Genomic DNA, 107,405 nt, shown 5'->3' with positions numbered 1-107,405 from the left:
GGTTTAATTAAAGGCAAAGCTGAGTTCAGCAGCTGCAGGTCCCGCACAGACAGACGAAAACACAAAAAGAAGCTTACGACACAAACCAGTTTTCTCTGCTGGGGGGGGGGGGAGGGTCCCCCCCGCTTCCCTTGAGGTTCTAGCCACGGCAGGGCGTGCGTGTAAAGGGGGTGGGGGGTGGGTGGGAAAGGGAGCCCTGCCTTAAAGATTCAGGAAAAAAAAAAAGAGAGAGAACATTCCAAACGCCAGTTTTCTCATGCAGAAATGGGAACCTATGGGTCGGGATTCTGGCACGGCGGAGAGTGTGAGATCATGGATCCGGTTAGGTTGCCTAGAGTGCAAGAATCAGTGGCTGTTCAAACACTGGAATGTTGCAGCTGCTGGGGGTGCACAGCTCAAATACGCAAACTTAGGGAAAGGGGCGGAAGCCATCTTGGGAGGGGGGCACGGGGGGGAGGGGGCCAAAGAAGCACAAGTAGGGCAAGAACTTCATCCATGAGGGCTGAGTTTTGTTTTAAAAAGTTTTCTAAAGAAAGTTTTTTTTTAAGCAATATAACCCAGAGCAGCAACACGGCTCGCGCAGGGAGTTCGATTCCTATCCTAGAGAGAACATCACCTCATTCAGCTTCTTTTTATATATATATATATATATATATATATATATATATATATATATATATATATATATATATATATATATATATATATATATATATATATATAGTCTATACGGGGCTGTTCCCCGACTCCAGTGTCACGCGTGGGACCCCGGATGTGCTTTGCTCTGCAGCTGTTTTTATTTTTGTGGCTCACAGATCCTGGACTGATACACATAACACATACATACTCCTGCATTTGCAACGGTTTAAAACATTTCCATAGATACCCTGGGAAACAACAAAAAAATAATATTATTCTTTAAAAAAGGTAAGGGAGGGGGTGGGTGGGTGGGTAGAAAGAAGTGTCCTTGTTTCCTATGTAGCGTTGCAGCCTTCCATCAGCTCAATAAATATCAAGTTCAACCTTTTTCCCCCCTTCCTGCATCCTTATAAGGAGCAGGTGGGGCTGGCAGCTTCTCCGCATGGGTCCCCCTTCGTAGGGATCTTGTTGCCTTGAACTTCCGTTCTGAAACTGGACCGCTGGGATTACACGTTGTGCGCGAACCTGCGGAGGTATACTTACTGGCAGGGGGGGGGGAACTGCCTGTATTCTCCTGTCTAATTCCTTTGCTCCCCGTTATCCTGCTAGAATTTGGCGGGATGCTGCATATGGAGAACAGAACTACAAGCAACCAAGCAGGGTTGGGTTGGGGGGGCGGGGGGAGACTAGAAAAGGGGTCTGGGAAGGGAGGGGAAAGAAAGACACAGAAAGCTTCTAGCTACCTACGTAAAGAAGTCAGGCTGTGAATGCACAGGCCAGCTTTGCCATTTCATCAGACTGGTCACTACGCTATCATAAAATGTACAGGAATCTGAACCATTTTAACTTAAAAACCCCCATAGCGGCAGGGTGCTGCCCTGAACGGAGGGCTGGCAGTGGCCACTGCAACTTCAGTACTGCTGGAATCCTTAACCCATTCGCAATCGTCCAGACTCAAAACCTTTGAAGAAGAGGTGGAGATGACGCCGGGAGGGACCGAATTCTCCTTCGGGAAAACGCCTTGCCTAACCCAGGAGACCAGACACTCGCCCCCCCCCCTCCCGTTCCCGTCAATTTACCACTTACCCAACTCTTGGCTGGCTGGACCGGTGACTCGAGGGAGGGGGGTTGCTACACACTGACTACAAAGCACATCTGTGTATGGAAGAATTTCAGTGTGATCTTACTACTGAGACAGTAATAATTTGAAATTTAGAAACGTGGAGGAATAAATTTCAACTACATTCTCAGTCAGCAAAGCTATAGGTAATAAGATTCCTATCAGGTTCCCCAGTACTGAGGAAGAGGATCGAGAAGTCCTCAGCGGCTTCTCCCATCTGCTCTTCTTTCCCATCTCTTTATTTTCCCACATGGCATGGGCGCATGCACGATGGAGGAGGTGAGAGGCGGTGATATCAGGTTACCGTGAAGATAAAACAGCGGTCCCTCTCTCCCTCCAGAAGGCCCTGGTGGGATGGGAGAGTCCCTGGTGTTGGTTTTCCATTGCACTGCATTCGTTTCCGTGCACACTCAAGTGGGTCGGTGGAGCGCTTACACCCTCCTGACATCGAGGAACAGAAGAGAGGCTGCCACGCGCACAGAACTGTGTGGGACAGTCCTGTAAACCCAACATGCCATGATGTGTGGAGCTTCCGATTGCAAAGGTTGCCAGCTCTTTTGTTCTCAGTGTGGTGGGTTCATGGCGCCTTGCCCGCGTTGCTGCTTCTGCTTCTGCTGCATCAACAGTTGCTCCAGAGCGGAAGGTCCAGGGTGCATCATGGAACTGGACCAGATAGACTAAGCAAAGAAACAAACATCCGGTAAGATGAAGTTAGGATCTGACGCATAAGATGAGCACGCTCGAAACATCTCAAGGCCCTGCTTATTTCCTCACCAACTTCTCTAGCTTTTCCTGCCTCTGACTTGCTGTTCTTCCTGGCACAGTATGGCTGAAGCATTGTAAAATATATCCGTGTTGTGGCCCAGCAAGAGCCGTTGGAGCTGCCACCAGACTCCGACAGCGAGGGGCCCTATGAGTCGGCTCTGGAGGATGTGGAGGACCCTGGACAGGGTTCCGACTCCGAGCAGGGTGCAGAGAGGCTGGTTGGCCACCAGGAGGCGCCTGAGCCTTGGACCAGTGGGGAAGAGACAAGGGAGAGTGAGCCGGACGCCGGCAGTGAGTTGTTCCTGGATGCACGCCATCGAAGAGCTAATAGGCGTCAGGAACAATTACCCAATTACAGGAGGTGATTGCACTCAGCTGGTGGTCATTAGGCTCCTCTCCAGACTATAAAAGAGGCTGCTTGTGCACACAGCCCTCTTGCAGAAGTCAACGCAGGAACTAATGTGAGCTTGGAATTGTGAGCTTGGCAGGCTGGATTGCTGCCACGACTTATCTGTGCCGGCTTGCTGCCAAGGACCTGTCTGTCTGTTAATAAATTCTGGAAAGAATTTTTGACTCGGAGTGTGTTGGTGTGAGAAGAGGGGGTGGTGTCAGAACAGATACATCTTAATTGTACATACGTCACAGACAAATGGTTCACAATATCATTGCCAAATAGCAAGAATCAGAAAAATATCACAAAGGACACCGCATTATCATTTCAGAATTTTGCCGTATCTATTATCTAATGCATAACTTGACAACGAAGGGCAGAATCAATGCGCAACCCACCTTTAGACTTTCCATAAGCACAGCTGACGAATCCTCTATGGAGGGGCCATGGGCTGACCAGGGACCACTGTGGGTGCTGGTTGGGTGCCAGCCACTCTCTGAAGAGGATGATGTTGCTGGGAGATAGTCCAGGCCAAAGCCTCCCATTGCTGGAAAGAGAGCAAGAGCTAACAGGTAAATGTCTCCGAAAAACCACTGAAATTAAAATTGATGCTACGCAAGACCTTCTAATCACCTGGCTTATCTGTCTTCCACCGATCGGTTATCCTTCGATCCCTGTTGTCGGGAGTCCCAATGGGCCCAAAGTTGGAGAAGGGAACCGAATTGTGGTTGTGAGTTGGAGGAGAGCTGGGCAAGCTGCTCGGGTTGGAGGAGTGAGGAGACTGGCTGGCTGGTGTTGAATGATCTATGGAATTTAGAAAAAAAAGTCAATTTAGGTTTAGGTTTATTAGATTTATATGCCGCCCTTCTCCCAAGGACTCAGGGCGGCGTACAACATTAAAAGAAACACATAATACAAAAGTTTAAAAAAAATTAAATAGAATATCCCAAACAAACCCAATTAGAATTGGCAATAACATTTTAAAAAAATTGAATTAAAATTAACAATGATCAATAATTTATTTTGTTTTGTTCAGGCCAGGCTGGCTTGCTGGAAAAACCAACTTTTTAGGGCGCGTCGGAAGGACCGGAGGTCGGGGGATTATATGAAGCTCCGGGGGCAGCTCATTCCAGAGGGAAGGCGCTCCCACAGAGAAGGCTCTCCCCCTGGGGGTCGCTAGCCGACACCGTCTGGCCGACGGCACCCTGAGGAGGCCAACTCTGTGGGATCACACTGGACGGTGGGAGGCTACCGGTGGCAGTAGGTGGTCTCGCAGGTACCCTGGGCCTAAGCCATGGAGCGCTTTAAAGGTCATAATTAGTACCTTGAATCGCACCCGGAAGACAACCGGCAACCAGTGCAGGCCGCCTAAAAGGGGTGTAACATGGGAGCACCTAGGTGCCCCCATGATAACCCGCGCAGCCGCATTCTGGACCAGTTGAAGCCTCTGGGTGCTCTTCAAGGGCAGCCCCATGTAGAGAGCGTTATAGTAGTCCAGGTGAGAAAGGACGAGGGCATGAGTGACTGTGCATAGAGCATCCCGATCCAGGAAGGGGCGCAATTAACGTACCAGGCAAACCTGGTAAAAGGCCCCCCTTTTAATTTGGTGATCTCCTGATTTAAGTTTTTTAGTTTTATGGATGATTTTGGTTTTATTAATATAAGATTTTTACTCCCTTTTATTCATCAATAAACAAAAACAGACATGGTTTTGGACTTGGTGAGCATTACAGTTACTAAGTTTTCTTTCTTCTAAGAATATCACAAAGATTGCAAATGGGTTTTCAGTTCTTGCTCTCTTTCTTTCTCACATATATACTCAGAGCCCATATACCAGTGGTGGGTTGCTCCCGGTTCGGCTGAACCGGTAGTAGCGGCGGTGGGAGGCATGCACAGAAGTGTTGCGCGCACATGCGGGAGTGCACCCAAACCGGTAGTAAAAATATTTGCAGCCCACCACTGCCATATAGGTATATACAGACAGATGTAGAAATATAACCAGCGGGTGTGTGCAGACGTTGAAAGGAAATTTACTTAGAAAAGGAAAAGAAGTATAGCATTTGCTGAACAATTCAAAGGAAACTTGATGTTCTATGATGTTCCTACCCATAGTGACGGAAGAATGGACATTGAAAGTTACAAACTTAGCTGAGATGGCTAAAATATCGGCATATCTTAAAGATCACTCAAATGAGAGATATAAACGAGACTGGAAAAAATGGATTGACTATATACAAAATAAATACGGGACCAAGAAATTCCAGTTAGCCTATGCTTAAGAACAGAAATGATTTAAATTGTTTAAAGTTAGTTCAGCAAGAAGAAGCTAAGATCAATGTAGAGATGTCATTAATTTCTTTTTTTTTTTTCTCAATAGATTTTCGACTGTTTTTGTTAAAAATCCATTCCGTGTACGGGTTCTGGGAAGTCGGGGGGGGGGGAGGAGGAGGGGGGAGAGGGGAGGGAGGGAGGGGTATGCATTAGGCTAGACAAGAATTTGGTGGTAAACTACAATTATTTTGACATACAAAAAATTGTACTTCGATGTCTTACTGATTGAGGAATGATGAAATGTTTGTTTTAAAAGAAATAAAACTTTGAACACACACACACACACACACACACACACACACACAAAATAGTGACGGAAGGGAGTTGCTTAGCAAGCGGTACACACATTATCCTCAGGTTGTATGCTATAGGTGATGAAGGGAATGTTGGGGCCTCACCTGAGCTGGCTGGAAGAGATGGAGACCACGGAGTACCTTCAAAAAGAGAATAAAGCGAAGTCTCCTGGTGAGTTACTGATGGTGTAACGTCGGCTTTTGTGCTGGCATTGAGGTTTTTCCCATAAACTTCATTGAACATGCTGTTTGGATATCTTTCCTATAAAATTGAAAGAAAACGCACAGGGATAAGAAAGGGATCACACCAGACCAATTCAACACGTTAGTACAGTACAGTAGTAATTAGTGAGGTATGTCAATGTTGCCTTTATCCAATATTTCTGACGTATAAAAGGTTTATTTCAGATTGCTGCAGAGTTCATAGTAAAAGGTGTCCAAAATAATTTAGCTTAAGAATGACAGTAATTAATATTAAAACCCAGAGGTCTTTTTGCGTATTGCATTTATCTCTTTTAAATGATATGATGAGGGATTAGATATAACCTAGCTATAAGAAGGAATACTGCTGTCAGCGTTCCAAATATCATGCAGAATTAAATCAGAGACCAAGGCAAAAGTATCCTTAAAGTTCCAATTTAATAAGACAGACATGTTGGCCTCATGCTATGAATCCCAATACTGGAAATGACACCACAATTCCACCCAGTTAAACGTTCATGATCTTGTCCCCACACCCACAATCCATCACATGGTCCAATCTTTTTCTTCCACGCTGGCATCCACACCCAGCTGCTTCCGGTCAGGTGTACTGGTGCAGAGACAAAAGATGACCTTGGCTTCTAGTAAAGAATGAAAACAATACATTCCACAATCCTACTCCTGTCTATTCCCCCCTCCCATCGACTATACTAAAGAAACAGCATAATGAAATAAGAGAAAGTGTGGCAGGCCAAAATTCTAAAAGGAATATAATTCCAGGCCTGACAACTGCTTTTATTGCTATGCACTATCCTTGGCTCTTAAATGAAAAATAAAAAAGTAAGAAATAGAACCATGAACAGTACTATTCTATATACTGGGTCGAAACTAAAAAATCAGATTGCCAGACAATCAATATGTAAACATTTATTCCTAACATGTATTAAAACTGTGAGGGAAACAGTCAGTTCCTTTTAGAATCAGTGAGTAAGTAAGTAGAATGAAATGTGCTAGGATAGTATATATTTAGTTCTGTTTGACTGACAACATATATTGCATTGACTTGTTTAGATCTGGCAACTGAACACACCACTATCATGCCATGGCATTGTGCCTAGTTTTTACATAAGTTTCTATTGGCAAGACACCTTCAAGCTGTTTTAGGAGTCTGGTCACCATGTAGGATGTTCAACTTGCCAGGATAAAAATGTTCTGTGTTATGAGCATACCATGAAACTCCAGCCATAGAGAACTAGCATGCTACAAGGAAAGTTACAGCCTAAAATTACTTGCCCCTTATGGTATTAATATATTGTACGGAGGAATATTCCAACATGAGAGCTCCCTTCCATCCAAAATCGTTCAGGCCAATGGAGTTTAACTGTTATCACTATAAACAATTTGCAATAATTTATGGCTCGTGTCCTTGTTATGTGTCGGGCCAGCTGATTCAGAGGGTTCCACCACAAAACCGCGGTCGACTAAAGCGCGCTCGACGAAACCGCATACCTGACGTCATCACAGCGCGATGAAAAAAGCACGCTGTGAGCGGTGAAGCTAAAATTAACGCGTAAACCTAAACCTAACCCCCCCAAACCTAACCCTAAACCTAATCCTAACCCTTAACCTAACCCTAAACCTAACCCTTAACCTAACGCTAACCCTTAACCTAACCCTAACCCTAACGCTTAACGTAATCCTAAACCTAACCCTAACCCTTAACCTAACCCTAACCCTAAACCTAACCCTTACCTTTACGTGAATCGGCTTGCTTTGAAAGCGCTTTTTAAAGCGCCCTTTTTTCTCTGCGGTCCTTGTTGTCGCGCTGCTGATGACATCAGCGACGCGCTTTAATCGGGCGCGCTTTAGTGGACCGCGGTTTTGTCGTGCCACGGATTCAGAGAGAGTCCTCTGCTTGGTTGAGAAGAGAGGATAAGAACTCCTACCCGAGAACTTAATATAAAGGGTGTCCGAGGGGAAGTTCTGCTCTGGAATGGCCTACCCCGTGAGGCGATGATGGCTCTTTTGATCACAATCAAGAGCCTTTGGGGTAATGATGCTACTTAATTATAGGCAATTTGCTCATGGGACATACAGATTTAGTCTGAATGCATGTTGTAATATTTTTCTTTTTTAAAAAAATGTTTATTGTTAGGAGGTATAAGCCTTCCAGCATATAAATTCAAGTACGTACGTACATATGTATGTATAAATAAATAAATAAATAAATAGTGTTTTGGCCCAGCAGGAGCCGTTGGAGCTGCAAACAGACTCCGACAGCGAGGGGCCTTATGAGTCGGCTCTGGAAGATGTGGAGGACCCTGGACAGGGTTCAGATTCCGAGCAGGGACCAGAGAGGCTGGTTGGCCACCAGGAGGCGCCTGAGGCATGGAGCAGCGGTGAAAGCCAAAGGGAGTGTGTCCCTGACGTCAGGCCCTGGAGCAGTGGTGAAGACGTCAGGCCCTTGAGCAGTGATGAGGTGCAGAGGGAATTGGTCCCGGACGCCCGGCAGAGACGGGTGGATAAGCGCCGGCAACAATTAAGGAGACAAAGGAGATAATTGGACCCAGGTGGTTGTGATTAGGCTCCTCCCAAGAGAGTATATAAGAAGAGACTTTGGGAGGAGGCTGTTTGCAGGATTCAACTATTATACTAAAGCTGGAGAAGCTCTGGTGTGTATGTCTTATCTGGGAAGTCTGGGTTGCTGCCAAAGTCTTGTCGGTGTGTTAATTTACAGTGAATTGTTTAGCAGTAATCTTGTGTGGGCGTGACTCGCTGTACGAAAGGGGGTCAGAACAGCTAAGTAACACAAGATAAAGTTGCAGGGTAAGTGGCATCAATAAGTACACATATCACTCACTTTATAGGTCCATTCCCATAGCACTGGCTGAGCTCTAGCAGCATGTAGCTACTTGTGCCTGCTCTCAAGGTCTTTCAACCTGGGTAGCTTTAGTGAGCACCACAGGATTGTCCACAGCAGGAAGCCAGCCTGGAAGCCCATTTATTGAAGAGACTCCAGATTGGCTAACTTCGCCGCATTGTCTATTAGACAACTGTATGGTAATTGTTGAAGCCAGCCAGCCAATCTGGATGACTTCCAGCATATGGGCGTAGAATCAACCCTAGGTATCACTTGCTACCTGCCTGGGTAAAGATCGTGGGCAATGCCTCCTGAAGAAGGGAACTGACTGCATTCCTCTGGTGCTGGCTATCTCAGCTCCTGGCCTTAGAAGCGAGAAGATCTCTATTGTTTTCAAAGCAGCTTGAGACATGGTGCTTTGTTCCAAAGTTCTGCTAAGCAATTTCTTCAAAGCAACATATGCGCCTAACGAAGTGAGCTGTCTAGAAGGAAGAACGAGAAAGTTATGAAGTTACCTGATTGAGAGAGAAGCCTGTGAGCGATAGGAAAGATGGTGACTGTGACATCAGATCTGATGGTTTCTCCAACAGTGATTTCTTCAGGATAAGGGAAAGAGAGTAATAAAATTTGTTATTGACTTACAGGTCAGCTAATACAAAAATAAGAGAGTGGAAAGTATCCTGGGGGGTTCATATAGCATGCGTGAGTACAAGAATCACATTAAAGATCCTTGTATTGTATTACTTCTTTAACCATATGATAGAGGCGCTTTTAATAAATATGAATAATTTGAAGAAATTGCAAATGATAGCAAATAGTGCAGTCAGTTGCATATGTAGCTCTCAAAAAAATGACAATTCATTTGGGAAATTTCACATTAAAACAATAGGCTACACCTTATGTGGTTGTGGAGCCATAAAATTGCAGTTCATCAAACTATTCATTAGGTATGAATGTATGATTGTAAACGAAGTAATTGGTTTCTGCTGAAATATGAAGGCTTAATATCTGAATTAGTATTTCCATAACCACAAACCTAGTAGTATTTAGGGTTTTATTTAAAAGAAAAAAATACTGATGTTGCAAATAACTTGTTAATGCAATTAATAGAGTAACATTAGCCAAAATGAAGATATCGTGTTAAATACAATCTGATTAAAATAATTAAAACTGACTAATATATGCAGAGCTATATTGGCTTTGCAAGCCTGTTCTTGAGTGTAGGAAAAAAAAAAGAGGATTATCATTTGAATGAAGACTACAGTTTCATTAGAAACTCCAATTTCATACATCAGAAACAAGGTCCTATATAATTTTATCTCCAGAGGAAAGCATGGAAGTATGAGATCAATCCTATAGAGTTGCTGGCTTTTCTCTGTGAAAAGAAAATCAGAATAAATTGCACAACATTGTATAATGCAAAACTGTTCAATTTGCATAATCTGGGGGGGGATTAAAAAATTCTGATTGGTTGGTGCGACAAATTAAGTTTAAAGCAATTTTTTTTTTAAAAAAAGGTAATCAGATAAACTCAGAGTTAGTATCATATTTTGGCATTAATTGATGTCAAATGGACACATATCGGTAGATAAAAAGTGACATACCTTTAACTCATTTATAATGGGAGCCCTGACCTGACATGTCATTAGGATTTGATTGGAAGGGATGCAATCAATGCCAGCTGCATAATTCAAATCATTAAACTCAAATCATACTGGGGAGATGAGCAAGAGTACCATTCAGTCTAAAGAATTACTAGCTAATGACTAATAAATTTCATGTGTTCTCTCTAAGGATTTCATATTCTTTCTCCATCTTTCTTCAGAAAAAGGAAACATTTTGGGTTTATGGAAATAATTACTGTAAATTGCTTTATAGAACTGGAAAGATAGCTTAAGGGTAACTGTCAGAAGCTACATAAAAATCAACTCAAAATTATATGGGGACGAAAATATTCTGCTAAAGTAAAACAAAAATAAAAAAAACCTTACGGGAATATTTTTAATGTCTGATAACTGAAGACCAACGTCTTTCACAATTTCACTGGAATAAAAATCCCAGAGGGATTATGTATGCGTAATCCTACTACGTTTTAATACAAATCAAGCATTTTCTTTGACTGAACTTAAAAATTAACACACGTACATGCACGCACACACGCAATCAGCAAGCTCAATCCAGAACTGCAACTCCATAAACTCAATGACTTTCCTCAAATTTTAACCAATTCCCTTCTCTTTGCAGCCTCCTATATCAAAAAGAATCTGTTCTGGAATACTGGAAAAAATTTTATCACATAATACATTATTGGGATTTGCAAAGGAAAACAAGAAACGGCATCTCTTCCTTCCCATTCTTATTCTCCCGTTCAGCAAGCGAGATCTCGGGGAACCAAGCTTCCCATGATAATGAAAGGAATCCCTTCTTTTGTCAATGAATCCAAGACATATTTCTAAATATTTAGATCTTGAATAACCTTCCATTCAATAAATATGCCAAGTTACTGTGTTTACAAAGTAGGAACTGTTTGAGAAATAGTGACATTTCTAAAGACTTATCTATCACTCAAAGTAAATTTATACAAGATAATCAAGACTCTACAAAGCTGAAGTATAACACTTCTTATCAACTATGCTTTGGGTAAGAGACTGGTGCTTTTGAGTTCTTTGCAACTGCTCATTTAACCATGCATCACTGATGTTGACATAAACAGTTCCATGGAGTTGGGCCATCATTTTAAGAGAAGTAGTTTTTAGCCAATTCCACATGGGAACTATAGTATATAAATAAAAGTATATTTCATATGTATATATGTGAAATGATGACCATATAGAAATTCAACCTCCAGGTCTAGGATCTAAAATTTACAGGTCTTCATTTTTCTTACCTTTCCGTCAAGCATCCTAGGCAAATATATAATCAACAGGAAGAAAGGAATCCTAGTGATTTTATGACAATAGAATCCCTCTTTCTTAATGGTAGCATTTTAATTAGAAATTAGAATTTAGTTAGGAAGGCTTTGGATTTTCACTAGGTTCAACATTATTTATTTATTTATTTATTAGATTTATATACCGCTTCATAGGGCTTTCAGCCCTTCTCTAAGCGGTTTACAATTTTTTTTTTAGCAAATTGAGTCAGCAACTTGCCTCCACAGTCTGGGTCCTCATTTCACCCACCTCGGAAGGATGGAAGGCTGAGTCGACCTTGAGCCGGTGGGATTTGAACCGCTGAACTGCAGATCACAGTCAGCTAAAGTGGCCTGCAGTACTGCACCCTAACCACTGCGCCACCTCGGCTCTATGTATTAAGGTACAGGATTTCTCTACCTTTTTGTGGTAAAATACATAGAATCTCCTTAATTAAGGCTCTTCTGCACTCACGACAGGATACAGGTACATAAATGTCACATATACTTGAAATACATACGGCCTTTATGCTAATCTATGATAGCCTCAAATTAGATTTTAGAAAGATGAATCTATCAAGGGTTACTCCTTTTCCAATACTAGAGAACAATATTTCTATCAGCAAAAGCTGTGAACGACAAGAGAGAAAGCTGCTATTTTCATGTTCCACATCTGGTTGACTAATGAAATTTGCATGGAACCGGACATGGCCTAAACCAGCCCTTATTGGTTATATTAACAAATATGGATATTTTTCATCTCAATCTTACTTGAAGGACTGTGTTTCTCTGCCTGATAAATGTCAAAACAGATTGGGTAGCCTTTAAAAAAAGGAGATCAATGGAGACCACATGCTGACAGTAGTATATTTTCTACACTGCTTTAAAGTAGAATGCCTCATTTCTTTAAAATTAATTAAACGGCTGAGACGTGCTTGCTAGGTCTTAAGTTCATGGTTCCTGTCACTTAATACCTATTTTATTCACATTACAGAATGTGAAAGTATATTTTTGTACTAACACAGATGGAAAACTTAATTAGAAAGTCCCCCGCAAGCCAAGAAGAAACCAGAATTTGGATCATGTAAGATTGCAGTTTTCTTACACGGTGCTTGAATAAGAATTCTGGAGCAATAATGCGGTCAGCTGGAACACCACCTTTAGTAGGTGTGTAGTAGGCAAGCACACTTTCATTACCCCCCCAATTGAACAGACTTGGGAAAGTCAAGTTGATCCATTTTTGTAAAAAAAAAACAGAATTGGGTGGGGTACGGTTCAACATGGTCCCCCCTTTCCAGTATTTACAAATACATTGTGCATTGAAAAGGAGCAATCCTGATAGAACATTACACCTTGTTTAACAACTGCTTTCTCCTATAAGATCTTCATTCCCCCCCCGTAAAGACAATTTCAGCAAGGAATATAGATTCCAACTGACCTTGCAGTGAAGTCAAACGAACACACACAAAAAAAGAGGGCAAAATTAGAGCAAGAAGCAGCAGAATTAAGTCAAAATACATACAAAGAGGCTTCGTCCAGGAAGAGAGGCGAGAGGCCCCAGCAGTGCTGGGTAAAGATCGGGAGGATTAGAGAAAATCAGCTCTTCCTCCTCCTCCAAGGCAGCCAAACTCTTTAACAGGTCCGGAGGAAGCAGAGGGGAGCTCTTGGGGTCCTAGTGACAGAAAGGAGCACAGTCAGATGCAGCATGGAAAGGAAGCAAGAAGAGCAACAGACAGGGAAAAAAGTTTAAAGGCCCAAAGAGGCTCAAGGCAAGGAGAAAGGGGAGAGAGAGAGAAGGCAGAGATAGGTAAGCCAGCATGCAAAAGCTACTCAAGGAGGTTCCACCACAAAACCGCGCTTGACTAAACCGCGTCCGACTAAACCGCGTCGCTGACGTCATCAAAAGGACGACAACAGCGCGGAGAGAAGCATGCTGTAAACCCTAAACCTAAAATTAACCCCTAAACCTCAACCTAACCCCCCTAAACCTAATCCTAAACCTAATCCTAAACCTAACCCTTAACCTAACCCTAACCCTTAACCTAACCCTAACCCTTAACCTAACCCTAACCCTTAACCTAACCCTAACCCTTAACCTAACCCTAACCCAAACATAAACCTAACCCTAATCCTTAACCTAAACCTAATCCTAATCCTAACCCTTAACCCTAACCCTTAACCTAACCCTAACCCTAACCCTAACCCTTAACCTAACCCTAACCCTAACCCTTAACCTAAACCTAATCCTAACCCTAACCCTTAACCTAACCCTAATCCTTAACCTAAACCTAATCCTAACCCTAACCCTAACCCTTAACCTAACCCTAACCCTAACCCTTAACCTAAACCTAACCCTAACCCTAACCCTAACCCTAACCCTAACCCTAAACCTAACCCTTACCTTAAGTTGAATCGGCTTGCTTTCAAAGCGCTATTTAAAGCGCCCTTCTTTCTCCGCGCTGGCTGTTGTCGCCCTGTTGATGACGTCAGCGACGCGGTTTAATCAGGCGCGGCTTAGTCGAGTGCGGTTTTGACGGGTCACGCTCAAGGAGAAGATGACAAGATTCAAGGGAGAAAAGCAGTGATGTCATCTTCTGCCACCGTTTTGTGCTTTAGGAGGAATCTCTTCTCTTCCCTTCCCTTCATGTTTGAATGTATAGATAAACCAAACATCGGGATTGACATTGGAGGAAAATGTAGTCCCTGACTTTGCAAGTGTGTGCAAAGTAAATATATATGTTCTTTATCCAGTATCTTAGTAGTTCTGTAAAGCGTAGACAGTAATTTTGCCCATAATGCAAGATATATTTATACCACCTTATTGATCAAAACTGGAAAATCTAGGCATATATACAATAGCAATAGCAGTTAGACTTATATACCGCTTCACAGGGCTTTCAGCCCTCTCTAAGCGGTTTACAGAGTCAGCATGTTGCCCCCAACAACAATCCGGGTCCTTATTTTACCCACCTCGGAAGGATGGAAGGCTGAGTCAACCCTGAGCCGGTGAGATTTGAACAGCCGAACTGCAGTCAGCTGAAGTGGCCTGCAGTGCTGCATTTAACCACTGCGCCACCTCGGCTCTGATAAGGCAGAATTCTCAAATAAGGCAATAACTATGATCCCCCCAAACAATAAACGGATTTTTACAGCCCATGTCATGAATAATGCAACATAAACAAACGATATATAAAACTGATGTATTTTGCAGATGACTAGATCTAAGATTTAACTATCTCTCAAAAATAAAAAACATACTCTCAGCTTTATTATTCCTTCCTTATCTTGTTGCAGGTCACTCAAAGTGGAAGGAGGTTTTGAGTGTCCTTATGATTGCCACGTGCAAAGTAGAAACACTCTCAAAGCTTGGGGCAAGTTTTTCCCTGTTTTTTTTCTAGACAAATCCACCTTAGGCTTGCCCAGGAAAAGCTGGAACAAAGTTTAGGATATTCCTACTTTGCATGCACTTCTAAAATATTTGTGGTTCCCTCTATGTTGTTTGCAAATTCCCAAGGGATACAACTCATATTTTGAGTTGTATCCCTTCTATAGAAATTGGGACTTTAAAAAAAATCACTGGAAATTGGTAGAAAGTTTTCAGAATGCTACTTTTGAGCAAAACAAAGTCCTTTTTTTGATCTTGAACATCACAGCTTCCCTCTCGGTTTAGAAAACATGATCTGCCTTTTACACCTATTCCCAACAACAATGTAGTTTCATGCCTGAAATATATAGTATCCTAGGACAAATATTTCAAAACTGTTACAGCTGGGATAAAATCAAGTCTTAAGGTTATTGAAATTAATCTAGATAAACAGAAGTAAATCTGAAACATAAATTATAGATCTTTGAGATATTCTTTTATAATATTTCTAGCGCACCCTCACAGGAATGCAGAAAAAAAATATAAAACTTTTAACATATTTGCAACTGCTAACAGGAAGCAATTTGCTCCTTGCTTTTATTTTTTTTTTAAAAGGTGAAATTATATAGGAATAAGGAGCTTTAACAGTATTAGGTTTATTATCTCTTATCTGGGCTACCACCTGTAGGCCAGTGGGGATATCTCTGTCAGGAAAAACATAGTTATATACTTAGGAATGTTGTCTTAATATGACTTTGATGGACCTGCTGCAGTTAATTACTTTTTTAAGAAGTGATTTTGTGCCTTGATTATTTTCCTGCACGCACTGTTCTCAATAATATCCCTCTGAAATTAGATTAGCTCCATCCCTTTGACAAATCCTCAAGACAAGGCTATATTGCCAGGCCTGGGCTCCCAGAATCTTGCTCCGATGGCTCCTTTCTAGAGGTGGCCATTTTTATATTTCCCTCATCTTTGTATTTTTCACTTTCATGATAATTATTAATTGTATGTATGTATGTATGTATGTATGTATGTATGTATGTATGTATGTATGTATGTATCTATCTATCTATCTATCTATCTATCTATCTATCTATCTATCTATCTATCTATCTATCTATCTATCTATCAGTGGTGGGTTCCAAAAATTGTTGGAACCTACTCTGTGGGTGTGGCCTCCTTTGTGGGAGTGGCTTACCACCCATGTGACTGGATGGGAGTGGCTTGCAGCCCATGTGACCGGATATGAAATTATGAATTAGTACTTAGGTCGGTCCAAGTAGCTATTCAGAAACTCTGGCATTGAAGCATGCAAGTCTTAAAGCTGTCAAGTTACAAGATCCTTGTCAGTGGTGGGTTTCAAAAAATTGTTGGAACTTCTTCTGTAGGTGTGGCCAGGAGGCGCCTGAGCCTTGGACCAGTGGGGAGGAGACAAGGGAGAGTGATCCGGGCGTCAGCAGTGGGGAGGAGCCAAGGGAGTTGTTCCTAGATGGCCGGCACCGGAGAGCTAATAGGCGTAAGGAACAATTACGCATTACAGGAGGTAATTGCACTCAGCTGGTGGTCATTAGGCTCCTCTCCAGACTATAAAAGGATTGCTTGTGCACATGCCCCTTTTGCAGAAGTCAACACAGGAATTAATGTTGGAGAACATTATTGTGAGCTTGGTAGGCTGGATTGCTGCCAGGGCTTATCTGTGCTGGATTGCTGCCCAAGCTTGTCTGTGCCGGTTTGCTGCCAACGACCTGTCTGTCTGTTAATTAAAAGCCGTAACTTATCTTTGGCTCGGAGTGTCTATTGGTGTGGGACGAGGGGGGGTCAGAACACTTACATATGACTTTTAGAGGAGTGTTGCCAAATGTATAAACACATGTATGTGTATTTAGGAAAAGTCACAAAACTAACAGCACAAAAGTGTATTATTGCTGTTGCTGGTAGACCGTGCAGAAGTAAACCTATTGATGTTTCCTGTTTGCTGACTGATAGCAATAGCAATAGCAGTTAGACTTATATACCGCTTCATAGGGCTTTCAGCCCTCTCTAAGCGGTTTACAGAGTCAGCATATCGCCCCCACAGTCTGGGTCCTCATTTCACCCACCTCGGAAGGATGGAAGGCTGAGTCAACCTTTGAGTCGGTGAGATTAGAACCGCCGAACTGCAGATAGCAGTCAGCTGAAGTGGCCTGCAGTACTGCACCCTAACCACTGCGCCACCTCGGCTCTGATAATTAGTAAGCTCCTCTGGGCACCTAAACCAGAGTCCAGAACAAACTACTGGTGCCCTTGTTTAGGATCCTTTCAGCACAAACCCCTCAATATCTGCCTGGCCTTATTTCTTAATACAGTCCCACTGCTCTTGACATTCTTTGAGCAAAACCTTATTTTGGATATTCAGTGCAGGATTATAATCTCCAAGTTTGTGTGCCTAAAAGATTCCACTAAACTCCCTTTAGCTTTGTGGAAAACACACAGCCTTTTACATCATTATATATCATTTGATTACCACTATAGAGTCCAATTGTCCCATTCCACTTTTATTTAGTTAACATATAGGGGTAGTCCTCGATTTACAGCACTTCATTAAGTGGCTGTTCAAAGTGAATTATGACAGTTTTTCATACTTATGACCTTTGTAGCGCCCCCACGCTCATGTGATCAACTGGTTCATACTTATGACCATGGCTGTGGTCCTAAGGTCATGTGATCTCCCCCCTTCTGCAACCTTCTGACAAGCAAAGTCAACGGGGCAGCTGGATTCAACTGTGTGACTCACTTACCAACTGCAGTGATTCACTTAACGGCCGTGGCAAGGAAGGTCATAAAGCGGGGCAAAACTCACTTAACAAATGTCTCCACTTAGTGACAGAAATTTTGGGCTCAACTGTGGTCGTAAGTCGAGGATTACCTGTATTTTGAATTATCACGGAAGTATAGTATATTGTCAGCCCGGTGAGGCAGACCAGACAGGGAACATTGGACAGATAAACTAATTCTACTTTAAAAGGTAAAAGTTCCCCTTGCACACACATGTGCTAGTCGTTCCCAACTCTAGGGGACGGTGCTCATCTCCGTTTCAAAGCCGAAGAGCCAGCGCTGTCCAAAGACGTCTACGTGGTCATGTGGCTGGCATGACTAAATGCCAAAGGCGCACGGAACGCTGTTACCTTCCCACCAAAGGTGGTTCCTATTTTTCTACTTGCATTTTTTATGTGCTTTCGAACTGCTAGGTTGGCAGAAGCTGGGACAAGTAACGGGAGCTCACTCCGTTAAGTGACATTAGGGATTTGGAGTGTCGACCTTTTGATCGACAAGCTCAGTGTCTTAGCCACTACATCCCTGGTAATTCTACTTTATTGTAAGTTAAGTAAACAGAATCTTGCATGTCTGAAAGTACCTTTCACCCCCTATTGCTTTACAGCCAAGAAACTAGGGAGGGTCTCTTCTGAGCCACTGGAAACGCCCCCATTTCTACAGGGAGCTAAGTCGCCTTTCTTCTGACTGTTCCCTTGACTGTGTCTCTTCACCCTGCCTCTCAAGATCATACCCACATACCATTACGTACATATCCTATCCTAAATCATTTTAACGTATTTGTTTGTGTTCTGAACTGATTTTATTGTTCTGAAATTATCCTGATGGGTTTGGTTTCTGTTATGTATTGTGCCTTCATGCAGGGGAATAATTACGAACAACAGAATACGAGAAACATTATGTTTGCTTGACTGGAACACGGTGTGCCTGAAATATTCCAGAGAGGTATTCTAAGTGAGATCGCTTTGTTTTGAGCTTAAAACAAAAACAACCGGGGTTTATTCTGGTTTCATGAACACTCTGCCAGTTAACTCTTTATAAGAACAGATTATTGCAACGCGCTCTACATGGGCCTACCTTTGAAAAGCGTTCGGAGACTGCAGTTAGTTCAGAATGCGGCCGCGCGAGCGATATTGGGTGTGCCGAGGTACACGCACGTTACACGTGTCCTCCGTGAGCTGTACTGGCTACCAATTGGTCTCCGGACTCAATTCAAGGTGTTGGTTATCACCTTTAAAGCCCTACATGGCTTAGGGCCAGGATACATTCGAGACCGCCTGCTGCCACATACCTCCCAGCGGCCAGTAAGATCCCACAGATTGGGCCTCCTTCAGATGCCGTCAGCCAGACAGTGTCGGCTGGCGGTCCCCCGGAGAAGAGCCTTCTCTGTGGCTGCTCCGACTCTCTGGAATCAGCTACCCCCAGAGATCCGGACCATACCCACTCTCATGGCCTTCAGGAAAGCTGTAAAAACTTGGCTGTTCCGGCAGGCCTGGGGCTGTTGACCTCACTGTTGAGGTCCAGCCCCGATTAGAATGAATGGATGAGGGTGTTGCTGTTTTTAAACTGTTTCTTTTCTCATTGTGTGTGTTTTTTTCTAATTTTTTTAAGCCGCCCGGAGTCCTTCGGGATTGGGCGGCATATACATATATTTAATAAAATAAATAAAATAAATAATAGCAATAGCCATAGCAGTTAGACTTATATACCGCTTCATAGGGCTTTCAGCCCTCTCTAAGCGGTTTACAGAGTCAGCGTATCGCCCCCACAGTCTGGGTCCTCATTTCACCCACCTCGGAAGGATGGAAGGCTGAGTCAACCTTGAGCCGGTGAGATTTGAACCGCTGAACTGCAGATAGCAGTCAGCTGAAGTGGCCTGCAGTACTGCACCCTAACCACTGCGCCACCTCGGCTCTTAATAAATAAACAGAAGGACTGTGGAACCATTGAGCCAGAAAGACAGATTCATCCAATGAAGGCCAAGCAAACACTGCAGGAAGACATGACTGGCCTACACATCCGGTCATCAGAAAGGAAGCTACTGCCTATATCCTATGGTCAACTCTTAGTTTACCTCAAAACCCATCCTCGGCATTGTGTCCTGCTCCGGGCGGAAGATTCCTTGCTGACGTTTCCCTCTGCGGTCCAGGTTGGCTTGTTGTTGTGCCATCACAACACGGTTATCAGCCATCCCATAGGAGTCCCAGTAAAATTCTGGCATCTTGACCTCTGAGGGGTTCTGGTTATATGGCTCCATGGGGAAAGGCTTCATCTTCTTCTCCAGAGGCTGCTGCTGTTGCAGAAGGGGAGGCTGCAAGGAGTGTTCGAAGAGTTTCACGGGATCCTGGCCCTGGAGATAGTACGGCTGCTTCACAGGCATCATCTTCCCCAGCGGGCCTTGAACCTGAGAGGGGTTCCAGAGCTGCTTGGAGGAGTCTCCCTGGGGATACTAAGAATAAAGATGCCAGCATTCAGCTGTCAGTGTTCCAAGTATCATGCAGAATTAAATCAGAGTCAAAGGCAAAACGATCCTTAATATTCCAATTTAATAGAGCAGAGATCTTGGCATTATGCTATGGGAATCCCAACACTGGAAATGACATCAGAATCCCACCCAGTTAAAAGTTCATGACCTTGTCCCCCACACCCACAATCCATCACATGGTCCAATCGTCTTCTTCCACGCTGGCGTCCACACCCAGCTGCTTCCGGTCAGGTGTCAAAGTACGGAGACAAAGGATGACCTTGGCTTCTAGTAAAGAATGAAAACAATACATTCCACAATCCTACTCCTTTCTATTCCCCCCTCCCATCGACTATACTAATGAAACAGCATATTGAAATAAGAAAAAGTGTGGCAGGCCAAACTTCTAAAAGGAATATAATTGCAGGCCTGACATCAGCATTATCAGTAATACAGATCCTCTGGATAAGAGATTGGTTTTAGGATCCAGCAAATAACTGCAGAACAAACTGAGTGTGATATGGATGCCAAGTATGTTCTGACTCACAATTAAATAACAGGGTTGAATATCTCAAGCAGTATAGGATAACAAAAAAAACAACAACCTCTTTTGCTCTTTGCGCATACCCTGCATGCTGTATTTACCTTATTATAAAAATATGTTCAATGCCAGCATGTTAGGCGGAACTGCACATTCAATTCTACAAAGCAAACTTCCAGAGTTTACGGTTTTGAGATTAAAGTTTTTCCGATCTCACAAGCAGAGAAAAGCAAAAGAAGCTTTTAGCAGAGACAGACTACAAGCCTAGCATTTCGACGTTAAGATTCGTCGGTTAATAATTTTGTCGTCTTTCAATCAAGACGCAACGCTGCAGCTCTGCAAGTACAACAGTGCATATTAAATTGTAATCCTTCAAATTAATCAATCTTTCAATAATACCGATTCATCATTGATAAGGCTGGTCATGCCGTACTTGAGAAGCAGCAGTAGGAAAGGTTTTAAAACACATAATCTGAACTATTCTGATTCCTCTCGCCTAGAAAAGAGGCGTTAATAAATGTTCCATTCTGATATTCCTCTGCTCTTAACCTTCAACTGCATTCCTAGTTTGTTTCCTAGCGCCATATTTTATCTTGTCTCTTCCCCATTACCTTGTGAACCCCTTTTCTCCTTTAGTGATTGTATCTGCCCTCATAACATTTACAGAAAGACCAGTATTGCAATCTACGTTGGAGTCTTTGCATTATTTGTACTGTGTTATGTGAGGTTCACCGACAAAAGGGCGAACGACAAAAGCGCGCCTGACTAAACCGCAGTGACAAAACCGCGAGTTCTAAAGCACGCCGACGAATGAGCGTTGAAGCGCGCCGACAACAGCGCGCCGACAGAAGCGCGCTGTAACCCTAACCCTTACCTTAACTTAAATCGCGCTTCTGTCAGCGCGCTGTTGTCGGCGCGTTGATGACATCACGGTTTTAGCGCCGCGGTTTTGTCGGCGCGGTTTTGTCATGCGTGCATTTGTCGGGTCACGGTTATGTGAGTACAAAACGTATAAAGGTTTGGAGCGCTAACCCACTCTCGGTCTCTCAAAGTTAGCGGAGTCTCACCTGCTGGAATCCAGAGTGGTGCGGAGGACTCTTCCCTAATCCCTGCACAGCTTTTGTTGGGGACTGCTGCTGTTGCTGCTGCTGCGCGAGAGCCTGGACCTGCAGCTGGCTTGCAGACGGGGTCGTGGCCTGAGCTGGTATGGATGCAAGGGGCTGCTGAGAAGGGGAGGGAGTCTGTTGAGGTCCCTGGTTCATTGGGCCTGGTCCAGAGGGCCGCTGCTGGCTGTAAGGAATGTGGGACTGCTTCCCAGCTTGCACCTGATTTCCTGCAGGTGAATGAGCTGCAGGCTGAAGAAAGGTTCCCGGGACGGAAACACCACCTGGGAAAGTGTATCCTGAGCTCATGGAGAAAGCCACGGGAGGAGGAATCACGTAGGCAGGAGGTGGGAAGCCTTGAAAGAAAGAAAACACACATTTTTAAGAACTGAAAACATCGGATTATGCTGCTTGCCTCCTCTTCAAGATTAACCACTGAGGAAGATTATGACCGGTCATCTCTTTACCTTTCAGATCCTACTAGCTAAAGAGAATCTTTGTAAAGCAAAGCTCTCCTATCCGTCAGCATTCAATTATACGAACGGATTAATTCAGTCTCTTTGTCTGTGCTGAAGAAATGTTTGCGGGAAGAAGTTTGTGCCATAAGCCTGCAAGAGCACCCTCAATTTCCTAGAATTTTCCTAGAAAATTCCTAGAATTTTCCTAGAAAATTCCTAGAATTTTCCTAGAAAATTCCTAGAATTTTCTTCCAGCAACATCCTAGGGAATGCTTCCCTATAACTTTCAGAGGACTCTAGGCTTCTTAAAAAAAATGTTATACACAAATCAATTAGTTCTAGCAATACAGGGATGCTTTGCATTTCTTATGTTTTCTACTTCAAAATCTACCTTTGAAGGGACTTAAAACGGGGAAAGTTAAAAGTGAACATGGGTATTGTAATAGATCCCTGAACTTTGTAATGAGAAGATGTCGCTTAGAGACCTAACAATGAGGAAGGAAAGGAAAAAAGTTGGGCTGTGAATGACTGTCACCGCGGGGGGGGGGGGGGGTTGTATGTTTAAAATTGTATTTGTATTTGTATGTTTTACGCTTAAAAAAAATGTATAACTAATGAATGCCGATACAAAAGGCTGTATATTTACTTTATATTGTTATGTATGTGTTGTCTTTTCTTATGTTGTTGTGTTTTTCTTTCTGTTTTTAAAGGTAATAATGTTTAATAAAAACTATTTTAAAAAAATGTTATACACAAATCAATCAGTTCTAGCAATACAGGGATGCTTTGCATTTCTTATGTTTTCTACTTCAAAATCTACCTTTGTGTTTGAAAAGATCTGTACGTTTTCTTCCTTGTCGCATACCCTGGGTTATGGATGTGGGTGAGTACACACACACGCACACACACGTACATAAACTATGAAATAAAAGCAAGAAGGCTTCTCCTGCTGCGTCTTGGCAGAAAAGACAATGGGGAAAGACTGGTGCCTGGTAAATGCCATGTAAAGTTACACTTTTAATGCTTATGCCTACTTTCGAGAAATAATGTGAACATTCCATTTAACAATGCATTTACAGTGCTTAATCACATACACACACATATACGTCCATCCTCTGCCTTTTGCTCCTTTGAATTAAGACAGGTAAGTATATTAGGAAGACACTAATTGTCTGTTCCATCAGTTTATACCAAGATGAGTTTAGATAAATAGCATTTTTTACCTGGCCGGCTGGGAAGAGGAGGGAAAGCTCCTGGGTGATGGATGGGGATGAACTGGGAGTTGCTGGCCTGGTTTGGAGACTGAGTTACTGGTGTTTTTCTGACTTCAGACACAGGAGTCTTCCTTAACTCAGTCTGGGATTTTACCTAAAGGGATAAGCCAGTAAAAGCAATAATTCTAAATGTTTGCCTTGGTTCACTTGTCCATGCCTTCTTAAGAATGTAAAAATTAAAAAGTTAGTTACTAAGACATATCAAATTCTTTCCAGGGATTTGTTCTACAGGAACACAGCTCCACATTTGCAGTTCTCAGAACATTTTAGACTGATCATGTACTATTTTCCTCTGACTCACAAGGTTAAAAAACAAAAACTACCAGCTTTTTCAGAAAAGAGCTCAGACCGAAGATCATGTTTGGAATTTAGGGGAGCCATTATCTCCACAGTGGACTAGAGGAGGTAGCCCAAACCTGTCTTCGGCTTCATACTTTCTAGGTGGAACTCAAAGTCGTAGCTTCAAAAGAAACCTAATAGAGAGACTGGTAAGAACTCCCAGCAGTTGGGCCAAGGGTTCTGAAATGCACATGGGAATATTAAAATATAAACGTTGATAAACAAATTACTTGAGGTATTTTAATACTTACCCGGGCTACCGGACTTATGATACTAGATATCCCTGTCTAGAAAACCTGTTTCCAAAACTACCATTTTAAGTTCTATGTTCTGAATTTTAAAACAGACATTTTAAGTTCTAAGTTCTGAATTTTAAAGCAGACATTTTAAGTTTTAAGTTCTGAATTTTAAAGCAGACATTTTAAATTCTGAATTATAAAGCAGACATTTTAAGTTCTAAGTTCTGAATTTTAAAGCAGACTTTTTAAGTTCTGAATTTTAAAGCAGACATTTTAAATTCTGAATTATAAAGCAGACATTTTAAGTTTTTACAGGCACAAAAGTATAAGATGTAGGTTTTAATGAAATTGGAGCCTGGTCCTTATTTCTTTATATCAATGTCAGCTTTATTTTATTCAATTTCAGTTGCAGCTTCAAAGTTACAGCAATTCATATACCATAGATGTGCTAACACACTAACACACTTATTCCAGAAAAAAATGAATACGTTAATAATAAACCTATGTAATGAAAAAAGCTGAAATTTAGAGAAAAAGAAAGCACAATAAATAATACCCATTGTGAGATAACTTTATACTTTATTTAGAAGCAACAGCTTATAAGGGAAAGCTCTTGAAAGAACAATCGTTCAACCCCCCAAAAATATGAATCTCTAAGTAAATTTGAACAAATAGCAAAATAGTGTGTTCTGAAAATTTATCAGGTACAATCTGTCCCCCTGAATTGTGTATTAATACAAAACATTCTTCGACTTAAGAATCTAATCAAGAAGATCTTTGTACTGAATTCATTTTACGCTAGAACAGCCTGTATCCCAAATCAGATTCACTTAGCGCAGTTCCCAATGACTAGAAATTGGCAAAGATTTGCTATAATATTACATCAAATGCTAGCAAATAAATCTTTGCACTTAAAAAAGAAACATTAGAATGCTTACTTTCAGAAAACGTAATGGTATTATTAAGCTTATTTAAACCCTGTGATTAAGAGCCGAGATGGCACAGTGGTTAAATGCAGCACTGCAGGCTACTTCAGCTGACTGCAGTTCGGCTGTTCAAATCTCACCGGCTCAGGGTTGACTCAGCCTTCCATCCTTCCGAGGTGGGTAAAATGAGGACCCGGATTGTTGTTGGGGGCGATATGCTGACTGTAAACCGCTTAGAGAGGGCTGAAAGCCCTATGAAGCGGTATATAAGTCTAACTGCTATTGCTATTTGATAGTGTCATGTAGTCATTAAGAGGTGGCACTAGCATTGTGGAGTTTTGAGGTTCAAGTCCAGTCTGAAGCTCCAAAGTGTGACCTAGGCGAGTCACTCTCTCCCAGCCTATCTATATCACAGGGCTGTTGCTAAGAGGGAGAATGCTATGTATGGCATCCTGAACACCTGAATGAGAAGGCAGCCACGAGTGAGTGAGTGAGTGAGTGAGTCCCACTCTACTACGGTAAGTAAAGAGTAAACTGGACATACTCTAATTAGGAAGGTGAGTCATAAGATCCCAAAGAGGGCTACCCTAGAAGAACAGAACTAACAGGTTGACAAAGGAGGGAAAGGAAAATAAGAAGAGAAACATAAGCCACTATTCCAGTAGATCCACTAGCAAGGAAAACGAAGATGTGGAAGAAGGAGCGAAGTGAAGGTATGGAAGCTCCAGCTCCATTTGCCTGTTATAGCTGTCTCACTATGCTGCATCCTCTAAAACAGTGTTTCTCAACCTTGGCAACTTGAAGATGTCTGGACTTCAAGTCCCAGATGTCCAGACATCTTCAAGTTGCCAAGGTTGAGAAACACTGCTCTAAAAGCTTGAAGCAACTTTATAACATTGCAACTAAATTAGGTGGCAGCATGAAAACATTCAGAGGTGTGGTAACATATAAAGAGTCATACCTGTACTGCTACGTTCTGTTTCCCCGTTTCTTGACCCTTGTCCATGCCACATTTCTTAATCTCATTCTTCCTCTTGTTGTTGACGTCCTTCTTTCCATCATTTTTATTGGCTGTTATTCCTTTGCTATAATCTCTTCTTTCCCTTCCTATTTCCTTGGTCAGATAGTTTCGGCCTGGCTCTCTGTTTATTTCTCGCGGCTTAATGTTTTCTTTGAATGTCACCATTGGCTTATCTCCTGTATCAGAGTTGCTGCTCAGGTTTCGGCTAGTAGATAGCACGGACTTAAGTCCTGGGCTCCCCTCTACAAACTGTGGCTCCGATGCTTCCTGCAGAACATGACTCTGTCTGGATTCATTATGCTCCTCCAGCAACAGTTCTGGGATCTCTGTCAAAAACATGAGTTTTCCAACCTCATTTTCACATTGGATCAACCTTTAACAAAAAAATAATAACAATAAAACAATTAACGGTATGTTACCAATAAATTTCCAAGGATAATCAAAGTCATAAACTTTTGAGTGGGGGGAAAAATACACTGGTTTTTATTTTTTATTTTAAGCCCACAAAATTGAAAGTAAAGAAAAACTGATATAGAAGGGATCAAAGGGAAAGCAACATTTACTTATGCCAATTGAGAATGGGGAATCTTGATGAAGTCTACTGCCAATTACCTCCCATAGACCCGTTAGATCGCACAGGGTCGGCCTCCTCCGGGTTCCGTCCACCAGCCAATGCCATCTGGCTACCACCCGGGGGAGGGCCTTCTCTGTAGCAGCTCCAGCCCTTTGGAACGAACTCCCCGTGGAGATTCGGACCCTCACCTCTCTCCAGGCCTTCTGGAAAGCCGTCAAAACCTGGCTGTGCCGGCAGGCCTGGGGTTGATGAGTTCCCCTCCCCTCTCGACTTGTATGGTTGTATGACTCTTGTGTATTTTAATTACGTGTATTGTGTTTGTGTCCCCTTTTCCGCTTCTGAGTTGTTTGCCGCCCTGAGTCCCTCCCGGAGAAGGGCGGCATACAAATAAACTAAATCTTAATCTTAGTCTTAAAGCAGTCAGGGATTATCATCTGCTCTCCTCTGACGTTTTAATAGGCAAAGTCTTTTTGAGATATATTTCTGTAATTTCTTTGCTTGGGTGGTAGCATTTGACCTAAAAACTCACCATGCTTCTTTCAAACCAGCAGCTGAAGTTCAATATAACTAAGAAAATCGAACAACACTATCATATCTCAGTTAGTTCAGAATGTGGCCGCGCAGGTGATAGTGGGTGTGCCGAGGTACACCCACGTTACACCTATCCTCCACGAGCTGCACTGGCTACCTATTGGTCTCCGGACTCAATTCAAGGTGTTGGTTATCACCTTTAAAGCCCTACATGGCTTAGGGCCCGAATACCTTCGAGACCGCCTGTTGACACATACTTCCCAGCGGCCAGTAAGATCCCATAGATTGGGCCTCCTTCGGGTGCCGTCGGCCAAACAATGTCGGCTGCCGGGCCCTCGGAGGAGAGCCTTCTCGGTGGCTGCTCCGACTCTTTGGAACCAGCTCCCCCCGGAAATCCGGACCTTTCCCACTCTGATGGCCTTCAGGAAAGCTTGGCTGTTCCGGCAGGCCTGGGGCTGTTGACCTCACTGTTGAGGTCCGGCCCCGACTAGAATGAATTTATGAGGGATGATTGTTGTTTTAAATTGTATTGTTTTTATGTTTTTTTATATTTTCTTTGTAAGCCGCCCAGAGTCCTTTGGGATTGAGCGCCATATAAAAACTAGTAATAAAAAATAATAATAAAAAATATCAGTTTGTATTTTGTATTTGTATTTAAGTCTATTTATATGCCGCCCTTTTCCCTGGGGGGACTCAGGGCGGCTTACAACTTAAAAAGGGGGGGGGGGGAAACAAACTTTTAACATATAGAACAAACATCATTAAAACACAACATTCATACCATTCGGGCGGGTTGCAATCTTTAGCCCCAGGTCTGACAGGAAAGCCAGTTTTTAAGGGCTGTGCGGAAGGTCTGGAGGGTGGTGAGGGTACGGATCTCCACGGGGAGATCATTCCATAGGGTCGGAGCTGCCACCGAGAAGGCTCTCCTCCGCGTGGTTGCCAGTCGACATTGACCGGCAGATGGAACTCGGAGGAGGCCTAATCGGTGAGATCTAATTGGTCGAATGGAGGTGATTGGCAGTTGACTGCAACATGCTGCACAATGCTAGTGCTTATACAGCAGGCCATTACAACTGATAGTAAAGCCACCTTTGCCATAATATCTCACTAAGAATGAACACCGCAACCATATTTTAAGTTGCTTTGTCTAAAACCTGGGATTGATGTTTGAGAATTTGATTACAGAGATAATGAGAGCACTAAAATGCAAGTAAATAACCTTGCATTTACTAAAACAATTCTTTTTCATTCTCCCTCTGCAAGGACTTCATTCCCCCATTCCACCAACGCCAGTAGATTAATCTAGGAAGTGATTACTTGCAGCTTTCAATACCCAAGATCTCCAATCTAATTTCAAAAGGCCAATGCAAGTGATCACCTCAGATCTCTAGAAAAATCTCTCCTTCTGCTGTTTTGGAAGAAAAAGGGCTTCAAAATGTAAAAGGAAGAAAGGGGATAGAGAACGGGCAGTCCTACATGTTCCTAGCTCTGGCTTCATGCATTGCATGCAACACAACTTTTACATGCTGAGGTAGTTGCAACGCTGCAGGAAAACATTTTTAATACAGAGAGTTCTGCAGCAAACTCCACTACATTAATTCATATGCTTCAAGGGCACAAGATTCCAATTCAGTCTGCAGCAGCTCCTATTTAAAGCTGTGAAGCGGTCGGGCTGGGAGCCTGAGTTATTACAAAACTGCCATCAAACTAGGTCAGTGATCAGATTTTACCAAAAGGCAACTAATTTCTGTCAATCTGTCCAGCCAGTCTACTATTAGGGTTAGGCAATGTTTCAAATCCGAAGTCAAAAAGATGCTTTGGCATATAGGAGATGCAAACGTGGCGCCTATCTGCAACTTCTTAAAGCAGCTGCTCCTTTTTCTAGGAGAATTTATTTAGTATTTAGTATTTGGTTTATTTATATGCCGCCCTTCTCCAGGGGGGACTCAGGGCGGCAAACAACTCAAAGGGGAAAGGGAACATAAACAACAGTATTTACCACCACCACCGCCCCCAATACGGACACTTTTATACCACTCAATCTGGTGTGTAGCCTTACAAATTACCATATTTTTCAGAGTATAAGACACACCTTTTTCCCTCAAAAAAAGAGGGTGAAAAATCTGGGTGCGTCTTATACACTGAATAAAAGCATTTTTGGCTTCCCGAAACCCCGCCCCGTTTGCAAAAATGGCCATGCATAGCCTTTAGAAGGCTTCCAGAGTGCTCCTGGGGGCTGGGGAGGGCTGTCAGGTTCTGCTTTGCTACTGCTTCGGCTGCCATTCAAACGGGGAGGGGGGGGGCATGGTATTTGGGAGGGGAATCATTATGTGCTGGAGGAGTGTTCTAGAAGCTGTCCTGACCATCTCTTTGCACACGTGGAGGAAGGGAGTTTCCCGCCAAGGCTAACTGTCCAGCATTCCACCCTGATGATACTTTTTGAAGATATCTCCCACCTGACAGTTGGGTGAATTATTATTGGACTATGAACTGGGGTACCAAGGGGAGGGGATTGAATTATACAATATTATTCGCTTTCGCGCCTAATTAACCAGATTCAGCTTAGCTTTGCTACTGTTCATTTATAATTAGTAAAAGTACACTTGATTTCAATCAAATGGAGTTGAGTGGTTTCTTTCCTGATTATTAAATGAAGCAGCACCTGACAAGGGCAAAAATGAACCAAAAACAGTCCATTCTTTGCTCGTTTTTGGGGGGCCCGCAGCTCCCAGGAGCACTCTACAAGCCTCCTAAAAGCTATTCATTCCCTTTTTTTTTTTTTGGACAAAAAACGGGCCCGTTTTCGTGAAAAACAAGCCATTTTTGGGAGGTCTGCAGAGTGCAAAAACTTTTTTTTAAAGGATTTTGCCTCTTCAAAATCTTGGTGCGTCTTATACTTTGAAAAATACGGTATGTTGCTACAGCTAGCCTGCACTTAACATTCATCTGTTTTGCAATTATTCAAAGTTACAACAGTGCTGAAAAAATGGAGTTGCAACTAGTTATCAACTTACAACTGTGGTTTTCTGCTTCTTTTAAAAAAAAGGGGGGGGGCGTGTCCAAGCAAAAGGATGGGTAGCTTCTTCTAAAGCAGTGTTTCTTAACCTTGGCGACTTTAAGTCCTGTGGACTTCAACTCCCAGAATTCCCCAGCCAGCTACGCTAATAATTTCATATTAGTGTCCACAATTATACCTTCATTTCAAGTTTTAACACCTGTCGTTTTAGAGTACCATCATGGGTGAAAGGTATAGGATGATACTAGCAGCTATAAAGATACCTGGGCTGATTGTCAGCGATCCATTTTCCTGTGAAGATCAGGCGTTGCTGCCGTATACGGCGATGCTGCCCTTCTTTGTCTCCGGTAATCCCCTGATGGCCTTTAGAGAAATCCAAGTTCCTGATTGGGACAAAAATAAAAATCGGGACGTTTAGGATTATGAATCAGAAACAAGAGGGCAGTGGTGGAATTCAAATAATTCACCAACCAGTTCTCTGCCCTAATGAACGGCTGGGTAGGCGGGGCTCGGTGGTCATGTGATCATGTGGGCGTGGCCAAGTCAAGGTCACTCAGGTCGATGGGCGCTTCGCTTTAGTTGTTACAATGGTAATAAGGGTTAACCGGAGAGGCAGTTTCTCTAAGCAGGGCAATAAAGATTAAGCTAGAAACAACACCAGAATGTTTCCTTCCTGCCTTCCTTATAGGATTAACCCTGTAAAGTGGGAAAAACAAAAGGAGATTTCTTCCAACAACCGGTTCTGCGAACTGCTTAGAAAGTTACCAACCGGTTCTCCTGAATAGGTGCGAACCGGCTGAATCTGGTGGTCTGATTAGTTATCTAAAGTTTCCCTTTAAGTGAGAAAGTAATTACACAGAATTTGCAGGTGATAGGGAAAGAAAGAGTCCCATTTTAAGGTAGTTTTAATATTCTGTTTCAGATAAATACTTGCAGAATTGCTTATGTATTTTGTATCAAGCTTTATCATCCTTGCTGCAATTGTTCCTCAAGTAATTTTCCACCTTAACCCTCAAATATAAAAGCAAATAGTAGCAGAATCAATTTCCCAGTAGAAAAGTACTGTGTATATGTTTACAGGCTCCAATCTGCCAAGTTTCCCCCCTCCCCACCCCCCGATTTACCTAAGGAAGTTAATTTATAGCAGTAACAGTTACCTTGTATAGTATTAGACCAAAAGATCAATCAGGTTAAAAAGCAGAAATCCTTTTCAGTGAAAACAAGAATAGATTATCCATTTTTTTTCACCAACACCACTTTCCCTAAAGGTTTCCAATGAGATTAAACTTTAAATATACAAAAATTAAACTGAAATTTAAGGAAACCAGAATTAGAATTTTAATCCCAATGATTCTGTAACAGTGTACGACAGAAAATAATGAACATGTACAAAAATTTGTAGTGTGGCGATAATTACAAAGAGCTTAGAAAACGGTGGATATTAACATTGCTTGAATAACTGATGAGTATTATCAGTTGTGGCCCAGCAGGAGCCGTTGGAGCTGCCACCAGACTCCGAGAGCGAGGGGCCCTGTGAGTCGGACCTGGAGGATGTGGAGGACCCTGGACAGAGTTCCGACTCCGAGCAGGGCGCAGAGAGGCTAGTTGGCCACCAGGAGGCGCCTGAGCCTTGGACCAGTAGGGAGGAGACAAGGGAGAGTGATCCAGAAGCCAGCAGTGAGTTGTTCCTGGATACACGCCATCGAAGAGCTACTAGGCGTCAGGAACAATTACGCAATTACAGGAGGTAATTACACTCAGCTGGTGGTCATTAGGCTCCTCTCCAGACTATAAAAAAGACTGCTTGTGACACACCCCTTTTGCAGAAGTCAACGCATTGACTAAAGAGAACGTAACTACCTTGGCAGGCTGGATTGCTGCCAAGGTTTGCCGGGCTTGCTGCCAAGTACCTTATCTGTTTGTTTGCTTGGCTTTCAGCCACCAAGATTCTGGTCTTGTTATTAAAGGACGTTCTAATTAAGCTTGTCTCGGCTTTCGTTACTGGACGGAGGAGGCTGGTCAGAACAATTATCTATCTATAACAATCACTCACCTGAACGAGGGTCTCAGAGCTAAGAATCCCTGCAGCTCAAACTCTTCTGGAAGAGGGGTAGCTAGTGAATGAAACAAAGGAATATGCACATCTGTATTCAAGTCCACTTCTCATTAGTAAGCAAGGATCTGATCCAATAAATATCAAGTGCTTTTTAAGTTACAGGTAGTCCTGGATTTATATTCATATGTGCAGTGACTATGTGAAGTTACAGTAGTACTGAATGGACTGACAATTTGTCTCTGAAGTTACGGCCATTGCAGTCCTCTCATAATCAAAATTTGGGCACTTGGCAGTCTGCCTACACTTACGACTGCAGGAATGTTTCAACTCTCCCTTTATTTATTTGCCCCTTATACACGCCTTTTAGACACCGGGTACTCTGTGTGACCCGACAAATGCACGCCCGACAAATGCGTGTTGACAAAACTGCCGCGACAAAGCGGTGAAGTCAAAAGGGCGCCCACTAAAACGGAAGGGGGAATTGAAGAATCTCTTACTGCTCTGGGCTGGGAGGGACCAAGCCTGGAATGGCATAGCTTAGGGTAGCGTGACCCAACAAATGCGTGCCCGACAACAGCGCGCTGACAAAACCGCAGTGATAAAACCGTGACGTTGACAGCGTGCCCAGAAAGGCGTGCCGACAAAAGAGCGCCGACAGAAGCGCGATTAGGGTTAAGGTAAGGGTTAGGGTTAGGTTTAGGGTTAGGTTCAGGGTTAGGTTTAGAGTGCGCTTCTGTTGTCGGCGTGCTTCTGTGCTCATTCGTTAGTGCAATTTTGAACTCGTGGTTTTCTCCCCACGGTTTCGTCGGCGTACTTTTGTCGAGCGCGCATTTGTCGGTGAACCTAGGGTAGGCCCTTGGCTAACAACTGGTGGAATTTGTTTAATGATGACAACAGGGAATGCCCTTGCTAAGTGAAGCAGTCATATCACCTTGAGCTTTACAACTGAAGAGCTTAGCACTAGATGTTCCTGTCCCAGTTGTGGTGGTAAAGTAGTCCTCGGCTAATAACTAAAAAGTGGAACCAGAAATCCAGTCGTAAGTTGGTGTGATTGTAAGTCAAGGAACCCATAAGGTAGGGGCCATTTTTTTAAAACTTTTTTTGCAGTGATCATTAAATGAATCACCATAGTAATTAAAGCAAATCACGACGTTGTTAAGCAAGACCGTTCTGCCGAATGGGCAGGGTTTGCTAGAACATCAAACATTGTAAATTACAGCCATGTGCCTACTGCAGTCCGTCATAAAGATGAGCCAGTGGCTAAGAGCCCGAACTGCAGTCAGGTGACTACAGGTATCTGCGACACTACATGGTGCCTGTACAGCCCCTGTCCCAAGGCCATTTTAATTTTGAATGGTGTAAAAATGGCCAGCCATACATCGAGAACCACCTGTAGTTAAAAATGTATTAAAATTTTAATCCAAAAGACAACAGGTGTATGGTAATTCTGCCTAAAAGCAAATAAGGAAAAATTGTAATTAAGATTGCATAGAATATTCTCCAGCTTCAATAACCATTCTGAGAAGTTCTATACTTTCACATCCATAAATATTCATATTATCATTATTTTCATCTGCTATTTTTTTTGGGGGGGGGTGTCTTATTTCTCCGCACTTACCAATAATTTGATTGACTGCTGAAACCCATATGATTTTTACAAGTGATGATAGTATTGAAGGACAAATATAAAACTATAAACAAACTGTACCATTAATGGCACCAGCTTGGGCAAATAAAACGATGCAGGCTGAGGGCATAGAATAGAATCTACATAATTTAATGGGTCATTAGAAGGTACTTCTCAGAATCAATGATGTCAAGATGAGCTAAATAGTTCTGATTCAACTTAAACTTATACACAAGTTCATCAAGAGCCGAGGTGGTGCAGTGGTTAGGGTGCAGTACTGCAGGCCACTTCAGCTGACTGTTATCTGCAGTTCGGCGGTTCTAATCTCACCGGCTCAAGGTTGACTCAGCCTTCCATCCTTCCGAGGTGGGTGAAATGAGGACCCGGATTGTTGTTGGGGGCAATGTGCTGGCTCTGTAAACCGCTTAGAGAGGGCTGAAAGCCCTATGAAGCGGTATATAAGTCTAACTGCTATTGCTATTGCTATTGTTATCTGCAGTTCAGCGGTTCAAATCTCACCGGCTCAAGGTTGACTCAGCCTTCCATCCTTCCGAGGTGAGTAAAATGAGGACCCAGACTGTGGGGGCGATATGCTGACTCTGTAAACCGCTTAGAGAGGGCTGAAAGCCTTATGAAGCGGTATATAAGTCTAACTGCTATTGCTATCAGTGTCTTCCTACTACATTGCTCTTGCCTTTACTCTGCTCTTACCTTCCTTGGACTATGTCATAAGGGAGTGTTCTTACCATTAGGGCAGGAGAGGTCTTCTTCATGAGGCTGAAAACTGTTTAGAAGAGAAATCATCCAAGGCCAAACACTGCAAAGCAAGAAGAGTTTTACTTACACAACACACTGCACACTCACTATTGCCTCTTCCGTTTCATATCTTGTTCCTTACTGCATCAAATGCCCATTTCTTATCAGACCTTTTCTGACATAATCTATAAAAAAAACATTTCTACCCGATTCTTTTCTGAAAATTCCAGTAACTGTCTTGCTGTATGTCAGAACAATTTTCAACTGGTATGTCTACAGTATCATTAAAATAACATTATCCCATTGGTTCAAACACACAGGCCTTGCTTAATGCCACCATAAAACGATGCCTTATAATCGTATTTTATTTCAATCCTGAAGTAACTATTTGGTTTTTCCTTCATACAACACAAATGGATGAAGAATTGGAGGATGCTAATGTATCCCATTTGGGGAAATTTCTTAGTTGATCCTTTCTCTAGACTCTTTTAAGTCAGTTTCTAAGGAATACTGACAGAAGCTTTGATTTGATTTTGATTTTACCTTTATTTGTATGCCGCCCTTTTCCCTGAAGGGACTCAGGGCGGCTCACAATTCAAAAGGGAGGGGGGAGACGACAAACAATAAACAATACAGCATATTAAAAGAGAAAAAACGCAACAATCACACCATTCGAGTGGGGCTATAATCTTAACCCCAGGCCAGCCGGGACAGCCAGATCTTTACAGCAGCGCGGAAGGATTGGAGGGTGGTGAGGGTCCGAATCTCCACGGGGAGTTCGTTCCAAAGGGACGGAGCAGCCACCGAGAAGGCCCTCCTCTGGGTAGTTGCCAGTTTGCACTGGCTAGAAGATGGAATTCGGAGGAGGCCTAATCGATGCGATCGAATCGGTCTGGTGGAAGCTCTGAGTTTTTCACTACTGGGCGCTATCATTCAGACCTAGAAAACTCAGATGCACAACTCTTGACTTCATGTCTAACCCAACAAATATTTGGTCCATCTTTGTGGACACAGCAAGCTGCAGTATATTTATGATCTGGGGGGGCTTTTATCTTTCACATAATTTTATCCATTAGCTTTTTAACTAACCTAACACGGCTAGGCTAGTCTTACATGGCTTTAGCTCCCATTTTCTCTCTTGCTTGGATTCAACCAGTCTCGTGCATTTTTTCAGATGTGGATGCGGAGACTCCCCATTCCATGTTAAGTGAAGAGAGTGGAACAAAAAGGCAAAACTTCTTGGGGGCTGCCCCATTCTGAAAAAGAATATGCCCCAAGGTGTTCATAGCCTTCCAGAAACTTTAGTTTCTGGAAGGCTATGAACGCCATTTTATTCCAGCAAATGTTTGATAGATAAGGGTAGGTAGGTAGGTAGGTAGGTAGGTAGGTAGGTAGGTAGGTAGATAGATAGATAGATAGATAGATAGATAGATAGATAGATAGATAGATAGATAGAAAGATGATAGATAGATAGATAGATAGATAGATAGATAGATAGATAGATAGATGATAGATAGGTAGGTAGATAAATAGAAAGATGATAGATAAATAGATAGATAGAGATAGAAAGGTGAGATAGATATAGATAGATAGAAAGATGATAGATAGATAGATAGATGATATAGAAAGATGATAGATAGATAGATAGATAGATAGATAGATAGATAGATAGATAGATAGATAGATAGAGATAGAAAGGTGAGATAGATATAGATAGATAGAAAGATGATAGATAGATAGATAGATGATAGATATAGAAAGATGATAGATAGATAGATAGATAGATAGATAGATAGATAGATAGATAGATAGATAGATAGATAGATAGATAGAGATAGAAAGGTGAGATAGATTAGATAGATAGATAGATAGAAAGATGATAGATAGACAAGATAGATAGATAGATAGATAGATAGATAGATAGATAGATGGATGATAGATAGGTAGGTAGGTAGATAAATAGAAAGATGATAGATAAATAGATAGATAGAGATAGAAAGGTGAGATAGATATAGATAGATAGAAAGATGATAGATATAGAAAGATGATAGATAGATAGATAGATAGATAGATAGATAGATAGATAGATAGAGATAGAAAGGTGAGATAGATTAGATAGATAGATAGATAGATAGATAGATAGATAGATAGATAGAAAGATGATAGATAGACAAGATAGATAGATGATAGATAGATGATACATAGATAGATAGGTAGATAGATAGATAGAAAGGTGAGATAGATATAGATAGATAGATAGAAAGATGATAGATAGAAAGATGATAGATAGATAGATGATAGATAGATGAGTAGATAGATAGATGATAGATAGATAGATGATAGATAGATAGATAGATAGATAGATAGATAGATAGATAGATAGATAGATAGATAGATAGATAGATAGATAAAGCTGGGCCACCATTTTGACAGATTTTGCTGTTGGCTAGATATTAGTTTTAAGTAGATTCTTAATTGTTTACACGGGATTTTGTTTAAAATATGTGGTTCTATGTCAGGTGTATCTTGAAAGTGGAGACTGCATAAACTGATGTAGACATAAAAATAAATTACTCAAAAACTATGTTTATGTCTGGATTTTTAATGGCAAAGGATTCTTCCAGGCTTAAATAAAAATGGCCATTTTTAAGTCACACAATAGAGTTCATTTCTGACTTATGTCGTAACTGTCAAACCTTATTTCATTTTCCTTTTTAAGTCTGCCCAGGAAGGAGAAAGAATAATGGGGTAATTTGTTACATGACAGGAAAAGTTTTGAAAAAAAAGCATGCTTTAATGTCTTCATTTTACCATTTACTATCAGACATGCACTATTAACACACAGTTGATATCCTTCTTTGACTTTAGATTTCTCAGATTTACAGACTATATTGCAAAACAATTTGAACAACTATTGAGTGGAAAATATTATAGTATAATATCATATAATATATCGTATCATAATATAATATCTGTTAACAAGAACTCGCATTAAGTTTCTAATTTAAAAACCTTGCTTATTCAAGCTATACCAGTGTTTCTCAACCTTGTCAACTTGAAGATGTCTGGACTTCAACTCCCAGAATTCCCCAGCCAGCAAATGCTGGCTGGGGAATTCTGGGAGTTGAAGTCCAGACATCTTCAAGTTGACAAGGTTGAGAAACACTGAGCTATAGGATCGAAATGCCAGGGAGTTCGAAAGCAGAGCAGTGCAACTGAGTGACTGGTGAAAAAGTCAGGGATTCGCTTAGCAGACACAAGGAATACCTTATGCAAATCTCTGTGTCTCTTTGTTTTATTCAGCTGTTCTAAAAACAAAACTTCACGTATTTGAAGGTAACACTGAAGTGGAAACACTGTCAAAAAGCTAAAAAGGCCCTTGTGTGCTATCTGGAGTAGGGGAAGTGCAACCTTTTCTGAAATCGAAAAGAAATACCACGGCTTCTAGTCTGAAGCAGACTCCCACAGAGTTGACAGCAATTACTGCCAACTTGCATAAGTAGGTAGCACAGAATCTTAAAAATAGAAAGATTTTCTGACTCTTCTGGAAGGTAACTGAATTTTTATACCAAAAATGTTTGCAAAATTGCACCTTAAATTAGCACTGAAAGCAGTTTCAGTGGTTTGAGTCCAGGAATTACCTTCTGTGTACAGGAAAACGGTGAAGGAGATTACGGATAGGAGATCAAGGATCCATTCTTGACCTTGAAATTAAAATAACCTTTCTAGGGCTCAACAAGGGAATTCATTCTTGTTTTATCCGAGGGTAATGCAGCCACCTACAGTGGCACTTAAACATTTATGAACTCATTTGAATTCTGATTTTTTTTGCATAAATAGGAGCTAAAACGAGATCAGTTCTCCAGTTTTTCAGACTAGATAGAGAACCCAAATGAACAAGAGTCAAAAACATTAAAAATGATTCAATATATATGATATATATGATATGATATAATACATGGGTTGTCAACCTGGTCCCTACCGCCCACTAGTGGGCGTTTTGGGATTCCAGGTGAGCGGTAGGGACTTCGGGGGTTAAAACCTCCTTTTGAGTGAGTGGGCAAGCGTGAGCGCACACATCAATAAACCAACGTGCGCGTGCACGCAAACAAGCAAACACGTGGGAAGAGGAAGGGGAGGAGTGGAAACTGATAGCAGGGACAGGCAGATAAGTTTTGTTGTCTTATAAAATAAAGCGGAGCAGAGCAGTTGCAAAATAGGAGAAAGAAAAGTTATAGGCAGGAGAGAATTGTTGTTGGCTGATAATAATAAGTGGGCTAACTAGCTCAGCCTTACTTTTGTACATTGCCGTAAGGAAGGTTAAAAAAAAGGAGATAAAAAGGAAAAGATTAAAAAAAATTAACAAAAGAAGGGAAGAAAAATAGAGAAAAGGGGATAAAATAAAGGAGGAGAGTAAGCAGTGTTTAGTCTGGCTCATAAATTAAGTTTTGTTATCTTATAAAATAAAAGAAAGAAATAAGTAAAGGAAGAAGGAGGAGAAAATAAAAAAGGGAAAAAGAGATCCTTGATATAGTGAAATACTATAAGAAAGGTAAAGAAGAAGAAGGCAGGAAAAGGAATTTTTTTGATGGTGACACTTAATAAAAATTGGCACCTAATACAGCATTGTTTTTGGTGTTTGTAATAAAAGGGAAAAGAGGAGGGAAAAAAGCACTGTGTGGAGTGCAGATCAAAACGTAAGAGTAAAAGCAGTTGTTAAATTGTGAAACAAATTTAGAACCCATGTCTGAAAACAAGAAATATGCTCATGTTCCGCACTTGCGCAAAAACTGGTGGGCGGTAAGGAAATTTTTCCATCAAGAAAGATCCATTAGTGGGCAGTAAGTAGAAAAAGGTTGACTACCACTGATATAATATAATACCCCAGTACTTTAAATGTAGTGTCTGAAGTGGCATAAACCCATGCTTGAAAAACATTGCCATCCATCCATTATCTTTCCATTTTAATTTGAAGTTATTTTTATGCACAAATCCAGTTCTCGGTAACATTTAGCATTGACAGACTAAATACTTAGAAAGTATATTTATTCAAAGGAAGGGGGAGATTACTTTAGAAATAATTATAGCTTCCAGCTGTCCACATTATAATTGTTGAGTCATGTATTAGGAAACATTCACTGAATAATCAAAAGCATGGAATTTGTGCTCTTATGTAGATGTCAAACTTAACTCTACGGCAAAATGCCACTTAAGAGGGAGGCATCATCTTCAGCTCAAGTTTTAGAATTAAATGGTACCTATGACTGAGTGCTATCATCTGATCTTTATTAATTTGCTTTATCTGTATCTATTTCAGTATCTGGAAATAGGTCATGAGGTACAGCCAGAAGACTAGATGGATTTGAGAGGCTACGTAATTGAAATCCAGCTACAATGACATTATTACAATACAAACACATGTATACTTAAGACCGATATATGCTTTAAAGGTAAGCTATGGATATAACTGATTTCACAAGTGGAAATAGCTGATAGCATAACCATCCACAATTTTTTTATATGATGGGATTCTGACTGTGGAGTTTGTTTCCCTGGGGAAATGCAGTTAGCTCAAATGAGAGAAGAGTTTAGATTTCAAGTAAAAACATTTATTCATCATCATCACTATCAACCTTATCAAATGGAACCTGATTATCGACTTTTATCCTTTGAAACTTTGAGTGTTAAGTGTGACTTTTCGTTTTAACTTCATGATGGGATGTAGCAGTATTATATTTATGTTTGTTATGCCTTCCTTGGAATTCTTTGGGAGCAATGTGGCACATCAGTATTAATGAAGGCAGGTCTTCCATACTGTCACAAGCGATCGTGGGTGCACCTCGGTTCACCCACGTAACACCTATCCTCCGCGAGCTGCACTGGCTGCCTATTGGTCTTCAGATACGCTTCAAGGCGCTAGTCGTCACTTATAAAGCCCTTCATGGTATTGGACCTGGGTACTTGAGAGACCGCCTACTGCCAATTACCTCCAATAGACCGATCAGATCCCACAGATTTGGCCTCCTCCGAATTCCATCCACCGGCCAATGCCGACTGGCGACCACCCGGAGGAGAGCCTTCTCTGTGGCTGCTCCGACCCTCTGGAACGAGCTCCCCGTGGAGATTCGCACCCTCACCACCCTCCAGGCCTTCCGCAAAGCCCTTAAAAACTTGGCTGTTCCGACAGGCCTGGGGCTAAAGAGTTTTTGCCCCCCTTCTCGAATGGTATGGTTGTTGTGTGTTTTTTAAATTTTGCATTGTTATGTCTCGTCTTTTTTTATTCCCTTGTCTGTACCCGCTTCCCTGATTGAATTGTGAGCCGCCCTGAGTCCCCTTCGGGGAAAAGGGCAGCATACAAATGTAATCAATCAATCAATCAATCAATCAATCAATCAATATGATTTATATAAATTATCATTATAATCAGGTACAGAGAAGGCCATATTACCTACCTTATTGATGCCTCTCTCATTGTATATATTTGTCCTAATGCATCTACTGGAGCTAGTTTAATAGGTATAAACCATGTTCTTTCTCAAAGAACCATGTTCTTTGCCTAAGCTTGTAAATAGGGCATTCACAAGATTTATCCTGCTTCCGCATCATATATAGGTTTGCAGAACAATCTGGTGCCATCCCCTCTAGATACCTCTTAATAGATGTGGGATTGCTAAGTGCCTGAATGGAAAATTGCTAGGAGATCCCATTTATAAAACTTGAAATCCTCTTAACGTGGAAAACTGGGATATAAATGAAAGAAAATAAACTTTTGCGCAAGAGTGACAACGTATTTCATTCATTAAATCACAACACATTTGTGACTGAGAATTATGTTAATTTAGTTTGAAGCTATTCAGATTCCAATGTGGGATCAAATCAAGGAATTGCTAATAGGACTTTCAGAAAGTTAGCAATTTCTTCCTTTTCAAATTGTGATCAAAGTTGGAGAAGAAACAAGTGATTGTGCAAATGGAGTGCAAACAGTACAACACATTTTATTTACTTGATTGACTATCACTAGAGAATTCATAGAAAAAACAAGATTAAACCTAGAGATTTTCAGTTCAAAGTCATTGTAGGGAAGAAAAAAAAAAGCAGAGATGTTTAAATTGATTGCTTTATTTAAAGAAAATAATATATTCTAATCTTGTTCCTATTTGGAAACCGCTTCTGAATTTTGTGCTTGTGATGGGGAAAAAAATGAAATTTGATTTTGTTTTGCTGATTGGTTATTATAGAAATGGGTAGTATATGTTAATGTGTAAAAGTAAAAAAGTCGAGTCTGTAATGTTCTTACCTTCTACTGTGCTAAAAAGAATCAGAAGTCAATGCTATTTTTTATTTTTACCTTTCAATCCCACACTTTCTCTATCCCTTTTGCCTCCTCTAATTTCCCATTATTATCATTTTCCTTTGTATGTTATATTCTGATAAATTCAGTGGTGAAATCCTCTGAAGTCTGCTACCAGTTCGGTGAGTCTGCTACCAAGTGCGCGCATGCGTGCCTGAGGAGCGCCCAGGCAGCGCTAAAAAAGGAACATTTTGAAGCCTTCAGAGTCTGCAAAGGTAAATAGAACAGCCGGGGGAGGGGGGGAAATCCGCTGTGCCACACAATTCAGATTATCTAGAAAGCAAGAAATCCGACGATTCTAGCTAATATAAATCGTGCATCACAGCTGATCGTCGCCCAGATGATCATCGGAAATACCGTTTCGCCTGGTAGCATTTTTTACAGTTCGGTGAACCGGTCCTAACCAGTTTGGGTGAACCGGTCCAAACCAGTTCGGGTGAATCGGTCCAAACCGGTAGCATTTCACCCCTGGATAAACTAATAAAGATTTGAACCACAATCAAGTTCATTACATTACAATCAAGCTCATTACAATCAAGTTCATTACATTTATATCAGGATAGATTTAGATTATTCATTACAAATTTTACCTCCCAAAGACCCATTAGATCGCACAGGGTCGGCCTCCTCCGGGTTCCGTCTACCAGCCAATGCCATCTGGCTACGACCCGGGGGAGGGCCTTCTCTGTTGCAGCTCCGGCCCTTTGGAACGAACTCCCCGCAAAGATTCGGACCCTCACCTCTCTCCAGGCCTTCTGAAAAGCCGTTAAAACCTGGCTGTGTCGGCAGGCCTGGGGTTGATGAGTTCCCTTCCCCTCTCGACAGGTGTGGTTGTTGGCTACCTTAAATGCTTGTCTTGTATTTGTGTGTTCCCTTTCCCGCTTGAGTTGTTCGCCGCCCTGAGTCCCTTTTGGGAATAGGGCGGCATATAAATAAAACAAACCTCAACCTCATTTACTTCATCTAAATTACGGAAAAATGAAAACAAATAAGAGATAAGATAAGACTTACTATTGCCTTTCATCCACCACAGCCTCCTGAAAAACACTGGGTCTCAGTTTCAGCCAGTCCATTGAGACTTTGAGTGCAGGAAGGGGATAAGAACCCCAAGATTCTTCTTGGTAATCATTCCGAAGTGGGCACTTACACAAAATTCCAAGAAAGGACACTGAGAAAAACAAAAGAGCAGTGTGTGTTTTTCAGTCAATTACTTAGAGCACTATACTGATATAAAAATGGTTATCAATTCAAACAAAAAAATTCTTGCTGATCATCGGTGTTAATATTATTTTTTTGAAATTGTGATTAATTTTAGCAGATAAAATACAAAATGCCGATTAAAAAACAGGAACAAAAAGTAACAAACAAACTACAAACAATAAACCAACAATATTGGATAAAAGGGAAAAAAGAAAAAAAGAGTTTGTAACAGATATTCCCAATATCTAATATTTTTGATAAAACTATGAATATAAACTCATCCTTCCATCCTTATGGGGTGGATAAAATGAGGACCCAAATTGTTGGGGGCAATATGGTGACTCTGTAAACCGCTTAGAGAGGGCTGTAAAGCACTGTAAAGTGCTATATACCACATTTTTTGGAGTATAAGACGCACCGGAGTATAAGACGCACCAAGGTTTCGAAGAGGCAAATTAAAAAAAAAAAGTCTTTGCACTCTGCAGACATTCCAAAAAACGGACAATTTTTTTGCAAAAACAGGCCTGTTTTCTGTCAAACAAAATTGCATCCATAGCCTGTAGGAGGCTCATAGAGTGCTCCTGTGGGTAGGGGGGGGGGCTGAGCAAAAAACATCCTCTTTTTCACTCATTTCTGCCCTCCAAAGCCCCCGAAACTCTCTTGAAAGCCTTCTACAGGTTCTGCACGGCCATTTTGGTGAAGGGGGCAGGGTTTCAGGAGGCAAAAAATGCTGTTTTCAGTGTATAAGACGCACCCGGATTTTCAGTCTCTTTTTTGAGGGAAAAAGTTGTGTCTTATATATTCCAAAAAATACAATAAGTCTATTGCTATAAAACATGAGGAATGACTTGTTTCACAAAGTTTATTCCTTACTGAGTCTTAAGAAATGCTAAAGTTGATTATATGATTGCAAAAGTTGAGCGCATAATCTTATCAACCCAGCAAACTGTGATATACGAGTAGTAGACCATCATCGAGCCCAGAATTTTGGTCGTATGTCATTGGTGTTTTAAGTCAAGTCAGAAAGTGACCAAACTCAATTTTATGATGGTCGTTAAGCGAGTCACCATTGTTGTTAAGCAAACCACATGGTCATAAGTCTGAATCCAGCTAATCCAAAGGGTGGTTTTTTCCCCCCTGGCAAACAGCAAAAAAATAAATAAAAACAAACCACAATATGCCTCCGAGTGACCATGGGATGCTGCAACCAGTTGTAAATGCAAGGTAGTTGCCAAGCGCCCAAAATGTAATCATGATAGTGCAGTAGAGTAGTCATAACTTTGAAGAGAGATTATGACTTTTGAGTGAAATGTAACTCTGAATGGTCATTAAGCAGCCAATTCTAAGTCGAGGCCTATCTGTATTACCTCTGTTTTAGCATTTAAACCTGTGCGAAATATGAAATAGTAATGTGTGAATACGACTACTGTGGCTCTACCACAACCTTACAATCTTTCTACGTGCTAAAAAAAACATATAGGAGGAAATTATATAGTTTAGGCTCTTTTAATGTCAGGATTCGGTTCCACCACAAAACCGCAGTCGACTAAAGCGCGCTCGACGAAACCGCGTACCTGACATCATCACAGCGCGACGAAAAAAGCACGCTGTGAGCGGTAAAGCTAAAATTAACGCATAAACCTAAACCTAACCCCCCCAAACCTAACCCTTAACCTAACCCTAAACCTAACCCTTAACCTAACCCTAAACCTAACCCTTAACCTAACGCTAAACCTAATGCTAACCCTTAACCTAACCCTAAACCTAACCCTAACGCTTAACGTAACCCTAAACCTAACCCTAACCCTAAACCTAACCCTTACCTTTACGTGAATCGGCTTGCTTTAAAAGCGCTTTTTAAAGCGCCCTTTTTTCTCCGCGGTCGTCGTTGTCGCGCTGCTGATGACATCAGCGACGCGCTTTAATCGGGCGCGCTTTAGTGGACCGCGGTTTTGTCGTGCCACGCAGGATTCTACGTGGTACAGACAGCCTACACCTTAAAACAGATTCCCAAATGCAGATATTCCCTTTCCAACATGCCAAAAGAAATGTGTGGATATTAACAGGAAATCAGGGAGTAAATCAATGATTACACGGAAATAAGGACTCATAAGGTTTAGCAAACTTAAATAATTTATTCACAATCTATAAGGACTCAGTTGAGTCACAATTTCTCCTCTTAAAAGCAGTAACTATGACATTTAGCTATAAGATCACGCCAGAGTAATGCAATTCAAGAACAGCATTAGCATCACAAGCAACTGTTTCTTCCCACTGCACAATCAGCCTGTGCGATGGTGAACCCACTCCAGCCTTATAATCTCATTCCAGGATCCAAGACACTTGGTTAAAAAGCAATATAAGCGAATAGCTGCGCAAAAAATACTCTCCCAACTGTATAACTTACTGAAGAGTGCCAGTAATTGTGTCCAGCAAAGCTGCTCATCCTGACTGTAACTATGCGGTTCAGTCTCATTGCTAAAGTCCCGTAAATGGTGCAACTGGAACAGGTTGATGACAGTAATATGGACAAGCTGTTGAGAATTGAAGATTTTTTGGAACAGCAACCTCTGCAATAATAATAATAAAAAAAACATAATCTAACCTTTCAAAAATATATTATGTCAAACTGCTCTGGCAGCTATTACAGAGCAGCTAATGTACTGCTGTAGACCAGTGGTTCCCAAACTTGGCAACTTTAAGACTTGTGGACTTCAACTCCCAGAATTCTCCAGCCAGCTCTGCTGGCTGGAGAATTCTGGGAGTTGAAGTCCACAAGTCTTAAAGTTGCCAAGTTTGGGAACCACTGCTGTAGACCATTTAATACTCAATTACCTCCAGCATAGCAATGTATTTAGAATCATATGAAACTGTGCATATACATATACATTTCAGACTTAGTTAAGTCCCCTTCAATCAATCAATCAATCAATCAATCAAACCTTTACTGCCAATGCACAGCATGTGTACAATGAAATTGAATGAGCCTCCCTCCCTTGGTGCAGCCCACCCAAGAACACAGAATACATTTCAATAAATCAATAAGTAAAAAAGAAATCCCTAAACCAATAAGTGCTAAACTAACACACATATCCTCATACATACGTACATACACTATTATATTACACCGGTATGTACAGATTCTTCAATTCTTTTAATTCTTTATTTTATCGCTGAAAGAAAATTCACGTATGTAGGTGAGAGTGCTATGGCTGGAGAAAACCATTGCATTAATGCCTTCTGTCTATCAATTGTTGCTGGATAGAAAGACACAGAATCACGGATAAGAATACACAAAGAGATTACTACATATATCTAAGCAGTCTAGGTAGAGAATCAAATGACAGACTCAAACAACTTTTCAACAAAAATTCTTTGCACAAAAACGATTCTGTCTATCTGTCCCTCAACACACACACCCCCAATCAATCTATATACATTTAATCTCTTCCTCCATGTTAAGATCACCGTGCTATTAGCTTGTTGCTTGAAGTGTAAAGAGCAGAAATCACAAAGCAGCAAAAGGAATTGCAACTATGCCTTTTAAGACCCAGGATTTCAAGTAGGGGTTACAGATGGAAACATCATGACTTTAATGCCAGATGTGTAACGATGCAAGCACTACAGCACATTATCATTGGGGTGTCTTGCAAGAAAAGGATCTTTTTGTAAGATGCATGCTATCATAATGCTTGCCTTCTTTCTTAAGTCAATAAAGAACAGAAAAGCAGCATTCCTACTCCAGGTGGTCCTCAATTTATGACCACAATTGAACCCAGAATTTATGTTGCTAAGTGAGAAATTTGTTAAGTGAGTTTTGCCCCCATACAACTTTTCTGTAGGAGCCGAGGTGGCGCAGTGGTTAGGGTGCAGTACTGCAGGCCACTTCAGCTGACTGTTATCTGCAGTTCAGCGGTTCTAATCTCACCGGCTCAAAGGTTGACTCAGCCTTCCATCCTTCCGAGGTGGCTGAAATGAGGACCCAGATTGTGGGGGCGATATGCTGACTCTGTAAACCACTTAGAGAGGGCTGAAAGCCCTATGAAGCCATATATAAGTCTAACTGCTATTGCCATTCTTGCCACATTTGTAAAATGCACTTGTTATCACTGCAGTTAAATCACTGCAGTTCAATTAGTGACGCATTTGTTAAGTGAATCTAACTTTCCCCCATTGATTTTGCTCGTCAGAAGGTCGCCAAAGAGGATCATATGACCCCAGGACACTGTAACCAGTGGTCAATGTAAATCACATGACCAAGGGTTTTTTGCAAACGGCTCTAAGCGTGAAAAATCCTCATAAGTCACTTTTTTTTATTGTCGCTGTAACTTCAAAAGGTCACTACGGTAAATGAACTGTTGTAAGTCAAGGACTACCTGTACGTGTTTAAAGGGATTAGAAGAAGCTTCCAAGGATTTTTACATCTATAAATCAATGAAATCAATTTTATATAGACGTTAGCTCAGCAGAAAAAAGCTGGGAGTATTCCATAAACTAACCTTGAATTGCTCTTCCAATTTCTCACGAAGAGGATTCAATTTCTCCAAATTCTTACTCAGATATACATGGCCATGGAATTTTATAAATGCCTTAATGAAATCAGATATTCCCCACTGAGTTTTCACCTCATCACGACTGCAATTATAAGACAAAAATTGTATTTCAGTCTTGGAAGCACACATTTTATATTATACATGCACTTTGTAAACATTTACTGAATAAAATAAATATTTATTACTGGACTTTATTTGAGGGAATTATTACGGGTTGATCTGAGAAAATAATATTTAGTAAAAGAAACAGAAGCTAGACAGAATTGCTTTGGAAACCATATCATCCAATAAAAAGCAATTAACCAAAACAAACCAAAGACCCATGTTAATAATAGAAGATTTAAGCAATAGCAATAGCAATAGCAATAGCAATAGCAGTAGACTTATATACCGCTTCATAGGCCTTTCAGGCCTCTCTAAGCGGTTTACAGAGAGTCAGCATATTGCCCCCAACAATCTGGGTCCTCATTTTACCCACCTCGGAAGGATGGAAGGCTGAGTCAACCCTGAGCCGGTGAGATTTGAACCGCTGACCTGCTGATCTAGCAGTAGCCTGCAGTGCTGCATTTAACCACTGCGCCACCTTGGCTCTTAAGACTGCACTCATGTACAGTTTTGATATAGCCAGCTGTTAGGAAAATCAACTTATCCATCCAGCCACTGATTCAAGGATGCTCCATCTCATAAATAAAATTATAATCTAATTTATATGCAGTATTTACAATTAGGAATTCATTTGCAACCAGACCAATGCTGGATAAAAAGACATGGGAAAGAAAATTATTTGCTTGCAACTTTTTTGAGAATATACTGATGCTGTAGTTTGGACAAATAATCTGTAATGTGACTTTATACACACTTTAAACCTTACACATGGTTAATACTTTGCACACATGAATTTATGATCCCCAGATGTTATTGAACTAAAATGATATTTGTACAGAGACATTCAATGATACATCAATGTTGTGGCCCAGCAGGAGCCGTTGGAGCTGCCACCAGACTCCATCAGCGAGGGGTCTTATGAGTTGGCCTTGGAGGAGGTGGAGGACCCTGGACAGGGTTCCGACTCCGAGCAGGGCGCAGAGAGACTGGTTGGCGACCAGGTGGTGCCTGAGCCTTGGATCAGTGGGGACAAGAGAGAGTGATTCAGAAACCAACAGTGAGTTGTTCCAGGATGCACGCCGTCGAAGAGCTACTCAGCGTCAAGAACTACGTAATTACAGGAGGTAATTACGCTCAGCTGATGGTCATTAGGCTCCTCTCCAGACTATAAAAAAGACTGCTTGTGCCACGCCCTTCTTGCAGAAGTCAGCGCTTTGACTAAAGAGAAACTAACTTGGCAGGCTGGATTGCCACCAAGGTTTGTCTGAATTGCTGCCAAGGTCCTTATCTGTTTGTTTACTTGGCTTTCAGCCACCGAGAGTCTGGTCTTGTTATTAAAGGACATTCTCATTAAGCGTGTCTCGGCTTTCGTTACTGGACAGAGGAGGGGGTCAGAACACATCAATACATCCCCTTCTGAAATACATCCAATCAGCCTTACCTTTCCAGTGCTTTAGAAAGTGCTTTTTGTAGGTTAGTAGAAGCAGCTGGGAAAGGGAATTTCACAGCAATGCTTCTGCAGTAGTAGAAAATTGTGGTCAGGTGATCTCCTTTGGAGGATGCTAAAATAGCCAGCTGATTATAAGGCTGACCTAAATAGGATAAATAAAAGGTTTGTTACTGAGTTTCTGTTTTGTTTTGTAAGCACAATCCAATGTCCTTGTTATATTCTAAACCAGGGATCTGAATCCCCAGTCCACGGATCACTATCGATATGCGGCCTGATGTGAACGTGAAGAATTTTCTGAATTAAATGCTGAAAAATATGAATGACTTCAATTTACAGCAGAATAATTCATTTACATAATTCCTTTTACAAGTCAAAAAGTATGTACATTTAAAAAATACAAGGTAGGTATGAAAAAGCTGTTCCAATCAGATATGCAGTAGAAAAAAAATATTTCAGTGTGATGCTTAGTAAGCATCCTGTAAGGCAGTGGTCCCCAACCTTTGCAACTTGGCGGCCCACCTGGGGTGGAGGGAAACCGGCCACATAAGCAGCAGGCCAGCTTCCATGCACATGTGTGTGTGCAGCTTGACTTCCGAAGTGGCGGGCCAGCGCACACACACATATGGCTACATTTGTGCAAGTTGAGGTGCATGAGCATATACACATGTATACATAGGCTGGCCTACCGCTCACACAAGTTAAGATGTACATGCAGCCCATTTTCAGCCCCAAAATTGGAGATTCCTGCTGTGAAGTTCTGTTAAAACAAGGCTACTTAATATAATATCCTCAGGGGTCATTAAGTTGGTCTTAGAAAGACTGCCCTGTCTTCCTTTTTTCCTTGCAATGACTGTGAAACATAAGTACTTAAAACTGGTATCTTAAATACAGCCTTAACTGCTGTAACAGAAGTTATTCAACCATGCGTATTACACTTTCAACACTCACCATTGGAGGGGACAAGCTGAGCTGCATGCCTATAATAGGATTCAGCCTGGCTGGTCTGATTTCTGTAGCGAGCTGGGAAGAGATGATTTTATTTTAAACACAATACTAGTTTACACATACCCAATTTCTAAAATAACTTGTTTCGTGCATAATAAGCGGTTCATGTTAAGATTTGTGACCTTCCAAATATATGGTTTTGAGTGTGACAAAATTGATAAGATAGGACAAATATCGATCATGGCCCAAACCTGGATTATTATCAGTTTCCCGTGCTTAAGAGTAGCAAAAGGAATCTGGCTGGGACACAATGCTGTCTTTGGTCTGCACTTAAGTCTTGTTCATGTTCTCATTCTTTATCCTCGTGACATGACTACCATTTGACATGTCCCTCTATTAGATCCTGGCGGGGAAGTCTAAATATTTTGTTGTCTCAGAGAGACTGGAAAACTAATTAGTAACCAGAGTTACTAAACTGCACAGGTGATCAAGTGCATCACTTTAAAGATTTCTACAATCCAAATGGCTTGTTTCTACTGCAATTTCACAAGACCACAATGTCACTTAAATGTGGCATCTTCAAGACACTATCAAATATTCAATCTTGTACTGTCTTCATAAATTGATCGGTCTACTTTTTCAACTCCTCCTTGGAACTCTACCATTTGTATATATATATATTTTTTGCCCTCTGAAGATAAGCTTAAAAAAGAACTTTTCCTACTTCTGATACTTACCGATGTCTCCAAGGTGGACAAGGCAGTGCTGGCATATATATGAGCAGGAGCTAGATTGTGGCTTCACTATGGCGCTGGTGTGCGTCTGTTTATTGCTGATAATTCCCAACTGAGATGACTTCACACGGCAGGGCAAATCCACATTAAATACTGTGCACAGCTCCTGCAGTAGCTGAAATTAGAAATGATCAGTTATATCTAAATCTCAGATTCTCTATTGAAGCTTAGTTAAGCACTTCACATTGTTATTCTCCATCATAATCACTTTGTCTTGAAGTTATTCAAGAAGATTTAATAGAACAATAAATCTTTTTAGCTGTTTTTAATCTCTTTTTTTTAGTTTTATGCACAGCCCAGTCTACAGTAACTGAGCAGCCCATACATTTAAATAAATAAAAATTTCATATCGTTGAGCAACAATGCTCAATTTCCGTACCATGGTCGTAATGCGATCCCTTGACTCACCTGCGTATAGAAGCCGCTAGCTGCTTCTAGAAACAGAGAGAGGTTTGCCTGAACTTCACTCCGGTTCGGATTTGCTCGGTTTTTTGCTTGACCCTGTAGAGTTGTGATCTGATTCTTAAAGGCATGATTCCACCTAAAAAGCAGGAGAAGCCGTCATCGTTCTGTTGCACAACAAAGCTGATATACCGAATAATACCTGCTTGAAGGAGAAGGGAATATAGGGGAGTGCTGTTTCAAGGAAGCTTCTAGAGTACCACAAATATTATCTTCACGTTATGACCACATATCTACCTACGTGACCTGACAAAACCGCGGCAAAAAACCTGCGACGTCATAAACGCACCTACAACGCGCCGACAAAACCGCGCCGACAAAAGCACGATTTAAGTTAAGCCTGCTTATAGTAAGAATTTGGAGTATTACCCTTTTTTCTCTTTACAGTATGGACCAATCCCCCCTGCCCCCCCCCATCCCATCTCTCCCCCCCCCCCATTGCTCAGTATAAAAAGGCCAAACTTAGTTATACTTACAGATCCTGTTCCACTTTTTTATCCAATGCATACTCCAAATCTGTTACTAACATTTTCTGATATAAGTCCTGTAAAGCTTGTCGAGATGTCCAGGCTTCGGCTGGTCCCAGCTTCGAATCTGGAAAATACACAGATATGTGTGTGTGTGTATGTGTTTGCGTATCTGTCTATATGTATGTGTCTGTTTCTATGTACATTTCCCCTAGACCAATGTCCTCAAACTTTTGAGTTATCTGAAAAACATTTCTCAATGTGAAAAAATGTACGGATCCCATTAACAAATGTTTTATATAATACCTTGGCATAAATTTCTCTCCTTTAAACAAAACAAAGGCATGGACATTTTACAATTGCGCTATAATCATAAGTGTAAACAGCTATGTGGACCAATGGTGGGTTCCGGATAGTATGGTTGGAACAGGCCCGGTGGCATCCACATGGACGCGTCAACGCGCATGCACGCGCCTTACCACCTCGAGCCTCCGCGACACTCCAGCTGTTCAGCGGAGCGTCACACAGGCACTGTACGCGCCATTCTGTACCGGAACGGTATCCAGTGCTCCGGTACGCCCGTACTGGGGCATACCGCCTACAACTCACCACTGATGTGGACCCCCAAGATAATTCTTATGAACCCTGGGTTTCCAGGAAACATAATCTTGGTTTTATTGGCTCTAGACCAATAAAGCACTGTCTTAGTTCTGAACTGGCATGCACATAGTTAATTTCTCTTTTGTTTTTGCAGGTCAGGAAATTTGGAACAGTGACACATGGAAGTTAGTGGAAAGAACAGGATTATCATCTGCTCTGGAAGAGTACTGAAGACCAGCTGTGATCCAGTTGATCCCAAAGTATCTAAAATCTTGGGGTAGTAATGCTAGTCCTCCGCTTTCCTCATTCCTGCTGCCACCCTGTATTTGAGGTTGATACTTCGTATCTTCTTACTCCGAGCTAGTAGGAAGGATGGCTCCTCAACCACATCTATTGATTTTAGTAACTCACACTCACTAGACCAAAAAATTAATTAAAACCTGTTTGTGAATTACAATAACAACTTTCAATGAAATCTGATCTCTTAAAATTTTGCAGATTTAGATGATGAAAACATTACCTGTCATATCAGCCTTCAGGACTTCTGCCTGCCTGTATATAAAATATATATAATACTTGTTAAGATAATCAATAAATATCAATATTTTAAATAAATTAAAATGCAAGAATATCCAGGTCTTATGGATTTGTGCAATCTTTCTAAAGTGCAATCTGCAATAGAACCTCAGCTCATTTTCTAAGCTTTAGCTTTCATTATAATATATTAAGAATAACATTTTTACGCAGTTATAAATAAATATAAATAAATATATATAAATAAATATAAATATAAATATATAAAGGGAGACTAGTATAGATCTATTTCAAGTTATTTAGCTCTCATCAGCTAGCCATACCCTTACTGGGATTTGAACCTGTGCTGTATTACATATTTGGGCATACCAGGGGTTGTGACACTAAATACATATATATATAGCCAAAATATAAAGCAAAAACAGACTGCTAAGTTATATTTTTTTTACACAGCGGAAGAAAGGAATAAAAAAGTGGGATACTGGGGATTGCATCAAATGTAGGTATTGATATATGAATTTGTACCCAATCCATTAGATTAGCAGATATTTTGTTTTCAATTTGTCTGAGGTCTAGCAACTAACGTATTTTACTGTTATTATACATAAATACCATCCTTCTCAGCAACTTCAATTGGTACTTTAAGTTGTAGTTGTTACATAACACATTAACAAAACTATCCCATGCATGTGTTTAGGTCACTTTAGAGCAGTGTTTCTCAACCTTGGCCACTTGAAGACGTCTGGATTTCAACTCCCAGAATTCCCCAGCCAGCGAACACCAAATAATAGGCAATCTTTAAAATGCACACAGATACGCTAGTTAAAACTTAAATATGTAGCAAGATATTTAAGCACAATAATTACTGGATTAGTTTCTGACATTAAAATCTCATTTAGGGAACATCTGTTACCCTCGTATATATAATCAACCATGTATTAAGTGGAGCTTTTTCACATTCAGCCACTTGCCAAATTAATAGCTCTTCCTACCTAAAGTCTTATCACACTTCTGCATAAAGTCAGAAAACCTAAGAAAATGAGAGTGGTTTTTTCCCCCCCACATAATTGGACAGGATAATACAAATATATCACTTTATCGAGGGATTAAGTGTAAAACTACTTGGATAATAGCTATTGCTTTGTTGCTTATTGAATATTATTTTAATGTAATGCTTAATATACATTTTACTGTAGTTTTGTAAACCATTTTGAGGTTGGTTTGCAATATAAGAAACAGTATATGAACATATTAAATAACTAAACTTATTTCAAGTATTTAATAATAAACTTGGTTCTTACATGTATGAGAAATATCTATCCATCCATCATCTATCTATCTATCTATCTATCTATCTATCTATCTATCTATCTATCTATCTATCTATCTATCTATCATCTATCTATCCTTATCTATCATCTATCCAAGAGCCAAGGTGGCGCAGTGGTTAAATGCAGCACTGCAGGCTACTGCTAGATCAGCAGTTCAGCGGTTCAAATCTCACCAGCTCAGGGTTGACTCAGCCTTCCATCCTTCCGAGGTGGGTAAAATGAGGACCCAGATTGTTGGGGGCAATATGCTGACTCTCTGTAAACCGCTTAGAGAGGCCTGAAAGGCCTATGAAGCGGTATATAAGTCTACTGCTATTGCTATTGCTATCTATCTATCTATCTATCTATCTATCTATCTATCTATCTATCTATCTATCTTTTATCTATCTATCTATCTATCTATCTATCTATCATCTATCTATCTATCTATCTATCATCTATCTATCTATCTATCTATCTATCTATCTATCTATCTATCTATCTATCTATCTGACACAAAACACTAAAATTTTGTTTCCTATTTCAGTTTCTTCCAATTTAGTCATCTACCCACTCCCTCTTTAGAAATATTAATAATTTTTTAAAGCAATCATAAGATATAAAACCTGATTTTTCATGTTTCCTTCAACGGCTAAAAAATTAAAAACTTATTTCCAAAAATTAAGTAATTTCAATTGTAGAAATCCTAAATACTGAAGTCCCAAATGCTTGTGTTCCGGAGTAATTTTATTCAATTATAATCATTTTTTTCTAATTATTTATGAGAACATAAATATTTTAGCTGGAAGAATTATTTTAAAAAAAATGTCTCAATATATGCTGTATTTCCTTTGCCTATGCCTTGTGCAATACACATACACACACACACACACACACACACACACTGCTATGTTTGTTCATTTTCCTCTAAATACAGACTTCACCCTGAAACTGAAGACCTACTTACCAAAGTTCCACACCAATTTCCTGTCAGCTGGTATTTTCAGTCTCAAAATATATCTTCCAAATCCTGCTGTTTCATTTAGCTCTTTTATTTCCACATTATTATTATTATTATTTTGAAAGAACTACCAGTATTTCCCAAAAGAATAAGACACACAGGATTGAAAAGAGAATATGTCCTCATGATTCTATGATGCAATACATTTGTAGTAAAGGCACATTATTCCCTTTCCCAGAGGTCTGTCGTTCGCACATATAAACCTTGGCATTCTGCTGGTAGATAGAAAAGGGGTGATAAAAGAAATATAATTTTATGTCATTTTATTCTGTTTTATATATTTATGTATCAAATTATTGTATTTTATCCTATAAGTATTGTATTTTACCCTACTCTCATTTTAAATTGTTTAGAATTTTATTGGTAATATGTTTGAACCTGTACATTGATATGGCCTATAGGCTTGTGTGTGTGTGTGTGTGTGTGTGTGTGTGTGTGTGTGCGCGCATAATATTATTTTGTCTATTTAAATTAATATCTATTTTAGTATATCCAAAAAAAAGCTGAAACAAGGAACTGACCAGAGTTAAAGCCTAACGTATTTAATCACATTTGCCATAAGAAACCAACCACTTTTATTTAGCGCTATAACAAGAGCAATACACCTATCACTCTCTCTCAGCCCAGCCCACCTCACAGGACTGTTCTTATAAGAAAACTATAATGTCGAACTCTTTTCACTGGCAGAGTGTTGCAGGAGGCCGTCGCAGCTGAAAAAGGACCCCGTTTTTGCTGGCAGAGTGCTCGGGCCACCTCAGGTGCCCCCAACACGTGATGTGGAGTTGGCCACGCCCACCCCGTCCCCAAAAGATCAAACACCACCATGATGCGGCCCTCAATGAAATTGAGTTTGACACCCCTAGTACACTAGATGCGTTTGTTGCTTTGAGTTACTTGTAAAAATAATGCAGGTGGTATACAAACAAATTAACAGCAACTGTGCAGATGAGCATACAAAGAACAATGTTCAACAAATTCGTTGTATCATTGTTACTGATTCAGTGTTTTATACTATATTTTATTTGCTCGTAAAAATACAGGTATTTAATTCTGACAGTGCAGAACACGGTTTTAATACATTTTCACAATTGCTGTACATTAATGGGCTTCTTTTTCTTGTAACAATTCACCATCATACTACTTTTCATCATTATACATTTCTAATACCTGTGAGTAGCAAACACTAACAAAGAGCAAAGTAGCAGATGTACACATCCTGGTCCAATGGAATACCCATGTTGGCCATGATAACTCTAAAAGATTATTACATTTCTGCTGCAATAGGGAACTATTTACTTGCATCATATAGTATAGATCGTCTGGAGGCTAGTATAGTTCAGATCACCTTGTTGGATAGATGATCTGCTCTCAGGATCTCCCTCTCAAGGGCCAGATGGTCAACTGAAGCCGCTGAGGCTCTGGGTTCTCCAGAGCCCTCTGGATGAGGGAGATCCTGTCCTGGAGTTGTCAGCCCTTGTGGTGACATTCACGGGGTAGCGGCTTTCCCACGGCGGCGCTACCTCCCGACCTCGGCGAGGGCTTCCACGGTGCCATCACCACGCTGCCAATGCCACACCCGCTCAGCCAGGCTTACACACTGCCAACGCTGCCGCTTGGCCATGCTTACACACCATCAATGCCGATGCTGCCACTAACACCATTGGGGCTGCTGCCGAAGCCCTTCCCCTCCTCTCTCTGATGTTGGCGGAGCCTGTTAGAACCTCCTGGACAGCAGCTGCACTTCAGAGCCTACTCTGAAGCAACTCTTCTACTCAGGTGTAGCTGCTTACTCTGAAGTAACTCTTCTATTTGGATGCAGCTGATACAGAAGGAGGCAATGATGACACTGAGTGGGGGGTGGTGACAGAGGGTCACGGTGATTGGTACTGGTGATTAGGGGTATCATTTGGGTAATTGGGTGGATTTGTGGGTGGAACTGGGCGGGGTAATGGTGTGTGTGTGTGTGTATGTATATGTGTATGTATGTATGTATGTATGTATGTATTGTGTGTGTGTGTATATGTATGTATGTATGTATGTATGTATGTGTGTGTGTGTGTATATATATATATATATATATATTTATATATATATATATATATATATATATATATATATATATATATATATATATATATATATATATATATATATATATATATATATATATATATATATATATATATATATATTTAAAGTCACAACCCCTGGTATGCCCAAGTATGGGAGGACGGTCACACTTCCACTCTCTGTCATTAGGCTCGTCACAAGAGACCATCCAGACAGAAACCCAATATTTTTTACTGTTGCCTTTTTTGTTACATTTGTTATATTTATGCTGATAAATAAATAAAGGGAGACTAGTATAGATCTATTTCAAGCTATTTAGCTCTCATCAGCTCGCCATATGCTTACTGGGATTAGAACCTGTGCTAATCCCAGTAAGGGTATGGCTAGCTGATGAGAGCTAAATAGCTTGAAATAGATCTATACTAGTCTCCCTTTATTTATTTATCAGCACAAATGCAACACAAATGTAACAAAGGCAACAGTAAAAATGATGGCTTTCTGTCTGGATGGTCTCTTGGGATAAGCTGATAGACAAAGAAAGGAAGCAGTATGCTTCCTCCCATATTTGGGCATACCAGGGGTTGTGACATAATACATACCTATTTCCCTGGCTTAACTGATAAAGGAGGAGAACCTGTGGCCTAGTGGCTAATACAACTGCCTAATATGTAATACAGCCCAGGTTCTAATCCCAGTAAGGGTATGGCTTGTTTACCTTTGTATCATAGTTATTTACTGCTGGTTGTCATGTAGTTTCTTAGATTAGAGATAAAGTTTTTCACCAAACAAACTGACTCTGTTTATTTTCAACGTGAATGTCGGAACGTGACAGGGGTATCCGAATGGTCCTTCGTTTCGCCCTCCTGTACACGTGTGGAAGAATCTTTCTCTTATCCTTACCCTCTATTAAAATAGGGTCTAGCGCCTCCCCAAAGAGATTACCACCCTTAAAGGGGGCGGAAGCTAGCTTCCACTTAGACGTCATGTCTGCCTGCCAGTGGCAGAGCCACAGGAGGTGATGAGAGGTCATGTTAGATGCCATGGCCCTGGAAGCGAACTTGGCTGCATTGATTGATTCTGATTTATTACAGAATCATACTTCTACTAAACATATCAAATGAGTTTGTAAAATTTTGAAATCAAAGCTAACCTTGGCAGTCTCTATTATTTGACGTACAGCAGAAACAACTGACTGGATAAAACTTAATAACTTGGATCAGAAGACAAGAAAAATAATGACAATGCACCATGTTTTGCACCCAAAAAATGATACTGAGTGGCTGTATTTGCTAAGAGCTGAAGGTGTTGGAGGACTCCTACAGGTGAAACAAATTATAAAGGAAGAAAAACACGGCCTGAATGATTACATTTTTAAAAAACCAATAAGGAAAATCCTGAAGGAACTCAATGAAGGAAAGTGCTTGGAAAAAAAACCCCACAGATGAATGCTAGACAATTGAAAATGGTTTGCTAATTGGAAGAACAAGCCAAGGTATGGTCAATACTTGAAGGATATAGAAGAAAAAGCTGATTAAAAACTCCACATGAAGTTGATTAATATCAGTAGAGTTAAAGAAATTGAAGGATTTATTTTAGTGGCTCAAGAAGAAGCTTTACCAGGTAAATTGCATGAAGGCAAAAATTCAACATGTAAAAAACAAAAGCAGATGTTGTCTCTGTAGTAAAAGGATGAAATAATTGACCAGTGGCTAAAGCAAAATTTTACAAACCAACTACAAGGAGTGTTAAAAGTGCCAGAATTATTCATTGGAAATTTTGCGAGCGGTTTGGGTTTTGAATGCAAAAAAAATAAATGATCATCAAGTTGAGAAGATTTTAGAAAATCAAATGAACATGCATAACATTCCTGATATTACAGCTGTTCATAGCATATTGTTCATAATTATTGATTATTGTTAATTTTAATTCTTTTTTAAAAAATGTGTCATTGTTAATTTTCATTGGGTTTGGGGATATCCTATGTAATTTCTTTTTAACTTTTTTTTTAATAAATGTTTTTTAATTTTAGTTTAAAACAGGTACACATCTTTCTTTACATCTGTAGAAAATGTATCAATCAATTACAGATAAGTTTTGGTACATCTCCTCCACAGTCAACCAACATAACTCATATTAACTAAAGCATTATTATATATCCATTTTCATTTAACTGTAATTATTATTTAGAAATATTGATAAAAGTAATAATCTTGAGCAATCCCTGCCCACACCGGTGGGAGAGGAAAAAAAAAATAAAAATAAAAAAAAGGACAAATAAAAAATAAAAATAAAAAATAAAATTTCTTTTTAACTTTTGTAGTATGTGTTTTTTTTAATGTTGTACGCCTCCCTGAGTCCTTGGGAGAAGGGCGGCATATAAATTGAATAAACCTCAAACCTCAACCTCATAATATACCCAATTTAACAGTTAAATGGGAAAAACAATGGGAAACATTACAAAACTCTGGGACTTGCAGATTGAAGTTCAATGCTTATAGAAAAAGAAATCTGTTGTTATACCAATGTGTTTGGGGCACTTGAATGATACCCCAAAGGAGCTCTTCAATATCTGGAAATATTTAATTTATCAGACCTTAACACCTAGTTTTATCAAACGAATACCCCATCCTACATAGAACTGCCTATATTCTTAGATGCTACCTTAATAATTCTTAGGTGCTTGGTTAGGACCTGAATTGTTAAGTTTCCACCAGTCTTAGACTGAATTTAATTGTAGATTACATACATATAGCAATAGCAGTTAGACTTATATACCGCTTCCCTGAAGCTTCTGAAGCACGAAAAACTAGCCCTACGGGCAAACTGGAAGTTCAAGAATGGACTTCCAGATTGCTTGTAGGGCCAGTTTTAGCCCTACGGAGCCTTCAGGGGCCTCCCTGAAGACTCCGGAGGGCAAAAAATGACCCTACGAGCAAACTGGAAGTGAGTTCCGGTTTGTCCATAGGGCCATTTTTTGTCCTTCGGAGCCTTCAGGGGTCTCCAGGAGGCTTCCCTGAAGGCTGCAGAGGGCAAAAAAACGACCCTACAAGCAAACCGGAAATCACTTCCAGTTTGAACTAGTGCCGGTTTTAGCCCTCCGGAGTGTTCAGGGGCCTTCCGGAGGCTTCCCTGAAGGCTCCGGAGGGCTATAATCGGCCCCATGAACAAACTGGAAGTACATTCCTGAACTTCCAGTTTGCCCGTAGGGGCGGTTTTTCGCCCTCCGCCTCAAAATGGCCTCAAAAGAAGGTCGCATGCGCGCTGGCCAGCTGACAGGGCAATGCCTCACGTGCCCTGGCAAATGGCTCCACGTACTACCTGTGGCACGCATGCCATAGGTTCGCCATCACAGCACTACCATATCTTCAAACTGAAATATAAAAAGTGTATTATATTTATATCTCTTTGGAGTAAAGGACAACATATATAACCTTACAACCTAATTATTTACATCACAACTCTCTGAAATAGGTTACACTGAAATTTCATGACTGCATCCACGTCCCACATATTTAAAAAATATAGATTTTCCACCTCTCGAATATGTGATAACATTTATCAGAGGACACTTTAATCAGATTAGAATTTAACTCATGTTTTTGAAATATCACAAGTATATCCTAGGGTTTATATGAATATGATGTGGCTTACGTATTATGAACTTCTACAGAGAATAAATGAATTTGGGATCAATTTTAAACCATAAGCCCATGCATGTTTACTCAGACATCAGCATGACTTCACTCAGTAAGATTCATAATTTAGTTATCAGCTTTGCAGCCTATAATATCTTATAATCTTTTATATACTTTACTTGTGTTTAATTAATTTAAATTTATTGGCTGCCCAACTTCATGGACTATCACTTAGAAGTGAAAAATATTTAAGGGTCACAATAGTTATTGGTCCTTTATTTTTCATCACAATATTTATCAATATATTTGCCCCACAATATAATACTATGACCGTACAAAAGTTGTATTTCTCTAGGAAAATTTTATTGTGGGATCAATTTCAATGACAAATTTACAGACAAGAACAGTGCGAAATATGTAAAAAATAACACATCTCTACTGGAATAGGCCATAATTGAATTATTATTACAAGAATCTATATTCTTGTTCCTGTTATCTTTAACTGGAAAAAATAGTGCATCATAGGGCAAGAATTTTTGAACTAAGGTACCTCAAATAGGCTAATTTACAGAAAGCATTTAAAATCCAGGACCCACGACTCCTATAGAATTGTCACAAATGTTATAAAACATTTTATGACATAAACATTATCATGAAACAGTCTATGACAGTGATGGGCAACCTTTTTGGCGTGGTGTGTCAAAAATCGGCAAAAAATCGAGCATAACTCGCGTTGTGTGTCACTTCGACAAAAACATAATTTTGCGCAATTTATAGTTTACACTACAAAAATGTATAATTATTTAACATACCTGCTTAGTAACTTCTTTGTTCATCAGTCGATTTTGTATGTTGCCCTTGATATTATTGAACTTGTTTGGGGTGCCGTGAACCAGGGCTTTGGAGTCGGCTGCTTCCAGCTCCACGTCCTCATCAACATGCCGCTCCAGCCCGCCCCTGCTATGAATATTCCTAGTGACGCGAGGGCTGCTAATGGCGCTCACAGTTCCCGTTGGCACTCCGCTGTTCCCTGCTGTGGTGCGGTCGTAACCGACAGTCCCAGTACAGGAGTAGACTCTCTGTGCCGGCCTGACTGGAGAGAGGCGCGCACTGTTCTAATCACTGTTCCCGCGCTCCTCTCCTGCGGGTCCTCCCTCGCCGCGCTGATGACGTGTGTGCGCACGGCACGCACGCCTTACCAGCAGCCCCTGTGCTCAGAAAGGGGCGGCGGCGATACAGTAAGTGAGTGTGGGCGGGGGAGATCACACGTCCTGCCCCCCCGTTCCTCCAGCACAGATTCTTTCATCCTCGGCGGCCGTGCAGGAGCCGAGGATGAATCGCATGAAATCCTGTGCGTGTCACCCCAAATGGCTACGCGTGTCAGCACTGACACGCGTGTCATAGGTTCGCCATCACTGGTCTATGATATAATTACAAATGTCATAAAACAGGGGTCAGCAAACTGCGGCTCTGGAGCCGCGTGTGGCTCTTTCCTCCCTCTGCTGCGGCTCCGTCACCGGTCGGTGCCACAATTTTGAGAGGAGCTTCTGGTGGGGGAGGGGAGAAGCACAGTGCGCCAGGAGAAGACTCTATGGGAAGGGGAGGGTTTTCCAGTTGTCTCCACAATTGATAGGTCTTTCGGTTATGACAGGTAGAGGAAAAAGTACGCCATGCTAGGAGGAGACTCTATGGTGGGGGAACTGAACTTCCGGTCAGCTCCAGAATTGAACAGGGGGCTTCCGGTTACGATCTTTGTGACTCCCGGTGTTTTCTTTTCTGTGGGAAATGGGTCCAAACGGCTCTTTGAGTGTTTAAGTTTGCCGACTCCTATCATAAAACATTTCCTATGCTGTGGTTTACCTGTACTATACAGTTCAGTACGGTCTATTTTCAAGATCCATTCTGATGTATCTCCGAGTGGATCTCAACATTTCCAGTAAAGGCAAAGCATTAGAGGTACTATCATTGTAGAATCGTAGAGATTGAAGAAGCTTGTAAGAAATGTCACTGAAACAATGACCTACCTAGTTAGTTATAAAACCAAAGCTTTGGGAAAGGGTTACATAAACAAATCCAAGATAACCTGTCAGTATCGTGGCACGACAAAACCGCGCTCATCAAAATAGCCGTGATAAAATCGTGTAGCTAAAGCCGCGACATCATCACCGCCGCGACAGCGCGGCGACAGAAGGGCGCTTTAAAACAGCGCGGCGGCAGAAAGCGGATTTAAATTAAGGTAAGGGTTAGGATTAGGTTTAGGGGTTTGTTTTAGGGTTAGGTTTAGGGTTAGGTTTAGGATGCTGAGTGCTTGGGAATGCGCGGATTTGCCCTCCGTCATTATGTCATTGCGGTAGGGTCGCGTTTTTCCTTAGCGCTTCGAACGGCGCAAATTAGTCTTCGCGCTTATGTCTCCGCGGATAAGGGCTTCGTGGATTTGTGGTGGAACCGTCAGTATGGTCGCTGAATTAGAATAGAATTATTATTTCAAGAGCAATCAAATTACATAGTTCTTCTGATAAAAGAGAAGTAAGCAAATGTAAAGGCAGAAAATATAGGCTGTTAATGAAATTTTTTTATATATAATTTCATTACACTCTACCATTAATGACTGTTCGGAACATGTACAGATATAGAACTATTTATTTCATTTTCTAATAGTGTAAGAGCACAATAAGCTGAATTAGTCTATCTACAAGGGACGGGGTGGCTCAGTGGCTATGATGCTAAGCTTGTCAATCAGAAACCTTGGCAGTTTGGCGGTTCGAATCCCTAGTGCCGCGTAATGGAGGGAGCTCCCGTTACTTGCCCCAGCTTCTGCCAACCTAGCAGTTTGAAAGCATGGAAAAATGCAAGTAGAAAAATAGAGACCACCTTTGGTGGGAAGGTAACAGTGTTCCATGTGCCTTCAGTGTTTAGTCATGCCAGCCACAGGACCACAGAGACATCTTCGGACAGCGTTGGCTCTTCGGTTTTGAAACAGAGATGAGCACCGCCCCCTAGAGTCGGGAACAACTAGAACATATATTCAAGGGGAACCTTTACCTTTACCTAGTCTATCTACATTTTCTTTCCTCACTTCTAATTTCAGTTCAAAAGGCACTAGCTTTCTATAAAAAGTCTGTTTTCATCTCATGTACTTGAGAGACCGCCTACTGCCAATGACCTCCACTCGACCAATTAGATCACATAGATTAGGCCTCCTCCGAGTTCCATCTGCCGGTCAATGTCGACTGGCAACCACCCGGAGGAGAGCCTTCTTGGTGGCAGCTCCGACCCTATGGAACGATCTCCCCGTGGAGATTCGTACCCTCACCACCCTCCAGACCTTCCGCACAGCCCTTAATATCTGGCTTTCCCGTCAGGCCTGGGGCTAAAGACTGTAACCCACCCGAATAGTATGAATGCTGTGCTTTTAATGATGTACTGTCTTATGTGTTAATCTGTTTGTTCTCCCTTCCTTCTGAATTGTAAGCCGCCCTGAGTCCCCCCAGGGAAAAGGGCGGCATATAAATAAACTACTCATACTCATACTATGATGCCCAATAAAAGTAACCAAAATGGCACCCTGAGTAGGACTGCAAAGGCATTTTGAGAATCTACCCTAAAACTATTGCCATGGCCTTCAAAATATTTTCAAATATTGTTTTGAAGGGTTTCCTGCAATTTCAGAGCAAATCTTGGAGAGAGAGAGAGAGAAAGCAGATAAAGTCCACTATATGTGATGCTTTTGAATAAAAAAAACTTAACAGGACCAAGTAAGAAATTACAGTTCTAAGTTAAATGGTAAAATAAAATAAAAAGGATATTTAAAGACATATCTCCAGGATAACTGATAAAACAAAACAAAAAAAGTCACAGCTTCTCTGGAACAAAAATGAAGAAAAGAAACTGCTACATTCGATGAAGAAATAGAAGTTAGGTCTACAACTACAGAGACACTGCTACCAGCAGAAGTTATTCATTTTACTGGAATTGAATTGAATTGAATTTATTGCATTTATATGCCGCCCTTTTCCCCGAAGGGGACTCAGGGCGGCTCACAATCCAAGTCAGGGAAGGGGGTACAGATAAGGGATAAAAAAAGACGAACAGAACAATACACAATTTAAAAGCACACAACAACCATACCATTCGAGGGGGGGGGGCAAAAGCTCTTTAGCCCCAGGCCTGTCGGAACAGCCAGGTTTTAAGGGCTTTGCGGAAGGCCTGGAGGGTGGTGAGGGTTCGAATCTCCACGGGGAGCTTGTTCCAGAGGGTCAGAGCAGCCACAGAGAAGGCTCTCCTCTGGGTAGTCGCCAGTCGACACTGGCCGGCGGATGGAATTCGGAGGAGGCCTAATCTGTGGGATCTGATCGGTCTATTGGAGGTAATTGGCAGCAGGCGGTCTCTCAAGTACCCTTAGGTTTCACCTACAGAATAGGTGAAACCTAAGGGAGGCCTAATTTAGTGAAGATGGTGGGAGAGTTGATCCAAAAACAAAGCATGATCCTAATGAAAGTTAGTTCAAAACTGTAACTTTTCAAATTACAGTTAGCGTCTTAAATTCAGAAGTCAGCCCAGCTCAATGTGGAAAACTTGCATTAACATTGTAATCATACCCAATCTACTGCCAAACTATTGAATGCCCTTAAAGCATAAATATTTTTCACCAGTATCACCTTTCTTTATCTACATTTAATACATTTATTTAACTTTATCCTTCCAAGACTGGTGTGGTGGCCTAGTGTTGAAGACCCTCTCCCTCCCACTCCAAATGTTGAGAGTTCAATCCTAGGTAGCAGCAGAAATTTCTCTCGTAGGGAGAAAAAAATATCTGATGTGAACTCCTGTGACATCAGGAAGAGTATCTGATGACTAGTAAATGCTCAGATTCATCCAATCCCTGATTCAACCCCGAATTTAAGGGATTACAGGATCGTTTTATTTAATGTTATCCTTCCAAACCCTTTTCTCATTTCAAAATAGAAAAAGGAGAACATACAGGATTGAACATGGTATTGGACCTGGGTACTTGAGAGACCGCCTACTGCCAATTACCTCCAATAGACCGATCAGATCCCACAGATTAGGCCTCCTCCGAATTCCATCCGCCGGCCAATGCCGACTGGCGACTACCCGGAGGAGAGCCTTCTCTGTGGCTGCTCCGACCCTCTGGAACGAGCTCCCCGTGGAGATTCGAACCCTCACCACTCTCCAGGCCTTCCGCAAAGCCCTTAAAACCTGGCTCTTCCGACAGGCCTGGGGCTAAAGAGTTTTTGCCCCCCTTCTCAAATGGTATGGTTGTTGTGTGTTTTTTAAATTTTTGTATTGTTATGTCTCGTCTTTTTTATTCCCTTGTCTGTACCCCCTTCCCTGATTGAATTGTGAGCCGCCCTGAGTCCCCTTCAGGGAAAAGGGTGGCATACAAATGTAATCAATCAATCAATCAATCAATCAATCAACATCTTTGGTGTAATGATGATACCCGAATTCAAAACTGCAGAATAAAGTATACAGTAAAGAGTATTGTAGAACATTTCAGTTCCCATAAAACTAAATTTATGCTGTGTCAGAAAGAAATGAATGCACCAAAGAGCAAGCCTAAATAACCCAAAGGTGATAGAGAATAATCATCGAGGTGTAAAATAATCCCCAAAATAATCAGGTATTGTGTTTCCCAAATTTATATCCAATTGCAAGTCTTTAGAGCTTCCAAGTATACATACATACATTTACAAATTGAGAAGATCCATTATCCAAGAACGGTTTTTCACTGGGAAAGCCTAAAACTGGCTAAATCTTTATTTTGACATATTGCTTTCAAACATAGGAATTATTATTCTTTTATTTTTTATTTTTTGCATTTTCATATAGCTTAACTCTTTACAGTTGTCAGTATGAGCTTCTGGGTCATACCTCGAAAAATTTTAAAGAAATCATTTGACTAAGACTTAAATGTATGTTGATAAAACAAAAATAAGTCCATGGGTATGCTATCTATATTATTCTATGAACTGCGTAAATAATAACAATGACACGTATGCAACTATACAGCACTGAAATAATCTAGAAACATAATTTATGATAGTCTTATTTAAAATGATAGAATAACGCACAGAAATATCTGGGGTATAACATACTAAAATTGAGACGTGTTATTTCTTTATTCATGATATATTATATGGCCAAAAACTATGTGCAGTAAAGGCATCATCCAACAACAAACATCTATTTTTAATCTTCTTTCTATCCCATTTTTTTTTTACAAGTAACTCAAAGTGGCAAACATATCCAACACACTTTCTTATTTTCCCCAGAACAACAACCCTATGAGGCAAGTTGGGCTAAGAAAAATTTACTGGCCCAAGGTCATTCAGCTGGCTTCCATGGCTAAGTGGGGAGTAGAACTCAAGAGTCTCCCACTTTCTAACCTGGTGCTTTAACCACTTGTTTTTTTTCTTTCCAGGCAAATAATTTGATTTAGAATTAGTTGACACTGCAGGCTTAGAAGGAGAGACTTGCAGAGGACTGATAACCAAGTTATCCTAATTTGGAAATGATATTATAAAGCACCTTAAAGATAGAACTCCCAGAAATATTTCACAGGAGTTACTGATTAACTTTTCACCGGAGGTAAATTCGTGTGCCATTTAACACCGCAAAGCATAACTGCGTAAGTGAATTTATAGAACGGCTTTTCAATTACTGCAACTACAATTCAGGCTGAGCGATAAGTGAATTAATATGCGTATATCTGGGGCAGCGCCTGCATCTTTAAATGAACAAGAACTCCTCACTTCAGTTCCCTAATAGCCTGTTCCTCTCTGCCATGCAGTCTTCTCATTTGCTCAGCCAAGCATCGTCTCGCCCATCAGCCATGAAACGTCACTGGCCTTCTGCACATTTCCCACTATATCTCCCTCTTGGTACAGCACCTTACCGGAGCAGCCCCTCCTCTGTAGAACAACCCTCTAATGTTGCCTTCTTTATCATCTCTTGCGTGTGCACGCACATGTCGTTTTACTTGTATCACCTACAACCAGCCTTAAAATTGCTTGCAATGCTACCCTTATTTCAGAAGGTGTGTACGGAGCTGGCTAATGAGATGGTGAGGGATTCCATGTTCCATTTTATCCCCCTCTTTAAGTCTATTCACTTACTTTTTTTCAGGTACAAATTTGTGTTGCTGGAAATAAACCAACCATCCACACAGCACATCAGACAAATCCCAGACCGATTATTATTGCAATGCCCTTACGTTAAATAAAATGCCAATTGGCAAGGGGGGGGGGGGCAGATAAGATTTTTTCTCATGCACATAACATGCTCAGGATAAGACAGTTGCTGAATAAGCGTCAGGTTATACTAATACTGTGAATGCTAGAATTGAAGGATGGTGGGTTTTTTTTTTAAACGTTGTGTTTCTCTTCCTCCTGTCACTCTCTCTCCTTCATCTTCTTCAACCAGGAAACCTTCCTTTCCAAAGAGCAGCACACCATCTATCTATCTATCTATCTATCTATCTATCTATCTATCTATCTATCTATCTATCTATCTCTACTGTATCTATCTATCTACTCTATCTATCTATCTATATCTATCTATCATCTATCATCTATCTATCTACTGTATCTATCTATCTACTCTATCTATCTATATCTATCTATCATCTATCTATCTATCTATCTATCTATCTATCTATCTATCTACTGTATCTATCTATCTATCTTACTGTATCTATCTATCTACTCATCTATCTATCTATCTCTACTGTATCTATCTATCTATCTATCTATCTATCTATCTACTCATCTATCTATCTATCTACTGTATCTATCTATCTACTGTATCTATCTATCTTTCTATCTATCATCTATCTATCTATCTATCTATCTATCTATCTATCTATCTATCTATCTATCTATCTATCTATCTATCTATCATCTATCTATCTATCTATCTACTGTATCTATCTATCTACTGTATCTATCTATCTATCTATCTATCTTCTTTCTATCTATCTATCTATCTTCTATCTATCTATCTATCCATCTATCTATCCATCTATCTATCTAATCTTTCTCTCTCTCTCTCTCTCTCTCTCTCTCACACACACACACACACACACGCATGCACACACACACACAGAGGAGACTCTCTTCCAGATCTTGTGCAGTTGAGTTTGGATCATTCCTGGTTTCCTGTTGAGTTAGCTTCAATCCACAGCTTTCCCAAATGGTCTTTAATCTATCAGCACCCCCGCCTCCCCAACACACACACACACACACACACACTTTCTCTCCCCCCCTTTCTCTTTAACGTGTTCTCCATCTTCCATACACAACAATACCCAACACACACACACACACTTTCTCCCCCCCCCCTTTCTCTTCAACGTGCTCCCCATCCTCAATAGGGTTTCCCCCCATCCTCCTCACCGGAGATACTGAGCGCAAAGCAGGCTCATCCTCCGCCGCCGCCGCCTCCTCTCGCTGCCCGCCAGTCCACGCCGGCCCCGCGTCGGGGGGGGGGGTCTACAGCTCGGGCCCTTCCGCAGCCTGGAAGCCGCCGCAGCCGCCGTTGCTGCTGCCGCTGCTGCTGCCGCCGCCGCCTCCGGCCGCCGCCATCTTGCCGTGTCGGGCCCAGGCTCTTCCTGGAGGAGGCGGGAGGAGGGGGGGAAGCGAGGGGAGGAGGGGGAGGGACAGTCCGGCTCCCCGCCTCCTGACTGGGGGAAAGGGATTCTCGCGAGAGCCGCGCGGACCGCCCCGCCTACCCACGTTGAAAGGCGGCCCGTCGCCTCCCCCCGTGGCTCGCGGGCAGGTGCTTCGACTACCAGCCGGCGAGCCTCTCTCTCTCTCTCTCAGCCGGTGCCTCCTTTTTTTTCTACCTCCCCACCCTCACTTCCGGCCGCGGCCCAGAAGCTCAACGCGACTCCACTTCCGCCTCTTTTTAAGTGCACGGGGGAAACCCTTCCCTTGTCAGCTCGCGGCCTTCTAATGAGGCTTTCCATTGGCGGGCGCTGCTGTCATGGCAACGGGGAGTTGCGTGCGAGTGGTGGAGGACGAGGACGCGAGCGGGGGGGGGGAGGGAATGAATAAGTGGTGTGTTGTGCGCGTTGTCGCCATGGCAACCGCCGCAACCGCTCTAGCGCGCGCTCCTCGCTTGGAAAAGTGTCACTTTCTGAGGGAAGGAAAACGGCCTGGCAGTTTTTTTTCCCTCTTTAACCTGCGCAAAGACATCTACGGAGACGTCTTTTGACGTACAAACCCCGCCCGGAATAAATGGAATTCATTTTTTTTAATAAAGACGGTGCGAAGTCTGCCGTATGAGGCACCTCGCGCCCGTCCGAAAGTTCAAGGCGCCAAATTATCGGAAGAGCCGAGATTTAGTTTAACGTTTGACGGAGAGATGGTGTCCTTCGAGCCAGCGAGTGACTGTGGTGGCTTCTCTTGAGTCGCTTTCCAGCCCGGCCTCACAGACTTTTCTTCTCCTGCACCGGGGGTGGGATTCAGGCGGTTCGTACCTAGCCGGGAGAACCGGTTGTTAACTTTCTAAGCAATTGGGAGAACCGATTGTTGGAAGAAATCTCATTTTGGTTTTTTCCCACTTTACAGGGGTAATTCAAGGAAGGAAGGAAGGAAGGAAGGAAGGAAGGAGGAAGGAAGGAAGGAAGGAAGGAAGGAAGGAAGGAAGGAAGGAAGGAAGGAAGGAAGGAAACATACATACTGGTGTTGTTTCTAGCCTAATCTTTATTGCCCTGCTTACAGAAACTGCCTCTCTGGTTAACCCTTATTACCATTATAACCGCTAAGACGAAGCGCCCATCAACGTGAGTGACATTGACTTGGCCACGCCCACATGATCACATGACCACCGAGCCCCCGCCTACCCGGATGGTCATTAGGGCAGAGAACCGGTTGTTAAATTATTTGAATCCCACCACTGTCCCTGCACGTCGTTCCCAGAAATAACCCAACGAATTGAAGTAGAATACTGCATGGTCTAAACTTGGAGGGTACTTTGGATCCCTGCCGAAACCCCTTTCCTATTTTTTAAAGAGATTTTTTTTAATGAAAGGAGTGGAAGAAGGCGTGCTGCAGAAGAAATTGCCAACCTTTTGCATCAAGGGTGAGAATGCTTCTCTAGACCTTAAGCAGTGCCATGGGTTGGTTGTTTTTTTTTTTTAAAGTAAACTAGAAGATGACTTTGGCAATAATAGTAGGGCGTAAAGTGAGATTTGGACATTAAGTGTGAAACCTGCTGGGTCAGTCTGGACAGCCTCTCAGGGACCCTTTACTTCTATATTAAAAAGCCACATAGACAGAGTTGGAGCTTGCAAAAGAACAGGAAGCAAGATGAGCCGAGGTGGCGCAGAGGTTAAATGCAGCACTGCAGGCTACTTCAGCTGACTGCAGTTCGGCTGTTCAAATCTCACCGGCTCAAGGTTGACTCAGCCTTCCATCCTTCCGAGGTGGGTGAAATGAAGACCCAGACTGTGGGGGCGATATGCTGACTCTGTAAACCGCTTAGAGAGGGCTGAAAGCCCTATGAAGCGGTATATAAGTCTAACTGCTATTGCTATTGCTAACCACAAGATGTTCTAGCCAACGTCCCTATGTCCAAACCTATGTCAAAAGTCCAAGGTTCAATTAAAGTTCATTAATGACACGTACTCAGTACCTATAATAAAAGGAGAAGTAAGACCCCCCATCTCCTCATAAGGCTTTCTCCTCAAGGGAACCACTAAGAAATGAGTTAAGTGTTTGTGTTACGCTGCCTTTGAGAATGTATAAGAACGCGTGCTTCGATAATTAAGGTTGTTTAGAACTTGCAATGCTAGCCATGGCCTAGCTTTCTGAACCTGGCTGCCAAATAAACTCTTCCTGTATCCCAAGAAGTCTAAAGCCTGTCATTTTCTGCAACAGCCCAGTCCTTTTGTGCACCCTTTATCTCCTCCTCCACCCCCCCCCCCCCATACTACCAAAAAAGGGAAAAAAAGGAGAGAAATATATTCAGGGAGTCATAAAAGATATATTGAGAATTGTAATGGTGGTGGGCATTTCCTTCTTTCCTCCCTCCTCCCCTCCCTGTCATATAGCTGCCCAATTTGCAAGAGCAACTTTGAAGGAAAGCTAGATTGCTTAAAATGTAAATATATTTTTAATATAACTTTTGATATAAAACAAGAAAGCCAGAAACAAGACTGTGACAACAATGAAGAGCGAGATTTTTATCCACATGCATAGAATGTATTTTACCAATCATTGGTAATGATACTTCTAAGCCATCCTTCAGATGGAAATATTTGTTTTGAAATATTTCTTATCTTTCCTTTGTAGATATCTCCTCCATTACTTCAATTGTCATCAGTGGTTTCTATTTTGAAAAACATTTCAGAGATGTATGTTTTTCAAATTGGTTGTTCTTTGACTTTATAACATGCAAATAATGCATTCTAGATACAGCGATGGTTAAATACAGTGGTATTTATACAAAGAAAACTAGAAATTGTTAACACATTTTAGCAGTAAATAGTTATCTTGCATAATTAGCTAATAAAGCGATACATTCATATAATTGTGTTTTAGCCTATTTTGTATGGCACTCATTTTTAATATATTCATTATATTTGTCCATATAAACCCTATGTCTTCAGGCAATCCTCTCATTGGTGGCAAGTACAATCTGGTCTTCAATCCATTGAGTGAAAGGAATTTATCTTTCCAATGCTGCAATATTGGCATATTTGGCCATAATAAAGCTGATAAACTATTTACATTGCTCAGTTGTTAAATTTCAAGAACTAGGTATGTGGTTCAAGAGAATATTGTCTGAAAATTTTAGCTTTTGTCACACAATTACCTTTATGTAATTCAGTACTTTCCCCCAAAACTTATTAAGAATAAGACATTATAAAAGTGTGTTTTAAAAAAGCATAATCCTTTTTACATCTCCAACAAAATTCTGTTTTAGACAGTCCTTTTCTACACAAACATAACAGACTTTAATGACTTCTAAATATTTTTATGTAAATCATAATTTGAGATCTATTAGCGCTCTTGCTATAGAAGCTAAATCATTCGCCCATTGTCTACTGTAGGCAATATAGGAACCTCTGATTCTTATTTCATTTATTTCTTAGCATCTGCATATCAAATTGATTTCTTGATAACAAATATCTATAAAAACTAATAGCAAGTCTTTTTAATTTTAAAAGATTTAACAGTCCTAATCCCAGTATCTCGGCTGTCTCAGAAGCTAAAATGCTGCACCTTCCAAACAATTTGAATTCAACCAACTTGTGTACTACTGCATAAATCTCTGTATGTCGTCCAATAACACATGCCAAGGGTTCCATTCAAATATTAAAAAGCAAAGGTGAAAATGGACATCCTTGTCTTATTCCTCTGAATAGTGGGAAAGTAGAAGAAGGCATGCATTGACCTTTATTTTAGCTATAGGTGACTCATATAATATCATGACCCATTTTACAAATTCAAAAAGAAATCAGAACCTGTTCAGTCCATATAGTGTGTGTGTGTGTGTGTGTGTGTGTGTATGCTGGTTTGGTTGTATTCAGGTAAGATTGAGATGGTTTTGGCAACGTTTCAGCAAGGTCTCACTCACCATCTTCAGGCTGGGTTTTGTGCTTAAAGTGTGATCGGAGCTGCCGTCTTTCTATAAATCTTGGTGTGTGTGTGTGGAGTGCTGGCTTTGTTTCAGTAAGTGGAATGATTGGTTATGTCGTATCATGATTAGTAGATGGATGCTGATTGGTGCTGGCTGTGTGTCTATTGTTGTTTCGTGTTGTAACGGCCTGGGTGGTGGGTGGGCCTCATTTGTTGACTAGGGCTGGTTTCCAGATGTCTGTTAGGGGGGAGGTATCATCACGTTTATTCATGTTGTGGGGGTGTTTATCTCGATAGCTTCCATAATTATTCTCTTGTTGAAGTGTTCAGTTTTGGAGATTAACCTGGTTCCTTCAAAATTAATTTCATGTCCTGCAGCTTTAAGGTGCTGGAAAAAGGAGGAAGTTTTTTCTTTTTTTCTTACTGCATTCTTGTGTTCTGCGATGCGTGCATTTAATCTCCTGTTCGTTTGTCCTATGTATGTTGCAGGGCAGATTTTGCATGGTATTTCGTAGACTCCTTGGTTTTCTAGCTGGATTTTGTCTTTGGGGTTTCTTAAGATGTTGGCTATTTTTTGGTCAGTGTTGAAGGCTGTCTTGATATTGTGTTTGTGGAGAATTTTGCTGATTTTGTCTGTGGTGCCTTTGATGTAAGGGAGGAGGGCGATGCCGTTGTCCTGTTCTGTGCCTCGGTTTTTGGGGGGAGTCTCCCTTTGGATTAGGTTGGTAATTGTTTTTCTTTGGAATCCGTTGGAGATTAATACCTTTGTGAGAGTGTGTAATTCAGTTTTCAGGTGGTCTTTGTCGGCTAGGCGTTTTGTTCTGGAGGTGAGGGTCTTGGCTACAGAGTTGATCTGTGCAGGGTGGTGATCGGATTGTGCGTTTAAGTAGCAGTTGAGGTTTGGTTTTTTTACGGTAGATGGTGTGTCCTAGGGAGCCATTGTGTTTTTTGTAGATTAGGACGTCCGGAAAGAGAAGTTGGTTGTTTGCTTCTATTTCCATGGTGAATTGTATTTTGGGGTGTAGGCTGTTGAGATGTGTGAGGAAGTTGTCACCTAACAACTGTATTATTAAATTAACAACAGCAGTGATTCATTAACAACTGTGGCAAGAAATGTCGTAAAATGAGGCAAAACCAGTGGTGGGTTCCAGATCCCGATGCAACTGGTACGCTGCAACGGGGCCGGACGTCCACCACGTGCAGGCACACAGTATGCGCGCAGCATGTGCATGTGTACTTACCACCCGTGACGTTCCAGCTGCTCAACGGAGCATTGCACAGGCACCGTACACTCTCTGTGCATGCGCAAAACCCCCGATCGACTCAAATGCAGGTAAGGAGGGTGGGCGGGGGGATGGGCCCTCAGGAGCACTGTACGGAATGGTATCTGGTGCTCCCAGCAGGCACCAGTACACCCGTACTGGGGTGTACCGGCTGTATCCCACCATTGGGCAAAACTAACTTAACAAACGAATCGCTTAGCAATAGAAATGTTGGGTTCAATTGTGGTCATAAGTTGAGGACTACCTCTATCATCTAACTTCAGTAGGTTTGCTTTATTTAAAAATGCCTTTATATCTTGACTTGATATATTCTCTAATATGCTGTATAACTCTGAATATTTTTAAAAAAATTTATATCCTTTGAGGTTTTATACGTTTCATTCATTTCATCTCTGATATTTGGAATCATTGTCCTGTATTTCTTTTGCTTCAGACCATTAGCCAAGAACTTAACAAAGTCTTCCATTATTCTCATCATAAATTAGTTTCCAGGTTATTTTTACAGTGTTGATAAACATTTTTAGATAGACTCCCTTAAAAGCCATATATGCATGTTTGCCTTGCTGTTTTTTGTTCTGTTTCTATTCATTTTTGCTTGAATTTGGTTAACTTTTATTATGGATTTACATTTTCTAAATAAATAAATAAAATTTCTAGATAAATTTTACACCAATGATTCCTTTGATGTTCTTGGCAACTCTGAGAAGTCATCAGCATGCCTCAAGTTTTGAATTCAGTTCATGGTGGTCTCTGTGCCATTTTCTCATTTATCTCATTCATTTCCCTATTTGTATAGAAGGAAGAGGACTGGTTACACAGTTTAATATTTGTATTAATAGAGGCTCAGGGCCTCCTCTTCTTATAATTCCAGATATTTTTGCAAAAAAATAATAATTAACGGCAACCTTGACCAACTCGTCTTTATTTCTAAACTATGACCAAACAAGGCATTCTATGAAGTTCTACGATTGGTGTTTCCATATCTCTTCCCCCCCCCCCCATAGAAATCAGCTGTCCATCAAGATAATAGTAGAATATGGATAAGGAGATACTTGTTGGCCATGTATGCACAAGATCTTTGTGCCAGTTTGAAAACAGCTTATTTGTTTCCGGCTCAACTATCATGCAAGATTGAAGCCACAGCAAAGCTATGCCACATCGAAGTGCAAGGCAATGGAGCTAACCATGGTCCTGTTCACAGTTGGTGAGACCATCTGTCTCTCCTCATTTCTTGACTCCCGTTCAGAACTCTCTCCATTCTAACAAGTCCTTGAAATAAAAGGGTAGCTGGATAACTTTGTAGCTGAACTGTTCAACTGTTCAGATTTTTTTAAAAAATATATGAACAAATGCACAAAACATGAAATAAGGAGATGGATGGGACTGAGTAATGCATTTCATTTCCCTCTATGGAATAATACCTATAGTCTTATTTTATTCCATATCTGGGACAATTGAGGACAAGTTGATAATTATTAGCTTTGTGTCTCTCTGAAAGTCTCCCTGTGGATTGAGAAATGACCGCAAATCATTGTTTATTATTGTATCTGAACTTAAGACACTGACATTCCGATGCAAATCCTTCTGTTATGAATAAATGTATCAGCACCCAAGGGGTGCCTGTACTGTTCCTTCCTTCTCCAAGCCTACTAGAAGCTTCATAGGAAAAGCATAAGTAGACAAAGAAGAAATGGCAATTGTAAAATAATATTAAATCATACATTAATATCACTCTAAATATCATAGGGTCCCCTGTTCTCCTTCAGTGTATCCTCCCAAATCATTCAGAGAACAAAAACGAGCTACAATTCAATACAAGTCAGAAAGTATTTTCTGCTGTATCACAGTTTTAATGAAGAGCATGAGGCAGCTTTTGGATGCACAAGTGATGGCAATTTCTCTGAGCATACTTTCACAGTACAATGTGATCTATGTGTCATCTCAAAATCCTTCATAGAGTAGAGTCATTGCCTGTCTCTGATTTAATTATGGCTGTGGTGCTGAATAGCCTTAATATATATCACAGAGTTCATTAAATTATTATGAAAAAGGAGAAAGAGTTTAGTTACATTTTTAAAAAAAATCTTGGCACATCCATGATTAGAGACTCAGCTCACATTTTGTCATACGGATAGTGAACATTTTGAAATATGTCATACTGGCAAACAGGAATATCTGCATCAGTGGTTTTCTGTTGTTAAGAGACAGGCTAGAGGCACTGAGACATTTCTTCAAGTCATGAAAAGCCATTTTGATAAAATCTATACTAGTTTCTGGACTAATATTCGGCAATCTGGTGCTCTTTAGATGAGTTAGTTTACAATTCCTTTCATGATTTCTAGCACTTAGGGAGACTCATCCATTTGGGAATGGCTCGTGCAGAATGACTTGCAGCTCATCAGAATTTCCAGTTCAAGTTTCTGGAAGACTATGGGAGCAGGGTCTTACCACTGAACAATTAAATGTGCAGTTTTCTGCCCTTCTTTGTTACCATATGGTCTGTTTTTTTGCAGACTTGATTCTGTAGGAAGTTATCACCCAGCCCTCTCCCAGAAAAAATGAAATATCCTAGGAAATATTGAAAAGGCAGACTATTTCTCTGGATGTGAAAAGAAAGAAACATGTTTTAAAAGACAGAATAGCTGCCTGTAGCTTCCTGCCCATCCCCACTTTGTCAATGGGCCATTAAGAAGGCCAAGCTAGTCCCTTTACATAACAAAGACTTCTCCACTTCAACTCCAGGGGGGGAATGGGATTAAGGAACTTTACCCAACTCACCACATGGCATCTGAGAACTCAACCAAACCTGGATTCAAAACAAAGCCTAAAGAGTTGCCCCTGCATGGCCCCATGGGAGTCTGACAACCAATCAGAATACATTTCTTACACAGGAACAGGAAACAGAGAGGTGGGACTAAACAGGTTATAAAAAGCCTAGCAAGCCCCTCCCTCAGCCCTTCTCTTCTTCTCCACCAACATTGAAGCATGTGATCCCCTTTTCTGTTCAGGGCTCAAGCCATGTGGTCCTGTCCACCATTAAAACCATCTTTCCAAGCAGCCTCCGTGTCTCCAGTGTCTTTTCCCCCACTTGGAGCCAAACCCAGAAGGGACATTTCTTTCATCAATTCAGTATGCCTGCTCCCTTTCCTGCTCCCTTCACAATAGAAAGTTGAAGCAAAGGAAACAACAATGGTTGCTGAGGGAGCCTCTAAAAGCACTGCATCCCGGGCTGCTGCTTGAACAATGACTAGCAGGAAAGTGGCAGTAGGGCACAAGATCGTGTTTCACAGTTTCCCTGCCAGCAAAACTGCCATGGAATCCTGCCTTTGGGCACCCACGTCTGGGCTGCAAAAATCTGGATGACCACTAGCCATAGTTAGATAGATACAACATTCTCTCTGTTGCCATCTATCATTTGTTCAGAGGCCTGCAGCCTTTGTCTGATGACTCTATAAATCCATTTGACCAGGCTTGTTGAATGCATGGAGAAAAATAATAAATGGCAAAGGGGTTTGGGAAGGGCCACTGCATCTGTGGAATCAATTCTTTGGGGACAACCTATTCTTTAAAGCAAAACAAGAATAACAAAGAAATGTTAATGGATAATATTTAATGATACATACAGGTGTGTTATGGAGGAGGGGGGGAACGCTTAGATATCTTACTTAACTGAATCTGTTTCAGAATATGTCATAAAAGTTGTAAAGTTATTGGAGATTTATTGAAAATGCAAATGAATGCCAGTAGGTGGTTGTGTCTTTAAATATAAATGATTCTAGATAAAAAACATGTTTAAATAATGGTAATTAAATGAGAATTGTGGTAGTAAAATACATAATTTTTCTTTCTTGACTTAAAATGTACAACTCGATTTGAATGAAGCATATGTAAGGATTGTGGAAGAAACGCACGGAGTATATTTGTAACCAATCGATACGCTTTCTACAAGATGTAACGAAAGATGATTCTTTTTGTGTGTGTGTGTTTTTGTTTAACTAAAACAATAAAAAAAATTCTCAAAAAAAAAAGAAGCAAAACAAGAAGTAATGGTTGAAAACTTATCAAAGAGACATCCAACCTAGAAGTAAGAAGAAATTTCCTGACAGTGAGAATAACCAATCAATAAAATGACTTGCCTCCAGAAGTTGTGTGGAGCTCCAACACTGGAAGTTTTAAAGAAAGGATTGGACAGCCGTCGGTCCAGAATAGAATGGAGCTTCCGACTTCAGCAAGGGGTTGGATTAGAAGACCACTTCCAACTCTGTTCTTATGTGTTCTGTATTCTTTCATTATATTTATGCCAGTGAAGACCACTGTCTCTTATCCAGCTGCAAATTAGTAAGAATAACAATATTTCTTAATTGGATACTGCAAGAACAAACATGCCTTGCCTGGAACTCCCTCCTATTTCACAGCTGGGCAAAAAATAGTTAAGGATTTACTACTAGTTTTGCTGCACATCACAAAGAAGTTCTGATTGTCAGTGATTTAACCCAGGCAGTGTTTTGACCCCCCTCATCCCACACCAAAGCACACTCCGAGCCAAAGATAAGTTACGGCATTTAATTAACAGACAGACAGGTCCTTGGCAGCAAACCGGCACAGACAAGCTTGGGCAGCAATCCAGCACAGATAAGGCTTGGCAGCAATCCAGCCTGCCAAGCTTCTAACAAGGTTCTCCGACATTCGATCCTGTGTTGACTTCTGCAAAGAGGGGCGTGTGCACAAGTAGTCTTTTTATAGTCTGGAGAAGAGCCTAATGACCACCAGTTGAGTGCAATTACCTCCTGTAATTGCGTAATTGTTCCTGACGCCTATTAGCTCTTCGATGGCGTGCATCCAGGAACAACTCACTGCCGGCGTCCGGCTCACTCTCCCTTGTCTCCTCACCACTGGTCCAAGGCTTAGGCGCCTCCTGGTGGCCAACCAGCCTCTCTGCGCCCTGCTCGGAGTCGGAACCCTGTCCAGGGTCCTCCACATCCTCCAGAGCCGACTCATAGGGCCCCTCACTGTTGGAGTCTGGTGGCAACTCCAACGGCTCCTGCTGGGCCACAACAGGCAGTATAACAATTTCCCCCATTTTCTACAGTACATTACTGAAATGGAGGAAAGCTTGAGGGGAAAAATGAGCCTGGCTTCTTGTGTGCCCCCAATAATTCTGGCATTTAAACCAAATTGAGGAGTTGAATGGCTTTTCTTCGTATTATTATTCTATAGGATACAATGTTTGCGTATAGATCTAAAAATAAAATCACAATAACTTCAAGGCAAGTTCCAGACCTCACAATAGTAATATTAGGAAAAGAAAGAGCTAAAACAAACTGACCGGATTTCGTTTTGCTCCTTATTGTTTTATTTTCCTTGAAACGGAGGACACAAAAATAGCCTGAGCACGATTTGTCAGCTTTGGCCTCCAAAAAAAAACCACAATGTACTCTGCGATAGGTTGAATCTGATTTTGCTTCTTCCTTGATTTGATTTAAAAAGCCCGTGTATTCTGAATGTCTTGTAACTTAAATGTCCACAAGTTCTATTTTCTTGTGAGACTGTGCATGACCTTATTCGATGTAAGCCTTGGAAAAGATCTTCTTTTACATCAAGAGAGCAAAAAGAATTATAGGCTTTGAAGCAGCCTGTTCATAAAATCAGAGGATAAGGTATAGTCCTCCAGGGAGAAGTCCCTGAATGAAACCAACTTCGAACTCCCGGCAATTAGAAACTTACTGTCCCTGACCCAATCATTGTGACACGCAGTTTGGAGATTTAAATTAGTGCACTGAAATGATGCATTCCTTTTCTTGCATTCCTGATCCCATTTCTTCAACATAAATTAGGTCTTCCATAGAGCAGCTTTAAAGGTCTCCCCAAATACATTTAAGATTAACAAGCAAATCTGCTTTTTCTGTGGTTGAGCTCATACCATGGAACAAAGCAGCATTGAAGTGGAGTCGGAAGTCCTTCAAGGGACAATTTAGGAGGCAGCTTAAAGCTTATCTCTCCTCATTATGCCGGATTTTTTTCAGGTTTTAAGTTGTTGGTGTTAGTCTTAATGTTGTTTTAGGACTGCAAATGATTTTCTAATTTTATCTTTCTTCTTGTAAGCCATCCAGAGCTATTGCCTGGAGTAGAATGGACATTTGTACCGTTTATTAATAAGTACATTCCTTCTAGGTGGTTTTAGCAATAGCAATAGCAGTTCGACTTATATACCGCTTCATAGGGCTTTCAGCCCTCTCTAAGCGGTTTACAGAGTCAGCATATCGCCCCCCACAGTCTGGGTCCTCATTTCACCCACCTCGGAAGGATGGAAGGCTGAGTCAACCCTGAGCCGATGAGATTAGAACCGCTGAACTGCAGATAACAGTCAGCTGAAGTGGCCTGCAGTACTGCACCCTAACCACTGCGCCACCTCGGCTCTTTGTTTTCTGACACAAAGCTAAATTCTGAGTTTTCTAATGATCAAAAGTGCATTTGACACTGTTGAGATGTGTGAGGAAGTTGTCCAGTTTTTCTTTCCTGTGTGGCCAAATCAGAAAAGTGTCATCAACATATCTAAGCCAGAGTTTGGGTTTGTGTTCAGATTTATCTAAGGCGTTATTTTCAAAATGTTCCATGTATAAGTTCACGATGACGGGTGAGAGGGGTGATCCCATGGGTCCTCCTCATTTTCACCCATGAAAATCTACGAAATCTACGAATCTCTGACGTGTGTGAGAAATGAAGAAAGTTTCCTTCAAATAATTTCAATATTCAAAATTTTAATAGAAGTATTATTTTATGTTGTATGTTCAGTAACAAATATATTTTGCAACAGTTTGTAAATTATTAATTTCATATAATATAGAAACCATATATAATTAATAATTTATTAAGCTCCTGCATAAAAGCAATATAATTTCGTATAGCACATACAATATGTATGTTCCATTTCAGGCAGTGGAGTTATTCTAATAAGACAGCTGATGGCTCCAGTACCAAACTAAGAATAAGAGAAGATTAAAAAAAATAGTCTTGATGAGTCCCGGGAGGTATTTTTAAAGATGAAGAAGTAATTTCATTTATAATAATCCTGGGAAACGGATTAGAGAGCCACATAAAATCAGATTAGTTTTAAAATGTCACATCTGACCAAAGTTTTAAAAAATTTATAACAAAAGCCCTTTCTGCATCCAATAAAACCCTGCTGGTTTCAATTTTGCTGAAAGTATATCTAAAATATTGATAACAATGGGAAACAACGGCAAGTAGGGGTGAAACCCCTCTATCTCAAGTGACTGGAAAAATAGTGAATAGGTGGAAATGTGCTTATTAAAAAATATCGGCAGGGAAAAATAAATTCTTGGAAAAAAAAGAGCGCAGGGTTGGACTTGGGGAGTTTAGAGAATGTGGCCAAGAGAACAGATTTTGTGATGTTTCACAGCAATTGTGGCTGGCATCTTCAGAAGCAAGGTGGTATCACCATCCTGCACCAAAGCCAGTTTAACTGAAGATTAATCAAAAGGCAGGAACCTAACTATAAAATCAGGAACAAAGTCAGTTAACTGTCTGCGGCAGTGGTGGGTTTCAAAAATTGTTCGAACCTACTCTGCGGGTGTGGCCTCCTTTGTGGGAGTGGCTTGCCGCCCATGTGACCGGATGGGAGTGGCTTGCCGGCCATGTGACCGGATATGAAGATGCCGACGACACTTGTCAGAACCACCTTAAATTCCCTCACACACAGCACTGGCATGCATAAGAATATGATGTCAACTTGTTTTTTAAAAGGCATCTTTGGTTTGCGTTAAAACAACTTCAACACACGCAATGTTCTGATTGCACCACAAACGCAGTAGTCATCCTTACCTTTCACAGAGGCACTGAGTCTTATAAATACGAGCATGATAGTGTAGAATAATCATATCCAAGGACCAGTGGTCGGTTTCAAAAAATGTTGGACCCTCTTCTGTAGGTGTGGCCTGCTTTCCGGGTCCACTGGTGGAACCTCTTCTAACCGGTTCGGTAGATTTGACGAACCGGTTCTACCGAACTGGTGCGAACTGGTAGGAACCCACCTCTGGTATGATAATATCCTAAGACTCAGAAAATGAAGCAGTATGCTTTATTATACATTGTTTTTGGCTAAACAACTCCATTGCACAGGAAATCAAATAATGTTAATTAACATTATTAATCAAGCAAAATAAAATTAACTGCCAATATCTCAAGAATAATGAGAATTGACAAATTGCAGAAGGTAGAAGGGGGGGGACAGGAAGTCAGAGGAATAAAGTTAAATGAAAAGAGTTTTTAAAAAATACATTGAAAAGAGTAATGTGGAGTGTCCACTCATGTCTCTTGTCACTCTAATCATCACTGAGCACTAGATAAAATCTTCATGTATTATAAGCAAATCTCAACTGGTAGCAATAAATCTATACACTTGACCCAAAGCCATTTCAGTCTTTAAAGATTAGTACCAAGTCTGGATTGTGTTAGTTTAACCTAAATCATTCCTGATTACTCTAAAACGGGATAGGTATTTTGTGGTTCAGTGTGTGGGTATCATGTAAAGCATCTGTGCCTGAGAATTGGAAGGATCTCATGAATGCTCTCCTGTACTAAATGAAAGATTGCAACAGGGCATACAAAAAGCATGGGTGAATGTTGTGGCCCAGCAGAAGCCATTGGAGCTGCCACCAGACTCCGACAGCGAGGGGCCCTATGAGTCGGCTTTGGAGGATGTGGAGGACCCTGGACAGGGTTCCGACTCTGAGCATGGCGCAGAGAGGCTGGTTGGCCACCAGGAGGCGCCTGAGCCTTGGCCCAGTGGGAAGGAGACAAGGGAGTGTGATCCTGATGTCATGCATTGGAGCAGTGGGGAGGAGACAAGGGAGAGTGATCCGGACGCCAGCAGTGAGTTGTTCCTGGATGCCCGGCACCGAAAAGCTAATAGGCATCAGGAACAGTTGCGCAGTTACAGGAGGTAATTGCACTCAGCTGGTGGTCATTAGGCTCCTCTCCAGACTATAAAAGGACTGCTTGTGCACACGCCCCTTTTGCAGAAGTCGACGCAGGAACGAATGTCGGAGAACATTATGGTGAGCTTGGCAGGCTGGATTGCTGCCACGGCTTATCTGTGCTGGATTGCTGCCCTGGCTTATCTGTGCCGGTTTGCTGCCAAGGACTCGTCTCTCTGTTAGTTAAATGCCGTAACTTATCTTTGGCTCAGAGTCTGTGTTGGTGTGGGACGAGGGGGGTCAGAACAGGTGAATTACTTTGTTAAGTGTGCCTGGGAAGAATTCTGCATGACAGAATTCTGGATGGACACGTCTGAAGTGACAATGAACAAAAATGGGGATGTTGTAGAGCATTTATAGTCAAGAGTGTGCTCAGACTAGTTTTAGTGCTTTAGCAATTGATTGAGCAATGCACAGTTATGAGAAAGTCGGTTCATAGTACATTTGTTGATTTGGGGAAAACCTACGATGTTTTAATTATAGACTGTCTTGTACAAACATGGTATCGATGATTGCTTGCAGAATGTAATAAGAACGATTTGGGATTAAGTAAAGCATGAAAGGGAATGCTTAGGAAATATGGGTAGCCCTCGAAGAGTATGATCAGGGGTGGGTTCCTGCCAGTTCTAAGCTCTACTATAGAAGAGGTTCCACAAATCTACAGTGCCATTTAGAACCGGTTCCAGCTCCCTCCCCCTGCCCATCCGCACATCATCAAGATGAAGAGCGAGAGGAGGAATTCTGGGAGTTGAAGTCCACAAGTCTTAAAGCTGTCAAGTTTGAACACCCCTGGGTTTTTTTTTCTAAAGGGTTAGGGGTGCAAGGGTCTTGTAACTTGACAGCTTTAAGACTTGTGTGCTTCAAATGCCAGAATTCCTGAGCCAACATGGCTGGAGGAGGAATTCTGGGAGTTGAAGTCCACAAGTCTTAAAGCTGTCAAGTTTGAACACTCCTGGGGTTTTTTTTCTAAAGGGTTAGGGATGCAAGGATCTTGTAACTTGACAGCTTTAAGACTTCCGTGCTTCAAATGCCAGCGTTTCTGAGCCAACATTTTGGTTGCTAAGCTGAATTTCATCACATTTTACAAGTTGGCCACCCCCACCCAATCACATGGCCAGCAAGCCACTCCCACAAAGCAGGCCACTCCTACAAAAGAGGTTCTAAAGAAATTTGAAACCCACCACAGAGTATGATGTATATCAGTTTATTTGGGGGAAGGTTGGAGAAAGGATCCAATGTCCTGTTGCATTCCATAAGATGTCACAAACATCGTCAACAATATGCATGTAAAGATTCTGTTGCAGATATTCAAACTGTGCCTCTACAGACACAATTTGATGGAAAGGGCTCCTAGAAAATAGCAAGCTTTATAACTAGTGACTATTGCACTGTGAAAGACTGTCTCGGAGTTAGGATCCTCTATTGACATTTTATTATGCTTCGCTTTTAGCCTAGAATCCAAATCAATCTATATTCCCACCAATATCAATAGACTGCCTTCATGTTTCTCAAATCAAGTTACCTCTTCCCCATTACTTTCTCTCTTCCTATTGATTTCATCATGGTCTGGATAGTAATACGAGCTGGAGTGCCTAGACTCTTGCCTGTTAATTGTGAAAACATGGAGTCTGGTGCCAGGAGCATATTGATTACATTCAAGCCGAAAGACTGGTATGATCTTGTCCCAGCAGCTTTATATGGTTAATTATAGGTTTTAAAAAAAACAAAAAACCCACCCCGAGAGACATTTCTTTCAACATTCACAAATTTCTTAGTTGTTAGCTTTAGAAATTTATACCCTTTAGAAAAGGTTTAGCTTTCTGAAATGCACAAAATGTTATCATCTTGGGCGCATGCTGTGTTATTTCATGCCTGTATGCATGTGTCAGATACACTTTGAAGTGTCTCTGTTCCCAAAAGGATTTTTTCTTCTAGAGACATCAACAGATATTTATGATCCTGAAATAATTGCTTTGCCACAAAGCATTTTCTAAGCATTTCTCCCCAAAGATTTAAAGGCTTCGTTTATGCAAACCATGCTTACGAACAGCTTTTTCTATTTCAGATAGATGGTGTTTTTCTTTATCGGGTGTTTTTTTTTAAAGTTTTGCTAAATTTAGATCTATGGCTAACAAAAAGAGCTTCGGAATTAATAGGGACCAATGAGAGGGATTAAAGAAATGTGATAAAAAGATAGGAAAAGTTCAAAGCGAGCTTTTTGTATTTCAGAAGTTTCTAAACTACAGAAGAAGCAACAGCATAGAAATGAAAGAAGACAGCATTATTCTGAGAAGCCTCTTTGATAACCAAGGATGGGAGAAATAAAACACGGGTGAAATTCAGCAGGTTCTGGAGAACCGGTAGCGGAAGTTTTGAGTAGTTTGGGGAACCAGCAAATACCACCTCTGGCTGGTCCCAGAGTGGGGTTGGAATGGGGATGGAATGGGGATTTTGCACTATCCTTCCCCTTCCTCTGCATGCCCCAAGCCACGCTCACAGAACTGGTAGTAAAAAAAATATTTGAATTTCATCACTGGAATAAAGAATGATATAATCATAATTGAGATGGCTAGCATGAATGAAGACAAATTATTTACTAGAAAGCATATTTCTATACAGGAAAAAAACAACTGGGAAGTTGGTAGGACAAAGAAGAAGATGGTATCAGGTAAAATGTAAGGAAGCCCATATACAGGGGATTTAACCATCTGATCTGTAGAAGGGTTGGTGGCTTCTCTGTAAATGAACAAAAGCTCTAGTTTTACTAGACAGAGTCCATTTACCTGGGCCTTTGAAGATCAGGAATTATACAGGAGTGGATGTGCGTAAACCTTACCAAACAGATTGGCTGTTGGCTCAGAAACTCTGCCATTTGAAGCACGCAAGTCTTAAAGCTCTCAAGTTACCAGACCCTTGCACCCCTAACCCTTCAGGAAAAAAAAAACCCAGGAGTGTTTAAACTTGACAGCTTTAAGACTTGTGGACTTCAACTCCCAGAATTCCTCCTCTCACTCTTCATCTTGATGATGTGCGGATGGGAGTGGGGAGGGAGCTGGAACCGGTTCTAAACGACACTGTAGATTTGTGGAACCTCTTCTATAGAAGAGCTTAGAACTGGCAGGAACCCACCCCTGGTACACAGGAATAAAACACCAATCAGACAAGTCAGTATGTAAGGAAAGAGGAGGTGGAGAATATCCAGACTAACCTATGATATTAAGTTTAGGCTACTATTATGTCCTTCTGAAAAGACAATTATAACATCTTGCTATGATCAATCCCAAAGGATCGATTTTGTCTAAAGCACAATTGACTGACAAAATAGAAAGTGCACAATAACTTTGGAACTCAAAACCCTTGCAAGATACAAGGCAATTAAGCATATAATGGTATAATCTTATCTGATGTTTTGGTGTCCCTATTCTTGCAAATAATCATCATGATTTTTTACAGCTAATATATCGTATTATAGTTTTGCTTGTTCCCTTGATTGCAATCTACTTTGGTTTTTATCTTGAAGGAAAAACAATATTTCAATCTCAATATTAATAAACCACAGATACTGCTTGAGGTAAGGAAGCTGTGCCATACACTTTGAGTGTACTTCCAGCATCTCCTCCAGAGGTGGGTTCCTACCAGTTCGCACCAGTTCGGTAGAACCGGTTCGTCAAATCTACCGAACCGGTTAGAAGAGGTTCCACCAGTGGACCCGGAAAGCAGGACACACCTACAGAAGAGGCTCCAAAAATTTTTGAAACCCACCACTGACACACACACACACACACAGAGACTTACACAGAGAAAGAGAAAGGAAGGAAGAAAGAAATAAAAAAAAAGAAAAAAAGAAAGAAAAAGTGAGAGGGAGATGAAAGAAAAAAAGGAAAAAGGGACAGAGAGACAAAAGGAAGGAAAGAGAGAGAGAGAGAGAGGGAGAGAAAACACATGGTCGGCAAGCCACTTCCACCAGGTCACATGGCCGGCAAGCCACTCCCACAAAAAAGGCCACACCCACAGAGTAGGCTTGAAATTTTTTTGAAACCCACCACTGATCTCCTCAATGTTTTTTGTACTACATAATCCCTCTTCTCAGCCACTGCTGGATTGTACAGTTTCAGTTACAAACTTTAAAAAAAAAAGTCAGGCATAATCTGCTTCTTAATCACAATTTCTGACATTTCTTAATCATTATTTTTGGTTTCCTGTTTCAGCAGTTTCTTTCTTTGGCCAAAGAGCTTGATAATGGTAATGCCATTATCTATTATTATCATTATTAGCTTGATAATGTCCCTCACATCCTGGTCATCAATTGTTTCATCTTCTTCCCTCAAGATGATGCTATAGGGCATTGCATGCCAAAAAAAACTAGACACAAGGACAGCGTTTGCCTACCCCCACCCCACATGCCATCACTCTGCTAACGGCTCACCGACAAATGCACGCTCGACAAAAACACGCTGACGAAACCCCGGTGAGAAAACCGTGAGGTTGAAATCGCACCAACGAATGAGTGCAGAGCGCCAACAACAGCGCACCAACAAAAGTGCGCCTTCAACAAAGAACTAATAACAACCTAATAACCCTAAACCTAACCCTAAACCTAACCCTAAACCTAACCCTAAACCTAACCCTAAACCTAACCCTAAACCTAACCCTAACCCTAAACCTAACCCTAAACCTAACCCTAACCCTAACCCTAAACCTAACCCTAAACCTAACCCTAAACCTAACCCTAAACCTAACCCTAAACCTAACCCTAAACCTAACCCTAAACCTAACCCTAAACCTAAACCTAACCCTAAACCTAACCCTAACCCTAACCCTAAACCTAACCCTAACCCTAACCCTAACCCTAACCCTAAACCTAACCCTAAACCTAACCCTAAACCTAACCCTAAACCTAACCCTGAATCTAACCCTTACCTTAACTTAAATCACGCTTTTGTGGTCGCGGTTTTGTGGTCGCGGTTTTGTGGGCGCGTTTATGATGTTGCGGTTTTCTCGCCGCAGTTTCATCGGTGCGCTTTTGTCGTGCGCGCATTTGTCGGTTCACCTCTGTTAACAACTAATTCCCACAACAGTCAAACTACCTAGTAGGACTGTATTCCTATTATTATTTTCATCTTTCCTATTACATCATTTCCTTATTTTCTTGTGACTGTAACTTTGTTGCTTGTATCCTACAATTTATATTAATTGTTTTATTTAGTATCCTAGTATGATTGATGTTGATTACTTGTTTAGCATCCTACGACTATCACCAAGTCTTGTATCTAATGATTTATGATGAATGCATTTTATGATGATTATGATCATGATTCCATTCCATTCCATTCCATTCTAGACACAAGGCTACATGCCTAGTGCACAGACTGGCATAACATGTGCTGTTTCAAATGCGTTCAGAAAATGTAAGCATTATTATAATAATTTAAATAAGAGGCAATATATTTTAGCTTTTTTGTAGAAGATCATGATTAACTGATCTGCTCAGTCTACTCCTGAAGGCTCTTTTATAAATCTGAGGCTCCTCTTCCCTTTCTTTCTATCATTCCAAAATGGACTGGAAGGAGAATGACATTGAAAAATGAGAAACATTTTCTGTAAAAGCCACCACATTATGGACTTGCTTGGACCCTGATACAATCCAGAACCACCTATTTGCAGACTGTTGTGCCTGAAACTGCTAGCCTGGCCTTTTCTGCAGCTTGAGTTTGATGATTTTTCATGAGGAATTTAACCATAACCTTTTCTGTCTGTTTAAAGTTAATAGCTTTCCAAATATCAAGAACCGCTGAGCCTGAGATGCAATACAAAGGCATAAACGTACCCCGAGTTCTGTTTCTTCCTGCTTCTTGTGATTAGCATTTTATGACATTGATCTGTTTCAGCCTTTGGCTGCCACGAAAGCTTCCCAGCAAATTTCCAAAACTAAAACCAAAACCACCTCAGCCTTTTCAGAAAGCGAAAGGGATTGTGCTGATTTGGAGCTGAGAGCCATTAACAGGAAATATATCTTTTCATTTACTGGTATCGGGAATGAAAAGCTCTCAGACTAAAAACAAAAATGAAGGTGCAATAAAAAGAAAAAAGGCAGCAGCATCTTGCATTAGCATTTTAAATTTCTTTTATGATACAATAAATTCTTGTTTAAACAAAATAATGGGTATTAAAGAGAGATCTGCATTCCAAATTATTATGTTCTCTTGCGGATTATGGATAATCAACCAGAAACCAGAAATATTCTATGCATCAGAGGTGGGTTGCCAGTTTTTTTACTACTGGTTTGGGCGTGCGTGCGCAGAAGCATCCAGGTGGGTGGGGGGCAGTGGTGGGTTTCAAAAAATTTTGGAACCTCTTCTGTAGGTGTGGCCTGCTTTCCGGGTCCACTGGTGGAACCTCTTCTAACCGGTTCAGTAGATTTGACGAACCGGTTCTACCGTATAGGTGCGAACTGGTAGGAACCCACCTCTGGTGTGGGGGAACCTCTCCTGCCACCACTACTACTGGTTTGCCTGATCTGGGCCGAACTGGGAGCAACCCACCTCTGACATGCATGTGTATTGTGCTTGTATGTATGCCACTGGAAGTCAGGTGGTATATACATTAAAAAAATAATAACTACTGTGACAATGATGGGGAAAGATGAAATTGGTTTCTACATTGTTCCTTTTGCTTCTGAAATTTTACTCTGAGAAAGCATACGAAAGCTTTCTGGATTTGGAGGAGGAAAATACCAATCCATTATTTGATCACTGCCATCTGTGGAAATTATAGAGCCGAGGTGGCGCAGTGGTTAGGGTGCAGTACTGCAGGCCACTTCAGCTGACTGTTATCTGCAGTTCAGCGGTTCTAATCTCACCGGCTCAAGGTTGACTCAGCCTTCCATCCTTCCGAGGTGGGTAAAATGAGGACCCAGACTGTGGGGGCGATATGCTGACTCTGTAAACTGCTTAGAGAGGGCTGAAAGCCCTGTGAAGCGGTATATAAGTCTAACTGCTATTGCTATCTATGGAAATTAAATTTGTAATTAGCTTAAATTAAAGCAATATATAAGCAAAACACTGGACACCAATATTTGGACCCCATATATCTCCCTTAAATCTATCTAGGTGGCCACTAAAAGTCAACAGGGACTTGATGGCACCTAATCAATCAATCAGCTCTGCTATGCTGTTTTATTTGGAGGAGATATATTTGACAGAGATCAATAAAGAATGCCAGGACTGTTTACTAAGAGTATAAACCTGCAGTAGTGTCACACAATTTGTGAAGGTCATCATAGTGGCCCAGTGAAAGCAAACAACTAGCACAGAAGTGCATATAAATATAAATTTATATCACAGAAGTGATATAAAAAGGAGCCAAAGGCTTATGATTAGTAACAACAACAATTTCATAGGTTGCAATAGAAGGCAGTAAACCACTCTCACATTTTACCAAAGAAATCAAATTAATAGATAAGATGAAGTGATTGAAGACATATAGTCCCAGGTGATCAGCCCCTTTGATCAGATGCTACTGAGGAAGGTCTGGGATATTTCATAGTATTAACAGTGTTCATAATGTGGCTAGAGAAATACCTTTGGAATGTACACATTGACATCTTAGGCATCAATGAATTGAAATAAACTAGAATTGGACATTTTCATCTAGAAGAATGCAATGCAGGTGTCAGGCCTACAATTATATTCCTTTTAGAATTTTGGCCTGACACACTTTCTCTTATTTCATTATGCTGTTTCATCAGTATAGTTGATGGGAGGAGGGAATAGACAGGAGTAGGATTGTGGAATGTGTTATTGTTTTCATTCTTTACTAGAAGCCAAAGTCATCTTTTGTCTCTGCACTTTTACACCTGATCGGAAGCAGCTGGGTGTGGATGCCAGTGTGGAAGTAGAAGATTGGACCATGTGATGGATTGTGGGTGTGGGGACAAGATCATGAACTTTTAACTGGGTGGGATTCTGATGTCATTTCCAGTATTGAGATTAACACAGGTGTGCCTAGGATGTCTGCTTTATTAAATTGGAACTTTAAGGATCGTTTTGCCTTGGACTCTGATTTAATTCTACATGATACTTGGAACGCTGACAGCAGGATGTACACATATATATGCATGCACAAACAAACAAAAAAGGAACAGGGTTATTTTCTTAATCAGAAAGCAACTGCAAAGACAATATTTGGGTATAATGCAATCAAGGACTGAATAATATCAGTTGGATTTTGCAGACAACCCTTTAATATGACAATTATTCAAGTTTATGCTCTAATTATTGAGGAAGACGGTAAAGAAAACTATCTTAATAGTCCACATTAAATCTGAAATTGACAGAATATTTTTTTTATATTTTTTTATTTTATCAATTTCATATATACATTCACAATTATATGATCTCATAACTGTTATTAATAATATGTATTTATAACAATTTTCCCCTACAGTTGACAATATACTTGAAGATTGCTTTCTTAACATCCCATAGATCCATCTTATCTTACAACGACCCTACTTCTTCTTCCCTCCCTCCCTCTTTCCTTCCCTCGTTTCTTCTCTCCTACTCCCCTTCCTTCCCTCCTTCCTTCCCTCCCTCCTTCCCCTTCCCTCCTTCTCTCCTTCCCTCCTTCCTTCCCTCCTTCCTTCCTTCCCTCATTTCTTTTCTCCTTCTCTCCTTCCTTCCCCCCTTCCTTCTCTCCTACATTCCCTCCTTCCTTCCCTCCTTTCTTCTCTCCTTCTCTCCTTCCTTCCCTCCTTCCTTCCCTCCTTTCTTCTCTCCTTCTCTCCTTGACAGAATATTTTTGAGTGTTAACATGGTCTTCAGATAACCAAAAAGATGCCAATGTACAAAGATATTACTAGAAAGAATACGTAGAAGTCAAATTGACCATATTATTGGTACATGGAAATGAAAACACTCAGTTATAACTGCCAAGGTGTGGCTGGGCTATAGAACAGATCATAAATTGCTCATACATCAGTTCTAAGTGAAATTAGATGAGAAGAAAAAAGGCAACTGGCTTCCATGACATGATTGTGTGCATAATGTATCAGGGATCCCTTTAAAGTCCTGATCTTCATCGATATGGAATCAGAAGAACTTTGGAATGAGATCAAAGACATTGCCAAGGATGAATACAAAAAGAGACTGCTACAAGAAAGAGAAGGAACCAAAATGAAATGTCAGAACAGCTGGTGGAAATTGCCAAGAAAAGCAAAGGCAAAGCCAAGAAAGACAAAAAAATCTTAGGAAGAAACTTAACAAAGTATTTCAGAGACCTACTTTTTTTTTTTTGTAAAAAACATCCAGTATTATAATGACATCTGTACAATATCAGAAATGGAGATTAGATGAAGTCAGAGTCATTACTCCAGTGGGTAGCTACCAGTGGTGGGTTTCAAAAAAATTCAAACAAATGCTACAAAAAATGATGAACTCTATTCTATAGACTGAAAATATACTAGATGGCTGGCTGGATGCTAATATAGCATTAATATCTACAGAAGATCAAGACTTTACTAAAAAGAATTACTATGTCAGCGTTCCAAGTATCATGTAGAATTAAATCAGAGTCAAAGGCAAAATGATCCTTAAAATTCCAATTTAATAAATCAGACATCTTGGCATTGTGCTATGAAATCCCAATACTGGAAATGACATCGGAATCCCACCCAGTTAAAAGTTCATGATCTTGTCCCCATACCCACAATCCATCACATGGTCCAATCTTCTTCTTCCACGCTGGCGTCTCCACCCAGCTGCTTCCGGTCAGGTGTGAAAGTACGGAGACAAAAGATGACCTTAGTCTTCTAGAAAAGAATGACAACAATACATTCCACAATCCTACTCCTTTCTATTCCCCCCTCCCATCAACTATACTAATGAAACAGCATGATGAAATAAGAGAAAGTGTGTCAGGCCAAAATTCTAAAAGGAATATAATTGCAGGCCTGACAGGCGGCCTCTTCTCAGAAGAAAAACGTTTCCTGAAAAGAGAATAACATAAAAGTTAACATTAAAAAAAAAATTAACCACCTACTTCCCCCCCCCCCCCCCCAACAGGGGACTCTTTGGCTTATCGGGAAACTTCTCGTGGAATTGTTTTACTAACTTTTCCACTTTTAAGTTCCAACTTTTCACCCAAGTGGCTTCAGACAAACGGTAACCCTTCCATAGCATAATGCCAAGATGTCTGATTTATTAAATTGGAACTTTAAGGATTCTTGATACAGAATAATGGTTAAAAGTTATTTATGATGAGTTTAGCCAAGAGAGTGACAATAGGATTTTATTCATGAAAGTCAGTGTGGGTTTTTACCTAAAAATAGCTGAGGGATAATATTAGAAATGTATTGGACATTTTGGAAATACTATAGAACAACACAATAAAAAACAAACGGCGTTGATTTTTATTTTTTTTTATGCAGAAAAGGCTTTTGACAATCTGAATTGGACTTTCTTGCTTAAAATTTTGGAGGACATGGATTTTGGTGAGAAGTTTATTAAGTGGATAAAATTGATTTACACTTCAAATTAGGCACAGACACTTGTGAATGGAGAGTTAACAAAAGCTTGCAAATATAGAACAGGACAAGACAAAGATGTGCCTAATCAGTATTGCTATTTATTTGAGTTTTGGAAGTATTGAATAGAGGAATAAGACAAAATTAGAGAATTGATATTCTATGGAAGCAAAAGTTGGATATTGAAGGAGAAGAAAAAGGTTGGAAAAAGTATCAATGCTTCTGAATTTTCATGCTGAAGAAGACTTCTGAAAATACTGTGAATATCCAAGGAAACAAACAGATGGATCCTAGCATGACCCGTCAAAACCGCGGTCCACAAAAGTGCGCTCGACGAAAGCGCACATTTGACGTCATCACAGCGCGACGAAAAAAATTAAAAATTGAAATAAAAATAAAATTAAAGCAAGCTGATTCACATAAAGGTAAGGGTTAGGTTTAGGGTTAGGGTTAGGTTAAGGGTTAGGTTTAGAGCGTTAGCGTTACGCTTAGCGTTAGGTTAAGGGTTAGCGTTACGTTTAGCGTTAGGTTAAGGGTTAGCGTTAGGTTTAGCGTTAGGTTAAGGGTTAGGTTTAGGGTTAGATTTAGGGTTAGGTTAAGGGTTAGGTTTAGGGTAAGGTTTAGGGTTAGGTTTGGGGGGGTTAGGGTAAGGTTTTCGCTTTATTTTTACATTTATCGATCACAGCGCGATGTTTTTGTCGCGCTGTGATGACGTCACGTACGCGCTTTCGTCGAGCGTGATTTTGTCGTCCGCGGTTTTGTGGTGGAACCAGATCCTAGAACAGAACAGCTCAGAGTTCTTCCTTGAGACATAAATGTCCAGCCTCAAAGTATCATATTTTAGACACATTTTGCAAAGACCTTGTTTTCTTGAGAAGCCTATAATGCTGGAAAAGTGAGAAGTAAAAAGAGGGCAACCCACGGCAAGGTGGATGGACTCAATTATAGCAAATATGAGTGTCCTCTTGGGAGAACTGAATGACCAGGCTGGGAACAGATAATCATGAAGAGGGTCTACCTATGTGGTCCTTATTAGTCAGCAGCAACTTGATGGCACATAATCAAAACACACCAATCACGTGTGCACATATGTCAAAACTCTCAATAGGAGACAATAGCCAGTTAACCTTATGTGGGCTACTTTATTTTGCAGAAACCAAGCAAAAGTAAACCTGGTTACTTCTGACAAAGGAAAGCTCCAGAGAAGCTAGCCTACTTATTCTCTAGCCAGTGGTGGGTTTCAAAAATCGTTCGAACCTACTCTGTGGGTGTGGCCTCCTTTGTGGGAGTGGCTTGCCGCCCCATGTGACCGGATGGGAGTGGCTTGCCGCCCATGTGACCGGATATGAAGATGCCGACAACACTTGTCAGAACCACCTTAAATTACCTCACACACAGCACTGGCATGCATAAGAATAGGATGTAAACTTCTTTTTTAAAAGGCATCTTTGGTTTGCGTTAAAACAACTTCAACACACGCAATGTTCTGATTGCACCACAAACGCAGTAGTCATCCTTACCTTTCACAGAGGCACTGAGTTTTATAAATAGGAGCTTGATAGTGTAGAATAATCATATCCAAGGACCAGCGGTGGGGTTTCAAAAACTTTTGGAACCTCTTCTGTAGGTGTGGCCTGCTTTCCGGGTCCACTGGTGGAACCTCTTCTAACCGGTTCGGTAGATTTGACGAACCGGTTCTACTGAATAGGTGCGAACTGGTAGGAACCCAGTCTAGCACAAACTACAAGGAGAACAATAGTAGTTGCAGATTATTAAATTTAAAGCTGAACTAACTAGTGAGGTAGTGAAGCTGAACTCATCATATCAGTAGATAAGTACAATGAGAAAGGCATTGATGGTGGCACATCAGTGTATCTGATATAGTTTAACAGCAGAATCATATTTAAATCTTTTCTCTTACTGGGATTTGTTTTCCTTTGTCATCTTACCTTGCTAGTGTGTGGTCTCTTGAACCTCTATTTGCTCTTTTAAGATGAGATACTGCAAGGTGCAAAATGTTCCTGTGATTTATCCTCATCCTCACTCGGGTTGGCATTATGGATGCTGTATATAATACCATCGCGAATAAAACAGGATTTAAACTCTCCTTCCTTCCTTCCTTCCTTCCTTCCTTCCTTCCTTCCTTCCTTCCTTCCGTGGGAAGTTATCACCCAGCCCTCTCACCAGAAAAATGAAATATCCTAGGAAATATTGAAAAGGCAGAATATTTCTCTGGATGTGAAAAGAAAGGAACCTGTTTTAAAAGACAGAATAGCTGCCTGTAGCTTCCTGCCCATCCCCACTTTGTCAATGGGCCATTAAGAAGGCCAAGCTAGTCCTCTTTACATAATAAAGACTTCTCCACTTCAACTCCAGGGGGGATGGGATTAAGGAACTTTACCCAACTGACCACATGGCATTCGAGAACTCAACCAAACCTGGATTCAAAACGCAGCCCAGAGAGTTGCCCCTGCATGGCCCCATGGGAGTCTGACAACCAATCAGAATACGTTTCTTACACAGGAACAAGAAACAGAGAGGTGGGACTGAACAGGTTATAAAAAGCCTAGCAAGCCCCTACCTCGGCCCTTCTCTTCTTCTCCACCAACATTGAAGCATGTGATCACCTTTTCTGTTCAGGCCTCAAGCCATGTGGTCCTGTCCAACAATAAACCATCTTTCCAAGCAGCCTCCATGTCTCCAGTGTCTTTTCCCCCACTTGGAGCCGAACCCAGAAGGACATTTCTTTCATCACTTCCTTCCTTCCTTCCTTCCTTCCTTCCTTCCTTCCTTCCTTCCTTCCTTCCTTCCTTCCTTCCTTCCTTCCTTCCTTCCTTCCTTCTTTTCTTCCTTCCCCCTCTCTTCCCTCCCTCCCTTTCCTCCCTCCCCTCCCCTCCAGAGAGTGTAGCACTACATGGATATGGCAGGAAAGTTGCAGGATTGAGATTGTGAAACTGTAAGCATTAGCAATGGTTCCCACCCACCCACCCACCCATTATACTTTCATTCAAATAAGAGGATAAAAAGGGGGGACATAATCTGCTTTAGTGAGTGCCAAGACAAGACTAGCATGTATTAGAAATCATGATTCTGGATTATCTCCAGCAGAATACAGGAGCTTGTCGTCTTTGAGTTGCCTTTTAAGCTTCCAGTCTGGCTTGAACATAAGTACGTATTTGTCTTCCTCCCCCCCCCCCCGGGGGGGGAAACAAATTAAGTACCACTAATGATTCCAATATCCTAGGGGGCAAAAAGGAGGGTATTTCACCCTCTGCCTGAAGAGCCGAGGCGCCTTGGAGGTGCCCAAGAGTTAAGCCAACTCCGCCTGGCACTGAAGGCGTTAAAACAGGGCCGGGGGGGGGGGAATGACGCGGTTTGCGTCTGGGAGCTCTTGCTCCCCCCCTTTGCCTCTGCAGACACATTGAGAGACACACACAGAAAGGAGAGGAGAGGCCGGGCGAGCGGGATTCCTAGGGAAGCGCCAAGCCAAGCAGAAGCCAGCCATGACCGAGACCACCAAGACTCACGTTATCTTGCTGGCCTGCGGCAGCTTCAACCCCATCACCAAAGGCCACATCCAGATGTTTGGTGAGTCCCCCGCCCTGGGCTCAGCCCCATCTCGCCCGGGGTTTTCCGACTGGTGCGCTTGAACAGGGGGGCTCGGGGTCCCCGGGGAGTGGGGGGGCGCCTAGGACTCTTCCTTGTTTGGGGATGGGGTCTCCTGGAATGGCTGCGAGGCTGCGGAGACTTAAGAGGGAGAGAAGGTCCGAGGGGGTCTTGCGCTGCGTTTGCTGTTGCTTACCCCGCGGTTCAGGGGAGGGGCGGCGGCTCCTATTGATGGGAAGGAAAGCGGGGGTGGGGGCTGTTTGGAGAACACTTAGGAACGGCGTCGGAGGAGGAGACCAGAGGGTCTTTAACCCCACCAGAGCGCTCCCCCAGGATGGGCGCAAGGCAGGGCAGGGGCTAGGCTGGGAAGGGCTCTCCAGAGAGGCTCAAGACGGGTGGGGTAGCTAGAGAGGGGCTTGGATGAGGGGCGGGAGGGCAGATGGGTTCTAGGCAGAAGAATAGTCCAGTAGCCAAGGGGGGGGGGAAGGGAGGGTGGTTGTCAGAGAAGTGGGGAGGCCTTGATGGAGCTGTCGTTCAGGGAGATCCTTCTCCTTGGGAAAATGTCAGCCTTGCTACCTGCCCACCTGCTTCTGACGCAGGAATGGACACTGGAGGGGGAGGAGGCAAGAACTGGACCGCTTCAATCCTCCCTCTCCCACTATGGCATAAACCCCTATTTACTGTTATGTGCATTTCACCCAGAAACTCTGATTTGCTCCTCTGGATGGGGAGTTGCTGGGAGTTTTAATCTTAACACTTAGCACTGGGAAAAAAAGCCTGACTGTAGGATCCTTAGACGTGAAAAGCAGGGTTCGTTGGCACCCCTGGTTTTCCTTTCTTTCAGACGTCTGCTGGACCTCTACAATGTGTCTGAAAGGCTGTAAACACAATTGTGTACTTGATCACAGGGAGTTATTTAGTGTACTGGCTACGGGAGGGAGAGAGAATCAGGAGAATCAGAGGAGCATTTTATTTTTTTTATTAAAAATTTTTTTAATTTTAATTTGAAACAAGTACAACATCTTTCTTTACATCTATAGAAAGTGTATCAGTCGATCACAAATAAACTTTGGTACATCTCCTCCACAGTCAACAAACATAACTCATATTAACTCAAGCATTTTAACTCAGATATTCATACACATCACCATCGTGATATGTATGTGTCTGTTACGCGTGAAAGGGCTGTAAACACAATTGTGTACTTTTATCACAGGGAGTTATTTAGTGTACTGGTTACGGGAGGGAGAGAGAATCAGGAGAATCACAGGAGCATTTTGCAGCTCCGAGATGTGAAGGAAAGAGATGAGGAAATATTTTCGTGTACCGCTAGTAGATCTGGAGGTTAGCTATATTTTTAAGACACAATCTCAGAAAAAATAAAATCAATGTATTGTTTACTTTGGGTGGAGTTGCCAAATAGAACTGTCGTTAAAATGGCACTTTTAGGTATATACTTGGATTTTGGGTCGCCTATAGGCTTGTTGGCCATACACGGTATGGTGTATGTACAATTTAATGTACAATTTAAAAGTAAAGAATGAAAAAGTACTAGTTCAAGGCATCACTCATTTTCTTCAATCGTTTCCCCCCTTAATATACATTTGTGTGTGTTGTGGCAGTGGAACCAATCCATGTTAGTGAACTAGAGTACAAAACCCCATGTGATTTGTAACTATCCTTCAAGGTCTATTCTGTATAAAACAATGAATTATAATGGTTGTTAATATGCTTTGGCAGAATAGTTAAGGTGGCTTGCTGTCCACAGCTCCAAGTGCTGAAATGGCTTCATGGGAAGAGTAGTAAACAGTACCCCTCTCCTACCAATATCAGGGAGTTTAGAGATTGACGTTTTGATGAGCTGGCCATAGGTATAATGATTGAAAACAAATATCCAGGTGCACTTAGTTCATAAGATAATTATCTATTGTACACCACTGAAAAGTACGGAAGTGTCTCCTCTCGATAACATTTGCCAAGACAATTTAGTAAAGGAATTGTGCGACTGTGTGCAGCACAGATCGTTTTTAACACTCAGGAAAAAACTATTCATATCCTTTTCACTTTGGAGGTAAATATTGTTTTCAGAAAACTACACTATAGACTCTAATTTAAGTGGAACTTCTAATAGGGCCAGAAGATGATATTCTCAACCAAATCATGGGAAAGAGTACTTTGAAAACAATGCATATACTGTGTATGTTTTTTAAAAAAAGTATTTTTGTATCAACATTGTAAGATTATCCTACTTCTTTATGCATGAGGGATGCTTTTTTGTAATATGTTTTGTAATATATTTTCAGCTTTAGGAGGAGGAGGGATATTTTGATTTAATAAACCAATATATGCTAATTGTGCTCTGCAGTTAAAATAGATCTTCATGAGTCTAGAAATATATGTGTTGATTGGACAATAGAGCATAATCAGAACTAAAAATTCAGTCTCTTTCCGTTTCCCTTCCAGGAGCCCATCGTAAAAGATTTCACATCTGCATGTCCTCCCTCCCTCCCTCCCTCCCTCCCCCTCTCTCTCATGTGGTATTATTGTGATGTCAATATTTGCAAACAAGAAATGGAAGAAGGGAAAGGAAGGAAGGAAGAAAGAAAGGAAGCCAATATTCCTTCTGAATAATCCTTTGATTTCTCACTTGTCAGCAAAGTGGGGGAAAAGTCTGGTCCATATTTACTGCACAATTATTTCTATGTAGTCCTGAGTCCCAAATTCTTGTAAATCCTTGCTTGCTCATTTGCCAATATAATCTGCTATCCACAATTCAGCTTTTTCTTACTGGTATGAGCAGTTAGTTTCTCATGGCAGATAATAGTTGTCACATAATTCAAGAATCTCTAAAATTGTCCTTGAGGACCAGATAATAATGGAACTGAGAACTACCGAAACAAAATGGTTAAGGAAACAGGCATCTATTTTAATATCATCTTCGAAATCATCCCAGGTGAAATCTTTCCTTCCTTCCTTCCTTCCTTCCTTCCTTCCTTCCTTCCTTCCTTCCTTCCTCCCTTCCTTAAGAAAGTATAACTGAAAGGGGCTCGAGCATTGAATGTTATCTTTTTAATTATGCATAATTTGATTGGTGATATTATTATTTTGTTCAAAGTAATTAGCATCCTTTCAGATACCAGACATCCTATACATCTTAAGACACAAATCAATTATAATGTCTTGTAAACTGGGGTGGGTATTTATTTCATTGTAAAATTTAGATTTTTCAGCTACCCTCAGTGGCGCAGTGGTTAGAGTGCAGTACTGCAGGCTACTTCTGCTGACTGTCGGCTGCCTGCAATTTGGCAGTTCAAATCCCACCAGGCTCAAGGTTGACTCAGCCTTCCATCCTTCTGGGGTGGGTAAAATGAGGACCCGAATTGTTCTGTAAACTCCTTAGAGAGGGCTGTAAAAGCAGTATGAAGCGGTATATAAATCTAAGTGTTATTGTTATTGCTACCCGAATAGACATTTGTTCCAATCAAACTTTCTCCTTTCCTTCCTTATCTCTTTTCTTTCCATATCATCAACATTTGGGTAGTATGCTGCATAGAGCAGCTGTGTCTGTGTGTATACACATATATGTTTATCTGCAAATCTTTCTCTGTTAAGAACGACACAGTTTTATACCTTATAAATATAAACTGGACGCATAAGAGTGATGGAATGTGCTCTGTGATGGATAATAATTCTGATTTATTGTATTGTGTGGAATTCAGCTAAATAAATCATGCCCAATGCAAGGAACAAAAGCAGTATACAACTGTTGTTGCTATTGTTGCTACTGTTGTTGCTATTACTGTGTTTAGAATTATGGTAATATTAGATATGGCCACATTTTAACGAAGTGTGAAGGTTATGTGCAAGAGATCGGTGATAATGAAATTAAAGCTTCCAGCAATGGGTATGAGGAGAGCCAGTTTGATCTAGTAGTGAAGGCACAAGCCTTGAAACCAGGAGGCTGAGAGTTCTAGTCCTGTCTTATGCATCAAAAAGAGCCGAGGTGGCGCAGTGGTTAGGGTGCAGTACTGCAGGCCACTTCAGCTGACTGTCATCTGCAGTTCAGCGGTTCTAATCTCACCGGCTCAAGGTTGACTCAGCCTTCCATCCTTCCGAGGTGGGTGAAATGGGGACCCAGACTGTGGGGGCAATATGCTGACTGAAAGCCCTATGAAGCGGTATATAAGTCTAACTGCTATTGCTATTGCTATCAAAGTTAAGTGGGTGATTTTGGGCCAGTCACTTGTCTCTCAGCCCACAACATCAGACTCGGGTAACAGGTCAGTTGGTCAATTTCTGTCACAATCTCTGAAAAAAAAAGTGGAACCTGAACTTGGTGGAAGATGCTAGGGAAGGTGTGGGGAGGAGAAGGGAAGATAAGATATAAAATTGTAGAAACGTAGATTTAGGAATGACCAGTTCCTGCTTAGCGCAGGAGTTCAAATTAAAGTAACGTGTTTGTGGCTTGATGACAATTATGATGAAGATCTTGGTTTTTTTTTCATTTTAAAAGACAGAGAAGGTATTTTAAAGAAAAAATGGAAGGGGAACACTTGGTTTTAAAAGGTTTTCTGAGAGGATATATTGATGAGGTTTTGTCATTAATGTCACAGGGAAACGGACACATGTCTTGAACTGAAAGTAAATGTTAGAAGGATAAGAGGATGTCCATGAGGCCAATGTGGGGAAAAGACAGGAGACGATCTTTCTCGGGATGGAGCGACCCAGATTGGGGGTCTGAGAGCCCCTTTTATTGAGATAGGACAAAGGCAGGAGGAGCAATAGCATGTGATTAAAAACAACCTGTAAAAGTACAATTTCTAATCTACTGCTCAGGGAAGTTCTGTCTATATATGGTCAAATCCTGGGCGTCATTGGTAGGGCACATCTCAGGATGTTATGTTATGAACTATCAGGATGTTATGGCGTTTTAGGAGTTTGTTTTCTCCTGTGTGGTTCAGCGTGGCTCTGCATGCCCCGTTATGAACTGGGCCATGAGTGACCCACACCTACACAAGGAACTATATTACAACAAGAGGAGAAGCAATGTCCTGTTTTAGATCTGTGGAAATTTAATGGTATTGCAGAAACTGATTGCTTCTGCTCAGGAGTTGCTCAGTAATACAACTGCTAGGTCCACCCATTCATTGACCTTGTTTTTTCCTTTTCTCTTTTGGTTTTTTTTTTTTTTTTGGATTAGGTAAAAAATATATGGAGAAATAAGAACCGATAAATACATATTGCTCCCTTTATTATGCTATCTTTCCTAAGCCTTTGAGCGACAGGACAGTTGCAACATAGCTATCTGTTCTGACCCCCTCCTCCATCCAGTAACGAATGCCGAGACAAGCTTAACTGGAATGTACTTTAATAGCAAGACACCAAGACCTCAGTGGCTGAAAGCCAAGCAGAACAAACAGATAAGGACCTTGGCAGCAACTCAGACAAACTCAGGCAGCAATAAACACAGATAAGGTTTGGCAGCAATCCAGCCTGCCAAGCTCCCAGTACTGTCCTCCGACATTCAATCCTGCATTGACTTCTGCAAAGAGAGGCGTGTGCACAAGTAGCCTTTTTATAGTCTGGAGAGGAGCCTAATGACCACCAGTTGAGTACAATCACCTCCTGTAATTGCGTAATTGTTCCTGATGCCTAGTAGCTCTTCGATGGCGTGCATCCAGGAACAACTCACTACTGGCCTCCGGCTCTCTCTTGTCTCCTCCCCACTGGTCCAAGGCTCAGACGCCTCCTGGTGGCCAACCAGCCTCTCTGCGCCCTGCTGAGAGTCGGAACCCTGTCCAGGGTCCTCCACCTCCTCCGGAGCTGACTCATAGGGCCCCTCGCTGTCGGAGTCTGGTGGCAGCTCCAACGGCACCTGCTGGGCTGCAACAGCTATCCCTTTGGGAAATGCTATTTTAATAATTTTCAATATATCACCAATCTTGCTTCATTCTGCACTTTTGTACAGTTGCATCCAAGAGAGGTGACACTTTTGCTTCCTCCAATAACACTACGAAATAAGGGTGCCTATGAAAGCATTATCCGTGATCCTTTAAATATTTTTGTAGTATTTATTTATGTTCCATACTGTGTATTGTGACAATGCAGTAAAAGGCAAGTATAGTCTATTTTTCCTTTTTATCAAGAGAGTATTATTTGTGGTATGGAGTTTGGGACAGTTTTCATGGATATAAAAGTTTGATGTATGACATTATGTAAGTAAAGCAGAATATAAATTTAATAAATTATTATTATCAGTAGCAGTACGTGGTAGCTATGGCAATAGCATTGATGATTGTATTGACATATGCATTTATGAATCTGCCTGCAATTATTGGGACTGCTGTTTGAATTAACATTTACAATTGATATTAGTACTATTTGTTAGATAAGCTCCCCGTTGGGAGAATGAGTGCGTTCAGAGAAGAGTTGTGAGAGTTGTGTTGGAGAACACACAAACCAGCATACAGAGACACTGCAGTTTAAATAGGCTTTTACTTTCGTGGAAATAGAGGTATCAGAGTCCATCAAACAGTCCAAGTCATACATGGATAAGACAGTCAGTCATTAATGTCTTTCAGTTAAGGAATAATCCAAATAACATAGTCCATAATCATACAAACAGTCTGCTACTCAAAGTTTGCTAGCAGTTGCAAAACTTACAATAGCTCACGGCACTTTCTAACAGCCAGCTTCCAAAACACTCAGATCAGATCAGCCCAGCATCTAACAAACAGAAAGCTAACAGTCATTCTGGCTCCCTCTTATGGCCGATTGAGGAAAACAGCAACCAATCACATTTTACAGTATGATTTAAAGAAACAGGTATAGCATTGCTATATGATTTATATATTTTGCCAACCCAACCGTTAGATTGTATTCCTAACACTATTCATTCTGTACTTTCATTCCATCAATTATAATGATTTCTGTAGTTGAGGGAAAATGTCTTAAGTTTTTTTTGTATTATGTACTAGAACAAAGCATGAAATGTTTTCTTTGGAACAGTTTTACCCAGAGGCAAGAATAGTCTTTTTCCTCTTAAAGGCTAGTCAAGATCTTGTTATTTTGGAAGGTTAGAATGTATTGTCCTGAATGAGATGCAGTACCATCAATGTTATATTTTAGGGTGAGATAATTATGGTAGGACACATACATTTTGTCACCATTGTTTTATTTGTAATTATGTATATTTATTGAGTTGTAAGCTATTTAGATTTGGTGAAGGCTACATAAAAGTCTAATAAATAATAGGAAGATTATGTATAATGAATTAGGTAATTAATCTCTCTTGCCTACTCTTGTAGGCTATAGAATCGTTCTGATCAGAGGGAACAAGGTTTGTAATAAAGGCCTGATCCAGTGCAATGATTTAAGAGGCAAAGATCCCGTACACAGAACTTTTGTTGCAAAGTCTATACACAAAATATGACTTTGAGGCCCTTTGCCAAAAGTAGTCCTGAGTCATGATTTCATTGGAAAAAAAAGAGAGAGAGATTTTGCTTGAAATGTGATGTGATTCTAGTCTGGTGTGACTCATTTACATCTGCATATCCTTCCTAGATGTTGAAGTCATTGAGTAATAAGCAAGCAAATGTGAAACAGTGGAAATATACATTTCTTCCAATTATACTTCTAGTATGATGCAATTTTTCATCTGATGAGAAGGCATAGGTGAACTAGCCAAATTGGACTCATTATTCTGAAATGCCAATTAAATTATTTTGCTATTACTGTGCCTTTTTTCCTAATCTACACTGATAGAAATAATTAATTTTAAAATGATCTATTATTAGCCGAGTTCTCATGTGAGACCGCCTCCTGCCGATTACCTCCCTCAGACCGATAAGATCTCACAGGTTAGGTCTCCTCCGGATTCTATCGGCCAGCCAATGTCGGCTGGCGACTCCCCGGGGGAGAGCCTTCTCTGTTGCAGCTCCGGCCCTTTGGAACGATCTCCCCGTGGAGATCCAGACCCTTACTACCCTCCCGGCCTTCCGCAAAGCCACCAAGTCCTGGCTGCTCCAGCAGGCCGGGGGGCTTGTGAAACATCCAGCCCCACGGAAATTGTGAATGTTGCGTCTTTTTTAAAGTGTTGTCTTTGTCTATTTATCCCCTTTCCCTTGTCTGTTGTGAGCCGCCCGGAGTCCTCCGGGAGAGGGCGGCATACAAGACAAATACAATGAAATGAAATGTGTACATATTCCATCTTCTTTTCCAACTAGTTAGAATTCAAGGAAATTGTTTTAATAACCTCTAAACTGAGCTTTCCACCAAAAGGAAGGATGAGCTGATGTCACACCAAACCCCTTTAAATATCTGCCTCTATCTTGAGTAGAGTTCTGATTTGTTTCAATTACTGACTATCAACAGTAAAAACCTTTCTAGGTATAAAAATCTTGAACAAAACTTTTTTATTTTTCTTTAAAAAAAACACAAATATGTCATCATTTGTCAATCATTAAGACATTGAAGTACAATTTTTTTTTGTTGTGTGTACCCCTCCCTCCCTCCACCCCCCCACCCCCCCTCCTCCTTCCCCCCCCCCGACTTCCCAGAACCCGTACACGGTATGGATTTTTAACTAACACAGTCTAAAATCTATTGAGAAAAAAGAAATAAAGAAATTAATGACATTCTAGATTGACCTTAGCTTCTTCTTACTGAACTGACTTTTAACAGTTTAAATCATTTCTGATCTTAAGCATAGGCTAACTGGAATTTCTTGGTCCCGTATTTATTTTGTATATAGTCAATCCATTTTTTCCAGTCTCGTTTATATCTCTCATTTGAATGATCTTTGAGATATGCCGATATTTTAGCCATTTCAGCTAAGTTTGTTACTTTCAATGTCCATTCTTGGATTGTAGGCAAGTCTTCCTTCTTCCAATATTGCGCCACCAACAGTCTTGCTGCAGTTATCAGGTGCAGAATCAAATTGGTCTCTACCACTGTAAAGTCAGTACATATACCTAGTAAAAATAACTGAGGACTAAACTTTATCCTTCTTTTAAAGAGGTATAAAAATCAAATGGCCAAGAGCTTACCTCATGCAAAAAGAAAAAGAATAATATATAAACCCTGTATATAAAGTATAAACATGGAGGAAAGAAAAATGATTACAATTAACATTAATGGACTTAATTCGGTAACTAAAAGGAAAAAAAAACATTCCATAAAAAAAGAATAATCTTCTGGAACGTAACCTAAACCATTTTTAACATGCGAAGCATGTGCATTACTTATTATTCACTGTACTTCTCCTCCTTGTGAATTGTG

At 41.1% G+C, this 107,405-nt stretch overlaps 2 protein-coding genes across 2 annotated transcripts in view; one reads left to right on the top strand and one right to left on the bottom strand.

Moving 5' to 3' along the window:
* Positions 1 to 1,862: 1,862 nt before the first annotated feature.
* SMG7 (SMG7 nonsense mediated mRNA decay factor) lies at positions 1,863 to 69,729 on the bottom strand. The gene is made up of 23 exons (XM_087726974.1): positions 69,529 to 69,729; positions 53,062 to 53,093; positions 51,951 to 52,068; positions 51,421 to 51,553; positions 50,956 to 51,127; positions 50,222 to 50,293; positions 49,265 to 49,415; positions 47,665 to 47,800; positions 45,573 to 45,735; positions 42,977 to 43,133; positions 34,605 to 34,675; positions 32,229 to 32,289; positions 30,439 to 30,558; positions 25,992 to 26,424; positions 23,476 to 23,620; positions 21,759 to 22,150; positions 19,761 to 20,135; positions 13,031 to 13,180; positions 9,116 to 9,196; positions 5,645 to 5,801; positions 3,549 to 3,719; positions 3,314 to 3,462; positions 1,863 to 2,436 (listed from the first exon to the last, which is right to left on the bottom strand). Exons 1-23 carry the CDS (start codon positions 69,555 to 69,557, stop codon positions 2,323 to 2,325), a joined length of 3,582 nt encoding a protein of 1,193 aa, XP_087583100.1. The 5' UTR covers positions 69,558 to 69,729; the 3' UTR covers positions 1,863 to 2,322.
* A 28,190-nt stretch (positions 69,730 to 97,919) lies between these two features.
* NMNAT2 (nicotinamide nucleotide adenylyltransferase 2) overlaps positions 97,920 to 107,405 on the top strand; it is a 72,325-nt gene continuing 62,839 nt past the window's right edge. The window contains exon 1 of the mRNA XM_087726971.1: positions 97,920 to 98,108. Coding sequence (XP_087583097.1) covers positions 98,024 to 98,108 — 85 coding nt within the window. The 5' untranslated portion in view covers positions 97,920 to 98,023. The remainder of the gene's footprint in view (positions 98,109 to 107,405) is intronic.

Source organism: Thamnophis sirtalis, unplaced genomic scaffold (genome assembly GCF_051295495.1).
Source record: "Thamnophis sirtalis isolate CommonGarterSnake01/CBP01778 unplaced genomic scaffold, rThaSir2_p1.2 scaffold_12, whole genome shotgun sequence".
Taxonomy (NCBI): Eukaryota; Metazoa; Chordata; class Lepidosauria; order Squamata; family Natricidae; genus Thamnophis; species Thamnophis sirtalis.
The sequence above is the reverse complement of the archived record's forward strand: the minus strand, read 5'-3'. Positions and strand labels throughout refer to the sequence as shown.

Bases quoted from the DNA above. Each gene is read 5' to 3' on its own strand.
- SMG7 (XM_087726974.1), bottom strand. From the start codon at position 69,557: ATGAGCCTGCTTTGCGCTCAGTATCTCCG. The intron at 3,720-5,644 runs GTGAGGCCCCAA...TAAATTCCATAG, and splicing joins ATCTCTTCCAGCCAGCTCAG to ATCATTCAACACCAGCCAGC. The intron at 2,437-3,313 runs GTGGGTTGCGCA...TTCTTTGCTTAG, and splicing joins TGCTTATGGAAAGTCTAAAG to TCTATCTGGTCCAGTTCCAT.